This window comes from Salmo salar, chromosome ssa24 (assembly GCF_905237065.1).
Source record: "Salmo salar chromosome ssa24, Ssal_v3.1, whole genome shotgun sequence".
NCBI lineage: Eukaryota > Metazoa > Chordata > Actinopteri > Salmoniformes > Salmonidae > Salmo > Salmo salar.
In genome coordinates, this window is record NC_059465.1 from 19,432,337 (window position 1) to 19,563,271 (window position 130,935).

The window sequence follows — 130,935 nt, forward strand, 5'->3', positions numbered from 1 at the left end:
GAACAGCAAGACGAAGGGGGGCGGACTGTGCATATTTGAAAACAATAGCTGGTGCACGAAATCTGAGGAAGTCTCTAGATTTTGCTCGCCTAAAGTATAGTATATTGTCATAAATTGCAGGCCACACTACTTGCCTAGAGAGTTTTCAGCTATACTTTTCGTGGCTGTTTATTTACTACCACAGGCAGATGCTGGCACTAAGACCGCATTCAGTCAGCTGTATTAGGAAATAAGCAAACAGGAAACCACTCACCCAGAGGCGGCGCTCCTAGTGGCCGGAGACTTTAATGCAGGGAAACTTAAATAAGTTCTACCAAATTTCTATGAACATAATAAATGTGCAACCAGAGGGAAGGAAATTCTAGATCACCTGTACTCCACACACAGAGACGCGTACAAAGCTCTCCCTTGCCCTCCATTTGGTAAATCCGACCACAAGTCTATCCTCCTGAATCCTATTTACAAGCAAAAATTAAAGCAGGAAGCACCAGTGACTCAGTCTATAAAAAAGTGGTCAGATGAAGCAGATGCTAAACTACAGGACTGTTTTGCTATCACAGACTGGAACATGTTCCGGGATTCTTGCGATGGCATTGAGGAGTACACCACATCAGTCAATGGCTTTATCAATAAGTGCATCGAGGACGTCGTCCCCACAGTGACTGTACGTACATACCCCAACCAGAAGCCATGGATTACAGGCAACATTCGCACTGAGCTGAAGGGCAGAGCTGCCGCTTTCATGGTGCGGGACTCTAACCGGGAAGCTTACAAGAACTCCTGCTATGCCCTGTGACGAACCATCAAACAGGCAATGCGTCAATACAGGGCTAAGATTGAATCATACTACTCCGGCACTGACGCTCGTCTTATGTGGCAGGGCTTGCAAACTATTACAGACTACCAAGGGAAGCACAGTTCTGAGCTGCCCGGTGACACGAGCCTACCAGACGAGCTAAATCACTTCTATGCTCGCTTCGAGGCAAGCAGCACTGAGGCATGCATGAGAGCATCAGCTGTTCCGGATAACTGTGTGATCACGCTCTCCGTAGCCAACGTGAGTAAGACCTTTAAAAAGGTCAACATACACAAGGCTGCGGGGCCAGAACGATTACCAGGATGTGTGCTCCGGGCATGTGCTGACCAACTGGCAGGTGTCTTCACTGATGTCCCTGATTGAGTCTGTAATACCAACATGTTTCAAGCAGACCACCATAGTCCCTGTGCCCAAGAACACAAAGGCAACCTGCCTAAATGACTACAGACCCGTAGCACTCACATCCGCAGCCATGAAGTGCTTTGAAAGGCTGGTAATGGCTCACATCAACACCATTATCCCAGAAACCCTAGATCCACTCCAATTTGCATACCGCCCAAACAGATCCACAGATGATGCAATCTCTATTGCACTCCACACAGCCCTTTCCCACCTGGACAAAAGGAACACTAATGTGAGAATGCTATTCATTGACTACAGCTCAGCGTTCAACACCATAGTCCCCTCAAAGCTCATCACTAAGCTAAGGATCCTGGGACTAAATGCCTCCCTCTGCAACTGGATCCTGGAATTCCTGACAGGCTGCCCCCGGTGGTGAAGGTAGGTAGCAACACGTCTGCCACACTGATCCTCAACACTGGAGCCCCCCAGGGGTGCGTGCTCAGGCCCCACCTGTACTCCCTGTTCACCCACGACTGCATGGCCAGACACGACTCCAACACCATCATTAAGTTTGCAGACGACACAACAGTGGTAGGCCTGATCACCGACAACGACGAGACGGCCTATAGGGAGGAGGTCAGAGACCTGGCCAGGTGGTGCCAGAATAACAACCTATCACTCAACGTAACCAAGACTAAGGAGATGATTGTGGACTACAGGAAAAGGAGGACCGAGTACGCCCCCATTCTCATCAACGGGGCTGTAGTGGAGCAGGTTGAGAGCTTCAAGTTCCTTGGTGTCCACATCACCAACAAACTAGAATGGTCCAAACACACCAAGACAGTCGTGAAGAGGGCACGACAAATCCCATTCCCCCTCAGGAAACTAAAAAGATTTGGCATGGGCCCTCAGATCTTCAAAAGGTTCTAAAGCTGCAACATCGAAAGCATCCTGACTGGTTGCATCACTGCCTGGTACGGCAATTGCTCGGCCTCCGACCGCAAGGCACTACAAAGGGTAGTGCGTACGGCCCAATACATCACTGGGGCTAAGCTGCCTGCCATCCAGGACCTCTACACCAGGCGGTGTCAGAGGAAGTCCCTAAAAATTGTCAAAGACCCCAGCCACCCCAGTCATAGACTGATCTCTCTACTACCGCATGGCAAACGGTACCGGAGTGCCAAGTCTAGGACAAAAAGGCTTCTCAACAGTTTTTACCCCCAAGCCATAAGAGTCCTGAACAGGTAATCAAATGGTTACCCGGACTATTTGCATTGGATTAGCTAACACAACGTGCCATTGGAACACAGCAGTGATGGTTGCTGATAATGTGCCTCTGTACGCCTACGTAGATATTCAATTAATAAATCTGCCGTTTCCAGGTACAATAGTCACTTACAACATGAACAATGTCTACACTGTATTTCTGATAAATTTGATGTGATTTTAATGGACAAAAAAACATGATTTTCTTTCAAAAACAAGGACATTTATAATTGACCCAAAACTTCTGAACGGTAGTGTGTGTATACAGTTGAAGTGAGAAGTTTACATACACTTAGGTTGGAGTCATTAAAACTCGTTTTTCAACCACTCCACAAATTTCTTGTTAACAAACTATAGTTTTGGCAAGTCGGTTAGGACATCTACTTTGTGCATGACACAAGTCATTTTTCCAACAATTGTTTACAGACAGATTATTTCACTTATAATTCACTATATCACAATTCCAGTGGGTCAGAAGTTTACATACACTAAGTTGACTGTGCCTTTAAACAGCTTGGAAAATTTCAGAAAATGATCTCATGGCCTTAGAAGCTTCTGATAGGCTAATTGACCTAATTTGAGTCAATTGGAGGTGTACCTGTGGATGTATTCCAAGGCCTACCTTCAAACTCAGTGCCTCTTTGCTTGACATCATGGGAAAATCTAAAGAAATCAGCCAAGAACTCTGGTTCATTCTTGGGAGCAATTTCCAAACGCCTGAAGGTACCACGTTCATCTGTACAAACAATAGTACGCAAGTATTAACACCATGGGACCACACAGCTGTTATACCGCTCAGGAAGAAGACGTGTTCTGTCTCCTCGAGATGAAAGTACTTTGGTGCGAAAAGTGCAAATCAATCCCAGAACAACAGCAAAGGACCCTGTGAAGATGCTGGAGGAAACAGGTACAAAAGTATCTATATCCACAGTAAAACAAATCCTATATCGACATAACCTGAAAGGCCGATCAGCAAGGAAAAAGCCACTACTCCAAAACTGACATTAAAAAGCCAGACTACGGTTTGCAACTGCATATGGGGACAAAGATTATACTTTTTGGAGAAATGTCCTCTGGTCTGATGAAACAAAAATAGAACTGTTTGGCCATAATGACCATCGTTATGTTTGGAGGAAAGATGCTTGCAAGCCGAAGAACACCATCCCAAGCGTGAAGCACGGGGGTGGCAGCATCAAAAATAGAACTGTTTGGCCATAATGACCATCGTTATGTTTGGAGGAAAAATGCTTGCAAGCCGAAGAACACCATCCCAAGCGTGAAGCACGAGGGTGGCGGCATCATGTTGTGGGGTTGATTTGCTGCAGGAGGGACTGGTGCTCTTCCCAAAATAGATTGCATCATGAGGGAGGGAAATTATGTGGATATAAAGTCAAGGTATTGGAGTGGCCATCACAAAGCCCTGACCTCAATCCAATAGAAAATTTGTGGGCAGAACTGAAAAAGCATGTGCGAGCAAGGAGGCCTAAAAACCTGACTCAGGAGTAATGGGAGGAATGGGCCAAAATTCACCCAACTTATTGTGGGAAGCTTGTGTTAGGCTACCCGAAACATTTGACCGAAGTTAAACAATTTAAAGGCAATGCTACCAAATACTAATTGAGTGTATGTAAACTTTTGACCCACTGGGAAAGTGATTAAATAAATAAAAGCTGAAATAAATCATTCTCTCTACTATTATTCTGACATTTCACATTTCTGAAAATAAAGTGGTGATCCTAACTGGATTTTTACTTGGATTAAATGTCAGGAACTGTGAAAAATGGAGTTTAAATGTATTTGGCTAAGGTGTATGTAAACTTCTGACTTTAACTAATATATATATATATATATATATAGTGAGCCGACCAAGTAATTTGGTGTCACTCTAAAGTGGAAAGGTGGAATAAATGAGTCAGGAGTAGGTATTCTTGATTGAACACAGTTCTCTATTGAGGGATTTCTGACAATACAAACACTCCAACACAGTCAATGAGAATCTCCCAAGGAACAACATATATCTTCTTTAGATGACACAGGATCACAAGACAATTATCTTTAAACTATAACAACAATCACAGATTTGTCACCGTCTTAATGGCTCTTCTTGGATAGCATCTCTCTCTCAGTAGCCATTCTCCAGAGATAGTTTATCTTCCCCCCTTCGTGCTGGTTCCATCCTCTCTCTTATAGGGGAAAGAGAATATCTCATTAGTACTGTCAGCTGTGCTTAATTGCCTCTGGTTTCCTTGTCTCACATGCCATGTTGGGCTACTATCCGTGTGAGCCCAGCCTGCCCTCTGGTGGTCCTTCCACTATATATATGTATATATACCTTATTTAGAGAAGTATTCAGACCCTTTGCTATGAGACTCGAAGTTTACATTGATCATCCTTGAGTTGCTACAACTTGATTGGAGTCCACCTGTAGTATTTTCAATTGATTGAACATGATTTGAAAAGGCACTCACCTGTCTATAGAAGGTCCCACAGAGCAAAAACCAAGCCATGAGGTTGAAGGAATTGTCCGTAGAGCTCCAAGACAGGATTGTGTTGAGGCACAGATCTGGGGAAGGGTACCAAAACATTTCCGCAGCTTTGAAGGTCCCCAAGAACACAGTGGCCTCCATCATTCTTAAATGGAAGAAGTTTGGAACCACCAAGACTCTTCCTAGAGCTGGCCGCCCGGCCAAACTGAGCAATCGGGGGAGAAGGGTCTTGGTCAGGGAGGTGAAGATGGGAGAACCTTCCAGAAGGACAACCATCTCTGCAGCACTCCACCAATCGGGCCTTTATGGTAGAGTGGCCAGAAGGAAGCCACTCCTCAGAAAAAGGGACATGACAGCCCGCTTGGAGTTTGCTAAAAGGCAACTAAAGACTCTCAAACCATGAGAAATAAGATTCTCTGGTCTGATGAAACCAGGCTGAACTCTTCGGCCTGAATGCCAAGCATCAAGAAAACCTGGCATAATCTGCACGGTGAAGCATTGGGGTAGCAACATCATGCTGTGAGGATGTTTTTCAGCGGCAGGGACTGGGAGACTAGTGAGGATCGAGGGAAAGATGAATTTAGCAAAGTACAGAGAGATCCTTGATGAAAACCTGCTCCAGAGCACTCAGGACCTCGGATTCGAGGGAATGGCAATGCTACCATTCCTTCTGCAAGGCAATCAAACAAGCTTAGCGTCAGTATAGAGACAAAGTAGAGTCGCAATTCAACAGCTCAGACACTCTTATTCTTCTCACTTTGCTTGGTGAGGTAGATTGCTGCTATAACTTTATGACCCTTTGCATACCTAACCATTTCCTTGGCTCTCTTGTAGAGTGTATCCATTGTGACTATTAAAACCTTCCCCAACCAGAAACCGTGGATTGATGGCAGCATTCGCGCAAAACTGAAAGCGCGAACCACTGCTTTTACTCAGGGCAAGGCGACCGGAAACATGATCGAACAGTGTAGCTATTCCCTCCACAAGGCAATCAAACAAGCTAAGCTTCAGTATAGAGACAAAGTTGAGTCGCAATTCAACGGCTCAGACACGAGAGGTAAGTGGCAGGGTCTACAGTCAATCATGGACTACAAAAAGAAAACCAGCCCCATTGCGAACCACGTTGTCTTTCTCCCAGACAAACTAAACAACTTCTTTGCTCGCTTTGAGGACAATACAGTGCCACCGACACGGCCTGTTAACAAAACCTGTGGGCTCTCCTTCACTGCAGCCAACATGAGTAAAACATTTAAACGTGTTAACCCCTGCAAGGCTGCCGGCCCAGACGGCATCCCTAGCCGTGTCCTCAGAGCATGCGCAGACCAGCTGGCTGGTGTGTTTACGGACATATTCAATCAATCCTTATCCCAGTCTGCTGTTCCCACATGCTTCAAGAGGGCCACCATTGTTCCTGTTCCCAAGAAAGCTAAGGTAACTGAGCTAAATGAATATCTCCCCATAGCACTCACTTCCGTCATCATGAAGTGCTTTGAGAGACTAATCAAGGATCATATCACCTCCATCCTACCTGACACCCTAGAGTCACTCCAATTTGCTTACCGCCCCAATAGGTCCACAGACGATGCAATCGCAATCACACTGCACACTGCCAACTGGGTCCTGGACTTCCTGACGGCCGCCCCCAGGTGGTGAGGGTAGGAAACAACATCTCCACCCCGCTGATCCTCAACACTGGGGCCCCACAAGGGTGCATTCTCAGCCCTATCCTGTACTCCCTGTTTACCCATGACTGCGTGGCCATGGGTGAGACGACACTACAGTGGTAGGCTTGATTACCAACAACGACAAGACGGCCTACAGGGAGGAGGTGAGGGCCCTCGGAGTGTGGTGTCAGGAAAATAATCTCACACTCAATGTCAACAAAACAAAGGACATGATCGTGGACTTCAGGAAACAGCAGAGGGAGCAGCCCCCTATCCACATCGACGGGACAGTAGTAGAGAAAGTGCAAAGTTTTAAGTTCCTCGGCGTACACATCACGGACAAACTGAAATGGTCCACCCACACAGACAGCATGGTGAAGAAGGCGCAGCAGTGCCTCTTCAACCTCAGGAGGCTGAAGAAATTCGGCTTGCTCCCAAAAACACTCACAAACTTTTACAGATGCACAATCGAGAGCATCCTGTCGGTCTGTATCACTGCCTGCTACGGCAACTGCTCCGCCCACAACCGTAAGGCTCTCCAGAGGGTAGTGAGGTCTGCACAACGCATCACCAGGGGCAAACTACCTGTCCTCCAGGACACCTACACCACCCAATGTCACAGGAAGGCCAAAAAGTTAATCAAGGACAACAACCATCTGAGCCGCTGCCTGTTCACCCCGCTATCATCCAGAAGGCGAGGTCAGTACAGGTGCATCAAAGCTGGGACCGAGAGACTGAAAAACAGCTTCTATCTCAAGGCCATCAGACTGTTAAACAGCCATCACTAACATTGAGTGGTTGCTGCCAACATACTGACTCAAATCTCTAGCCACTTTAATAATAACAAATTGGACGTAATAAATGTATCACTAGCCACTTTAAACAATGCCACTTTATATAATGTTTACATACCCTACATTACTCAGCTCATATGTATATACTGTACTCTATACCATCTACTGCATCTTGCCTATGCCGTTCGGCCATCGCTCATCCATATATTTTTATGTACATATTCTTATTTATTCCTTTACACTTGTGTGTATAAGGTAGTTGTTGTGAAATTGTTAGATTACTTGTTAGATATTACTGCATGGTTCGAACTAGAAGCACTTCGCTACACTCGCATTAACATCTGATAACCATGTGTATGTGACAAATACAATGTGGTTTGATTTGATGGTTCACCTTCCAACAGGACAATGACCCTAATCACACAGTCAAGACAAGGCAGGAGTGGCTTCGGGACAAGAATGTCCTTCTAAAAACCTGTTTTTGATTTGTCATTATGGGCTATTGTGTGTAGATTGATGAGGGGGAAAAAATGATTTAATCAATTTTAAAATAACGTGACAAAATGTGACTGACTGGCCCGATTCGGTCTTATGTAGCAAATTTTGAAATTGTATTTTTTACATGGGATAAAAGTTGAGACTTAGAGCTAGAAAATGGTATATCATACACTACAGTTGAAGAACAATTACAAAGTTATTCTGCTTTGAATGTTGATAAACTTGTAACCTCACTTTTGAAATGGCCCTTGAATGTTTTGCTACCTATTGGAGAGCTCTTCTTTATCTACACCCATTCAGCATCGTTCACACTCTTTTAAGCTTTAGCCCCACCCATCTCTTTAAGGATTCACATGTGTGGCTATGTACTAAACAAAAGATTTCAAGACTAAAGGCTGGCTTATACTACGGGTGTGTTCGTAAATTTAATCTGGTGTGCCAGGGTGTGCTCTGGGCGTTTGTAAACTCAGAGCTCTTTGAGCATTCAGAGCGCACACTGGACGTTCTGTCCCGAAATGTAGGGTTGATCTGAGTGTTCTAACCTATCAACAGCAGTCAAGCACCCAAGCTAACTGGCTAATGTTGACTAGCTTGTTAGCTACTTCCAGACACAAATGAACTGCTCACTCTGACCATTTTACTCACCCTAACAGAGCAGGTTAGGCTGTTTTTATGTTATCCACAGCGTTGGTGACTGCAACTGTGCTGCAGGCAACAATTTAATTACGTTTTTTTCCCAACGTGTACTGACACAGGCCATATTCAACGGGTGTTGAGCGTTTGTAAATCTGTCAGATATTCTGCGCTCTGGCACACTCAGACGAGAGTGCTCTGAAATCGGAGTAGATAGCCAGAGCGAATTTACCAGCTACGTCTATCGACAGTTGTCGCAGTGACATCATAAACATTCTATTGAAATAGCTACTTGCATAGTGGAGTCTTTTGTTTAGACATGTAGCTAGCTAGCTAAACAATGAACCATAATCCCAACTCATAACGTTACTACCCTGCATGAATCTGCAGGTAGCTAACCAACCAGGTTCAATGTTAGCCAGCTAACATTAGACTATAACTATAACTAGCAATGCAAATCGCTCTGAGATACGAATATTACTACACAGATCATACACATAACATTGGCTAGCTAGCCAGCCAGCTAATGCCAGCCAGCTAATGTTAACAGTACACTTTAACTTGAAATGAAAATGACTTTCTGACAAAATTAGAAACATGGATGGACGCTTCTCCCTCTCTGTCACGGATGCCATGGTTGCCCTTAGTTTGAAGATGTAATCCGGAGACAGGTGTTTTATACAACAGCCTACTGTGTGTTCTCTTTTCGACTATGTCTGCATATTTGCAATCAAACGGCAGAATCTCCTTAGCTATCATACTCTAATTCCACTGATTTCAAAACTCGGTCCTCCAGAAAGTGGAGATCAACACATACTAACCAGCTCATATTATAGACAGAAGCCTGCTACATGGGAGACCAATCCAAACTAATTTCTCGGCATGACCAGACCACTCATTATCTCAGACAATCATGGCTAGCAGTAATGTTGCTGTTTTTTTCCATGGCTAATCCAACTAGGCTTGGAAAAAACACACATTTATTCATATTTACAGATGGCATGCAAGTTTGTTATTAAGCCACATGAACGATCACATGTTCCAGAAGACATTTAGAAAAAATTCAGTTTACATTCAAATGGTGCTCCTGTGAAGTAGTGATGGTTGACATACGCCTAGTTTCCTGAAACAAGTCACAAATCTGGAAAAAGTCCAGGGGTCTGAATACTTTCCGAATGCACTGTGTCTGACGCTGTCTGTCCCAAAAAAATGTATATGTCATACTCTTTTTGTCCAGACAGCATTAGATTGTTGGGCTAGTAAGACAGAGGGGCGCTGTTTGGCTCACTCAGATGCTTTCTCCAGTGAGATAGTTTCAGCCACTTGCTAATTGAAGGAAAGTTGGCGGATGCACAATGCAGTGTTCGGATGCTGGATATATTATTTATGAACGTGTGAAGGTAACCTAATTTTTGAAGTGTTTTGTTTGACAATCAGATGAAAACATCATGACTGGTTGTGTTCATGGCACATTAACCTTTTCACACATACCAACAAATGGTACAGGGTGTATGAGTTGATATATAAAACGACACAAGATTCAAGACTTTTCAGCTAAAATTATTATATTGAATTCTCGCCACCAACAAAATGTTGAATATTTGGGCCATAAAATCATCAAAGCTCTGCAGATGTTGTTGTGAGGATACAGAATCAATAGACCATTTATTTTTGTATTGCCCACAGGTAGCCTGTTTCTGGTCTCAGGTTCAGGAAAGGCTGAAAATGTATAACATTGATCTCAAATTGACCCTAGAAATAGTACTGATGGGGAGATCTGGAGAGACCGGGCCAGTCAATTACTAATATATTAATACTCTTAGTAAAAGTATTTATCTTCAACTCGCAATCTGTGGATTCTATTCAACTAGACAGATTGAAATTGTACGTTAAACATCACAGCATAGTTGAAAGATATATGTTGCGTAGAAATCCGAAGAGGGTGGCCAGCAGAGATAGGTGGGATGGGCTGAGAGTTGGGATGTAGAATTGGAGACAAGTGGGAGTGGAGTTGCTGGGCAGGGGATAGAATGATGGTCAAAGATAAAAGTATAAAAAATAAAGTCAAAATAAAACATAATGAAAAGTATGTTTGAATGAAACTGAGGGGCAGTGTTTTTACAGCCAATGCCTGTTTGCCTGAGGCTGATGATATGCAGGTGTTTGTACACATGCATATACACACGCTCTCATTCAAATGCACACATACACAGACACACACACATGTAAATAGTGCCAGACATGCACTCAAACATATAGTTGGCCTTGTTATGATATTAGTTGTCCTTGATGTCCTTTGTTTTTTGCATTGTTGTTTTCCGTTTTCCTTTGTCTTTTTTCTCTTCATTTAATTTTCTTGGTTGTTGGTGCATTGGGGGGGTTCTGCGGGTTGGGGAATGGAATAATTTATATTTTTTATAAAAACATTTCTTCGGAGAGGTGGGGACTGTGGGAGGGATCTCGGATGGTTGAGGGACAGCTCTTGGGGAACTGTAGGGGGATCTTGGAGGGTTCGTGTCCCCGAGTCCCCGTTTTTGGCCCTTGTGGGAGATCTGTCGAAGTGCCCTTGAGCAGGGCGTGATTACAAAGTTTTGTCCTGAATGTGACCAGTTTATTTTGGATACAATGTTCAGACATTAACAGAAGTAGCGATTGCATACACAATCATCCAAACGGAAAAAGTAGGCTATATTAGTCCTAGCGTTAACTGAGGAAAGATTGATATAAAAGAAGCAGTCATATTTAGATAACTCTCGGCTGACAGAAACCACAATATGAATTAGCTAATAGCAATTACTGTTTATAATTCATCACATCACGATTGAGCTCAACATTGATCTAAATAAATTAGTAAAACACTTTCGAGAAATCGAAAGTAATCCGACGAGGGGTAGTTTCTGCACGCCGCCATGTTTTTTTGTTGTTGTATCAACCAAAGATAATAAGAGTAGACAAGATGAATCTGGTCTGTTTGCAGTATTAATGTTAAAGAGGTGTGTGTCGTCTACGATCATTCACTTCCCTTCATTCACTTCCGGAAGTTTACTCGAAAGATGAGTGAACCAATCCTTAACCTCATTATAACATCTGTGGTCTGACAGACGTTTACGTGACACCCAGAATGCCTTGTATATTGTCAACAAACATGGCGCAATACATAGCTGGAAAATATCTCGGCATTAGCTTATTATAATCAGTACAACCTTCAAATAAGTATTTTACGCACATCATAGGTGTCCATTACAATCTATGCAATAATCGTAATGAATTATATGTCACCAGTACTTGAAAACATAAAAAAAAAACTACAAATAAATGTGACAAATTAAATTTGATTTGACATCAGATTTCAAATAGCCTAATTACGCCAGCAAAATTGTTATTATTTCACTTACCAATTTTGCTGGCGTAATTAGGCTATTTGAAATCAAATCAGATGTATTTTACTAGGCAAGTCAGTTACGAACAAATTCTTATTTACAATGACGCCCTAGTTCAGGAGGCAGAGCAACAGATTTTTACCTTGTCAGCTCGGGGATTTGATCCAGCAACCTTTCAGTTACTGGCTCTACCTGTCGTCCCATATGCACCGAATACAACAGGTGTAGACCTTACCGTGAAATGCTTACTTACAAGCTCTTAACCAACAATGCAGTTCAAGAAATACAGTTAATAAAATATTTACTAAATAAACTTGGGGATAGAAGCTGTTAAGGAGCCTTTTGGTCCTAGACTTGGCGCTCTGGTACCGCTTGCCGTGCGGTAGCAGAGAGAACAGTCCATGACTTGGATGACTGGAATCTTTGACCATTTTTTGGTCCTTCCTCTGACACCGCCGAGTATATAGGTCCTGGATGTCAGGAAGCTTGGCCCCAGTGATGTACTGGGCCGTATGTACTACCCTCTGCGCCTTCTGGTCAGATGCTGAGCAGTTGCCATACCAGGTGGTAATGCAACCGGTCATGATGCTCTCGATGGTGCAGCTGTAGAACTTTTTAAGTATCTGGGGACCCATCACAATTCTTTTCAGTCTCCTGAGGGGGAAAAGGTGTTGTCGTGCCCTCTTCACATCTATCTTCGTATGTTTGGACCATGATAGTTAGTTGGTGATGTGGACACCAAGGAACTTGAAATTCTCGACCCACTCCACTTCAGCCCCATCGATGTTATTGGGGCCTGTTCGGCCCTCCTTTTCCTATAGTCCATGATTAGTTTCTTTGTCTTGCTCACATTGAGGGAGATGTTGTCCTGGCACCACACTGCCAGGTCTCGGACCTCCTCTCTATAAGCTGTCTCATCATTGCATTATTGTCGGTGATTAGGCCTACCACTGTCGTCAACAAACTTAATGATGGTGTGAACAGGGAGTACAGGAGGAGATTAAGCACTACCCCTGAGGGGTCCCAGTGTTGAGAATCAGTGTGGCAGATGTGTGGTTGCCTACCCTTACCACCTGGGGGCGGCCCATCAGGAAGTCCATTTATCCAGTTGCAGAGGGAGGTGTTTAGTCCCAGGGTCCTTAGCTTAGTGAGGAGCTTTGTGGGCACTATGGTGTTGAACGCTGAGCTGTAGTCAATGAACAGCATTCTCACCTAGATGTTCCTTTTGTCCAGGTGGGAAAGGGAATTGTGGAGTGCGATTGAAATGAGGTAAAACAGATTTAAGTTCGCCTGCATTAAAGTCCCCGGCCACTAGGACCGACGCTTCTGGATGAGCATTTTCGTGTTTGCTTATGGCCTTATACAGCTCGTTGAGTGTGGTCTTAGTGCCAGCATCGGTTTGTGGTGGTAAATAGATGACTACGAATAATATAGATGTGAACTCTCTTGGTAGATAGTGTGGTCTACAGCTTATCATGAGGTATTTTACCTTGGGCGAGCAATACCTCGAGACTTCTTTAATATTATACATCGCGCCCCAGCAGTTATTGACAAATAGACACACACCCCCGCCCTTCGTCTTACCAGACGTTGCTGCTCTGTCCTGCCGAAAAACGGAGATAGCCAGCCAGCTCTATATTATCCGTGTCGTCATTTAGCCAAGTCTCGGTGGATCATAAGATATTACAGTTTCTAATGTCCTGTTGGTAGGATAGTTTTAATCGTAGATTGTCCAGTTTGTTTTCCAATGATTGCTCGTTGGCCAATAATACGGAGGGTAGTGGTGGTTTACTCACTCACCGACTAATTCTCACAAGGCACCCAGACCTCCGCCCCCTGCATTTCCGTCTTTTCTTCACGCGAATGACAGGGATTTGGGCCCTGTCTTGACAAAGCAGTATATCCTTCGCATCGGACTCATTAAAGAAAAAATCTTTGTCAAGTTCGAGGTGAGTAATCGCTGTTCTGATGTCCAGAAGCTCTTTTCGGTCATAAGAGACAGTAGCAGCCAAGGTAGCAGCAACATTATGTACAAAATTAGCTACAAAAAATTGAAAAAACAAACAAAATAGCACAGTTGGTTAGGAGCCTATAAAATTGTAGCCATCCCCTCCAGCGCCATTAGTGGTTCAGTGTATCTTTGAAAATAAATTTTAAAAGTTCAATGAGGGCTATGCAATTTTGTAAGCATTAATGGACAGTGTTGAATATAGGCTAAGTCATAAAATGAGAATAGGCTATAATGAATTGCCCCTTGACAAAAACAAAAACAATCATATTTTGTCATGTTGTGCTCACGCTGCTAGGCAAAAACGATAGATCTTGCCTATGTAGAGTAAGATGATGGAAAGGTTTTGTAAATCAGCTTCAACCACCTGAAGATTGATATTCATTAGATTCTTAAATGCAGTCATATTCTTAAATGTGGGGTAATTTGTAGAATGTCAAATGTCACATTTGGGAAATATAGATCAGAGGTGGGCGGTCAACTACCCCAAGGCAGGTCCTATTTGTGACTGACCAGCTAAAATCTGTCTTATGTCGCAAAATATGAAATTGTTTTTTTTAAACTGGCCCCTCCATCGCGACGTAACCTGAACGTGCATCTGCGGCCCACTAATCTTAGCTGTCTTATCGGCTGCTATCTTAATAGGTCTATCGGACAATTTTCTTGGGCCACTATAACTATAACTGTTTTGCCAATTGGACTGGTCCCCCCTACCAAACGGAACCCCAGTAATCTACAAACGGAAAGGCATGAGGTGGCTTAAAACAGACCTCCCTCGATCTTCTGCCAGCTTGATACCTACGACCCGGCTGGCTGTCTGAATCTCACGGGACCCTTATGATCACTCGGCTAAGCATGCCTCTCCTTAATGTCAATATGCCTTGTCCATTGCTGTTCTGGTTAGTGTTTATTGGCTTATTTCACTGTAGAGCCTCTAGCCCTGCTCATTATACCTTATCAAACCTTTCAGTTCCACCACCCACACATGCTGTGACATCTTCTGGTTTCAATGATGTTTCTAGAGACAACATCTCTCTCATCGTCACTCAATGCCTAGATTTACCTCCACTGTATTCACATCCTACCATACCTTTGTCTGTACATTATACCTTGAAGCTATTTTATCGCCCCCAGAAACCTGCCCCTTTTACTCTCTATTCCGGACGTCATAAACAACCAATTATCATAGCTTTAAGCCGTACCCTTATCCTACTCCTCCTCTGTTCCTCTGGTGATGTAGAGGTGAATCCAGGCCCTGCAGTGCCTAGCTCCACTCCTATTCCGCAGGCGCTCTCTTTTGATGACTTCTGTAACCGTAAAAGTCTTGGTTTCATGCATGTAAACATTAGAAGCCTCCTCCCTAAGTTTGTTTTATTCACTGCTTTAGCACACTCTGCCAACCCCAATCCTAGCCGTGTCTGAATCCTGGCTTAGAAAGTCCACCAAAAACTCTGAAATCTTCATCCCTAACTACAACATTTTCAGACAAGATAGAACGGCCAAAGGGGGCGGTGTTGCAATCTGCTGCAGAGATAGCCTGCAGAGTTCTGTCCTACTATCCAGGTCTGTACCCAAACAATTTGAACTTCTACTTTTAAAAATCCATCTCTCTAAAAACAAGTCTCTCACCGTCGCCGCCTGCTATAGACCACCCTCTGCCCCCAGCCATGCTCTTGACACCATATGTGAACTGATTGCCCCCCATCTATCTTCAGAGCTCGTGCTGCTAGGTGACCTAAACTGGGACATGCTTAACACCCCAGCCATCCTACAATCTAAGCTTGATGCCCTCAATCTCACACAAATGACCAATGAACCTACCAGGTACCACCCCAAAGCCGTAAACACGGGCACCCTCATAGATATCATCCTAACCAACTTGCCCTCTAAATACACCTCTGCTGTTTTCAACCAAGATCTCAGCGATCACTGCCTCATCGCCTGCATCCGTAATGGGTCAGCGGTCAAACGACCTCCACTCATCACTGTCAAACGCTCCCTGAAACATTTCAATGAGCAAGCCTTTCTAATCGACCTGGCCCTGGTATCCTGGAAGTATAGTGTCCTCATCCCGTCAGTAGAGGATGCCTGGTTATTTTTTTTAAATGCCTTCCTCACCATCTTAAATAAGCATGCCCCATTCAAGAAATGTAGAACCAGGAACAGATATTGCCCTTGGTTCTCTCCAGACCTGACTGCCCTTAACTTCTTATGGATGGTGGCAGTATTGAGTAGCTTGGATGATTGACGTGCCCAGAGTAAACTGCCTGCTACTCACGCCCAGAAACAAAGATATGAATATTATTAGTAGATTTGGATAGAAAACACTTTTCTAAAACTGTTTGAATGATGTCTGTGAGTATAACAGAACTCATATGGCAGGCAAAAACCTGAGAAAAAATCCAAACAGGAAGTGGTTTGTAGTTTTTCAAGTGATTGCCTATCCAAACGACAGTGTCTGTGGGGTCATTTTGCACTTCCTAAGGCTTCCACTAAATGTCAACAGTCTTTAGAACCTTGTTTGAGGCTTCTATTGTGAAGTGGGTATGAATAAGAACTCATTGAGTGAGAGGACTGCCAGCAGGGTATGAGCCTCAGCCATGCGCGCTCACATGAGACATTGCATTTCTGAAGACAAAGGATTTCTCCGGTTGAAACTTTATTGCAGATTTATGATAAAAACATCCTAAAGATTGTTTCTATACATCGTTTGACATGTTTCTACGAACTATAATGGGATTTTTTGAGTATTCGTCTGACCTGCGCGTTGTGAATTTGGATTTGTGAACTGAAGGCACGAACAAAAAGGAGGTATTTGGACATAAAGGATGGACTTTATTGAACAAAACAAACATTTATTGTGGAACTGGGATTCCTGGGAGTGCATTCTGATGAAGATCATCAAAGGTAAGTGAATATTTATAATGCTATTTCTGACTATTGCTGACTCCAACATGGCGGATATATTGTATGGCATGTTTTTGTGTCTGAGCGCCGTACTCAGATTATTGCATGGTGTGCTTTTTTGGTAAAGCTTTTTTGAACTCTGACACAGCGGTTGCATTAAGGAGAAGTGTATCTATAATCCTATGCATAACACTTGTATTTTCATCAACATTTATGATGAGTATTTCTGTAAATTGATGTGGCTCTCTGCAAAATCACTGGATGTTTTGGAGGCAAAACATTACTGAACATAACGTGCCAATGTAAACTGAGATTTTTGGATATAAATATGAACTTTATCGAACAAAACATACATGTATTGTGTAACATGAAGTCATATGAGTGTCATCTGATGAAGATCATCAAAGGTTAGTGATTAATTTTATCTCTTTCTGCTTTTTTTTTTACTCCTCTCTGGCTGGAAAATGGCTGTGTTTTTTTGTGTATAGGCGCTGACCTAACATAATCATATGGTTTGCTTTCACCGTAAAGCCTTTTTGAAATCAGACACTGTGGCTGGATTAACAAGAAGTAAAGCTTTAAAATGATGTATAATACTTGTATGTTTGAGGAATTTTAATTATGAGATTTTTGTTGTTTTGAATTTGGCGCCCTGCAGTAACGGGATTCAAGCCATAAGAAGTTTTAACCAACACAAAAACATCCTATGGCGTTCTGCATTAGCATCGAACAGCCCCCGTGATATGCAACTTTTCAGGGAAGTTAGAAACCAATATACTCAGGCAGTTAGAAAAGCCAAGGCTAGCTTTTTCAAGCAGAAATTTGCTTCCTGCAACACAAACTCAAAAAAGTTCTGGGACACTGTAAAGTCCATGGAGAATAAGAACACCTCCTCCCAGCTGCCCATTGCACTGAGGATAGGAAACTCTGTTACCTCTGATAAATCCACTATAATTGAGAATTTCAATAAGCATTTTTCTACGGCTGGCCATGCTTTCCACCTGGCTACCCCTACCGCGGTCAACAGCACTGCACCCCCCACAGCTACTCGCCCAGCCTTCCCCATTTCTCCTTCTCCCAAATCCAGTCAGCTGATGTTCTGAAAGAGCTGCAAAATCTGGACCCCTACAAATCAGCCAGGCTAGACAATCTGGACCCTTTCTTTCTAAAATTATCTGCCAAAATTGTTGCAACCCCTATTACGAGCCTGTTCAACCTCTCTTTGGTGTCGTCTGAGATTCCAAAAGATTGGAAAGCAGCTGCTGTCATCCCCCTCTTCAAAGGAGGGGACACTCTTGACCCAAACTGCTACAGACCTATATCTATCCTACCCTGCCTTTCTAAGGTCTTCGAAAGCCAAGTCAACAAACAGATTACCGACCATTTCGAATCCCACCGCACCTTCTCCGCTATGCAATCTGGTTTCAGAGCTGGTCATGGGTGCACCTCAGCCACGCTCAAGGTCCTAAATGATATCATAACCGCCATCGATAAGAAACAATACTGTGCTGCCGTATTCATTGACCTGGCCAAGGCTTTCGACTCTGTCAATCACCACATCCTCATCGGCAGACTCAATAGCCTTGGTTTCTCAAATGATTGCCTCGCCTGGTTCACCAACTACTTCTCTGATAGAGTTCAATGTGTCAAATCGGAGGGCCTGTTGTCCGGGCCTCTGGTGGTCTCTATGGGGGTGCCACAGGGTTCAAATCTTGGGCCAACTCTTTTCTCTGTATACATCAATGATGTCCTTCCCCTACTGTATTTATTTTGCTCCTTTGCACCCCATTATTTATATTTCTACTTTGCACTTTCTTCCACTGCAAATCTACCATTCCAGTGTTTTACTTGCTATATTGTATTTACTTTGCCACCATGGCCTTTTTTGCCTTTACCTCCCTTATCTCACCTCATTTGCTCACATTGTATATAGACTTATTTTTCTACTGTATTATTGACTGTATGTTTGTTTTACTCCATGTGTAACTCTGTGTTGTTCTTGTTGTATGTGCAGTAGAAAGGAGAAAGGATTATCTACGCATTACGAGCAGCTCATTTTATAGACACAAGATGCAACACCACAGACCAATCCAAACTCATCTCTCGGCATGTCCAGCCCCCTCATTATCTCAGCCAATCATTGCTAGCGGGAAGGTTCCTGCTTTCTCTGTGACTAAACCAACTAGGCTCGTAATTTAACAATTTTATTTGTATTTACAGATGACATACAAGTTTGATATTAAGGCACATGAAAGTTCACATGTTCGAGAATGTCTTTCTGCCCAAAAAAATTTTGATTAAAAAAAAAAGTTTTATGTTCAAAAGGCTCTCCTGTGAAGTCGTGACTAGCGACATATGCCTAGTTTCCTGAATTGGGTCACATTTTAGAGGGATAGTTCATCCAAATTAGTGATATATTTACATGTTGGTTTCTTGTTGACAACGAGAGACTGCAATCCATCATATGGCTACAGTATCATTAATATTAGCATTTTCTAATGAAAAACCAATCTAATTCAATGTCCCCCAGTTAGCATACTCTAAATAATGCTAACTGGGACAACTTCAAACCAAGTCATCGGGTTTTGAGTGTGCATTCAATTTTAAAAGAATTGTGACTACACCTGACGTGTGATTTTTAAACATTTGTATCTCACCTAGGTCATGGGCCTAAGCCATATGACAATATGTAGAATTGCACGAAATTATCTTTAAAACTGATTTTTTTTATGGTGGGACCTCTAAACCCCCCGGCTAGGGGTGGTGTCAATGACATTCACAATTGAAAATATCACTCCAAGCTATGGGATTTTCAAAAGTTAGCAGCATTGGTGATTGATTTACACACTCCAGTACAGTAGGTGGCGACATGCACCTCCAACCAACCGCCATAATATTATTGAAGTAGAAGAATTCCGCGCACGTGATCCGCGAAAAACACAAGTATGTCAGGTCTAGCAGTCATGGCGCTGTACTGCAGATAACGCTTACCGATGACGTAAGATATCGCCACGGTTTTGCTTATTGAAAGGGTGCAGTCAATTTAAACGCAATTCTCCTGGTTTGGTGAACATCAAAAGAAGCAATCAGGTAATTTGAATAAGGCAACAATATCGAAAACGCATTGTCAGAGTCCTAGCTAGCTAGATAATGTAACCAGTATGCATTGCTGACATGTGTTGACAGTAACTCCTTGATTATACCAATGGCCTAACAAAAAGGCCCTGTAAAACTTGAAGAATTTGGTATCAAAGACAAACATTAAAGGCAAATATTATATATTGCGAAATATATACTTTAATGAGCCTAACTTCACCCTTACTCCTTAAGGTCCAAAGACCTAGTACGTTAGAGGTAGACTGGCTCTGGCAGCCAAATACTTCATATAAACGTAAATCGATTTTTTCCATTGCGATACGGTTCTAGAAACAACGCCATAGGCGGTGCGTGAGTTTCAAGTTTGGGGGAGTACATTTTCACCATAAAAATAAAGCATTCCATGTATCATCGTATTTGCTGACTTATGTAAGATAGCCTACTATTCGTAATGTGATGAATAGATTGGATCGTCATGATTTAGGCTAATAATATAACTCAATCACTGTTAGCAAAAAAGACCGTTAAATGCATGGCTCAGTGCATGCCTTCATAAAGTATTCATATCCCTTGCCTTATTCCACATTTTGTTGTTACAGCATGAATTCCAAATGGATTAAATAAAAAAATCCCTCACCCATCTACACACAATACCCTATAATGACAAAGTGAAAAAAATAACGTTTTTAATGTTTTGCAGATGTATTGAAAATAAAATACAGAAATATCGAATTTTAATAAGTATTCACACCACCGAGTCAATTTGTAGATGCACCTTTGGCTGTGATTACAGCTATGAGTCTTTCTGGATACATCTCCAACAGCTTTCCACACATGGATTGTGTTGCAATTCTTCAAGCTCTGTCAAATTGGTTGTTGATCATTGCTAGACAACCATTTTCAGGTCTTGCCATAGATTTTCAAGTAGATTTAAATCAAAACTAACTCGGCTACTCAGGAGCATTCACTGTTTTCTTCAGCAGGTAATTGTCCTGCTGAAAGATGAATTCATCTCCCAGTGTCTGATGGAAAGCACCTGTATCTTTGTTGTGACTGGGTGTATTGATGCACCATTCAAAGTGTAATTACACTGAACAAAAATATAACCTTAACATGCAACTATTTCAAAGATGTTACAGTTCATATAAGGAAATCAGTCAATTGAAATAAATTCATTAGGCCCTAATCTATAGATTTCAAATGACTGGGAATACAGATATGCATCTGTTGGCCACAGATACCTTAAACTAAGTAGGGGTGTGGATCAGAAAACCAGTCATTATTTGGTGTGACCACCATTTGCTTCATCCAGTGCAACATATCTCCTTCGTATAAGAGTTGGTCAGGCTGTTGATTGTGGAATGTTGTTCCACTCCTCTTAAATGGCTGTGCAAAGTTGCTGAATATTGTCCGGAACTGGAACACGCTGTCGTACACGTTGATCCAGAGCATCCCAAACATGTTCAATCAGTGACATTTCTGGTGAGTATGCAGGCCATGGAAGAACTGGGACATTTTCAGCTTCCAGGAATTGTGTACAGATCCTTGCGACATGGGGTGAAACATGAGGTGATGTCGGCGGATGAATGGCACGACAATGGGCCTCAGGATCTCTTCACGGTATCTCTGTGCATTCAAATTGCCATGGGAAAAAAATGCAATTGTGTTCGTTGTCTGTAGCTTATGCCTGCCCATACCATAACCCCACCGCCACCATGGGCCACTGTTCACAACGTTGACATCAGCAAACCGCTCTCCCACACAACGCCATACACCCTGTGTGCCATCTGCCCAGTACAGTTGAAACCGGGATTCATCCGTTAAGGGCACACTTCTCCAGCATGCCAGTGGCCATCGATGGTGAGCATTTGCCCACTGAAGTCGGTTACGACGCCGAACTGCAGTCAGGTCAAGACCCTGGTGAGGATGAAGAGCACGCAGATGAGCTTCCCTGAGATGGTTTCTGGCAGTTTGCGAAGAAATGTTTTGGTTGTGCAAACCCACAATTTCAGCAGCTGCCAGGGTGGCTTGTCTCAAACGATTCCGCAGGTGAAGAAGTCAGATGTGGAGGTCCTGGTCTGTCGGGGTTACACGTGGTCTGCGGTTGTGAGGCCGGTTGTACGTATTACCATATTCTCTAAAATGACGTTGGAGGCAGCATATTGTAGAGAAATTAACATTACATTCTCTAGCAACCGCTGTGGTGGACATTCCTGCAGTCAGCATGCCAATTGCACACTCCCTCACAGAGACATCTATGGCATTGTGGTGTTTGACAAAACTGCACATTTAGTGGCTTTTATTGTCCCCAGTACAAGGTGCACCTGGGTAATGATCAATGTTCCCACTAAGCGCACAGCTCACCAGGGACTGCCACGTAGAGCAAAGAAGCAAGAGATTGAACTTCACTCAAATTTCTCGAGTTTTCCCCGTTACTTAACACTATCAACGTTTCACTTTACTGTGGGAATTGTGATCGAATCAACGCAATATCAGCCACTTTAAATGCAACCTACCGAAAGAAAATGGACTATGCAAGACTAAGTGTAAAACTAACAATGCAAGAGCTTTTGTTGTAGGCAGAGTGCATTGGAGTCGGATTCTATTGCATTGACAGGCACGGCTCAGGCCCGTACTCTACACAGACTGGTGCGCCATAACCAATCGGCGCTGCAGTAGGCCTATATGCAAATAGACCATTGCCATATATGGATTTGTGCCATTCACTTTGAACTGGACTGTTTTACAGCATGAGCGGTCGTGATTATGCGCTTGTTTTGAGTTCAAAGCAAGAGCTGTATGTAGTCATGTGTGCACATTTGTTAATATTCTTTGCTAGTTAATGAGTTATTAGCCCAGTTATAGCTAATTTGTAGTCAGCAATGTGGGAGTGATTGCTTCCTACAAGAGCACAAAACATGTACATTCTAGCCATCTTTGAAAAGCACGTCAGTTAAAGAGCTTTTTTGTCTTAAAGGGGCAGTGTTAAAATCAAATCAAATTGTATTTGTCACATGCGCCGAATACAACAGTGAACGTGAAATGCTTACTTACAAGCCCTTAACCAACAATGTAGTTCAATAAATAGAGTTAATAAAATATTTACTAAATAAACTAAAGTAAAAAATTAAATCAATCAATAGGTAACACAAGAAATGTACATAACAATAACGAGGCTATATACAGGGGGTACTGGTACGAGTCAATGTGCGGGGGTACAGGTTAATCGAGGTAATTTGTAAAGTGACTATGCATAGATAATAAACAGCGAGTAGCAGGGGGACACACACACACATAATTAAAAAATAACAATAACGAGGTTGTTAACAGGGGATACCTGTTCTCTTGCCATAACGGATTTGACAGAGAAATATCAGGTAGATAGGATAGCCAGCTGCAGCCATAACCAAGCTATGCTAGATAGCTTCTGTCAGCTTGGCTAAACACAAGGTCAGCGCAGGCTTTAGCCTAAGCATAGAACTGAATTAGCTGACCATCTTGAGATGGCGAGTCACACCATACCCAAACCGGACGCGCGCCATCGTGCGCAAATTGATTTTGTCCCTCCACACCAAACGTGATCACGACACGCAGGTTGAAATGTCAAAACAAACTCTGAACCAATTATATTCATTTGGGGACAGGTCGAAAAGCATGAAACATTTATGCCAATTTTGCTAGCTAGCTTGCAATTGCTAGCTAATTTGTCCTGGGATATAAACGTTGAGTTATTTTACCTGAAATACACAGGGTCCTCTACTCCAACAATTAATCCACACATAAAACAGTCAACCGAATCGTTTCTAGTCATCTCTTCTCCTTCAGGCTCTTTCTTCTTTGGACTTTATATGGTGATTGGCATCTAACTTTCATAAAGGTGTATTACCACGATCGACCAACCTCCGTTCATCTTTCAATCATCCACGTGCCATCTCCTCATTGGTTATCTGCTTCTATAAACCAATGAGAAGATGGGAGAGGCAGGACTTGCACTGCGTTCAGCTTCACAAATAGAACTGACTTCTATTTTAGCGCTTGGCAATGCAGACGCTCGTTGGCGAGCGCGAGCAGTGTGGGTGCAATGATTGACTAACATGTATGTGTACATTTATTTTGCAACGCTCACGCAAGCGACGTGAGCGGTGTGGTCAGCATGTCAGGGTCCTCAGCTTCTAAACTTTGTTCTTTCCATTGCAAAGCTAGCTTCGCTTACCTTGCTGTACACACTACTGCCCTTGTGTGTATCTTTGCCATTCAATCACAACAAACATCAAACCACACCCCCAAGACAACTCTTGTTTGCCTGCAGTCTTGGCCTTTCTTAATGAACATTGATGGAAAAACGAGGCCAAATCAGGACGTGCATTCGCCCTTTAACAAAACTCGCCCGGCCAGAACATACTATGGTCTATAGGCGCTAAAGATAGTAGCGTCTATGAATGGGTTACATGCATATACACTCCCCGTCATATTTATACTCCAACATTTTGGATGTCAGATACAATGTTTAATATGAGGCAACAGTATAGAACAGTGTTTCCCAACCCTGGTCCTCGAGTTGCCCCAACAGTACACATTTTTATTGTAACCCTGGACAAGCACACCTGATTCAACTTGTCAACTAATCATCAAGCCCTCAATGAGTTGAAGTTCTTTTTTTTTTTCCATAAGTATTTGGACATTCACTTAGTGTATTAAAAGTTTAGTATTTTGTCTCCTATTCTTAGCATGCAATGACTACATCAAGCTTGTGACTCTACAAACTTGTTGGATGCATTTGCAGTTTGTTTTAATTGTTTCGGATTATGTTTTGCTCAATAGGAACTGAATGGTAAATAATGTATTATCATTTTGGAGTCACTTTTATTGTAAATAAGAATAGAAGATGCTTCTGAACACTTCTACATTAATTTGGATGCTACCACAGTGGTTGCCTTAGGATTTTCTTCAGCAGCGGTGTCAAAGTTGGGGTGGTGGGCATGGCTAATGGCACAGTCTCCGACCAAAATTTGAGGTCCCCTCTTGGCCGCAGAGGTAAAATGTTGCCGTTTTAAAGTTAATTTCCTTCAAATCAACACGTTTTGCATGTTTTTAAATTATGTCAGCAAAAAAATATATATTTATATATATACAGTGCATTCGTAAAGTATTCAAACCCCTTCACTTTTTCCACCTTTTGTTATGTAACAGCCTTATTCTAAAATTGATTAAATTGTTTTTTTCCCCTCATCAGTCTACACACATTTTTGCAAATGTATTAAAAATAAAAAACATATTACATTTACATAAGTATTCAGACTTGGGATGCACTGTATATCTGTGAACATATCGGAATCTGCCGATATTAGCTAAAAATGCCAACATTGGTATTGACCCGACGTCTAGTTTAACGCCGACGTTAAAAACCTATGTCAAAGATAGCGTGCATACCTATATAACGGACGTACATGACGTAATGACGGCACGTAAAATTTAGCATTACACGTGCAACACAGCATTCCTAACCTAGCCCACATAATGTTGACTGCTCGATTCACACAGCAGACAAGTCGAGCAGTCATTTGAAAGAGTAAGATAATTTCAGTGAGACAACTCAAAGGCGAAATCCATTAAAGCCAAGATAATGGAATTCATTGCCCTTGACAATCAACCGTTCTCTGTCGTGGGTGATGTTGGCTTTCACCGACTGGTCGAGCACCGGTACATACTACCAAGTGCACTATTTTTCAGATGTTTCCCTACCGGAGTTACACTGTAATAGCGTCACTGCTATTAGCTTCACGACATACATTCTATGGAACGCCGTTTGGGTCTTTGCGTGTCAAAAAAGATATAGTAGCACTGTCAAAGCTGTACAAAAAAGTCTGCAAACACCGCCCACGAGCGATGTGTTTACAATAACGCATTGGTAATAAAGCATCATTTGTTTTTACTGCAATTTCTGGGGTAGCTAGCTTTAGCTTGGTACCTAGCTAGCACCATTACAACCAGCCTGAAAACAGTGACCAGTAGAAACTGCAGTCATTTTCATTATTCTTAGCAATGATTTAGGAATCCTTGTAAGTATTAGCTAGGTTGCAACTTGTTGTTCGCCTATTGAAATTGAACTTCAGTTCATGAAAATAAATAGCTAGCCAGCTACTTAACCCTGTTGCCCAAAACTAACATTATAAGCAGCCACCTAGCTTGGTCGGGCTAGTGAGGCTCGACTGGACCGGGTTATGTATTGTGAAGCTAGCCACAATAAGGATTACGCACAATAGTGGAATTTGCGGTTTGCCTTCAAAATATGTCATTGACAGTGATGCAAATGAGTACAAATAGAATTATGCCGTACTTTTATTTTGAAGGCTAACCCCAAAGTCCACTACTGTGGCTAATCCTTATTGTGGCTAGCTTCACATAGATGGGTCTGACCACCATTAATGAAATAAGAACTGTCTTATAAATGTGGGTTATTTTAGATGACACCTATATAGCTAACTATAGCTACTGAAACAGATTATGTTGTGTATTTGATGTGTATGTTTTTTGACACGCAAAGACTCAAACGGCGTTCCATAGAAATCATGGTTTAAAATGAAATAACTGATGTTATTAACTGTTCCCATTACAGCAAGTGAAAGAAATAGGTTTTGATTGATGTTTTACTGGTAATGGGAACATATGTAAATAAATGCCAACAAAATAACCTTTTTGGTGTGTGTGTGTGTGTGTAACCTTTTATTTAACTAGGCAAGTCAGTTAAGAATAAATTATTATTTATAATGACGGCCTGGACGACGCTGGGCCAGTTGTGTGCCACCCTAAGGGACTCCCAATCACGGCCAGATGTGATACAGCCTGGATTCGAACCAGGGACTGTAGTGACACCTTTTCCACTGAGATGCAGTGCCTTAGACCGCTGCGTCCATTTGTGTGTGTGTGTGTGTGTGTGTGTGTGTTAACTATTTAACTGTACTAGAATGCTTAAAAGGCCGCTAAAATCTTAAATAGCGGTTATCGGTATCAGGTTTTTTTGGCAAGGAAAATATTGGACATAGGTATCGGCCAAAAATGTCATTGGTGCATCACTAATTCAGACCCTTTACTCAGTACTTTGTTGAAGCACCTTTGGCACTGATTACAGCCTTGAGTCTTCTTTGGGTATGACGCTACAAGCTTGGCACACCTGTATTTGGGGAGTTTCTCACATTCTTCTCTGCAGATCCTCTCAAGCTCTGTCAGGTTGGTTGGGGAGCGTCACTGCACAGCTATTTTCAGGTCTCTCCAGAGATGTTCGATTGGGTTCAAGTCCGGGCTCTGGCTGGGCCACTCAAGGACATTCAGAGACGTGTCCCCGAAGCCACTCCTGCGATGTCTTTGCTGTATGCTTAGGGTCGTTGTCCTGTTGGAAGGTGAACCTTCGCCCCAGTCTGAGGTCCTGAGCGCTCTGGAGCAGGTTTTCATCAAAGATCTCTCTGTACTTTGCTCCGTTCATCTTTCCCTCGATCCTGACTAGTCTCTCAGTCCATGCCGCTGAAAAACATCCCCACAGCATGATGCTGCCATCACCCTGCTTCACTGTAGGGATGGTGCCAGGTTTCCTCCAGACGTGACACTTGGCATTCAGGCCAAAGAGTTTAATCTTGGTTTCATCAGACCAGACAATCTTGTTTCTCATGGTCTGAAAGTCCTTTTGGTGCCTTTTGGCAAACTCCAAGTGGGCTGTCAGGTGCCTTTTTACTGAGGAGTGGCTTCTGTCTGGTCACTCTACCATAAAGGCCTGATTGGTGAAGTGCGCAGAGATGGTTGCCTTTCTGGAAGGTTCTCCCATCTCCACAGAGAAACACTGGAGCTCTGTCAGAGTGACCATCAGGTTCTTTTTCACCTCCCTGACCAAGGCCCTTCTCTCCCGATTGCTCAGTTTGGCTGGGTGGCCAGCTCTAGGAAGAGTCTTGGTGGTTCCAAACTTCTTCCATTTATAAAATGATGGCGGCCACTGTGTTCTTGGTGACCTTCAATACTGCAGAAGTTTTTTTATACCCTTCCCCAGATCTGTGCCTCGACACAATCCTGTCTCGGAGCTCTACGGACAATTCCTTCGACCTCCGATGTTGCTCCACTTTTATCAAGGGGCCCAATGTGTGCCATGAAAACGCACCCCACACCACCAGCCTGCAACGTTGACACACAACATGATGGGTGCATGTATTGTTGTGTTCGTCATACCCTTGTCCTCCCATCAGCGTAAAACAGCAGGATCTGGGATTCCTCAGTCCAGGCAATGTTTTTGTTTTCATTCCTTAGCACACTGCAACCGCAGTTTCAGCAAAAAACAAGAAAGAAGTGGAACTCTGGAAAGTCATCGGCTGCCATACCCCATTTGTGTCAAGGCACGACAAATTATTTTATGGGTCTTTGGGCACCAATGTTGTACTGGAATGTTAGTTGACTAACTAGCCCATCTTTTGCTCTGCACAAGTCAGCCTCCTTTGTCCTTTTTCATCAGTGAACTGTTTTTCAACCACTGGCCTGCCCGTTGGCTGGATGTTCTTTGTGTGCTGAGACCACTCTTGATACACACAGGAAACTGTTGAGTGTGACAAACCCAGCAGGGTTGCAGTTCTGACACACTCAAACTGATGTTTCTGGCACATAATACCATACCCCCGCTCAAAAACACTTGTCTTGCCCATTCACCCTCTGAATGGCATACATACACATCCATGTCTGTTGTCTCAAAGCTTGAAAATCCTTCTTTAACCTGTCTCCTCCCCTTCATCTACACTGATTTGAAGTTGATTTAACAGGTGACATCAATAATGGATCATAGCTTTAACCCGCATTCACCTGATCAGTCTGTCATGGAAAGAGTTTTGTTTTGTACACTGTATATCATTGGTTTTGCCAAGGGCCGAGAAGATTTTTACAGTTTGAGCTAGTTTCGTGCAATCCTACACATTTGCCGCCATGAGGCTGAGAGAAAATGTGCAGTTTGAGCCAAATTTCCTGAAATTCTACACATATTGCCATAGCGTATGCCATCTTATAACATCTGAGTGACTCAAATATAATAACAAAATCAATGGGGCCTCATGCCATGACATTTTGGGAATTTTAGATTCTCCCTGACAGTCTAGTTTTTTTATTTTGGTGATTGTAGGTTCTCAAAGATCTTATTGAAAAATAATTAGCTCCAATATATTTTCTACTTCATATTTGGTTTGAGTCGTTTAAGTTTACACTGAATGTGTTACCATCCGAGTGGCCCGCCACTGCTAAATTAAAATAGGGGAAACAATGTACCATGATTATGGATAATTATGAATGACAAAGAAAGACGAACAATGATCATACCCCCTAAAACATTGTGACCTCCACTGTTTTTGGCAATGGTGAGAGGATAGCATTTTTGGGGGGGGCATGATTTTCAAATAAAAGGTGACATTCTGTACTATCGCCTCGTATGAAACATTTGATCTCAAATCCAAAATGCTGGAGTATAGAGCCAAATCTACACATTTTTAGCTTAACTATCCACATAAATACGGAGGGGAGTGTAGGTGTTCTTATGAAGACTTCTTGAATAAAGGTGTGTGGATAGTTGTCATCTGTTTTTAGCTTTTCAAATAAATTATTTCTAATTGCTTTGTCCAGGATGGCTGAGCCAGGCTCAAGCAACCCCGGTGGCCCTTCTCACACTCCGGCAACGCCCGGAGGGAGTGGCAGGGGTTTGGTGATGGGACGCCGGCTACCAGCTACTATCTCCCCTGGCCGTCTCCCTTCCATGCGCTCCAGAGACCTCACCCTGGGAGGTGTGAAAAAGGTAGGCTCAGTGAATTGTATACAGTGTTTGTAATGGTCAATCACCAGAACTTTTTTATTTGTTTAACGAAGTAAATCTTGACTCCTATGTTTTATCTTTCAGAAAACTTTCACCCCTAACATTATTGGCCGCAAAGCTAAAGAAGAGTAAGTTCAGTTGTTCAGTCTGTGACGATATATGAAGCTATTCCTTTGTCCTTTGTGGAACGAGAAATTGCAAAGTAACTGAAGATGTCGTACAACGCTGTGTACTACTCCTTTCACAAAACAGTGCAAACTGGCTCTAACCAGAATAGAAAGAGTGGGTGGCACCGGTGCACAACTGAGCAAGAGGACAAGTACATTATGACTCTGGGATGCTGGCCTTCTAGGCAGAGTTCCTCTGTCCAGTGTCTCTTTTTCTTTTTATTTTCTTTGCAACTCTGCCTAGAAGGCCAGCATCCCGGAGTCGCCTCTTCACTGTTGACTTTGAGACTGGTGTTTTGTGGGTACTATTTAATGATGCTGCCAGTTGAGAACTTGTGAGGCGTCTTTCTCAAACTACACACACTGTGCTTGTCCTCTTGCTCAGTTGTGCACCGGGGCCTCCCACTCTTTCTATTCTGCTTAGAGTCAGTTTGCACTGTTCTGTGAAGGGAGTAGTACACAGCGTTGTACGAGATCTTCAGTTTCTTGGCAATTTCGCATGGAATAGCCTTAATTTCTCAGAACAAGAATAGCCTGACCTGTTTCAGAAGAAAGTACTTTGTTTCTGGCCATTTTGAGCCTGTAATCGAACCCACAAATGCTGATGCTCCTGATACTCAACTAGTCTAAAGAAGGACAGTTTTATTGCTTCTTTAATCAGAACAACAGTTTTCAGCTGTGCTAACTTCATTGCAAAAGGGTTTTCTAATGATCAATTAGCCTTAAAATTTTAAAAACTTGGATTAGGTAACACAGCGTGCCATTTGAACACAGGAGTGATGGTTTCTTGTAATGGGCCTCTGTACACCTATGTAGATATTCCATAAACAAATCAGCTGTTTACAGCTACAATAGTAATTTACAACATGAACAATGCCTACACTGTATTTCTGATAAATTTTATGTTACTTTAATGGGAAAACAAATGCTTTTCTTTCAAAAACAAGGACTTTTCTAAGTGACCCCAAACTTTTGAACGGTAGTATGTGTGTGTATATATACAGTTGAAGTCGGAAGTTTACATACACCTTAGCCAAATACCTTTAAACTCAGTTTTTCATAATTCATGACATTTAATCCTAGTAAAAATTCCCTGTCCTAGGACAGTTAGGATCACCACTTTTATTTTAATAATGTGAAATGTAAGAATAATAGTAGAGTTATTTTATTTCAGCTTTTATTTCTTTCATCACATTCCCAGTGGGTCAGAAGTTTACATACACTCAATTCGTATTTGGTAGCATTGCCTTTAAATTGTTTAACTTGAGTCAAAAGTTTTGGGCAGCCTTCCACAAGCTTCCCACAATAAGTTGGGTGAATTTTGGCCCATTCCTCCTGACAGAGCTGGTGTAACTGAGTCAGGTTTGTTGGCTTCCCTGCTCGCACACACTTTTTCAGTTCTGCCCACACATTTTCTATGGGATTGAGGTCAGGGCTTTGTGATGCCCACTCCAATACCTTGACATTGTTGTCCTTAAGCCATTTTTCCACAACTTTGGAAGTATGCTTGGGTCATTGTCCATTTGGAAGACCCATTTGCAACCAAGCTTTAACTTAGCAGTTAGCCTATTAGAAGCTTCTGAAGCCATGACATTTTATGGAATGTTCCAAGCTGTTTAAAGGCACAGTCAACTTAGTGTATGTAAACTTCTGACCCACTGGAATTGTGATACAGTGAAATAATCTGTAAACAATTGTTTGAAAAATTAATTGTCATGCACAAAGTAGATGTCCTAACCGACTTGCCAAAACTACACTTTGTTAACAAGACATTTGTGGAGTGGTTGAAAAACGAGTTTTAATGACTCCAACCTAAGTGTATGTAAACTTCTTCTGACTTCAAGTGTGTGTGTGTGTGTGTGTGTGTGTGTGTGTGTGTGTGTGTGTGTGTGTGTGTGTGTGTGTGTGTGTACACACACAGAGATCTCAAGATGAATGCACTAGCTGTAAGTCTGCTAAGTGACAAATTGAAATACAATGCATGATTCTGAAATGTTTTCCAGCACATACTGGATCTTAGGAAAGACCATATGTTGAGAGTTTGACTTTCTTCAACCGTAGGCAGAAGGTTGAGGGTGGACAAAGGAGGGAGAGGAGGGAGAACGATCGGGGTCGTGAGCGAGGTGGTAGGGGCGGTCGGGGTCGGGGACGTCCAGAGGTCATCCAGTCCCACTCCATCTTTGAGCAGGGGCCTGCAGAGATGATGATTAAGAAAAGGGGTATGGCTGGGTCATTCATTTAGCTGGGATTTCATAACATGTTATATGGTGTTATATTTTGTGTAGACCATATTGATGTATCATGATTTGTGTTTCAACCTCCGAGTTTCTTCCTGTGCTCCAATCAGGTGGCTATGAAGGTGAGAGAGATGCACCAAGTGTGGGGCCCTCACCCATCATCAACATCAAGAAGGAGAAGAGGGAGACCGAGGAAGAGACCAAAGAAATTTTGCGCGCTCTGGAACGAGACAATGTGAGTCGTCCATGTACCTATGTCTCATCATGCTGTCGGCCTGTGCATTTATTATCTAGTTCCTTGCCCACTTAAATGTAATTTTCAACTAATTTCCACCAGTTCTTGGACGACCCTCACCTGAGGAGTGATGTAAGGAGCTGTCCTGTTCAGCTGCCCCTGGCTGTGTCAGGGTGGGGATTCAAGGAGGAAAGTGATGTGACAGCCTCCTCCAAACCAGACAAGACTGAAGAGGATAGTGAGGCCATGGACGGCACAAATGCTGTCAATGGTAACAATAATCCATGTCAGTTAAAATGAAACAAAATGGCAAAGCAATGGGCTCCAACTGTCTAGCCATGTGTCTCCCTCCCTCTTCAGTGAAACAGGAGCCAGAAGATGCGCCAGAGGTAAAGAAGATGGAGCCCACTTTCAGACCACCTCCGCTCCCTGAGCCTGAAGTTTTACCTGAGCTGCTGGAGAGCTGGAGTCAGACCAAAGAAGAGGAGCTGTTCTTCATTCAGCTCCCTGACTCCCTACCAGGGCAGCCGCCCACCCAAGAGGTCAGGCCAGTGAAGACAGAGATGCAGTCAGAGGATGGACAGTCCGTGCTTTTGAAAACGGAATCTCAAGTAGGTATTTGGGTATTTAAATATATGGTTCAGAGAGCAAGGCTACTGTGTATACGATCACTTTGCATGTCTGTCCTCTGTGGAATAGGAGGAGCAGCAGGAGGAAAACAGTTGTCATCTGAGGGACCTGCAGGAGGGTCTGGTTGGACGGCTGTTGGTGCGGAAGTCTGGTCGGGTTCAGCTCATACTGGGGCATGTCACACTAGATGTGGCTCTGGGAACCTCGTGTGCTTTCCTCCAGGTCAGAGAGAACAACCTTTGGCTGCTCATAGTTGGTTAAAGTCATATGATGCACACCAGATGATATCAGTCTCAGGATGATGTCACTGGAAATACTTACTTATCTTCCATCTTTTTTACTACAAAACATAGAAACCTGCTGTTTTCATGTTGATGTTGGGGGTGGTGCTGATGTTTTTTCAACTTGATGTTGAAAGAAGTTGAATTTCCCTTTAAATCTTCACTTCTCTGTAGTTTTATAGTTGTACAGTATATACATATTATTTTATGTTTGTCTTGTATGTCATTGTCTGACAAGCCCCCCCCCCCCTCTAATTCCATTAGGAGCTGGTGTCAGTTGGAACAGGAGAGGGCCGGACTGGTGACTTGTCAGTGCTGGGACACATCAAACACAAATTGGTCTGCTCGCCAGACTTTGAAGCCCTGTTGGAGAACAGAGTGTGACGAACCATTAGACAATTTCTACACTACAGTGGGGATCTAATCCAGAAAGACACACAGACCATGCAGTGCTGTATCAGGTCTATAAGGACAGTAGTACCACAAGCAGACAACACCCAGCTTTTTTCAGGTGTCCATTGTGGTTAATTGGTCCTGGAAAGTCGCAGAATGTGTAATAGAAAGTCAGATCTCCTACCACTATTTTGTAAGCATAGACAGCTTGTTTACAGAACATTGTATTTATTTTTCTCTCTGCAGAAAGTGATGGGAGAATATATTTTGAGATGTGTTCTAAAAAAGATGTGCTAAGTGACTCCAATAAATGGAAGGTACAGTATTCTCTTCATGAATGTGCCAAATTCCAAATGTCTTAGTCCAGTGTTATAAGCAGATCATACTATCAGGTCTATGCTCTGGAGGGATAAGTGGGAAAAGTAATATTGCCCCTGTAGTATCCTGTAAACGCATACCTAAATTACTGAATGTAAGATGAATAAAAAGAACAAAGAAAAGTTCCTGTGTGCTTTATGTATTCTTCAGACCCCTTGACTTTTTCCATATTTTACGTTACAGCTTTATACTAAAATGGATTAAATCCAAATTGTTCCTCAAATCTACACACAATACCCCATAATAAAAATAGCAAATGTATTAAAAAGATAATTCAGTAAAAATAATAAACAGATACCTTATTTACATAAGTATTCAGACCCTTTGCTATGACACTCAGGTTCATCCTGTTTATCATCCTTGATGTTTCTACAAGTTGATTGGAGTCTACCTGTGGTAAATTCAATTGATTGGACATGATTTGGAAAGACACACACCTGTCTATATAAGATCCCACACTTGACAGTGCATGTCAGAACAAAAACCAAGCCATGAAGTCGAAGGAATTGTCCGTAGAGCTCAGACAGGATTGTGTCGGCACAAATCTGGGGAAGGGTACCTGCAGCATAGAAGGTCCCCAAGAACACAGTGGCCTCCATCATTCTTAAATTGAAGAAGTTGGAACCACCAAGACTTCCTAGAGCTGGCCGCCCGGCCAAACTGAGCATCCGATGGTTACTCTGACAGAGCTCCGGAGTTCCTCTGTGGAGATGGGAGAACCTTCCAGAAGGACAACCATCTCTGCAGCACTCCACCAATCAGGCCTTTATGGTAGAGTGGCCAGACAGAAGCCACTACTCAGTAAAAGGCACATGACAGCCTGCTTGGAGTTTGCCAAAAGGCACCTAAAGGACTCTGATGATGAGAAACAAGATTCTCTGGTCTGATGAAACCAAGATTGAACTCTTTGGCCTGAATGCCAAGCGTCACATCTGGAGGAAACCAGGCACTGCTCGTCACCTGCCAATACCATACCTACAGTGAAGCAAGGTGGTGGCAGCATCATGCTGTGCGAATATTTTTCAGTGGCAGGGACTGGGAGACTAGTCAGGATCGAGGGAAAGATCAATGGAGCAAAGTACAGAGAGATCCTTGATGAAAACCTCCTCCAGAGGACTCAGGACCTGACTGGGGCTACACTTGCATTAACATCTGCTAACCATGTGTATGTGACAAATAAAATTTGATTTGAAGTTCACCTTCCAACAGGACAACGGCCGTAAGCACACAGCCAAGACAACGCAGTAGTGTCTTCGGGACACGTCTCAATGTCCTTGAGTGGTCCAGCTAGAGCCCGGACTTGAACCCGATCAAGCATCTCTGGAGAGACCTGAAAATAGCTGTGCAGCGACGCTCCCCATCCAACCTGACAGAGCTTGAGAGGAACTGCAGAGAAGAATGAGAGAAATTCCCCATATACAGGTGTGCCAAGCTTGTAGCGTTATACCCAAGAAGACTCAAAGTTGTAATCACTGCCAAAGGTGCTTCAACAAAGTACTGTGTAAAGGGTCTGAATACTTGAGGAAGCACAGTTCCCGCTCAGCCCAGTCAAAACTGTTTGCTGCTCTGGCACCCCTATGGTGGAACAAGCTCCCTCACGACGCCAGGACAGCGGAGTCAATCACCACCTTCCGGAGACACCTGAAACCCCACCTCTTTAAGGAATACCTGGGATAGGATAAAGTAATCCTTCTAACCCCCCCCCACCCCCCTAAAAAGATTTAGATGCACTATTGTAAAGTGGTTGTTCCACTGGATATCATAAGGTGAATGCACCAATTTGTAAGTCGCTCCGGATAAGAGCTAAATGACTTAAATGTAAATGTACTTATGTAAACGTGATATTTCCTTCTTTTTTTTTAATACTTTTATACAGTTTATAAAAAACTGTTTGCTTTGGCATTATGGGGTATTGTGTGTAGATTGAGAGAGGGGGAAAATGATTTAATCAATTTTAAAGTAAGGCTGTAATGTAACAAAGTGAAAAAAGTAAAGTGGTCTGACTACTGTAGACTTTCCATCACCATGGAGAAAAACGATGCACAATACAGTAATTGAGTACATTGAGACATCAAGTGTTTTGTGACATAGCTCAGTTAGTAGAGCATGGCGCTTGCAATGCTAGGGTTGTGTTTTTCAATTCCCATGGGGGACCATTACGAAAAATGTGTGCACTCACCGCTGTGAAAAAGAGCGACTACTAAAATGAAACAGGAATTAATAGACCCATTTCAGTTTCACATAGAAATAAGTTGCATTTGCAAAGTATTTCAAGAAACTGGAAAACATATCAAGCAAGTATTTATATATTCCACAAGTATTATCAGACTCAAATTTCAAATCCTGGTAAACACTCAAATACATTTAGTTTACATGTTTTTCAGAAAAGTAGTGCACTGGGCCCAGACCAATATAGACATCATCGGCATTGCAAAGAAGTTGCAGCACTCCCACCCCGAAACTACTTCCCGCGGCTATTTGGTCAGCTCTTGTCTTCCATAAAAAGGCGCTGTAACATATGGTCATGTGGGAACACTAACTGTATCAAGGTGTATATCAATTTAACCTTTTGTTTTTTTAGAAAATGATTTCTCTCTGATATGAAAGATCCTTATGCTTCCAAAACTGTAACGTTAGCCACGTGTGTTAATGTTAAATTTGAGAATCGAGGCTCTTAACAAATCTCCCCCATACAGAAGACGCCTTCGTCCAATGACTTTTCTGTGTAATGTAATGGAACTCAGTCGTCAATGTATAGATCACTTGTTATACTTGAAACATTTTTTGTCTAATCCATATACACTGCTCAAAACAATAAAGGGAACACTTAAACAACACAATGTAACTCCAAGTCAATCACACTTCTGTGAAATCAAACTGTCCACTTAGGAAGCAAAACTGATTGACAATAAATTTCACATGCTGTTGTGCAAATGGAATAGACAACAGGTGGAAATTATAAGCAATTAGCAAGACACCCCCAATAAAGGAGTGGTTCTGCAGGTGGTGACCACAGACCACTTCTCAGTTCCTATGCTTCCTGGCTGATGTTTTGGTCACTTTTGAATGCTGGCGGTGCTTTCACTCTAGTGGTAGCATGAGACGGAGTCTACAACCCACACAAGTGGCTCAGGTAGTGCAGCTCATCCAGGATGGCACATCAATGCGAGCTGTGGCAAGAAGGTTTGCTGTGTCTGTCAGCGTAGTGTCCAGAGCATGGAGGCGCTACCAGGAGACAGGCCAGTACATCAGGAGATGTGGAGGAGGCCGTAGGAGCGCAACAACCCAGCAGCAGGACCGCTACCTCCGCCTTTGTGCAAGGAGGAGCAGGAGAAGCACTGCCAGAGCCCTGCAAAATGACCTCCAGCAGGCCACAAATGTGCATGTGTCTGCTCAAACAGTCAGAAACAGACTCCATGAGGGTGGTATGAGGGCCCGACGTCCACAGGTGGGGGTTGTGCTTACAGCCCAACACCGTGCAGGACATTTGGCATTTGCCAGAGAACACCAAGATTGGCAAATTCACCACTGGCGCCCTGTGCTCTTCACAGATGAAAGCAGGTTCACACTGAGCACGTGACAGACGTGACAGAGTCTGGAGACGCCGTGGAGAACCTTCTGCTGCCTGCAACATCCTCCAGCATGACCGGTTTGGCGGTGGGTCAGTCATGGTGTGGGGTGGCATTTCTTTGGGGGGCCGCACAGCCCTCCATGTGCTCGCCAGAGGTAGCCTGACTGCCATTAGGTACCGAGATGAGATCCTCAGACCCCTTGTGAGACCACATGCTGGTGCGGTTGGCCCTGGGTTCCTCCTAATGCAAGACAATGCTAGACCTCATGTGGCTGGAGTGTGTCAGCAGTTCCTGCAAGAGGAAGGCATTGATGCTATGGACTGGCCCGCCCGTTCCCCAGACCTGAATCCAATTGAGCACATCTGGGACATCATGTCTCGCTCCATCCACCAACGCCACGTTGCACCACAGACTGTCCAGGAGTTGGCGGATGCTTTAGTCCAGGTCTGGGAGGAGATCCCTCAGGAGACCATCCGCCACCTCATCAGGAGCATGCCCAGGCATTGTAGGGAGGTCATACAGGCACGTGGAGGCCACACACACTACTGAGCCTCATTTTGACTTGTTTTAAGGACATTACATCAAAGTTGGATCAGCCTGTAGTGTGGTTTTTCACTTTAATTTTGAGTGTGACTCCAAATCCAGACCTCCATGGGTTGATAAATTGGATTTCCATTGATTATTTTTGTGTGATTTTGTTGTCAGCACATTCAACTATGTAAAGAAAAAAGTATTTAATAAGATTATTTCTTTCATTCAGATCTAGGATGTGTTGTTTAAGTGTTCCCTTTATTTTTTTGAGCAGTATATTTTCAACTGGAAATCATGATGTGAGATTACGATTTATATTGAGTCTAGTGTGGATTGCTTTAACTAACTAAATTAGATGTATGATTGCCCTCAATATTGGACCTACCGTTACGCATTGCAAATTTGTATTTTGTGGTCAGTACTCTGCCATGCTTCAGTGTTTCCACGTCCCACCACCAGATGTCAGTTTAGAGACAAGGAGGGAGGGTGTTTTTGTTCTTTCTGATAAACACGAGACACCAAAACCAACGAGATTATCACAGGAACATCTGATGCGCAGCATCATAGTTCATCCAGAAATTATTTCATCACGTTGCATCCACGCAACTATCCGATAGTCACCGGGTGGAGGTCCGACACAAAGCCCGATACAAATACGGCTAACATCGTTGCTGATCGGACAACCTTGGGTACCAGTGAGTACATTCATGTAACTAAACACGATTCAGTTAATTGTTCGTATTGTGTCGTCGTCTTCCATGATAGAAAGCTAACGTTAGCTAGCTAGCACTCAAACCCGACAGTTTTAATACTAGCCTAGCTAGTTAGCTTGCCAGCTAGTAGTGTGATGTTGATATATGGGGATGCATGAATCGTGACACATTACTGTAGCTAGCAACTCTGTCAAATCTGTTACTAATAATTTTTTGTTAAATGTACCTGCATCATTTTATCGATTATCATACGGTACATAGCAAGCCCCCTCTATTTCTACACTCAAAATAATGTAATTATACTGTAAATAGCCAGCCTAGCTAGCTATCGAGCTTTCCTGGCTAGCTATAACACCAGAAACGGCTGGTTAGCTGTACGTTAGTCTGATTTGATCTGGCTGTGTAATACACAATTAATTGGTATGTAATTACAGCCTGAAACGAATACCTGTATAATCGTGTAAATATTCATACAAGCCATAACGTTAAATACAATTACATTTAAACTTACTACATCGGTTGTCTGTGCGGTTTGTCCGAAATTTCAAACAATACCCACAGGAAAGTAAACTTTTAGAGAGCATAGGTATATGGTTCGGTTAGGCACCGAGGTAAAATGTGTTTTATATTTGGATATTCGGTACTCTCTCTTCGACAGCTATTGAACCATGCATGACAATGAACATTTTATATTCGGAATCGGGGGAGGATGGAGAACAATCAACATTTTTTTTTAAATGTCCCAAAAAATAAATAATCGGATTTCAAACTTTATTAAAGGTGCACTATGCAGAAATCGCTCCGCTATTACCTGGTTGCTAGAATTCTAATAGTTTGCCTAATTTCAGTTTGTGACGAAACAAGCAAGTATAGTGTAGATAATCACTGTACCATTTAAACCACTGTGAAATATATTTTCCATTAACAAAAATATTTTATTTTCAGCTGTTTGAATCTAGTGTACAAAACTGGAAGTAGAAGACGCAAAAACAAAACTTAAGAACAGGAAGCATAGAATAGCAAACATAGAACAGATCTATCACTTATGCTTGCTTTCAATGAGTGACTGATCTACAACACATTTCTATGTGAATTTGGTCATGTTGCCCAAAGATGTACATATGGCAGTTTTTAGTATTATATATATATTTTTAAGTGTAAATAGTTCTCCATCCTGGCCTGATTTAAAATATAGTATTTTCATTGTTATGGAATGCTTGGTTCAATAGTCAATGAGGAGATAACCAAATATACAATATAAAACACATTTTACCTAGGTGCAGAACCAAACCATATAGATAGATAGAGCGCCTTCAGAAAGTATTCACACTAAGTTACTGCATTTTGCATTTGTAGGGCACTACACACGATACCCAATAATGTGGTGTAATTTTGTTTTTCGAAATTTGTACAAATTAAGCTGAAATGTCTTGAGTCAATAAGTATTCAACCCCTTTGTTTATGGCAAGCCTAAATATGTTCAGGATAACAAATCTGCTTAACAATTCATATAATACACTATATATTCAAAAGTATGTGGATTCGGCTATTTCAGCCACACCTGTTGCTGACAGGTGTATAAAATTGAGCACACATCCATGCAATCTCCATAGACAAACATTGGCAGTAGAATGCCCTTACTGAAGAGCTCAGTGACTTTCAACGTGGCACCGCAAGTGCTGTTATTGTGACGTGGAAACGTCTAGGAGCAACAACGGCACAGCTGCGAAGTGGTAAGCCACACAAGCTCACAGAATGGACCGCCGAGTATTGAAGTGCATAGCACGTAAAAATAGTCTGTCCTCGGTTGCAACACTCACTACTGTGTTCCAAACTGCCTTTGGAAGCAACATCAAGAACTTCGTCGGGAGCATCATGAAATGGGTTTCCATGGCCAAGCAGCCGCACACAAGCCTAAAATCACCATGTGCAATAACAAGCATCAGCCGGAGTGGTGTAAAACTTGCCGCCATTGGACTCTGGAGCAGTGGAAACGCGTTCTCTGGAGTGATGAATCACGCTTCACCATCTAGCAGTCTGACAGATGAATCTGGGTTTGGTGGATGCCAGGAGAACGCTACCTGCTCCAATGCATAGTGCCAACTGTAAAGTTTGGTGGAGGAGGAATAATGGTCTGGGGCTGTTTTTCATTGTTCAGGCTAGGCCCTTTAGTTCCAGTGAAGGGAAATCTTAATGCTACAGCATACAATGACATTCTATACGATTCTGTGCGTCCAACTTTGTGGCAACAGTTTGGTGAAGGCTCTTTTCTGTTTCAGCATGACAATGCCCCAGTGCACAAAGTGAGTTCCATACAGAAATGATTTGTCGAGATCGGTGTGGAAGAACTTGACTGGCCTGCACAGAGCCCTGACCTCAACCCCATCAAACATCTTTGGGATGATTTGGGACGCCGACTGCGAGCCAGGCCTAATCGCCCAACATCAGTGCCCGACCTCACTAATGCTCTTGTGGCTGAATTAGAGGTCGACCGATTATGATTTTTCAATGCCGATACAGATTATTGGCGGACAAAATAAGCCGCTACCGATTAATCGGCCGATTTAATTTTTTAAAATTTCTTTGTAATAATGACAATTACAACAATACTGAATGAACACTTATTTTAACTTAATATAATACATCAATAAAATCAATTTAGCCTCAAATAAATAATGAAACGTTCAATTTGGTTTAAATAATGCAAAAACAAAGTGTTGGAGAAGAAAGTAAAAGTGCAATATGTGCCATGTAAGAAAGCTAAAGGGGGACCAACTCCATATTAATGACCATGATTTTGGAATGAGATGTTCGATGACCAGGTGTCCACATACTTTTGGTCATGTAGTGTATGTTGGATGGACTCACTCTGTGTGCAATAATAGTGTTTAACATGCTTTTTGAATGACTACCTCATCTCTCTAGCCCACACATACAATTATCTGTAAGGTCCCGCAGTCGAGCAGTGAATTTCAAACACAGATAAAACCACAAAGATCAGGGAGGTTTTCCAAGGCCTCACAAATAAGACCACCTATTGGTAGATGGGTCAAAAACAAATACACATTGACTATCCTTTTGAGCATGCTGAAGTTATTAATTATACTTTGGATGGTGTATCAATACACCCAGTCACTACAAAGAAACAGGGGTCCTTCCTAACAGTTGCTGGAGAGGATGGAAAGCGCTCAGGGTTTTCACCATGAGGTCAATGGTGACTTTAAAACATTTACAGAGTTGAATGGCTATGATAAGAGAACTGCGGATAGTTACTCCACAATACTGACCTAAATGACAGAATGAAAAGATAAAAGCCTGTACAGCAGGGGTTCCCAAACGTTTTTGGCTCACGATCCCATTTTGATATCCGAAAGTTCTTGCGACCCCCAACTATGTGAAAAAAATTATGTAGCCTAATTATCAGCCAATGTTAACTTTTTTTTTATTTGGGGCTATGGAAGTCAATTGAAAAACATTCTAACCATATTTCTGATTGGTCTTCTCAACTCACCATCACATACTTTTAATGTGGGGCGATGACAGTCCATTGCAAATCAGTCAGACATAAGATACATTATCTCACCACCAATAATGAGATGGGTGTGCTTGATGCATGTCGAGTCGGAGATTCTCAAAGTCAGGGGGCGTGGTTGACAGTGCAAAAATTGACATTTGCAAAAATTTCTAAAATACTTTTTGCTTTGTCATTGTGGGGTATTGTGTGTAGATTGATGAGGAAAACAGATCATTTAATCAATTTTAGAATAATGCTGTAACGTAACAAAATGTTGAAAAAGGTCAATGGGACTGAATACTTTCCGAATGTACTGTTTTAAGAAGCAGAAGAAGTGAAAACAGCATCATTGTCATCAACATTGTTGCTTGTGCTGCATTGACCATGCAGACTGAATGCAAGTGTCTCATGGTCAAGCAACAACAAATGCGCTCCTTGAGTGACGGGGCGCGGCTTGGTCTGTGTGGAAACCAGCATGAAGAGGGAGAGCGGAGAGAGATAACTCAGGTAGCAGAGTAAACTATAAAAACAGACGTTACACACGGCGTATCACATTTAACAATCCAAACATTCAAATACCGTTATAGAAGGTAAAGTAAAACCCCAAACCGTTCTGTGCATCAATACCGGTTTACCGTAAAATGCGGTATACCACCTAACCCTAGGCCAGGGGTATTCAACTTTTACCCTACGAGGTCCGGAGCCTGCTGGTTTTCTGTTCTACCTAATAATTAATTGCACACACCTGGTGTCCCAGGTCTAAATCAGTCACTGATTAGAGGGGAACGATGAAATGGAACTGGCTTTGAGGTGCAGAGTTGAGTTGAAGGCCTAATACCTTTGGGACACCTGGGAGTTTTCAATGGTTGTAACCAGAGTCCTTTGCCTTTGTTAACTAACAGAGTAGACTAACCTTCTGTTTTTGTTTACATTTCTTACAGGTGCATGGGATTCTCAACTGAAGAGACTTGCTACTTTTGGATCATTTCAACACAATATTCTCAATCCCTTTCAGGCTCCAAAAGCAAAGGCTTTTGTTCTATTGTTGACACATTTTAAACAAATTGATAATTTTTTTAGAGTAGTGCAGGATGGAATTATTCTTTTTTGTTGAGTTCTTCTCAGTTTTTCATTGTCGACCAATGCACCACAATAAGTTTGAATGATAGGAAGCTAAAGAAAATAACTTGACTGGAAGGCCCAGTTGCTGTAACATATTTATAAAGCTGGGAGAGGCAGTAGCAAGATGCTGTCCTCTACAGCCATGGATTCACTGGCCAGTTGGAGGAGGAGTCTGGTCCCTCAGACGTCTTAATGAAGGCCCTGTTCTGGCTGAGAACTGAGACCAAGGTCCTAAAAGGCTAACAAGTGAGGCACTGTCCTCTCCTGCTGTTGGGTAGCCTTTATATTCTGTGTAGTAGGATCCCCACATTTCCCCCTAAAGCCTCAAGATGGGCCTGTTCTTAGACTTCAACCCCTTTGATAACCTGCTGTGCATTCTCCTGGGCATCTCCTTCACGGTGTGGTTCACCCTACTGCTGGTCTTCATCATCGTGCCTGCCATCTTTGGAGTGTCCTTTGGCATTCGACAGCTCTACATGAAAACACTACTGAAGATCTTTGAGGTGAGTGTGAACCACTTGACTGTTTGCAGGGGTTCGTTGATGTTATCAGTTTGTGGTCAGAGAGGACATCACATCTGACATTTGCACATGTATGATTAATATGAATGATCACTAATGGATGCTAGGCATATACATTTCACACAACATTTATGACTAAAGTAGACTTGAGTGGAGTGCATGGATTATGCTCACCGTGCAGTGATGTGGCAGTTTCCTGTGTGAACGTGCACTTGACCTAAACTGGGGCTTAGGAATGGGAATGCAGTTTTGTGTAGGTCATGCGCTTCCTCCCCACCTCCAATCCCTCACCTCCTACATCAAAGCTCCATTGTGTGAGTTAATTTCAGGTTTGTATTTTCACTGTGCTTCATTTCCTTCCCATGAAGTCTTGCCAAACCCTTATGTTGTCACAGGGAGGCTGAGGCAGAACATGTGGTGTACACTGTATATAATGAGTGTGTAATAGCACACAAGAATAAAGTTAGCAGTCTCACTGAAATCAATGACTCAACAATGTCATGCTTGTCAATATAGGTTTTGGGTAAATCCATTTGAATTCCGTCCGTTTTCGACAGCACCCATTTTGATTTGTACGAAACCTTCCATACATATTTCCCCATTGTATAAGTGTTCAGAAAGTGACTTTCTGGACCTGAATGCCAAAACATTTGAGAGATAAAGATGCTCAAAGTTTACCATGAGACATGTCTAAATCACTGGGAAATATAAACGGTTGAGATTTATATAAATTAAAATCTTATGAACAGGGTTGTCAAACTACTTTATAATTTCTTTAAAAAAAAGTTTTAAATAAAAATGGTGCAAAAATAAACGTGTAAACTCAAATTCATATTCACATATGTTATAGTTTAGACCCTATTTTACATAATCTGTTTTTCTGTTGTGCCAACCATTTCTTTCGACACAACATGCTCTTGAATACAGGGTGGGTGTCATGTTTTGGCTGATAAATGTACTAAAATGGAATTCAATTGAAAGTTCAACTTTCAAATGGTACCACTAAGATGGTTAGAGGTCCACACATCAGAGAATGTTGACTTGAATGGGAATATATGTTGTTAAAATTATGCTGTCAATGCTCCTTAGGAAACGTATTGAACTATAGATAATAGAAAAAATGGTCATGTCAAAAGTTGACATTTGACGGTGGGTGGAATGGCAGCCATCTTTGTGGTAGTCAATTCAATTTACATTTCAATGATGTACCAGCTTAATTGCTGTGGTCTGAAGGAAAGGTTCATTTTATACATTATATTTCTATGATTGTAATGACATCCACCCTGTATAGGTCGTTATCAATAAAACGTCACAATAAGGTGCAGAACATTCAGTTTGCCTGCAGGGTGGCAAGGAGACCCCCACGTTCCGCTAAAACGATTGACAACTGCATGCCGTTTTCAAGGGATTGTTAAATAAATGTTAACTATTTGGTTGTAATATCATCACCTCGAGGAGCTTAGTCAGACCTACAAATTTCCGATTATTTCATGCAAAACAATTGCGCACATTTAGCTCTATCAGAGTTATAGCCCACAGCAAGTAACTGCATTATTTTTATGATCAGTAAACAAGTTATTTCTGATACGTGAGGATAGCCTACAAAAACTATTTTATTTAGGAACTCAGTCTGGGTCTCAAATTACTGTTGAGAGTTAGAATAGTAAAATAAACAATGTGCAATTTCGAAACGTACACTACATGGCCAGAAATATATGGACACCTGCTCATCGAACATCTCAGTCCAAAATCATGGGCATTAATATGGAGTACTATAACAGCCTCCACTCTTCTGGGAAGGCTTTCCACTAGATTTAGGAACATTGCTGCTGGGTCTTGCTTCCATTCAGCCACAAGAGCATTAGTGAGGTCGGGCACTGATGTTTGGCGATTAGGTCTGGCTCGCAGTCAGCCTTCCAATTCATCCCATAGGTGTTCGATGGGGTTGAGGTAAGGGCTCTGTACAAGCCAGTCAAGTTCTTCCACACCGATCTCGACAAATCATTTGGGTATGGACCTCGCTTTGTGCACGGGGGCATTTTCATGTTGAAACAGGAAAGAGCCTTCCCCAAACTTGCCACAAAGTTGGAAGCAGAGAATCGTCTAGAATATCATTGTATGCTGTAGCGTTAAGATTTCCCTTCACTGGAACTAAGGGGCCTATCCCGAACCATAAAAAACAGTTAGTTACTCTCACTCAGATATCAATAACATGGCATAAGTCATGGCAAAATGTGTATAATTGCAGAAAATTAGCTGTAAAACTGCAACAAATCTTGTTTTTCTGAAATGCAAACATTTGTTTACTTTTTGTTAATGCAATCCTGTTAACAGATCCCTCTGTACATATTACATTATAGTTTTAATATTATAGTTTTGTATCCAAATATTGTTTGATTTGCTTGCCATCTACAGTGGTGATGACTATAGTCCGACTGACAACTTTACCAGGACGAGGACTCGCCGATGTCAAGCTCTTTCCAAAAGCCTAATCTCTGACTAAGTAAGCTAAATGACACATGTTGTTTGCTTAGCTGGCTAGCTACATGCCAAATGGATAGGATACCCAGCCTCATGTATCTGAAAATACATTGATGTTTACTGATCATGAAAAGCAGGCAGTTACTTGCTGTACAAGAATTTCCCTACAACCGCAATAACATCTGCTAAAAATGTGTATGTGGCCAATAAAATGTTATTTGTATAACTCTGATAGAACTTAATGTTGACTAATCGTTCTGACTATCCTCTTAAAGAGGTGATGATATTAAAAACCAAATATTTATAATATTTAACAATCCCTTGAAAATGGCACGTTGTTGTCAATGGTTTTAGCGGAGCTGGGGGTCTCCTTGCCCCCCCAGCAGCCAAATTGAACGCTCTGCACCGTATTGTGAAGTTTTTTTGATATCGACCTATTCAAGAGCATGTTTTGTCTCAACCTATGGCGGGCACAACACAAAAACCTTAGAACATGTAAGGTCTAAGCTACAACATATGTGAATCTGATAATTGACGTTAAAGGCATACAGTCAACAAGTGATTGAATTCAAATGGATTTACCAGTTTTAAATTCTTATGTCAATCTCAATAGTGCTGAGACTGGAGAAAAAATATGGTCAAAGGAAACTTTCTCTAGCCCATGTTTACATCAATCCAGGTATTTTTAACTTTAGCAGTACATCTAAGAATAATCAAGTTAGCTACCTAGATAATGTTTAGCTAGTGATGGTGATCAAAGATTATCTATATGCTGACAATATACTGACCACTCTAACAATGGGAATAAATGTCCACAAAAGCAGAAGGCAGGCGGGATCAGGCGAGACATTCTAGATGTTCGATCGGGTTCAAGTCCAGGCTCTGGTGGGCAGTACACGTGGAAAAATATGATAAAAAACACTGTTATATACATACAGTATGTACAACAGCTAGCAATATCTATACCACAATGCAGTTGTGAGCATAACTAGGAATTCTATATTATACTACAACGTCAGTGTAACTGAATATGGATGTTGTGTTGGTTGAATGTTCAAGGCAGGTTCCAGAATGTTCTTCAGCTGGTGAATTTATTTGTGTGTTTGGTAATAATGGCAGCTGGCTTTGGCACTGTGGCGATGTTGGCAGAGATGTTGGGTTTTGGGGGTAGTGACTCTGGCTTCTTGTAGACAACAGACTTGTCCTTTCTGCGCTCCACAGCCAGGTGGACAATCCTCTCGTACACTTTTTTCATCACCCACTGCTTCGAACTCTTGCAGATGATTTATTTGTACACGCATTAGCTAAATGTAGCTTGCAAGACAATAACACAGCTAGCTAAACATTCTAGCAAGTAACGTTAGCATATCAAACATGAATGTTTACACCTCTCATACGAATATAAAAGTATAGTTTCAGCTTATTAAAATGACCTTAAAACAAATTACGTATGAATGTTGGGCTCAACGAAACAAATCTGTTTACACTGCCCTGCTTAGAGGGGGGCAACTGTCGGGCGAGGGTTGTGTGCAACCTCCAGAGGTAGCGTTCGAGATGTGAGAAATACGCAAGTTAACATTGCAGTAATGTCTCTCGACAATCGATACCTCTCGAGAATCTCAAGAAATTATTCTTAATTCTTGTCAATGAAAATAGACCCTTAGGCATGAAGTTTACTTTGTAGGATCTATGCTTCTGACCCTACTTGACCAACCATTTTGGCCTTGTTTAGCCTACGGATGGGTTAAAAAGCGTCTCTCAATATGATGAATCTGAAGTTTCAATGGTTGGTGGGAGCCTAGCTGCCTGGTCACATCTCACTAGTGAGCCCTTGCTAAAACTGAACTAGAGCTGAAACCAGAGAAGGTTATCACCCTCTTTCTTCCTTTCTTAAGTGTCGATAGTAAGCCTGTCAGCAGTTTCCAGCGAACCCCTTTGAGAGAGAATTCTAGTGCCAAAAATAAATGGTCCGGAGGGAGATGGCAGGGGCTTGATATATGAGAGCTTTTCAGCTCGCAGTAGTGCCTAGTCTAGTCAACCAGCATTTTTATGGTAGAAGTAAAGGGTTAAAATGACAGATTGTTGGAAACTAGGTGATTGTATGACAGGTTATTTTTCACTTGGTTTCTGCAAATACAAGACCTTGGTATTGCTTCAATGATTAAAGTCTCCAACATGTGGAAATCACATCCTGTGCTGCTGGTAACTTGAGTCAAGAATGTAACCTCATAACCAGTATATGTGCATGTAGCAGCCTATGTGTGAGCTGGGCTCTGGGAATCGTCTTGCTATCCAGGGCAGGGTCTCCAACTGGCAGCCAGCAGGTGGTTTTATTTGGCCCCTCCCAAAAAAACATTTATTTTATTATTATTCTTTTTGGGGGACATAAAGGACTGTAAAACACCAGGAAATCAGCTCCAAATGATTTTAATTTAAGAAATCTGTTCCCAAGTATTCCCACTCGTAATAGAGAGACACATGATCATATACAAATGTAAGCAAGGTTTGAAAATATTATATATGTTTGGGCTTCTTGCGGTCAATTTGTAGTCTACAAATGATTTATAATTAAGTTCCGGCCCCCCGACCATCCGCTCCAGAAGAAAATCGTCCCGCGGCTGAATCTAATTGATGATCTCTGATCTAGGGTATGGACAGGAACTTTCTCTCCAGGCTTAGTATACCAGATCTCATGCAGAGAAGGGTAATCCTGCAAAGATATACCTGGCTCTCTTTTATACCAGACTGATGACATAGCACTTTCTGTTCAGCAAGATTACATCAACTGCAGAGTAGAGAATGGACAAGGGAGCTTGGAACTCAATCTAGCCTATGCAGTGAGTATGTAGAGGTATCAAACACCAGCAATGTTTTTGCATGATCATAATCATGTGCTACCACACCCCTCTGCCGTAATTGATGTGTTGGCCTTGCTTTTCCTTATTCCGGTTTACTGACTCAACAGGATTGCTATTCTCCTTTACTAGCCTACACCCAAACAAACACATTGGTGTCCCTATAAGCTGCCCTTTAGTCTTATGATTCACATGTCATGGTATTTTGATGTCAGCTAGGATTTTGTTGTACTCAACTGTAAAATCTCCCCTCGGTGAGCAGTGTTCTTTCAAAAGGCGTAACGGTCAATTTCAGTTTCTAAAGAGAAAAGTGTCCGTCTGTAGCGCTGTTGACATTGGCCTTGCACCACATAGTAGCAAAGATGCTTTGCCTCTACCTCTGTTGAAGTGATCTTCTCCACAGGTGGTCAGTCTAGTAAATGTCCAGTTCTGTCAGAGGAATGTTGTGCAGCAGTTGATCAGATGAACCTCAACTACTGGTAAGGCCAGTTGCCTGGTAAAGCCTTTTAGAATGTGAACACCTTCTTAGCATTTTTGTTAGCTAGGTGCCCTGAGCTACTTCCATTTGGCTCTCAGAACTGTATTGGAGTATCATGGATGTATAAGATGGATGCTTGAGCAGATTGGAATGTTCTGGCAGCAGAATTCTGCTCTGTTGTCTGTCTTTGTGAACATCAGGATCTTATAAAGATGTAATGTGTTTTGTGAACTTGTGCCTGGGGTTGAGTGAAGGTTGAGAACAGCAGATCCCCTCCCACTTCATCCTTCCTGTTCTGCCTGTTATTGCTAAGGCATGGGGAACACTCTGTGCTTCTCCAGCCTCTTACTAGATGAGTTTGTGTCTCGGTGTGCACATACAGATACAGTTTTCACATCTGCAGTGCATTCAGCTTAGGTGACTGTTCTTTTAGGCCTACATAAAACAAACAACTACTATGTGAATGTGTTTAAAAATGGAAAATAAAATATTACAATCTAATCATTCTACTGTTCTGTGGGGACAGACTCCCCTCACAATATCTGTCTGCCCTGGAATTGTAACACCAACTAATATCAATACCTTATCACCATAGTAGCGTTAACAGATTTGATGTTCTACTGTTTTAGTTTCTGAAATATCGGCCTATTGAAAATGGCACTTGTTGAGATCATGTCTGAAATTGATTGCAAGTCTTTATGAACTCAAGTGTTGTGGATAAAAGACAGTGGACATATCAAAACAGGCCTAGCTGTCATTTTATTATCTAATCTGTCAAACCGCCGTATCATTTCTGTAATAAGGCATGAAGCTGTTAGTCATTTTATGACATTTTATTTGGTCAGTCTATTGTTTCGAATTTGATTATTGTCTGAATGAGCCAGAAGGTTTTTTTCTCTACAAAATGTAAGCTAACATCAGTCTACTTTAAATGACTCTGCTTGTAGTGGGCCACGCATAGGATTGAAAGAGGAGCCAAGGACAACAACCATCTCTTGTACAAGCCTTACTCTAATGGTGAGTGACGGGCTCTGTGTATGAGTGTGTTTTGTGTTGTTGTTAATGAGTGTGTCTGATGGGTAAATTGGTAGTGGTTAACCATTTCCCATGTCTCCCGGGTGCATTGCAGCCATCATCGCCAAGGAGCCCACCTCCCTGGAGGAGGAGATCAAGGAGATCCGGCGCAGTGGCAGTAACCGGGACCTGGACCATGCCTCCGAGTTTGAGATGTCCGACATCTTCTACTTCTGCCGGCAAGGAGTTGAGAGCATCATGGACGACGAGGTGACCAAGAGGTTTTCTGCTGAGGAGCTGGAGTCATGGAACCTGCTGACCCGTAGCAACTACAACTTCCAGCACATCAGTCTGAGGCTGACTGTCCTGTGGGGGCTGGGGGTGGTGATCCGCTACGGCTTCCTTCTGCCTCTCAGGTAAGACCGGGTCCAAGGTTAGGGGAAGGGATCAGATGTGGTGCTGGTTGGTTCAGTAATAGCACTCTCTGTTTTCTGACATGTGGAAACAAAGATGGACAGGCTGACCTCAGACACCTCTCCTTGTTTCTCCTAGAGAACATATGACACACTCTTATTACATCATGGGAATTAATTGTAATCTATGTACAGTGCATTCGGAAAGTATTCAGACCCCTTGACTTTTTCCACATTTTGTTACGTCCTTGGTTAAATGTTTTTTTCCGCTCATCAATCTACACACAATACCCCATAATGACAAAGCAAAAACAGGTTTTTAGAAATGTTTGCAGATTTATAATTTCTTTTAAACAGAAATACCATATTTGTGACCGACCGGCTCGATTCGGTTTTATTCAGCAAAATTTGAAATTGTGTTTTTTACATTGGATAGAAGTAGAGACTCAGAGCTAGAAAATGATATGTCATGCACTACAGTTGAGGAACAATGGGAAAGTCATTCTGCTTTGAACACTGCTTCTTGACACAATGTGTCAGATGAAACACCGTACACCTGGCGACCGTGTCAGTGTGCACTGTGCCCGGCCCACCACAGGAGTCACTCGTGCGCGATGGGACAAGGACATCCCTGCCGGCCAAACCCTCCCCTAACCCGGACGATACTGGGCCAATTGTGCACCGCCTCATGGCTCTCCCGGTCGCGACAGAGCCTGGACTCAAACCCAGAATCTCTAGTGGCACAGCCTTAGAACACTGCGCCACTCGGGAGGCCCCCTAATTACGCTTTTTTGCCAACGTTTACTGACACAGGCCATATTCAACCGGTGTTGAGCGTTTGTAAATGTGTCAGATGTTCTGCGCTCTGGCACACTCAGACTTGAGTGCTCTGAAATCGGAGTAGATAGCCAGAACGAATTTACCAGCTACGTCTATTGACAGTTGTCGCAGTGACATCATAAACAATCTATTGAAATAGTTACTTGCATAGTGGAGTCTTTTGTTTAGACATGTAGCTAGCTAGCTAGCTAGCTAAACAATGAACCATAATCCCAACTCATAACGTTACTACCCTGCATGAATCTGCAGGTAGCTAACCAACTAGGTTCAATGTTAGCTAGCTAACATTAGACTATAACTAGCAATGCAAATGACTCTGCGATAAGAATAATATTACTAAACAGATCATACAAGTAACGTTAGCTAGCTAGACAGCCATCTAGCATTAGCTAGCTAGCTAACAGTACACTTTAACTTGTAATGAAAACGACTTTCTGACAAAATTAGAAACGTGTAATATCTGGGAATGTAGCTCGCTAGACTCTCTTACCCGTATACATGGATGGACGCTTCTCCCTCTCTGTCACGGATGCCATGGTTGCCCTTAGTTTGAAAATGTAATCCGGAGATGGGTGTTTTATACAACAGCCTTCTGTGTGTTCTCTTTTCGACTCTGTCTGCATATTTGCAATCAAACGGCAGAATTCTCTCACTTTCCTTACGTATCATACTCTAATTCCATTGATTTCCAAACTCGGTCTTCCAGAAAGTGGAGAGCAAAACTTATGCAGTACCATCTTTCAAAAAAGCCGTGTAAGAAAGGATTATCTACACATACTGCCCAGCTCATATTATAGACAGAAGCGCGCTACATCGGAGACCAATCCAAACTAATCTCTCGGCATGTCCAGCACACTCATTATCTCAGCCAATCATGGCTAGCGGTAATGTTGCTGTCTTTTTCCATGGCTAAACAAGCTAGGCTCGTAATTTAACCATTTTATTCGTATTTACAAATGGCATACAAGTTTGTTATTAAGGCACATGAAAGTTCACATGTTCCAGAAGGCATTTCTGCCATTACGCTCAAATGGTGCTCCTGTGATGTAGTGACGCGCGACATATGCCTAGTTTCCTGAAACTAGTCACATTTATCTAAGTATTCAGACCCTTTGCTATGAGACTCGAAATTGAGCTCACGTGTATCCTGTTGCCATTTATCATCCTTGAGATGTTTCTACAATTTGATTAGGGCCCACCTGTGGTAAATTCAATTGATTGGACATGATTTGGAAAGGCTGACACCTATCTATGTCAGGTCCCACAGTTGACAGTGTGTCGAGACACAAATCTGGGGAAGGGTACCAAAACATTTCTGCAGCATTGAAGGTCCCCATGAACACAGTGGCCTCCATCATTCTTAAATTGAAAAAGTTTGGAACCACCAAGACTCTTCCTAGAGCTGGCCGCTCGGTCAAACTGAGCAATTGGGTCTTGGTCAGGGAGTTGACCAAGAACCCAATGTTCACTCTGACAGAGCTCCAGAGTTCCTCTGTGGAGATGGGAGAGCCAACCAGAAGGACAACCATCTCTGCAGCACTCCACAAATCAGGTGAGGGAAAGATGAATGGCGCAAAGTACAGAGAGATCCAGAGGACTCAGGACTGGGGTGAAGGTTCACCTTCCAACAGGACAACGACCCTAAGCACACAGCCAAGACAATGCAGGAATGGCTTTGGGACAAGTCTCTGAATGTCCTTGAGCGGCCCAGCCAGAGCCCGGACTTGAACCCGATCAGACATCTCTGGAGAGACCTGAAATAGCTGTGGAGAGCTTTCGAGGATCTGCAGAGAAGAATGGGAGAAACATCCCAAATACAGGTGTGCCAAGCTTGTAGCGTCAAGAAGACTCAAGGCTGTAATCACTGCCAAAGGTGCTTCAACAAAGTACTGAGTAAAAAGTCTGAATAGTTATGTAAATGTGATATTTCAGTTTTTTATTTTTAATGTGTTAAAATGTCTAAACCTGTTTTTGCTTTGTCATCATGGGATATTGTGTGTAGATTAATGAGGGGGGAAAACAATTGAATCCATTTCAGAATAAGGCTGTAACATAACAAAATGTGCAAGAAGTCAAGGGGTCTGAATACTTTCTGAATGCACTGTATGTGCGTTTTCACTGCGTTCAGCTGAGAGGAAGCCATCGCTTTCCATTAAGTATGGAGATATCCCCCCAGGACCAGGAGTGAGAGAGTTGGCTGGGCAGACAAAAGGGCAGTGACCCAGGACTAAACCAGTCTGGCCTGAGTCCAATCACCCATGAGCCAGCCAGGCCACCATTGTAGTCCCAGACACACAGTCTCCCTCTCTATAGGCTACTAATAAGCCCCTGCTGCACACAGAGACTGACCTGATGCACTTGGCCTCGCTGTCCCATGCTTGCAGTTGCAAGAAGTGGACATAGAGAGAAAAATCACTTTCCCATAAACAGCTGTTTTATCTGAAAAACAATAAGCAACTTTCACTCTGATAGTATTTGTTCCAGATACAGCCACTAAGGGTTTGTTCTCATTGATGAGAATTAAGAAGAATTTTGAGAGGTAGCGATTCTCAAGAGACATGTAAACTTTGGTATTTCTCACATCTCTAACACTACTTCTAGAGGTCTCATCCAACAGTTGACCCGCTGTAAGCAGGGCAGTGTGAACAGAATTGTCTCGTTAAGGCCAACATTCATACAGTACAAATACTAATAGCAGAGCAATGTTTTTGAAACAACATGTATAGACATTTTCATTATATTTGAGACTTGTTTTATTGAGTTTTCACCTGAATCTGCACTAACAGCCTCTTACATTCTAAAAATGTTGCTGTATCTGTAAGAAAACGGAAGCACAACTGTGTTTTTCCCCCACTTGGCTGCTCCAGGAAAGAAATATGCAGCAAGACGCTGATCACCAGGGGAATTATCACCGTTTTCAAATCAAAATGAAAGTTTATTTGTCTCGTATTTGCGGATTTTATCACAGGCGCAGCGAAATGCTTATGTTTCTAGCACCAACAGTGCAGTAATATCTAGCAATACAATAACAATACACACATTATCCAAAAAGTAAAAAAATTATAATAATGATTATGAAATATCAGAACGAGCAATGTCGGAGTCCGGAATATAAATGTATATTTAAATGGTGTGTATAGATAGTATGGACAGTATATGAATAGAAAAAGTGTGTACAGCAATAGTTATATAGGATGAGACATGGCTAGAATACAGTATATACATATAAAGTGGGTAAAACAGTAGGTAAACATTGCTAAAAGGTTTCAGTGTTTAATGTCTCTATATATGTACACGGGGCAGCAGTCTCTTAAGGTGCAGGGCAGAGTACCGGGTGGTATCCGGCTAGTGATGGCTTTTCAACAGTCTGATTGCCTGGATATAGAAGCTGTTTTTCAGTGTCTCTGGCCCTTCTTTGATGTACCTGCCCTGTCTCCGTCTGCTAGATAGTAGCATGGTGAACAGGCCTTTGCTCGGGTGGCTGAGGTCCTTGATAATCTTCTTGGACGTCCTATGACACTGGCTGCTGTAGATGTCCTGGAGGCAGCATGCCCCCGATGATGTGTTGGGAGAGCCATGCGGTTGCGGGTGGTGGAGTTGCCCTGCAAGGCAGTGATGTAGCCCCTGGCACCACTCTGCCAAGGCACTAACCTCCTCCCTGTAGGCTGTCTCGTCATTGTTGGCTATTAGGCCTACCACTGTTGTGTCGTCAGCAAACTTCATGATGGAGTTGGAGTTGTGCGTTGTCACCCAGTCATCAGTGAACAGGGAGTACAGGAGGGGGGGGCTGAGCTCACACTCCTGGGTGGGCACCCGAGTTGGTATTCCTCTTGTCAAAGGTGGGATAGGGCAATTTTGCATTTACCTTATGGAATTACTTCCATATTGATAGCATTAAGCCTGGTTTGTTCGAACGTAACTTTAATACACTGAAACTGTACTTTTATGAGAGGGGTAAACGTTCAATATGCTAACGTTACTTGCTAGCATAGCTAGGTAGCAGTGCTATTGTCTTGCAAGCTACATTTAGCTAATGCGTGTACAAACGAGAAAATAAACCCTTTAATTGTCTGCATATGCTTGTGAATTGTTGCATTATTCAAGAGCGTAATATGGTTTGGTTGCATTATTCAAGAGTGTAGCTAATGTTTTAGAGCAGTTGCTCATGTAGTTTAATAATTTGCAAGCTTAGTGGCTACTGTGATGCTGATAATTACGGTACATTTGGAGCTGCAGAGCAAGAATGTCACATTGCCAGACACAATGAAAGGTAAGGCAAAGATGTAATGTAAATTGAAAAGTTTATGTACATATTATGTAAATTGAAATCTCGTCGCACTGCCTTTCCTTAAATGTACGTCAATGAGAATAGCCTCTAACTCTATAGCCTAGTAGGCTACAGTTTGTCCCATATGAAAAGTGTTCAGATTGCATTGCAAAGTATCTGATCATAGTATCAAGTATTTTATGGCTTGACCAATGCCATGGAATTCCTGGTGATATCTCATAGGTGCCTCTTGTTCCCACGTTAGTTTGTAAATTTAGTCATGGTGCGGACTACTGATGGCCTCTTTCTTTCATCTTACTGTGGTCATTTTGTGGTGAATCTCTAGGAAAATGTAGCTTTAGGCTAAGTAGCTTTATCTAATGACTAATTACATGGCAATAGCTTTTCATTTAAGCCCCCTCAAAGCACGCCCAACAGCTGTCATCTGGCGTTGGAGCGGGAAGAGGTAGAGGTGTCCTTTTACTTCTTTAGGACATCAGGGGTGAGTTCAGATTGTAATCTGGTTTATGCCTGGGGGGGCAGGTAGGACTCTCCCCAAGTGACTTTAATTAAAACCACCAGGCAAGCCTCCCGAGTGGCGCAGCGTTCTAAGGCACTGCATCGCAGACCCGGGTTCGATCCCGGGCTGTGTCGCAGCCGGTCGCGACCGGGAGACCCATGAGGCGGTGCACAATTGTCCCAGTGTTGTCCGGGTTAGGGGAGGGTTTGGCCGGCCGGGATGTCCTCGTTCCATCACGCTCTAGCGACTCCTGTGGCGGGCTGGGCGCATGCATGCTGACACAATGGCCAGTTATACGATGTTTCCTCCGACACATTGGTGCGGCTGGCTTCCAGGTTAAGCGAGCAGTGTGTCAAGAAGTAGTGCGGCTTGGCAGGGTCGTGCTTCAGAGGACGCATGGCTCTCGACCATCTCCTCTCCCGAGTCCGTACAGGAGTTGCAGCGATGGGACAAGACTGTAGCTACCAATTGGGGAGAAAAAGGGGTAAAGTAAATAAATAAACACCAGACAGTGAGCCCCTACAACCACTTTAGGTCAGTGTTCTGAGTCTGTTAGCCTCGATCACCTCTTGCTTACACACTCACCTTTCCTCAAATGCGATATGGAGCTAATGAGCTCTGCTAAATCCATATATGCACCTTCTCCTCCAGCCCAGCCATGTGTAGTTGGGATTCACCTGGATTAGACTTGCTGCCTGCCTGCCTCAGCCAGCTTTACCACACATGGCCTTATGGGCGCAGGATAACATGGTTCTTATTAATGAGAGTAGGCTTCACTTGGGTAATCAATACATTTATGTGTATCCAGAGAGTAATCCATGTCCACTTGACAGCTACCGTTAGTAAGAGGGTAAATCCATTTGAATTCAATCGCTTTTTGACAGCACCCTTTTTGATATGAACGAACCCTTCAATACATATTTTTACATTGTATAAGTGCTCAGAATGTGACCTTTTGGACCTGAATGTCAGACTATTCAAGAAATAAAGGTGCTCAAAGTTGACCTATTTTGCATTCCCCACCATACCATGAGAGATCCATGTTTTCATCACTGGAAAAGATAAACGGTTGAGATTGATATCATTTAAAAGCATACAAACATGTGTATATATATATATATATATATATATATATACGGTCCATGACGCCGACGTAATGTCTATGCTCACGTGGGCGTTGTAACGCCCTGGCCATAGAGAGGGTTTTTTGTTCTCTATTTTTGGTTAGGCCAGGGTGTGACATGGGTGGGCGTTCTTGGTTTCTTTTTCTATGTTGGTGTGTTACGTTGTTTCGGCCGTGTATGGCTCTCAAACAGGAACAGCTGTAGATCGTTGTTGCTGATTGAGAGTCATACATAGGCAGCCTGTTTTTCCTTTGGGGTTTGTGGGTGAATGTTTTCTGTTTAGTTTGTTCCTGACAGAACTGTTGCTGGTCGTTTTTTGGTTATTTTTGTATAGTGTTCATTCGGTTAATAAAATCTTGTAAGATGAACACATCCTCCGCTGCACCTTGGTCTCATTTGAACGACGGCCGTTACAGATTCACCCACCAACAACGGACCAAGCAGTGGAGGAAGGAGCAGCACCAGGAGAGGAGTATTATGGACTCCAGGACTTGGGAGGAAATTTTGGACGGGGCAGGACCATGGGCTCAAGCTGGGGAGTATCGCCGCCCGCAGTGGGAGATCGACGCGGAGAGGCGGTGGTATGAGGCAAGGGAGCGCAACAGGCATGAGAGGCAGCCTCAAAAAAAAAAATTGGGGGATGGAATTCTGGGCCAACTCCTGTGCTCACTGGAAGAAGCGTGGTACTGGTCAGGCACCGCGTTATGCTGTGAAGCGTACGGTGTCTCCAGTGTGCGCTCATAGCCCGGTGCGCTATAGGCCAGCCCCCCGCAAGTGCCATGCGAGTGTGGGCATCGAGCCAGGGCAGATTGTGCCAGCTCAGCGCATCTGGTCTCCAGTGCGCCGTTTCGGTCCAGGCTATCCTGCGCCGGCTCTGCGCACTGTGTCTCCGGGGCGCTGGGAGGGCTCAGTTCGTCCTATGTCTGCGCTCCGCCCGTGCCGGGCAAGAGTGGACATTCAGCCTGGAGTAGGGGTGGCAAGCCTACACACCAGAACTCCAGTGCTCTCCCACAGCCCGGTCTATCCTGTGCCTCCTCCTCGGACCAGGCCTCCAGTGGGTCTCCCCATCCTGGTCTATCCTGTGCCTCCTCCTTGGACCAGGCCTCCAGTGGGTCTCCACATCCTGGTCTATCCTGTACCGCCTCCTCGGACCAGGCCTCCAGTGGGTCTCCCCAGCCTGGTGAGTCCTGTGCCTGCGCCCAGAGCCAGGCCTCCTGCATGTCTCCCCAGCCTGGTGAATCCTGGGCCAGAGCCGCCAGAGCCGCCCGCCAGTCCGGAGCCGCCAGAGCTGCCCGCCAGTCCGGAGCCGCCAGAGCCGCCCGCCAGTCCGGAGCCGCCAGTCCGGAGCCGCCAGGGTCGCCCGCCTGTCCGGAGCCGCCAGGGTCGCCCGCCTGTCCGGAGCCGCCAGGGTCGCCCGCCTGTCCGAAGCCGCCAGGGTCGCCCGCCAGCCGGGCGCAGCCAGGGTCGCCCGCCAGCCGGGCGCAGCCAGGGTCGCCCGCCAGCCGGGCGCAGCCAGGGTCACCCGCCAGTCCTCCGGCTCAGCCAGGGGCGCCACCTAAGTGGGCCAAGCCGAGGGTGGAGCGGGGTCCATGTCCCGCACCAGAGCCGCCGCCGTAGGAAGGCCCACCCGGACCCTCCCTTTTAGAGTCAGGTTTTGCGGCCGGAGTCCGCACCTTTGGGGGGGGTACTGTAACGCCCTGGCCATAGAGAGGGTTTTTTGTTCTCTATTTTTGGTTAGGCCAGGGTGTGACATGGGTGGGCGTTCTAGGTTTCTTTTTCTATGTTGGTGTGTTACGTTGTTTCGGCCGTGTATGGCTCTCAATCAGGAACAGCTGTAGATCGCTGTTGCTGATTGAGAGTCATACATAGGCAGCCTGTTTTTCCTTTGGGGTTTGTGGGTGAATGTTTTCTGTTTAGTTTGTTCCTGACAGAACTGTTGCTGGTTGTTTTTTGGTTCTTTTTGTATAGTGTTCATTCGGTTATTAAAATCTTGTAAGATGAACACATCCTCCGCTGCACCTTTGTCTCATTTGAACGATGGCCGTTACAGGCGTGGCCCCTGATTTGGTTAACTTTATGTGAAAACCCATATTTTCTCATTTAGAAGGGTAACATCACATTACATCTTTTCACAAATAGTTTCATGTTTAACCTGTTAGGGCTAGGGGGCAGCATTTGCACGTCTGGATAAAAAAAATGTACCCGATTTAATCTGGTTACTAATCCTACCCAGTAACTAGAATATGCATATACTTATTATATATGGATAGAAAACACCCTAAAGTTTGTAAAACTGTTTGAATGGCGTCTGTGAGTATAACAGAACTCATTTGGCAGGTCAAAACCCTGAGACATTTCTCTGACAGGAAGTGGATACCTGATGTGTTGTATTGACTTTAAACCTATCCCATTGAAAAACACAGGGGCTTAGGAATATTTTGGCACTTCCTATTGCTTCCACTAGATGTCACCAGCCTTTACAAAGTGTTTTGAGTCTTCTGGAGGGAGATCTGACCGAACAAGAGCCATGGAACGATGATGTCCCATTAGACACCTGGCGCGCGAGTTCATGTTGGGTACCCTCGTTCCAATACGTTATAAAAGAGTATGCATTCGTCCACCTTGAATATTATTCATGTTCTGGTTAAAAAGGCCCTAATGATTTATGCTATACAACGTTTGACATGTTTGAACGAACGGAAATATATTTTTTCCCCTCGTTCATGACGAGAAGTCCGGCTGGCTTAGATCATGTGCTAACTCGACGGAGATTTTTGGACATAAATGATGAGCTTTTTTGAACAAAACTACATTCGTTATGGACCTGTGATACCTGGAAGTGACATCTGATGAAGAGAATCAAAGGTAATGGATTATTTACATAGTATTTTCGATTTTAGATCTCCCCAACATGACGTCTAGTCTGTATCGCAACGCGTATTTTTCTGGGCGCAGTGCTCAGATTATTGCAAAGTGTGATTTCCCAGTAAGGTTATTTTTAAATCTGGCAAGTTGATTGCGTTCAAGAGATGTAAATCTATAATTCTTTAAATGACAATATAATATTTTACCAATGTTTTCTAATTTTAATTATTTAATTTGTGACGCTGACTTGACTGCCGGTTATTGGAGGGAAACGATTTCCTCAACATCAATGCCATAGTAAAACGCTGTTTTTGGATATAAATATGAACTTGATAGAACTAAAAATGCATGCATTGTCTAACATAATGTCCTAGGAGTGTCATCTGATGGAGATTGTAAAAGGTTAGTGCATCATTTTAGCTGGTTTTATGGTTTTGGTGACCCTGTCTTTGACTTGACAAAACATTACACACAACTCTTGTAAATGTACTGTCCTAACATACTCTAAATTTATGCTTTCGCCGTAAAACCTTTTTGAAATCGTAAAACGTGGTTAGATTAAGGAGATGTTTATCTTTCAAATGGTGTAAAATAGTTGTATTTTTGAAAAATTTGAATTTTGACATTTATTTGGATTCAAATTTGCCGCTCTTGAAATGCACCTGCTGTTGATGGAGTGCACCACGGGTGGCACGCTAGCGTCCCACCTAGCCCATAGAGGTTAATCACATACGTTTCACAATATTTTGATGTAAACCCCATAATTAAGAAGTGTACACAACCAAAGACACAGTAATGAGTGTTTCCTGTCCTTCATGAGATCACCAAATAAAACACACTCATCATGACTGTCCCTTAACCTCTTATGGCTAGGGGGCAGTATTTTCACAGCTGGATAAAAAACGTACCCGATTTAATCTGGTTACTAATCCTACCCAGTAACTAGAATATGCATATACTTATTATATATGGATAGAAAACACCCTAAAGTTTGTAAAACTGTTTGAATGGCGTCTGTGAGTATAACAGAACTCAAATGGCAGGTCAAAACCTGAGAGATTCCTTTACAGGAAGTGGCCTGTCTGACCATTTCTGGAACTTCTTTGCCATCTCTATCTTTTACAAAGGATCTCTGCTCTAACGTGACACTTCCTACGTCGTCCATAGGCGCTCAGAGCCCGGGAAAAAACAGAATGTCGTCATCCCAGCCCCAGGCTGAAACACATTATCGCCTTTCTCAAGTGGCCGATCAAGGGACTGTGGGCTTAGGCGCGTGACCTGGCCGCCCCCGTCTTTGTGATTTTTTCCTCTGTTTGCCGAAAAGGAGATTCCCGGTCGGAATATTATCGCTTTTCTACGAGAAAAATGGCATAAAAATAGATTTTAAACAGCGGTTGACATGCTTCGAACTACGGTAATGGAATATTTAGAATTTTTTTGTCACGAATTGCGCCATGCGCGCGACCCTTCTTTACCATTCGGATAGTGTCTGGGACGCACGAACAAAACGTCGCTATTCGGATATAACAATGGATTATTTTGGACCAACCCAACATTTGTTATTGAAGTGGCAGTCCTGGGAGTGCATTCTGACGAAGACAACAAAAGGTAATCAAACTTTTATAATAGTAAATCTGATATTTGTGAGTGCTAAACTTGCCGGGTGTGTAAATAGCTAGCCCGTGATGCCTGGGCTATGTACTTAGAATATTGCAAAATGTGCTTTCACCAAAAAGCTATTTTAAAATCGGACATATCGAGTGCATAGAGGAGTTCTGTATCTATAATTCTTAAAATAATTGTTATGCTTTTTGTGAACGTTTATCGTGAGTAATTTAGTAAATTGTTAGCGAATTCCTCCGGAAGATTGCGGGGGGTATGCTAGTTCTGAACGTCACATGCTAATGTAAAAAGCTGTTTTTTTTATATAAATATGAACTTGATTGAACAAAACATGCATGTATTGTATAACATAATGTCCTAGGTGTGGCATCTGATGAAGATCATCAAAGGTTAGTGCTGCATTTAGCTGTCTTCTGGGTTTTTGTGACATTATATGCTAGCTTGAAAAATAGGTGTCTGATTATTTCTGGCTTGGTACTCTACTGACATAATCGAATGTTTTGCTTTCGCTGTAAAGCCTTTTTGAAATCGGACAGTGTGGTTAGATAAAGGAGAGTCTTGTCTTTAAAATGCTGTGAAATAGTCATATGTTTGAAAAATTGAAGTTTTTGTATTTTTGAGGAATTTGTAATTCGCGCCACGCCTATCATTGGATATTGGAGCAGGTGTTCCGCTAGCGGAACGTCTAGATGTAAGAGGTTATTAACCTCTCTGGGGTATGTGGGACACACTATTCAACAGCCAGTGAAATAGCAGGGCGCCAAATTCAAAACAACAAAAATCTCATAATTCAAATTTCTCAAACATACAACTATTATATCCCATTTTAAAGATACACTTCTCGTTAATCCAACCACGTTGTCCGATTTCTAAAAGGCTCTACGGCGAAAGCATAACATTAGATTATGTTAGGACAGCGCCGAGACAAGAAAAACCACACAGCTATTTTCCAAGCAAGGAGAGGTGTCACAAAAAACAGAAATACAGCTAAAATGAATCACTAACCTTTGATGATCTTCATCAGATGGCACTCATAGAACTTCATGTTACACAATACATATATGTTTTGCTCGATAAAGTTCAGATTTATATCCAAAAACCCCATTTTACATTGGCGTATAATGTTCTGAAAACTTCCGGTGAATGAGCACATCAATTTACAGAAATACTCATCATAAACGTTGATAAAATATTAAACTGTTATTCAAAGAATTATAGATACACTTCTCCTTAATGCAACTGCTGTGTCAGATTTCAAAAAAGCTTTACAGCGTACGGCGCTCAGTCACAAAACAAAACCCCCCATTTTGTGGGGTCAACAAAACTCAGAAATAGCATTATAAATATTCACTTACCTTTGATGATCTTCATCGGAATGCACTCCCAGGAATCCCAGTTCCACAATAAATTTTCATTTGTTTCGATAAAGTCCATCCTTTATGTCCAAATACCTCCTTTTTGTTCGCGTGTTCAGTCAAGTAATCCAAATCCACTGTGCTCGCGCAGTTAGTTCAGACGAATAGTCAAAAAAGTTATATTACAGTTTGTAGAGACATGTCAAACGATGTATAGAATCAATCTTTAGGATGTTTTTATCATAAATCTTCCATAATATTCCAACCGGACGATTCCTTTGTCTTCAAAAAAGACAAGGAACACAGTTAACTCTCACGGGAGCGTGCGCCACTGAGCTCATGTCATTTTCTCAGTCATCTGATTCCAATGGCTCTTATTCTCTCCCCATTCACAGTAGAAGTATGAAACAACGTTCTAAAGACTGTTGACATCTAGTGGAAGCCTTAGGAAGTGCAAAATGACCCCATTGACACTGTATACTGGATAGGGAATCACTTGAAAAACTACAAACCTCAGATTTCCACACTTCCTGGTTGGATTTTCTCTCAGGTTTTTGCCTGCCATATGAGTTCTGTATTACTCACATACATCATTCAAACAGTTTTAGAAACTTCAGAGTGTTTTCTACCCAAATCTACTAATAATATGCATATCTTAGCTTCTGGGACTGAGTAGCAGGCAGTTTACTCTGGGCACCTTCTTCATCCGGACGTCAAAATACCGACCCCTACCCCGATGAAGTTAAGTGTCCACGGACCACTCCCACATTCTCAAAAATATAAATATTGTTTAATTATTCAAAGTTTTGATGTCCAAGGGTCTCTCTGTGTTCCACAGTTTACATTCCATCGAACACTACAGAGCATAGGGGCAGCATATTTTATGACCGACTATAAAACAGCCGACTTCCCGCTCTCCCCCTCTACGAGAGAGAGCACACTGTAGAGCGGAGCCACTAACCTGATCCTTCAGATCGTCACAGGAGAGTTATGACAACAGATTCCACCGGTCTAATGTCCATTGCTTGTGTTTCTTAGACCAAAGAAGTCTTTTCTTCTAATTGGTGTCCTTTAGTAGTGGTTTCATTGCAGCGATTCAACCATGAAGGTCTGATTCACGTTGTCTCCTTTGAACAGTTGTTGTAGAGTTGTCTGTTACTTGAACTCTGTGAAGCATTTATTTGGGCTGCATTTTCTGAGGCTGGTAACTCTAATGAACTTATCCTCTGCAACAGAGGTAACTCTGGGTCTTCCTTTCCTGTGGCGGTCCTCATGAGAGCCAGTTTCATCATAGCACTTGATGGTGTTTGCGACTGCACTTGACATTTTCCGGATTGACTGACCTTAATGTCTTAAAGTAATGATTGATTGTGGTTTCTCTTTGCTTATATGAGCTGTTCTTGGTCATACTTGGTCTTTTACCAAATAAGGCTATCTTCTGTATACCACCACTTCTTTGTCACAACACAACTGATTGGCTCAAACGCATTAAGAAGGAAAGAAATTCCACAAATTAACTTTTAACAAGGCACACCTGTTAATTGAAATGCATTCCAGATTACTACCTCATGAGGCCGGTTGAGAGAATGCCAAGAGTGTGCAAAGCTTTCATCAAGGAAGAATCTAAAATCTAAAATATATTTTGATTTGTTTAACACTTTTTTAGGTACTACATGATTCCATATGTGTTATTTCATAGTTTTGATTTCTTCACTATTATTCTACAATGTAGAAATAAAGAAAAACCCTTGAAAGAGTAGGCGTGTACAAACTTTTGATTGGTACTTTATATATATTTTATACTGAACAAAAATATAAATGCAACATGTAAAGTGTTGGTCCCAGGTTTCATGTGCACAAATTTGTTTACATCCCTGTTAGTGAGCATTTCTCCTTTGCCAAGATAATCCATCCACCTGAGGTGTGGCATATCAAGAAGCTGATTAAACAGCATGATCATTACTAGGGATGCACGATATATCGGTGAACATATCGGAATCGGACGATATTAGCTAAAAATGCCAACATCAGTATCGGCCCGATATCTGGTTTAACGCCGATGTTAAAAACCGATGTCAAAGCTACTGTGCATACCTATATAACGTAGGTACGTGACGTAATGACGCCACGTAGAATTTTGCGCTACACATACAACACAGCATTCCTAACCTAGCCCACAATGTCTGCTGTGTGGATCAAGCAGTCAACAAGTCGAACAGTCATTTGAAAGAGTAATAACATTTCAGCGAGACAACTCAAAGGAGAAATCCATTAATGCCAAGATAATGGAATTCATTGGCCTTGACAATCAACCATTTTTTGTCGTGGGTGATGTTGGCTTTCGCCGACTGGTCGAACATCGGTACACACTACCAAGTGCACTATTTTTCAGATGTTGCCCTACCGGAGTTGCACAGTAATGGCGTCACTGCTATTAGCTTCACGACATACATACTATGGAACGCTGTTTGGGTCTTTGCGTGTCAAAAAAGATACAGTAGCACTGTCAAAGCTGTACAAAAAAGTCTGCAAACACTGGCCACGAACGATGTGCTTACAATACGGCGTTGGTAATAAAGCATCATTTGTTTGACCTCAACTTCTGGGGTAGTTAGCTTTAGCTCGGTACCTAGCTAGCACCAATACAACCAGCCTGAAAGCAATGACCAGTAGAAACTGCAGTCATTTTCATTATTCTTAGCAATGATTTAGGAATCCTTGTAAGTATTAGCTAGGTTGCCACTTGTTGTTCAACTATTGAAATTGAACTTAAGTTCATGAAAATAAATAGCTAGCCAGCTACTTAACCCTGTTGCCGAGAGCTAACATTATAAGCAGCCAGCTAGCTTCATCTGGCTAGTGAGGCTCGACCGGACCGGGTTATGTGTTGTGAAGCTGGCCACAATAAGGAATAGGCACAATAGTTGACTTTGTGGTTAGCCTTCAAAATAAAACTATTTAATCGACAGTGATGCAAATGAATACAAATAGTAGAATTATGCCATACTTTTATTTTGAAGGCTAACCGCAAAGTCAACTATTGTGGCTAATCCTTTTTGTGGCTAGCTTCACATAGATGGGTCCGACCACCATTAATCAAATAAGAACTGTCTTATAAATTAGGGTTATTTTAGATGATGACACCTAGCTATATAGTTAGCTAGCTAACTATAGCTACTGATACAGATTGTCGTTTTGCTATGTTTTTGCTGAAGAACATTGTTTGCATCCATGAGCTAGCTAGCATTTTTTATGACCAGCACTGTAGGTGCACGAGACAACTTTACCAGCATCATAGCATACGTATCGATGAATCGTTGTGACATTTGAAATACGAGTGAGTGTAATCAATGTGTAATAACTACGTAAAAAATTAATAAACGTGTTAAATTATTATGTGACGTGCAGTCATATTCAGGTCCTGATTGGTCAACAAGCTTATTTGACACGTCAAATAGTGTTATTTGACGTGTATCTTTTTTGACACACAAAGACCCAAACGGCGTTCCATAGAAATCCTGGTTGAGAATGAAACGACTGAACAAATGAACAAAAAAACAGCACAGCAAGTAAGTGAAAGACATAGGTTTTGATTATGTTTTACTGGTAATGGGAACATATGTAAATGCCAACAAAATAACTTTTCGGTTAGTGTGGTGTGTAACCTTTATTTAACTAGGCAAGTCAGTTAAGAACAAATTATTATTTTATTATTTACAATGACGGCCCGGATGACGCTGGGCCAATTGTGTGCTGCCCTATGGGACTCCCAATCATGGCCGGATGTGATACAGCCTGAATTCGAACCAGGGACTGTTGTTACGCCTCTTGCACTGAGATGCAGTGCCTTAGACATTTTCGGAAGTTTTTCTGTTGTGCCCACAATCAGTTGAGACACAACATGCTCTTGAATACAGATCAGGTGTCATGTTTTGGCTGATAAATGTACTAAAATGGGAATAAAATAGAAATTTCTACTTTCAATTGGTACTACTAAGATGGTTGGAGGTCCACACATCAAAGAATGTGTGGACTGTTTTAAATGATACTGTCAATTCTCCATAGGAAACCTATTGAAATAATATAGATAATAGAATAAACATGACTATTTAAGTTGGCATTTGACATTGGGGTGACCAGCAGCCATCTTTGTGGTAGTATTTAGAAGTTACAATTTCAAATCAATTTACATTTCAATGGTATACCAGCCAAATGGCAGTGGTCTGAAGGGATAGGTCCATTATATGAATTATATTTCTATGATTGAAATGACATCCACTGTATTCAAGAGCATGTTGTGTCTCAAGAAATGGCGGGCACAACACAAAAACCAAAGATGATATAATGTAGGGTCTAAGCAACAACACAAAAATCGGAATTTACGCGTTTTAGATAACTGACGTTGATGGTTAAAACGTTTCATAGTTTGTATAAAAAAACGGTATTAAATTATAAAATAGTTTGACAACCCTGTTTGTAAGCTTTTAACTTATATAAAAATATTTTATATATTTTCCATGATGAAGACATGGATGTCTCATGGTATGGTGGGGTATTCAAAATGGACCAACTTTGAGCATCTTTATCTCCTGAATGTTTTGGCATTGTGGTCCAAAAAGTAACTTTCTGAACACTTCTTCCATGGGCAAACTTGTATGGAAGGTTTTGTTTAAATCAAAAGGGATGCAGTCAAAAAGTGATTGCATTCAAGAGTGAAAGCACTGCCAGCTGTCAGTTTAGAAACCTTGAATAGGCCTATACTCGGTGTGTTCAGTGATATGCACAGACGTCTATGAATAGACAGGGTTGTATGGGCTGTGTTTGACTGGAGCTCTGTGTGTGTTCTCTGACAGGGTAACTCTTGCCTTCACCGGGGTGGGTCTTCTGGTCGTACTCACCTCCATCATCGGGTTTCTTCCAAATGGGAGGTAAGACAGGATTTCTCATAATTGTAACACTTTCCTTATTACCTGAGTAGTAACATTGTAATTAGGGTAGGAACAACATAGTAAGTGTTGAGACTCAGGCCCTGTTTTCTGTGTTTTTCCTGAAGGATGAAGAACTTCCTCAGTGAGCAGGTGCATCTGATGTGTTACCGGATCTGTGTAAGAGCTCTCACTGCCATCATCACCTACCACGACAGGTAAGCAGCAGAAACGGCACTCAACACACAGAATATTAATGCAAAACACATGGAAAGCATTATTAGGAACGACATGCACTATGTACCTTTGTTGAAAGACGAACACTATTGGTCTGTGTACTACAACCCACATCAATAAATCAGTTTGAATTCTTGAGCAATGAGTGGAGTAGTCGCTGAGAGCCAGTAGCAATCTACATTCATGTCCACTGTGCTGAGCAGAGTCCGCTTAGGTGGAGTTCAAAAGCCTGTAGCCACGACCGCCCGGCGCCCACACACACAAAGCAAGGGCTGCTCCAACAAGGCCATCACATTCCATTTAGGTCTGGGATAGAGTACCCTTAGAGGCATCCAGCACAAACTGCTGCCCTGGACTTTACCAGGCTAGGTGTCACCAAAGGGAACAGGGGCAGAGAAACATGCAAATCCATCATTGTTCAGGCATTAACACCCACAGTGTGATAGTCTGTGCTGTGGGAGAACAGTCCAGGCACAGCTCAGCAGGAAGTAGTACTGGAAGTTAATCGGACTAATTATATTTACCCAGACTCTACACTACACCACTCTACCCTAGACAGTTTATGCTACAGTGGACATTCCCTTTGACATGATGCAGGCAGTTTTCTGTCAGGTTCAAATATTCTCTGATGATGAATTTGTATTGATCCTCAGTTGTTGTGGTGCGAGACACTGCCCCCAGACCTGTCTTGATGTGTTGATTTGAATAACTGCTGTAGAGCACCGCCTTTACAAAACCACTAGTCACATGTTTGTTTGACAAAGCCCTTACTAGCCAATGCTGATTCAAACGAGATAAGGTAAAGAAGAACATTTGAGGAAATGTTGCAAAACGGAAACGTCTCTATCATATTGAAAAAATACAGTCCTTCTCATCCCCAACTCTAGGTCAGAGAGGGAACTTGTCATATGAACTTGTCAAGATACTCTTTGTTTTGCAGTTTAAAAAAAGAAAAAAGAATGAGTCGTCATAGTCAGGGAGTGTAATTAAAGAATAGGCCTACTCATTCAAATAAACCGTTAAGTCCAGGACCAGAAGGGTTAGGCTAATCTCTGTCTGTGAAATTGTCCCTCAGAGCAAATGTTTTGAAAGACTTATCCATTGGGATAAAAATAACTGATCATAAACTAAAGACGTTTCTAATAGGTGATAGACGTTTACTAATAATAATAATAGACAATTCTTTATAGGAATGTGGTGTGTTCAGTATGAATTATGTCTCGTCTTGCTCTGCCTGTTAGCCCTGAAGGAATCTACATGTAGTGCTGGGCCTGTTACACCATGTGCCTCTCTCTAGTCTGGGTGGGGCTAAAAATACAGAAGTGGTGTAAGATGGGCTCTCTCTTTTGGTAACACGATCAGCAACATTATCTCCTCGGAATTTGGGCTCCTACCAGAGTCCAGCATGCTCAGGGGGTCTGGCTTTGAACTCCAACATCATTAGCCTCCTCCCACTTTCATGTTAATTAGGGAGAGGTGAAGGAGAGGGCGTTGAGTTTCTCCCTCAAACCCATTAGGACTACATTTTCCATAATCTACTGAGTTGTTAGGCTCTAGCTTACACTGGAATAGTAATTTCCTGATACTCATCCTGTTCCCCTCTGTCCGTCTCTCTCTCGATCCTCCCAGTGAAAACAAGCCCAAGAATGGAGGGATCTGTGTGGCCAACCACACCTCACCCATCGATGTCATCATCCTGGCAAGCGATGGCTGCTATGCAATGGTAAGGCCCAACACCCATGATAAATGGCACAGCAGTCAAACACAAGGCTACCTACTACAGCACTGAATTACTGAATGATATGTGTCATAATTATAAAGTTATTGGTGTGCTACTACCATAAAACAAACTTTTAGACAGCTGAAGCAAACACTCCAATTCTTTGAGATCTGAGACCTGTATCATCAGATGTTTGTTAAACCACACCTGTATGTGTGTCTGTTTGTGTTCCAGGTTGGGCAAATCCATGGAGGTTTGATGGGCGTGATCCAGAAGTCTATGGTGAAAGCCTGCCCACATATTTGGTTTGAACGCTCTGAAGTCAAAGACCGGCATCTAGTGGCCAAAAGGTAGTAATGCATATGTGCACTTTGTTTAATTCATTTTAGCTGGAAGTCTCTCAGCTGTAGTCTGGCTGATACTAAACTCAAAGTCCTTTTGACTTCAGAGTCTGGGGAGGCTGTTTAAAGTTGTCCACGATGCGTTGATAACGAAGCTGTGCTTTTACTGGTTGGTTCTCCTTTGTGTCTTTCTCACTTAAACACACACATGTACAACCACACACAACTGTTGGATTTTCAAATCCAAATAACCACCCAGAAAATAATTGTTTTGTTGAGAGAACCAATCAAAGCTTGCTTTATTTCTGAGTGAATATTGCACCAACAAACCAAACTCCTGTCCAGACAGGTGGGGCACAGCACTCCTTCGCTGTGTACCACATGGGTCGCGTCAGCCAGACTAACTCAGCTGTACCTTAGCAGAGACATTTAAAGAACTTAAATGGATAATTGACAACTTTCAATTAAAGGTTACTGTGACAAAGAGGTTTTGATTGACTTTATATGGGGATTAGTGTTTGTGTATTGATAAATCTAGTTAAACTGGATTGAATCAATGTACTGTAAACGTACAAATATATATTGTTGCAGATTGAGTGATCATGTAGAAGACAAAACTAAACTGCCTATTCTCATTTTCCCTGAAGGTGAGTAGTTTTAGTTTTTTTCCTTACTGCTTTGAACATTACTACAGTAGTTTCTATTACTGGCTTTTTACTGTTACTCTTACCTTAATATCATTTCCTATCCCCATTTGTAAACACTAACCGTTTCCCCATAGGCACCTGCATCAACAACACTTCAGTAATGATGTTTAAAAAGGGCAGCTTTGAGATTGGCTCTACAGTCTACCCTGTGGCCATCAAGGTGAGAGTAGATCTCTATCTCGCTCGTGTGTGTGTGTGTGTGTGTGTGTGTGTGTGTGTGTGTGTGTGTGTGTGTGTGTGTGTGTGTGTGTGTGTGTGTGTGTGTGTGTGTGTGTGTGTGTGTGTGTGTGTGTGTGTGTGTGTGTGTGTGTGTGTGTGTGTGTGTTATTGTCAAGAAAATAACTGTCGGTCTCACTGTAATTGATCTTTAATTAACATAAACACATTTAGCATCTCCTGGCTTCCACACAAGCCACTGATGCAGACCTATGGAACATCTAAGTTTTAAAAAGTCTAATAAATCAATTTAATATAGCCTTCACCTTCACAATAAATCCATTATTTATTGTAGACAGGTCTAAAGAAGCATGATATGAAGAAAATGTAGTCTATTTCAGAAGAACAGAATAGCATCCTCTGAGTTGTCCTTATGTTAGGTCCTGATCTGGCCATGCCAAATGGCTGTGGACTACACTAGTTCATTTAGCAGACAAGATTTGTTTAGAATTCCGTGGCATTATTTTATAGTATGAAGAATACAATTGAACAAAGCTGAATAAAATAGAAAAATATTTTCTCCAAACGATTTGGGGGAGTGTGCCCATTCAGCTATTCTGTGTTAAGGGGTTAACAAAGAAATAAGTACTCCTATATGCTTAATTTAGAGTTATTAATATAACTTTAGTTGTTCTACAAACGTTGGCCTATATGTTTAGATTTTTAATACATTTTAAGGCTGCATGATGCATGACTAATGATGATTTGAAAAAAGTCGCTTGGAAGGCATGAGCTCTGCTTAGTTTTTTTGCGCCGGTTGTACACACTACATCAGTCTGTCATTCAATTTGACAAGCACTTGATAATGCCCAGAATTTCAGGGTGGCATCCCCTTTGTGTGCCCGTAATGCATCCTAAAAAAATCCATGCCTTTTGCGGCCAGTGGCCATTGTGCGCTTCTCCCTGACTGCTGAGCTCTCTGAATCACCTCTAACTCACATGGCTCTCCATCACATGATCGGGTCTTTCTCACAGGCTACAAGTGAAGACAGACACATCGGGGATGCAACTGTGCGCATCCTTATCCAATTCCAAGGTGCATATTGAAGATATTGGAAGAACTCTCCACATTTACTTTTCGTTAGCCAACAAGATGAGTAGGCCTAACGAACAGCAAAAGCACTAGCCTATGTCAATCTACTATCCCCATAGTACAAAAATCGATGCAACAGATCAGAATATTTAGCTTAAAATGTTGATAAACTATTAGGCTATTTCTTCACATTATAAGCGTAGCAATGCTCACGTGGTAGTAGGCTAAAAGTGCAAATGTCCCATTAGTGGAAAACGCCATTATCAAAAGTGACCGCAAATGCAACTATTCATGTAATGCTTTTATTATAAAGGTGAATTTTTATGGTGAAAATGATCTTTCCCAAACTTGAAACTCACGTGCTGCTTATGTATGCCAGTTAGACTCTATGCCCGTTGTAAAGCAGATTAATGTGCTTAATTTTAAGAAGTTATTTGGCCACTTTAGTTGTGATACAAACCTTATCAAAACATATAGGCCTATGAGCAGGCTACATGAGGTGTGCGACTATGATTAGAAAAAGTCACACAAAAAAAGGCATTGTTTCTTATGCTGGGCATCATTCACGAGTGAGAATATATAATTCACAAGTGATAGGCTAATATTGTCACTTATCAGACTATTCTTGATTTAATCTGGTCTTTACATATACTAAATAATATATATGTGAAATTTGTTGTGATTTAGAATGGACCATTATCATATATGGAAACGGGCGGCGGGAAAAAATACATGTCATCTATGCACTCAAATAGCGAATGGAGGATGCTTTTCGCGTGCTTCATTTTCATGCCAGCCAGGAAGGCTATACTCCTGTTGTAAATATAAGCAATGTGCTTAATATTAGGAAAGTTGAGAAATAGATATAGTAGGCCTAGCCTATACAAAGCTAATGAGTGCTGAGTACCAGGCAGTTAGCAAGTTTGGTAGGCTACTAATGACCATCAGTAGCATCAGAGCTTGAAGAAGCCTAATTACCTTGGCTAAATGGTCACATGGAATTTGACTGCCTTCATGAGTCGTGACCGCCGGTGTGGCGGTAATACGGTCACCGCAACAGCCTTATGTATGTATGTATGTATGTATGTATGTATGTATGTATGTATGTGTGTGCATGTGTGCATGTACATGGGTGGTGTGTTTTCCCCTCTGTCTTCCAATATTAATCAGTATTAAGTTCCTGTCCCTCCGGTCCCAACAGTACGACCCCCGCTTTGGAGATGCCTTCTGGAACAGCAGCCAGTTTGGGATGGTCAACTACCTGCTGAGGATGATGAGCAGCTGGGCCATTGTGTGCAGTGTGTGGTACCTGCCACCCATGACCAGAGAGGTTAGTTTGGGAAAAACCTCACCTTTTTATTTTAAAATCTATTTTTCTCAGAAATATCACTGACAGGTTGGAGGATAGCTGTGACATTGATTCAACACCCTAACAGGCTGACCACACCGCTCGCGTCGTGTGCGCAAGCGTTGCAAAATAAATGTACGAATCTTATGTTATTCAATTATTGCACCCACACTGCTCGCGCGCGACAACGAGCATCTGCGTTGCCAAGGGCTAAAATAGAAGTAATTCCTATTTCTGACGCAGATCGCGCTGCAAGTCCTGCCTCTCCCATCTCCTCATTGGTTTATAGAAGCAGGTACCCACGTGCCATCTCCTCATTGGTTATACCCACGTGGGTGATTGAAAGACGAACTGTGTTGCCGGTCGGTGTAGTAATACTATGAAAGTTTAGATGCCAATCACCATATAAGTTCAAAGATGAAAAAGCCTGGAAGGAGAAGAGATGACTAGAAATTATTCGGTTGACCGTTTTATGTGTGGATTAATTGTCGGAGTAGAGGACCTTGTGCATTTCAGGTAAAATAACAACTCAGTGTTTATATCAGGACAAATTAGCTAGCAAGTGCAAGCTAACTAGCTAAATTGCCATAAATGTTTAATGCTTTTCGACCTTTCCCCAAATGAATGTAATTGGTTCAGAGTTTGTTTTGATATTTTAACCTGTGTGTCGTGATCGCGTTTGGTGTAGGGGGACAAAATAAATGTATGCACGATGGCGCACACGCGCAGCCGGTTTGGGTTCCGTCTAAGAGCTTATGTTTTTTCCTGGCCATTGTGCATTGTTTGATGGCAGTTAAATTATATTTTATTAGCACGCTCTAGCCCCAGTGAAGTTAATACTGTCAATATTTTAGAAGGTGTAGTCAAGCTAACCTCCCTGAAGTTAGCTGTTTCGTGTGGATAATATTAGTACCATTGCACAGCCTCTCATTTCAATCCACCAGTGTTATTAATATTGAATGGATGCATATGATGCACTCCTTTCTTTGACCTCATCTTGGCATGATTTACCTAGGACATGCTCATGTCACCCAGAGTTTGCATTTCTGATGCAAATAAATCCTGGTTTGAGTCGGTTTTCAAATCAGCATTCACCTCCTTTAATATTTAAGGTTGAGATGGCCTCTCCCAGCTTCCACCACTGATTTAAGGAAATGTGATTCAAAGCAGTATTTTGAGAGGCTAGTATGGCTGCCTCCTTTAGACATGCAGGCTTATACACTTGCTGGTTTGTCTCATGTTGGGTTGTCTTTCAAATAAAATGTTATTTGTCACATGCGCCTAATACAACAGGTTTAGACCTTACCTTGAAATGCTAACTTACAAGCCCTTAACCAATAATGCAGTTCAAGAAATAGAGTTAACCTCTCTAGGGTAGGGGGCAGTATTTGCACGGCCGGATAAAAAACGTACCCGATTTAATCTGGTTATTACTACTGCCCAGAAACTAGAATATGCATATAATTGTTTGATTTGGATAGAAAACACCCTAAAGTTTCTAAAACTGTTTGAATGGTGTCTGTGAGTATAACAGAACTCATATGGCAGGCAAAAACCTGAGAAGATTCCTTACAGGAAGTGCCCTCTCTGACCATTTCTTGGCCTTCTACACTCTCTTTATTGAAAACTGAGGATCTCTGCTGTAACGTGACACTTCCTACGGCTCCCATAGGCTCTCAGAAGGCGGCAGAACGGTGAATGATGACTTTGCAGCCCATTGCTGAAAAACAGTAGCGCATTTGGATAGTGGTCGATCAGAGAACAATGAGACTGGGGGCGCGTGCACGAGCCGACACCATGTTTTTATTTTTTAGTCTTTGAACGAAAACAGGGTTTCCCGGTCGGAATATTGTCGCTTTTTTACGAGAAAAATTGCATAAAAATTTATTTTAAACAGCGGTTGACATGCTTCGAAGTACGGTAATGGAATATTTAGAATTTTTTTGTCACGAAACGCGTCGGGCGCGTCACCCTTCGGATAGTGTCTTGAACGCACGAACAAAACAGAGGATATTTGAACATAACTATGGATTATTTTGAACCAAACCAACATTTGTTATTGAAGTTGAAGTCCTGGGAGTGCATTCTGACGAAGAACAGCAAAGGTAATCCAATTTTTCTTATAGTAAATCTGAGTTTGGTGAGGGCCAAACTTGGTGGGTGTCAAAATAGCTAGCCCGTGATGGCGAGCTATCTACTCAGAATATTGCAAAATGTGCTTTTGCCGAAAAGCTATTTTAAAATCGGACATAGCGATTGCATAAAGGAGTTCTGTATCTATAATTCTTAAAATAATTGTTATGTTTTTTGTGAACGTTTATCGTGAGTAATTTAGTAAATTCACCGGAAGTTTGCGGCGGGTATGCTAGTTCTGAACGTCACATGCTAATGTAAAAAGCTGGTTTTTGATATAAATATGAACTTGATTGAACAAAACATGCATGTATTGTATAACATAATGTCCTAGGAGTGTCATCTGATGAAGATCATCAAAGGTTAGTGCTGCATTTAGCTGTGGTTTGGGTTTATGTGACATTATATGCTAGCTTGAAAAATGGGTGTCTGATTATTTCTGGCTGGGTACTCTGCTGACATAATCTAATGTTTTGCTTTCGTTGTAAAGCCTTTTTGAAATCGGACAGTGTGGTTAGATTAACGAGAGTCTTGTCTTTAAAATGGTGTAAAATAGTCATATGTTTGAGAAATTGAAGTAATAGCATTTCTAAGGTATTTGAATATCGCGCCACGGGATTCCACTGGCTGTTGAGTAGGTGGGACGATTTCGTCCCACATACCCTAGAGAGGTTAAGAAAATAATGTAAATATTACGGGTGGCCATTTGATTAATTGTTCAGCAGTTTTATGGTTTGGGGGTAGAATCTTTTAAGGAGCCTTTTGGACCTAGACTTGGCGCTCCGGTATCACTTGCCGTGCGGTAGCAGAGAGAGCACTCTGACTTAGGTGACTGTCTTTTTGGGCCTTCCTCTGACACCGCCTAGTATATAGGTCGTGGGTGGCAGGAAGCTTGGCCCAGTGATGTACTGGGCCGTACGCACAATCCTCTGTAGTGCCTTACGGTCAGATGCCGAGCAGTTGCCATACCAGGCAGTGATGCAAACAGTCAGGATGCTCTCGATGGTGCAGCTGTAGAACATTTTAAGGATCTGGGGACCCATGACAAATCTTTTCAGTTTCCTGAGGGGGAAAAAGTGTTGTTATGCCCTCTTCAGGACTGTCTTGGTGTGTTTGGGCCATGATAGTTTGTTGGTGATGTGGACACCAAGAAACTTGAAACTCTCGACCCGCTCCACTACAGCCCTGTCAATGTGAATGGGTGCGTGTTCGGTCCTCCTTTTCCTGTAGTCCGCGATCAGCTCCTTTGTCTTGCTCACTTTGAGGGAAAGGTTGTACATTAAGGCTGATTGCACAACCAGAGCTTGACAAAGCCATTTGTGCTAGGATTGTGGATGTGCACTTAATGTATGTGACTTGGTATAAGGAATTTAGATAATGATTTTAGAGTCTTTTGAGCCGGGTGTGGATGTGAACTTGGTCAGGCCTCGCTCATGAAAAACAGGAAAGGGTCGTGTACAACCATCCAGTTCTAAAACATGATGTTCAGAGGCAGGGGTTGGCCAGCTTTGGGGCTCTGGCCATTGACTGACCGACCATCCCATCTTGATGTAGAAAGCAGAAGGAGGGAAGTTTGGGGAGTTTTCCTTTCTCTAAATGTCAGAGTGGAAGGAACTCAGTGGGCTAGGATCCAACTGGTCCTCAGAGGTACCCTGCCCTTTGATCAAATGTTCCACCTGCTGTTTGAATGGAAACTAGTACTTAGAGCAGGCTTTTGGAGCAGCCTCCAGTCTCTCTGTCACCAGGGGATCCTAGTTACACAGCATCACACAGACGCAGATCAATCCATATTTAGAGATGATTCTCTTTCCTCTGATGCATGGCCCATGAAATGCATTGTGCTTTATTCAATATCCCAGTTTATCAAACTGTACTTGATACTACACTACATGCCAATTTTGCCCATTAGTGGCTGTAGCCAATAGAAAGGATAGCTGTTGGTCATTTATACAATATGTGCAATAAGACCCTTTCCAGGACATGTCTGATGCTCAGATGGGCAAGTCCCCTTTGTGTGTCGATCTGGTCTTCATCTATGATCTTTGTCTTCCTTTCTGAACAGGAAGGAGAGGATGCAGTCCAGTTTGCCAATCGGGTTAAAGCAGCTATCGCCAGGCAAGGAGGGCTGGTGGACTTGCTATGGTGAGTAACCCATAGCAAACATCTGAGAACATATGTTCACATGGGTTATACAGTGCCTTTACGAAAGTATTCACCCCCTTGGGACTTTTTCCTATTTTGTTGCCTTACAACCTGGAATTAAAATAGATTTTTTTGGGGGGTTGTATCATTTGATTTACACAACATGCCTACCACTTTGAAAATGCAAAATATGTTCTCTTGTGAAACAAAAAAACAGAAAACTTGAGCGTGCATAACAATTCACCCCCCCAAAGTCAATACTTTGTAGAGCCACCCTTTGCAGCAATTACAGCTGCAAGTCTCTTGGGATATGTCTCTATAAGCTTGGCACATCTAGCCACTGGGATTTTTGCCCATTCTTCAAGGCAAAACTGCTCCAGCTCCTTCAAGTTGGATGGGTTCCTGCTGGTGTACAGCAGTCTTTAAGTCATACCACAGATTCTCAATTGGATTGAGGTCTGGGCTTTGACTAGGCCATTCGAAGACATTTAAATGCTTAAACCACTCAAGTGTTTCTTTAGCAGTATGCTTAGGGTCATTGTCCTGCTGGAAGGTGAACCTCCATCCCAGTCTCAAATCTCTGGAAGACTGAAACAGGTTTCCCTCAAGAAGTTTCCTGTATTTAGCGCCATCCTTTCCCTCAAGAAGTTTCCTGTATTTAGCGCCAACCAGTTTTCCAGTCCCTGCCGATGAATAACATCCCCACAGCATGATGCTGCCACCACCATGCTTCACTGTGGGGATGGTGTTCTCGGGGTGATGAGAGGTGTTGGGTTTGTGCCAGACATAGCGTTTTCCTTGATGGCCAAAAAAATTAATTTTAGTCTCATCTGACCAGAGTACCTTCTTCCATATGTTTGGGGAGTCTTCCATATGCATTTTGACGAACACCAAACGTGTTTGCTTATTTTTTTCTTTAAGCAATGGCTTTTTTCTGACCAGTCTTCTGTAAAGCCCAGCTCTGTGGAGTGTACGGCTTAATTGGTCCTATGGACAGATACTCCAATCTCCGCTGTGGAGCTTTGTAGCTCCTTCAGGGTTATCTTTGGTCTCTTTGTTGCCTCACTGATTAATGCCCTCCTTGCCTGGTCTGTGAGTTTTGGTGGGCAGCCCTGTCTCGGCAGGTTTGTTGTGGTGACATATTCTTTCAATTTTTTAATAATGGATTTAATGGTGATCCGTGGGATATTCAAAGTTTCGGATATTTTTTTTATAATCCAACCCTGATATGTACTTCTCCACAACTTTGTCCCTGACCTGCTTGGAGAGCTCCTTGATCTTCATGGTGCCGCTTGCTTGGTGGTGCCCCTTGCTTAGTGGTGTTGCAGACTCTGGGGCCTTTCAGAACAGGTGTATATATTCTGAGATCATGTGACAGATCATGTGACACTTAGATTGCACACAGGTGGACTTTATTTAATGAATTATGTGACTTCTGAAGGTAATTGGTTGCACCAGATCTTATTTAGGGGCTTCATAGCAAAGGGGGTGAATACATATGCACGCACCACTTTTCCATTTTTTTAAATATTTTTAAACAAGTTATTTTTTTCATTTCACTTCACCAATTTGGACTATTTTGTGTATGTCCATTACATGAAATCCAAATAAAAATCCATTTAAATTACAGGTTGTAATGCAACAAAATAGGAAAAACGCCAAGGGCGTTAAATACTTTTACAAGGCACTGTACATATCAGGTCTGTAGCATTGTTAAACCCACCTTAGTTTTGCTCTAATGTATCACCTTGTGGGCATCACAGAATACTGTGTAGTGCAGGGTTCCCCAAAATAAGACTGTAAAAACACCAGCAAATCACCTTAGTGATTTGAATTTTGGAAATCTTTTCCAAATTATTCCCACATATAAGGGAGAGATTTTAAATGAAATTATTATGTTTTTGTCAAATATTATATCTGTTTGGGCTTCTTGTGGTCAATTTGCAGTCTACAAATTATTTGTAATTATGTTTCGGATCCCTTTACCCCTTACTCAAGAAACAATCGGCCCTTAGCTAAATCTAGTGGATGATCCCTGGTGTAATGGATTTGTGAATTATGTTGTTGTTTCTTTGTAGGGATGGAGGTTTAAAGCGAGGGAAGGTAAAAGACACCTTCAAAGAGGAGCAACAAAAGTTATACAGTAAAATGCTAGTGGGAACCCAAGAGGACCGCAGTCGTTCTTGAAGACAAATGCAAGGAGTTTAAGATGATCAGAGACCCACTTGGGGACCACAGAATGGACAGTCTAAAGGAGTTTTTGACTTGGAATACTCCCACCCTCATGTCAGGAATATTTCAGTTGGCTTTCTCGGTCACTGCCTCAGCTTGGCATTTCAAGTTCTCATTGCTGTTACAGCCCATTCTAGGCCTTGTCTCTGTCCTCTGTTTCTAATGATTTGACAATGAACTGGCCTCTACTGTACCAGTGTGTCATGAAGCTGCTCACTAAGATGGTTTGTTGTCTTCCCTGATGGTGACAAAACTGTCTTTTGAGTGACTAATGTATGTCCTTCATTGAGTTCATGTATATGTCTTGTTCTTATCATTTCTCTTTTTTGGTTTTATTATTGTTAATAGTAATAATGACAGTTATTATCATAATTGTTCTTTAAGTTACAAGAGATATGTGTGGGGATGTACTGTAGCAATGCAACATAGAGAAGTACTGTAAAGTTTGTACTGAAGGGGAAAACTGTGACCATGTTGGGAAATGCTTGAATGGCTTGTTCCCAACACGACCAAGATGGTGAGGTGCCACGTAAATATGTTTCACTTTTTTTTATTGTATTTTTTTTTTTATGAAAAAAGCCTTTTGTTTTAAAGGTCCAATGCAGCTGTTTTAATCTCAATATCAAATCATTTCTGGGTAACAATTAAGTACCTTACTGTGATTGTTTTCAATTAAAATGGTCAAAAAGAAACCAGGAAAGCTTCTTAGCAAAGAGCAATTTCTCAAGCAAGAATTTTGCTAGGACTGTCTGGGAGTGGTGAGTGGAAAACAGAAAACTGCCTGTTATTGGCAGAGAGGGTTAGAACTCTTATTTATTGGTCTATTAACTAATTTACCTCCTAGTGATGTTACCAGGCAGGCCAAGACTCCATCCCACCAAAACTTCAGGCATTCTTTTGAAACAGCTCTTACACTAAAAGGGCATTATTATCATTGTCACAATTTCACAGTATTATTCCCACCTCATAATGTGGAAATATATATAGAACACAGGAAAATCACATTTGACTGCACTGGGCCTTTAAGCATTGCATTCATGTGTAAAATATGGGAGTTATGTTAAAGTGGAGCTATTTTTATTTTTTTTCTGTTGTGAAGAATATACATTCTCAGTGACTGGTGGGGGATGTTGAAATGTAGTAGATATTCAACTTTCGTCACATCTAAACTAGCCTACCTTATCTCAATTAACACTTACTTCTGCCTCCCACCCTTATCTACCGTGAAGATACTTTCTGAGCTGTGTAAAGACTGAGGCCTCTGCCATCAACACCTCACGATAGCTGTGGTTTAAGCAGCATTGTGTGCTTTTAATTTGTTTACTTACTAATTATTTGTTATAACATGGTTAAAACGTGATATCATACCGGGCCATGGATGTGAAAAATATGCCTTGTTCCCTAGCTGCTCTATTAATACTTCCATGAAGGCTTCTCATCGTCTACTGTGGGAATTCTCATGCCAAATGCACTCCAGAAAGTGAGGGGGCCTGAAGGAGAATATTAAAGTACAGCTGCAGAGTTAGACTGATTCCCTGCGAGACTGCAGTGCAGGCCTAGTGGAAATCCCTGGCCATCGCCTTCCTCAAACTCCTGTTTGTTTCTCTCATCCCTTTATACATTGCTGTACCAAGGGTATAGACGTTTAGATCAAAGTCTGTCCAATGTTGACCAATAAAAACCCAAGGAAGAAGATATCAAAGTTGTGCAAGTTTCATTGATGTAAAATTAGATGCTAAGAGCTCTGTCAATGCAAGCTATTCTTTTCAGTACTCCTCATTAGTATACAAGAAAACACACTTGGCTTGTTGAAAAGAGTGGCCTTAGTGACCTCTGGAACCAATAAGAAGAAGGATTCCATCAGCATTCAAAGCATGAAGCTTGCATTCAGGTAAGGAAGGTTGCCAGTTCTGGCTTAGTTGACCGTACCTTTTATCCTGTACCAGGTTCCTTTCAATATTTTGTTGGCTACCTGACCACTTTTGCTTGGTCTGTTATTGATGGGATATTTGGTGTTCCTTCATACAGTATGTTCAACGAGACCCTTTCCAGAACATGTCTAATACTCAGGGAGCCAAGTCCCCTTTTGTGTGTGGTCTTCATCTATGATCTGTGTCTTCCTTTCTAAGCAGGAAGGAGAGGATGCAGTCCAGTTTGCCAATCATGTGTTACATGAAAACACACTTGGATAGGCATGTTGAAAAGAGTGGCCTTTGTGACATCTGGAACCCCTAAGAATCAGCATTCCATCAGCATTCAAACCATGAAGTTGGCATTCCATTATGAAAGTTTGCCAGCATTGGGCCTGCTGGCCGGGTGAGGCTGTACTGCTTTAATAATGGTTGATTGGGTTGAATAAATACTTTTTTTGTGGGGATCTGAATGGTTGATAGGTTTGTGCTAACCCTTGGCTTACTGAACAATATACTGTGCCCAGTTGTCCACTGCGGGCAGAGTGCCTACCTACTGTTAATTCATTTATAATGCAGTGGGCTGTGGGCCAGTAGTGCAGTGTAAGTTGTGAGGATTGAAAACCTTCCTTTTGAGGGTGATATATTCTATATCAATCCAATATCTGACCATGCACTCAGGGACGTGTTGTCCAGCCAGGACTCCTTTCTGCCAGGGTAAATTATTGCGAGTGATTTTACTGAGTACCCAGCCTGCATCCCAACAGTGAGGAACTGCCTCAGTAGCCTTTCAGGGGGAATTTCCCTTTTAGGTGGCTTTGTTTACACTGCTGATGGACAGGGCAACATAATGCTCTGCCAGGCTTCAAAGGGATTTATTGACACGGCAGGACAAAGCACACAATATGCAGAGGAGCAATAGGAAGTAGTGTGCAAACCTCAAAGGTTGGTTGTTTAAACCATGCCATGGTTTAGCAACTCGCAGCAAGCACTATTAAGGGTCCTGGGCCTCTGCCCCCTTTCTGTGCTTTACTCTGAACTATCTTTACTCTTTCTAAGCAGATTCAGACCGAGGCTAGTTCAAGACCAAAATAATGCAGCCCCCCTTGGAAGCAAATGACATGGTAAGGACAGTGGCGGGCATATCATTAGGCAGAAGAGGCAATTGTCTCAGACCTTGCATCATCATGGGGCCTTGGGAACTGGGTATAATTTAAAAAAAATACTAGTATTTTTTTTCTAACATCTCAGCAGCAGCTAAATATGCAAGAAGCTTCAAAGTTGCAAAGGAAATGAGGAGGGAGGGGGGTTTTGCCTGGCCGCTGTACCCAGGTTAATGAGGCCACATTGTCGACACAAAAGGCCCCCCAAAAAGTAAATGAATCCTTACAGCCGAATAATAATTAATAATAGATCAATTATTTATTTCATATCAATATACTTTTTTCTCATAACAGTAGAAACAAGTAATAAAAAATGTATATTTAATTTTAACAGAAAAATGACCTAATGCATTTAGTAAAAAGAAAGGTGCTGCTGATAATACTGCCATCGTCAGCGGGGCAGAGGACATGTACAGTGGGTATAGAAAGTCACCACCCCCTTTCAAAATGTTCACCTTTTGATGCCTTACAGCCTGAAATGAAGGAGCTTCAGGCCTTTATGGCAAAGACTGGTCAATGTGTTCATGTGACCACAATATCACAAGCTCTCCACAAATCTGGCCTCTATGTGAGGGTGGTAAGAAAAAAAACACTCCTCAAAAAAAGCCACTTCAAGTCTCATTTCAGCTTCGCCAAAAAGCACATTGTAAATTCCGAGGCTAAGTGGCAAAAAGTGGTCAGATGAGAACAAATTGTAACTTTTTGGCGTGAACGCAAAACGATATGTCTGGCGAAAACCCAATACATCTTTCCAGCCAAAGAACACCATTCCTACAGTAAAGAACACCATTCCTACAGTAAAGAACACCATTCCTACAGTAAAGAACACCATTCCTACAGTAAAGAACTCCATTCCTACAGTAAAGAACACCATTCCTACAGTAAAGAACACCATTCCTACAGTAAAGCACGGCGGTGGCAGCATCCTGCTGTGGGGGTGTTTCTCTTCAGCAGGGACTGGAGCACTTGTCAGGATAGAAGGGAAAATGGACAGTGCAAAATGCTGACAGATTCTTAAGGAGAACCTGCAGCCCTCTACAAGGAATTTGAAAATGGGAAAATGGTTCACGTTTCAACATGACAAGGACCCAAAGCACACCGCCAAAGCAACCAAACAGTGGCTGAAGGACAAGAAGGTGAATGTCCTTGAGTGGCCTAGTTCGAGCCCCGACCTAAATCGCATCGAGAATCTGTGGAATGACTTGAAAAGTGCAGTCTGTGAGCTGTCACCATGCAATTTGACTGAGCTTGAACAATTCTGCAAGGAAGAATGGGTCAATATTGCATATCTGTAATTCAAGCAAAAGGTGGTTCCAACAAGTATTAACTCAGGGGGGTGTTCACTTATCCAAATAGGGTATTTTACTGTTTTAATATTAAGTTAAAAAAAAAAGTTAACAAATTTGCTTGGATATTGTGGGTTACTGTGTGTAAATAAAGCTGAGAAAAGTCTGATTTTATGTGTTTTCATTTCTGGCTGTAGTGAGACAGAGGTTTGCTGTTTCGCTCGCTCGGATGCTTTCTCTGGTGAGATAGTTTCAGCCGCTTGCGAATTGAGGTGGCTGTTGGGATGCTGGAATTATTTTGGATGAATGTGTGAAGATAACCTACTGTTTGAAGTAATTTGTTTGAAGTGAAAACATCATGACTGTGTCATTAAAAGGTATTACATTTTTACAGTTAAACTGCATCTTTACTATAAAATAAGGTCTGACCTGATTGTTCAACAGCTCAATATAATAAGTGGTCTGTAGTTTGTCCTGTTATCAAGTAACAGAGTAGGCTGTGAGGTCAGTGAAAAGCTGAATGTGGAGTCAGAATTATGATCTTCACAATATCAGTGTATCACTAAAAGTGTGGCTGCTCTAGTGCAGCACTGTCAATGTAGTGTCTGCTCAAAGATCATAGCATAAGTGTAAAACAAACATATTTCTGTCTTGTCATGCATGGTGACAGACAGTGGTTGGCACACATCCAAATGGTGCAGGTTACGAATAAAGGATGGTGAGATGGGGTCAATCCAATTAAATCACACAGCTCTGCTCTTTTGTTTCCATCATTGAAATGAGTCAGTTATGTTTTACAACAGCAGTGTCAGAGCTTGATGGAGTAGTTAATCAGAACAGTGCCTGGTCTTTTATCTTGTGCTCTTTGAACATTTTGCGTAGAGCAAACTGTTGCCAGCCCACTGACAATAACAGATTGAACATGATACACAATCTATATAAATGAATAGGCTACGTGTTTAAAAAAAATGTTTTTATGTAGTTTGTTTTATTATTTGTGAAGTAGCCTAATATCTGGTATTTGACAGGCTAACAGCTTTCAGGCCCAACCATTCATAATCATTCCCCCCAGTCTCAGACTAGTCACAGACGTGGGCTATAATTAGAAGGTATACCCTATAGTTGGCTACACTAGCCATAGCTTGTATATAAATGCTACTAGCCTATATTTTTTCGGTGTTTGGATGTTTTGAGGTCTGGATTAGGCGTCTGTGGTTTTTCATAGTAAAAGGTAGGCTTATTTGTAAAATATAAATACCGGTATAAAAGAAACTGAGCGCCGTGGGCGGAGCTCCGGAGTTCATGACACAACAAGATCTGGTCGCGCTGTTCTGGCGCAAGCAGCACATGCACCGTTCCAGGTTTAAATCGGTTAAGAACCTAGTCCAATTACCATGGAGAGATATACAAATCCTTTCCTGCCTGCTCTGCCATTTCTTAGCAGACATGGGAAATAACTCCTTCCCAAGGATATAGAATCAAGACGGCGAACGACACCATCCATCAACAAAAAGCGGGCAAGAGAAGAGCAGAAATAAATTATCAGGATTAATTAATTATACGACCGACTTCTTAAGGGCAGGTTATAGCGACCTATACAATACACCACCATAATCAGTAAACTGTTTGTAGTTAACACACAACATTTTACCATCGCGTGTACAAGAGTTCTTCCTGCAGACTATTTCTGGAATTCGATCGTAATCATGGAAACGTACACTGACGTTCTACTTGTCACCGCAAATGTTGGTTCATTATTCGACAATGTAAGTATTAACACCATTTCACCTAACGATATCCTGTTTTAAGTCACTTTGAATGGTGAATCAAAATGTCCAAGTGGAACAGCGAGATTCCTATGTGAGCAGTTACTACACCTGCCAGAGAGCACCAGAACCGTTACAAGACCAAATTCTACTACCTGTAACATTGTAGTTAACTACATTCGAATAGAGACCAGTTCAACTCCCACAGGCTGGCATCGGGCACGCAATCCAATATTTAATTAAATTATTATAGGCCCTATAAAATAATATATTTTTTTAACATTAAATACTTCTTTAGACTATTAAATGTAATCATGACAACCATGATTTCTGTAGCCTAAATGCTTTCTTCTCAAACTTTGAAGTCACTTATTTAATGTTATTGTGGCTTCTGACGACACATTGTTTTCACTTCGATGGGCCTATACAACTGAAAGTCCTCTGTCTATAGTTATACTCACCCCGTATTTATCATGAGCTGTTGCGGCATGATTCTTGAGGCGCGTGCGTGTTCTCACATCATATTGACAGATTCGTGGAGAGAATCTACCTATCAAGGAACAACGGGTCCCAGTTCAAATCAAACAGGAAATTGATGGCGTGCAACAACGACACGTTTAAAGTTATTGCCGCGAAAGTGCAGTGCGAAACTTTTTATCATTCACTGAGCTCCCGCTCAGCTACTGCAGAAACAAGTGATTTGATATAATTTGTAGCCTAGGCTACATTGTTGGCAATTAGATGTGTATGCCTATATTGTTTCAATACTGTGGGCCTAACACCTGTTAGGTTACTACGAGTTAACAACATATCAATACAATGCTGGTACCACAGTAGGCCTTACTGCATAAGTATTTTACACATGATCACTGAAATAGGCAATGATCATGGTCAGCATGGAATTGTCCATATTTGGGTGTAATTTTAAATGGGCTAATTTTGCTGTACAATAACAACTCACAATATGCACAGTAGCCTAAAGAAGGGTTTCCCAAACTCGGTCCTGGGGCTGACCCTCTTGTTTACATGGTCGGACAGCATTCCTGTGTAGATTAAATTACAGCAGAGCCAGCACAAGATATGGCTTGGAAAATGTACCTCAATCCATGGATCAGAAATGCGTTGTACTCAGAACTGTCCCATTATTCCAATTGAAGATTAAACAACTAGTAGTTTTTCCAAAAACTGGCCTTTTGGTCCTCATGCTAGGTAGCAGAAGCCACAGCAGGCATTTTGGAACGTGTTTGTCATCCCTGGATCGAGATACGTTTTCCGAGCTACATCTTGCGCCGGCTCCATGGTGTGTTAATCTACACAGGAATGCTTGTTGGATCTGCTGGCTACCTAAAGCAATTACCTCATGGCCCTAGACAACATTGTGCATTTACTTATTTAATTTCATTCCGAGGAAGTCCCTGTCAATGGCTGTGAGGCTGAAAAGTTTGCACAAATACACGTCAGCTTGTTTTCTTTTAACTAATTGTCATTTTCCATGAAATCTGGTTAAAATATTTGAAGAGGCAAGTATTGTGAGTTGAGATCATGGAGACAGTTGCCTTGATGATATAGTCATTTGTATATGTGGTAGTAACAGGATGAAATCAATAATATATGAGTAGACATACTTTAAGTGGTTGTGATGTGATGAAAAATGCAAACACCAGTGCATTAGTTTTGTGCTGTGGTGTCTGGGAAATCGGGGCTTGGCTGTCATTGTGACTGAGGGGGAGGGGGGTTACACTAATGGAAATGTGGCTCAGGACCATGTTTCCGGTTGCCCTATCTGGCCTAGTTGAAAACATGTCAGATCCCATTGTGGGTTCAAGAGATCTGTAAACAGATGATTATCTTCCCAGGGGTTTCTTCATGCTTTTCTTCTTATATGGCTCCTAATACTTTTAAACAAACCCTTCCAAACTTGGAGAAAAGTTTATGCCTCACATTTTAGGGCCTTTAGTCGCGCTAGAGACTAGTAATCTTGTAGACATATTTACACAAGAAAGATGGAAATCCAGGTTTTCTATTATAGGGATATACTTCTAGATCAAATCAAATTTTATTGGTCAGATGTTATTGTGCTTGTAGCGAAATGCTTGTGCTTCTAGTTCTGACAGTGCAGCAATATCTAACAAGTAATATCTAACAACTTCAAAACATATACCCAATACACACAGATCTAAGTAAGGAATTGAATTAAGAATATATGAATATATAGACCAGCAATGTCAGAGCGACATAGACTAATATACAGTAGAATAGTATAGAATACAGTATATACAGTTTGTCTGAAGTTTACATACACTTAGGTTGGAGTCATTAAAAGTCGTTTTTCAACCACTCCACAAATTTCTTGTTAACAAACTATAGTTTTGGCAAGTCGGTTAGGACATCTACTTTGTGCATGACACAAGTCATTTTTCCAACAATTGTTTACAGACAGATTATTTCACTTATAATTCACTGTATCACAATTCCAGTGGGTCAGAAGTTTACATACACTAAGTTGACTGTGCCTTTTAAACAGCTTGGAAAATTCCAGAAAATTATGTCATGGCTTTAGAAGCTTCTGATAGGCTAATTGACATAATTTGAGTCAATTGGAGGTGTACCTGTGGATGTATTTCAAGGCCTACCTTCAAACTCAGTGCCTCTTTGCTTAACAAAATGGGAAAATCAAAAGAAATCAGCCAAGCCCTCAGAAAAAAATTAGTTCATCCTTGGGAAAAATGTCCAAATTCCTGAAGGTACCATGTTCATCTGTACAAACAATAGTACAAAAGGATAAACACCATGAGACCACGCAGCCGCCATACCACTCAGGAAGGAGACGCGTTGTCTCCTCGAGATGAACTTGTTTTGGTGTGAAAAGTGCAAATCAATTCCAGAACAACAGCAAAGGACCTTGTGAAGATGCTGGAGGAAACATGTACAAACATATCTATATCCACAATAAAACGAGTCCAATATCGACATAACCTGAAAGGCCGCTCAGCAAGGAAGAAGCCACTGCTGCAAAACCGCCATAAAAAAGCCAGACTACGGTTTGCAACTGCACATGGGAACAAAGATCATACTTTTTGGAGAAATGTCCTCTGGTCTGCTGAAACAAAAATGGAACTGTTTGGCCATAATGACCATCATTATGTTTGGAGGAATAAGGGGGAGGCTTGCAAGCCAAAGAGCACCATCCCAACCGTGAAGCACGGGGGTGGCAGCATCATGTTGTGGGGGTGCTTTGCTACAGGAGGGACTGGTGCACTTCACAAATTAGATGGCATCATGAGGCAGGAAAATTATGTAGATATATTGAAGCAACATTTCAAGACATCAGTCAGGAAGTTAAAGCTTGGTCGCAAATGGGTCTTCCAAATGGACAATGTCCCCAAGCATACTTCTAAAGTTGTGGCAAAATGGCTTAAGGAGGCCTACAAACCTGACTCAGTTACACCAGCTCTGTTAGGAGGAATGGGCCAAAAATCACCCAACTTATTGTGGGAAGCTTGTGGAAGGCTACCCAAAATGTTTGACCCAATTTAAACAATTTAAAGGCAATGCTTCCAAATGCTAATTGAGTGTATGTAAACTTCTGACCCACTGGTCCACTGCTGTCCCATCGATGTGGATGGGGGGTGCTCCCTCTGCTGTTACCTGAAGTCCACGATCATCTCCTTTGTTTTGTTGACGTTGAGTGAGCGGTTATTTTCCTGGCAGCACAATCCCAGAGCCCTCACCTCCTCCCTGTAGGCTGTCTCGTCGTTGTTGGTAATCAAGCCTACTACTGTTGTGTCATCTGCAAACTTGATTATTGAGTTGGAGGTGTTCTTGGCCACGCAGTCATGGGTGAACAGGGAGTACAGGAGAGGGCTGAGTATGCACCCTTGTGGGGCCCCAGTGTTGAGGATCAGCAAAATGGAGGTGTTGTTTCCTACCCTCACCACCTGGGGGATGGCCCGTCAGGAAGTCCAGAACCCAATTGCACAGGGCGGGGTTCAGACCCAGGGCCTCAAGCTTAATGATGAGCTTGGAGGGTACTATGGTGTTGAATGCTGAGGTCACAAAAGGTCACTAGGACATTCAATTAAAGGAACTTTACTTGTCAAGGAGAGAACCGTGCAAATCACCTCTAGGTTTAGAATTGTTAGGCCTACTTTTTTTTAGAGGGTATGATGGAACAGAGAGTGATGGTGGTACAGGACATGTACAGTGCATTCGGAAGGTACTCAGACCCCTTGACTTTTTCCACATTTTGTTACATTACAGCCTTATTCTAAAATTGATTAAATTCATGTTTTACTCATCAATCTACACACAATACCCCATAATGACAAAGTGAAAATAGTTTTTTGAAGTTTTAGCAAATGTATTAAAAATAAAAAAACAGATACCTTATTTACATAACTATTCAGACCCTTTGCTTTGAGACTCGAAATTGAGCTCAGGTGCATCCTGTTTCCATTGTTCATCCTTGAGATGTTTCTACAACTTGATTGGAGTCCACCTGTGGTAAATTCAATTGATTGGACATGATTTGGAAAGGCACACACCTTTCTATATAAGGTCCCACAATTGACAGTGCATGTCTAAGTAAAAAGCCATGAGGTCAAATGAATTGTGAGCAGAGCTTCGAGACAGGTTTGTGTGGAGGCACAGATTTGGGGAAGGGTACCAAAACACTAAGCAATCAGGGGAGCCAAACTGAGCAATCAGGGGAGAAGGGCCTGGGTCAGGGAAGTGATTCTCTGGTCTGATGAAACCAAGATTGAACTCTTTGGCCTGAATGCCAAGTCACGTCTGGAGGAACCCTGGGACCATCCCTATGGTGAAGCATGGTGGTGGCAGCATCATGCTGTGGGGATGTTTTTCAGTGGCAGGGACTGGGAGACTAGTCGGTTGAGGGAAAGATGAATGGAGCAAAGTACAGAGATCGTTGATAGAAACCTGCTCCAGAGCGCTCAGGACCTCAGACTGGAGTGAAGGTTCACCTTCCTACAGGACAACGACCCTAAGCACACAGCCAAGACAACGCTGGAGTGGCTTCGGGACAAGTCTCTGGTGCTTCAACAAAGTACTGAGAAAAGGGTCTGAATACTTATGTAAATGTGATATTTAAGTTTTTTATTTTGAAGAAAAAAACTGTTTTGCTTTGTCAGTGTGGGGTATTGTGTGTAATTTGATGAGGGAATAAGGCTGTAACATAACAAAATGTGGAAAAAGTCAAGGGGTCTGAATACTTTGTAGGGGGCACCGATTGGTGTCACCTCTTTAGTCCGTATGTGTTATACCTGTACTGGTTGCCATGTCGTTAGTGGGAAGGTGTTTCACCTGTGCTGGACCAGGTGCTATTTACTAGTGGCTGGCCGGTGCTCCAGTTGTCTTGAGAGATGTGGAGGGTCAACACCTTTAGTTTGCGCTCCCTATTTGAGTTCTAGAAAAACATACATTTTGCAGATTTGTTTTGTTCCACATTTTTGGTTTGCTTCCTGTCTTTAAGTTTGGTATGGGTTCATCTTTTTGTCTGCCTCTTCTTGGGTAAATTTAGTGGGCGTTCATGGTGGGTGTCTTTTAGGTTCCAGTTGTTGTTGCTAGTCAAATTTCAGTGGACACCCCTATGAGTGTCTTTCAGAACCCCGCCTAAAACCCCTGCTCTTTTGTTTTGATTGTTGTTCAGTGACTTTTTGTTAGTTCCCACTTTATGTTTGAGCGACATTTTTGGTTTTCTTGATGGGGAACGTAACAATAGCAATGTAAATAATATAATTACCATTAATAGTCATCAATGTTAGATCGACATATTTATCTTGGTGTTCTCTACCTTTTTAAAGAGCATTGTGTAAATTCATTTGGGTTGCCATGGTGTTTGGATCAGCATAAGGAAACAGCAGGTTGCCAAGTTTCACTTTCTTTGGCAAACACTTTCTCTTACTTGGAAAGGACTTCAGATGGACTTACAAGGGTGCCTTAGGCTGGAGTTACCCAAAGCAACTTTCATGCAACTTTGTCTGCTTGCACCCTGAGAAACTGAAGGGAATGGACATAAGGCACTGTAATGAAATGTTTCAGACACCAAGCCCTTCAATAAAAACCTTTGCAAATAAAATGGCATCTCAGCATCTGTTTTAGGCCTAATCATGCTTTTTTTATGAATAAGATTCGTTGGGAAAAGACAGTACAGGACACATGCAGTTGGGTTTCTTCAGTCAGTCACCTGGGACACATGCAGTTGGGTTTCTTCAGTCAGACACCTGTATTATGGATGAGCTGCTCTCCTGTCAGGCCATGGTGCCTGGGCAGCGGGGCATGGTGGGCAGCAGCAGTCATTTGGCCATGCAAATGCACTATGCAAAGCCACTGCTGTGCTGCTACAGCTCTGGCAGATTGGCCTGCATCCGGCTGGCCCTGGAGAATACAGCACAGTCTGTATTCTGGCCTGGCACTGGGGGAAACACAAACACACACTGTACTCTGGATACTTAGTAGCTCACAGAGGTTCCCTGGAAATATTTTGTTGAAGAACAGACATTAAACAAAATGGAAGGATGCATGTTAATTCAATCTCACATTGTTAGTGTATACATCAACAGGCAGGCTTGCTAATAATGTTACAGATTAGAGTCTGATTCTTTATGCCACTTATGTAATAAACATATTACAACCATTCCAGAGGGACATTTGTTTTTTAATTGCATAGGTTAAGTGTTAAACACACCAACAGGTACAATTATATGTTAATCTGCATAAATCTTACTGTATGTCCCAACAAAACATTTGACAAGACTGCCGTGTTGTGCTTATCCGCCTGCCTACCTCATGCATGTTTTATATCTTCCACTGTCAAGTGCTAATATATAATTAAACATGGCCTTTTGTCAGTGTATAGGAAAGGTGCCTGGCAGGGTTGATTGGTAAACCTGGGTGGACAAGATGGCACCGTAGGATCTCATTTAAACCATTCTGTTTATCCCCTTTGTTTTCAATATCTCAACTGTTCCGTTATTATTTTTGGTAGAAACCATGTGTGAATTGAAATGTTTTTTTTGTTTTTTTTTCAACCCACAGGTGGGTGAGATTGAGAGTGACTGGCTTCGAGAATTATTTGGGGTGAGTTTAGGATCCCTCTCAGGTGTCCACTCTGGATTCTCACATTTTTACTGTTGACATGCAAACACCTGAAGCCATCCTCTCATGTTGAGGCTGAACCAGGAACCCTCCTGGATGGTGGACTTATAAATCGAATAGATACTGTCTCCATTACCAAAGAGGTGAAGAAGACACTTTCCACTATTTAGCCAACACATTACCCATAGTTAAATTCCAAAGTTGTATGTCATCTTAAGAAATAACATGTACTTACCAGAATTCAGTAGGATGCCCCACATTTGACCACCATTATGGCACATGATTGTGGTAGTTTAACGGCTTGCCTGATGTCTATATCTTGTCACAGACTGTCCAGAGTCACAAACCACGCTTCATCGCCCTGCACTTCCAGGAGATTGGAGGCAAGGACTACATGGTCAATATGGGCCATGCGGAGAACTTCTTCTGGTAAGACATCACTGTGCCACACTCTCTATGGGACACTTTCAAAAGTATCCGCAAATGCTGCCCAGACTCAGTTTTATGACCAACAGATACAGTTTAACTTCATGATTCGTCTGGCAGGTAATGTGGTAGAAGGGTTTTTAACTGTGGTCATGAAATCTGTGTCAAAGACTGTATAATGTTATTATAACCTCAGGACATCAACTTCCATTATCTACACTGCTCAAAAAAATAAAGGGAACACTTAAACAACACAATGTAACTCTAAGTCAATCACACTTCTGTGAAATCAAACTGTCCACTTAGGAAGCAACACTGATTGACAATACATTTCACATGCTGTTGTGTAAATGGAATAGACAACAGGTGGAAATTATAGGCAATTAGCAAGACACCCCCAATAAAGGAGTGGTTCTGCAGGTGGTGACCGCAGACCACTTCTCAGTTCCTATGCTTCCTGGCTGATGTTTTGGTCACTTTTGAATGCTGGCGGTGCTTTCACTCTAGTGGTAGCACGAGACGGAGTCTACAACCCACACAAGTGGCTCAGGTAGTGCAGCTCATCCAGGATGGCACATCAATGCGAGCTGTGGCAAGAAGGTTTGCTGTGTCTGTCAGCCTAGTGTCCAGAGCATGGAGGCGCTACCAGGAGACAGGCCAGTACATCAGGAGATGTGGAGGAGGCCGTAGGAGAGCAACAACCCAGCAGCAGGACCGCTACCTCCGCCTTTGTGCAAGGAGGAGCAGGAGGAGCACTGCCAGAGCCCTGCAAAATGACCTCCAGCAGGCCACAAATGTGCATGTGTCTGCTCAAACGGTCAGAAACAGACTCCTTGAGGGTGGTATGAGGGCCCGACGTCCACAGGTGGGGGTTGTGCTTACAGCCCAACACCGTGCAGGACATTTGGCATTTGCCAGAGAACACCAAGATTGGCAAATTCGCCACTGGCGCCCTGTGCTCTTCACAGATGAAAGCAGGTTCACACTGTGCACATGTGACAGACGTGACAGAGTCTGGAGACGCCGTGGAGAACGTTCTGCTGCCTGCAACGTCCTCCAGCATGACCGGTTTAGCGGTGGGTCAGTCATGGTGTGGGGTGGCATTTCTTTGGGGGGCCGCACAGAACTCCATGTGCTCGCCAGAGGTAGCCTGACTGCCATTAGGTACCGAGATGAGATCCTCAGACCCCTTGTAAGACCATATGCTGGTGCGGTTGGCCCTGGGTTCCTCCTAATGCAAGACAATGCTAGACCTCATGTGGCTGGAGTGTGTCAGCAGTTCCTGCAAGAGGAAGGCATTGATGCTATGGACTGGCCCGCCCGTTCCCCAGACCTGAATCCAATTGAGCACATCTGGGACATCACGTTTCGCTCCATCCACCAACGCCACGTTGCACCACAGACTGTCCAGGAGTTGGCAGATACTTTAGTCCAGGTCTGGGAGGAGATCCCTCAGGAGACCATCCGCCACCTCATCAGGAGCATGCCCAGGCGTTGTAGGGAGGTCATACAGGCACGTGGAGGCCACACACACTACTGAGCCTCATTTTGACTTGTTTTAAGGACATTACATCAAAGTTGGATCAGCCTGTAGTGTGGTTTTCCACTTTAATTTTGAGTGTGACTCCAAATCCAGACCTCCATGGGTTGATAAATTGGATTTCCATTGATTATTTTTGTGTGATTTTGTTGTCAGCACATTCAACTACGTAAAGAAGAAAGTATTTTAATAAGATTATTTCATTCATTCAGATCTAGGATGTGTTATTTTAGTGTTCCCTTTATTTTTTTGAGCAGTGTATATAAGAGAGTGCCCAAATACAAGTGTACAGTGTTAGAGACAGTTACTTCAGCGTATCAGATTCTGAGTTGTTCAGTTTATCCTCTTCTGGTCTTTAGGAACATTGAGTCCAGTGAGGAGATGAGGGACTTTGACAGGGTCTGCATCTATGTGGACAACCACTTTAAGAACGTGGACAGCTTCACGGTGAGTACTACAGGACTGCACTGATCAACTGACAGAAGTTGAATTGAAAGACTCTATAACCACCGTGTCTGGTTACACTAGCTCAGTTAATAACATCGATATAGTGGAGCTTGACGTACAGGAGGCTTAGGTAAAGCAATAACATGTTGCGAAAGCCCTTACAAGGGTTACCATTGGTGTCTTTGCCTTTAGAATACCTAGTATCTCCTACAGCAGGGATTCCCAGACTTTTTTGCATAGGCGACCCCTTTTGTGATAGCAAATTCATCAGGGACCCCCTCATAATATCAGAACACAACTCCTACTTTCGAGTGCGATTAAAAATATAATTTCTTGCAGTTTTACTATGACTTCCACAGTGCATGGTTGGACTAATCAAGTCTCGGGCCTTAGGAAATATTAAAGCTCCCACACTTGGCATCAGAGAGAACATTTATTAGTGTATTAATATTTTGAGATCTGGCCGTGGACCCTGCAGTACCTCCAAAGACCCCACTTTCTTTAGACGGCAATATATCTCTGTGACCACAAGGTGGGGCCCTGCTCCACACTAGAGCTCCAATGAGGGCCAGGGCTTCCCATCAATGCTATATTGGGTATTTTTAGAATGAGAAACAGGGATTCTTTGGTAAATATAGCATAATAGAACATTACAAGTACATGGTACTGTACATACACATGATACATTTACATGTTCTGCTTTCCAATGCAAAATTCTATGTTCAGGATGACATCCATTCTGTACAGGTTATGGTCTAATGCTTTTTGGTTTTATTTAAATAATATGACATTTAAGTATACCCAATACAATGTGTTTAACATGACCATAGGGTGAGGCTTTAAATTATTGTTTCATCACAAAGACAGGGTAGCAAACAATTTGGCCTGAAAAAGTGCATGTATCCATGTTGTGACACGTTTTTCTCAATAGTACAGTACAATAAGAGGAACAAACTCCTACAACATGAATGAAGTGCATGGTGGACCCTAACCCACTGGACAGTTCAGATTTATCATTGACTTAGGAGATCATAGTATATTTGACAGTTGGAACTAGGGTGAGATTAGTTTGACCTCAGTGTGAATGTCACAGGGCAAGACTTTAGGTTACGTGCTGAGTTTGTTTCACCTGTGAAAGGACACTGTTGATCCTCCCATATAGTTAATTACAACATGACTGTGTGGAGGGTGTCTAAAAGAGAGTATAATGTACAGTACACTCTGAAAGTTATAACGTGTGAGTACGGACAGAGGTGCTGTGTTTAAAGGCTGGTTTATACACTTGCTCTTGACTCTCTGCTAGTCTTATATCCTCATCTATTCTCTGGCCCCCCAACTCTCTCTTTATGTGACTACAATATATACGGCTGTGTGTCTGTGCAGCACTAAACTGTCATTATAGAGTTGTCAGGAGGCTGTCTGGATCCTAGACAGTGTCTCAATCTCCACACCTGTCCAGACCAGCTCCATCTTCAGCCTCCTCTCTCATGTCCTCTGTACCTGGAATAAAGACTGTTTCCAGTGTTGCTTGTTCTGACCCACCTTAGTTCTAAATGAGCCATGTCATGTCAGAGCCTGGTTCATAAATGGGCTGGTCAACACAACACACAGGCCTAGTTGTTGCTTAAATCCAATCTTGGGAGGGTCCATCCCCAACATGTGCAGAGTGGCACAGGATTAAACCCACCCAAGCTAGACCCCAACACTGGAGCCATGACAGTGGGGTCAATGGATCTGTCTACACTCGGTGTGTGAAGTGGAGGGGAAAGTCAATGTCCAGGTGTGGGGAGACAGGCCAAAGTCAATAAATGTAACTCTAGATTAAAACTATTGATCCCTGCCCATTTGTAAACAATAAATAAGGGCTGAGGGGAGTGGCGGACATCTGGGACTATGTTTCCCCTGTGCTTGGGTGTCTGTGCCCCCCCCCACCTGCCCTAAGAGGGCTGCAGCCCCCAATGCCACATTCTCATTTCGCCTGTGCCACCAGCATTGATTTTCAATTTGTTTCCCCTCGGCTGTGGATCAGCAGCTCCCTGGCCAGAAGAGGCTAGGGGGCGGGGGGGGTCTCTGTGTTCAGAGGGGTTGTGAGGAGGGGGGCAGGCATGCATGCATTCCCTGTATAAATGGTGTTTTGATAAAAAATCACTTGTAAGTCAATCGTTTTTTATTAAACTGTGCACAAACCTGATTGATGAAGATGGGTCCTTGGCAGCGTATATGGAGGAGAACCTTTGTGTGTGTTTTAAAAAACAAAAGGCACAGCAGACTTCTACAGTCATAAATTTGTTTTACAGTTTTAAGAATATCCCCCCAAAATGTAATTGCTATTGATAACGTCACTATATAGACATTAGACAATGTTTATTAGTCGCTAAACACTCAAACCTGCCTACCATGTTTTCTTTCAAACTGAGCTAATGCATTCGATTTTATTTAATAACTGCTATAACTCAGGTTAGGGATTCAGCTGAAGTCAGCCGATGTTAGATTTAACTTGCAAAACCGTCACTTTAGTCCGAACCTCCTCTTCCTCCTCTAACCCCCGTCCCCTCCTTCCCCAACTTGGACAGGTCCGTCCCTAATCGCTGGTCACCCTGGCTGGTCGTAATAGGGACAGCTCCGTCCCATTAAATGAGGATCGCTCTGGCAGTGAAGATGAATGGTCTCTTCAGGGAGCGATCTCTCATGCCGGGGGGGAATAGAGCGGCCCGTCACGCCTAGGGTTGCACGTTTTGGGGAATATTCAGAGGTGGAAACTTTCTGTGGGAATAAATGGGAAATATATGCAAATTAATATTAATACCATTTAAATATAGATGTTTTTTGCATTGGATATATTTACCATATCATATGGAGACAGAAATATAAACCTTTTACCTCATCATAAGTAGACATAATTGCAAATGATTAAATCCTTCCAATATAAACAAAACAATTTAGTTACGAATTGGACTTTAATTAAATGAGTTCACTCTTCACATGGGATGATTTCACTGAACAACAAAAGAAAGGGAATATTGAATGATCTCCAATGATCCATCGCATCTCCCAAAAATGTTTTCAACATACATCTGTAAAATGATAGTCTAGAAACTAAAGCTTTGGTTGTCTTCCTCTCAGGCCTCCATGTCTTCTCCCTGGACCTCCTCAATGTCAACCTCTTGAACATCAGACTCTGAGGCCTCATCTTCACTGTCAGTTTCCAACCTTGTTGAGGATGGCTCATTGTCAGGCTCAAAAAGCTTCAAATTTGCCCGGATGGCCACCAATTTTTCAAGCCTTGCATTGGTCAGCCTGTTGCGTGCTTTGTTGTGTGTGTGTTCCCAAACAAGGACCAATTGCGCTCTGAGGCAGCTAATGTTGGTTGGATTTGGAGGATGATGGAGGAATCAGGAGAAAGAGCCTCAGATCCACAAAGTCCCTTCCACCAGGTGGCTGATGAGATATGTTGGCACAACTGCCATATTGCATCTCCATCCCAAAGCCCTTGCTTGGAAGTGTACTTCGCCAGACTGCCAAGAACCTTGCCCTCATCCAGGCCAAGGTGGTGAGACACGGTAGTGATAACAACATAGGCCTTGTTGATCTCTGCACCAGACAGAATGTTCTTGCTAGCATACTTGGGGTCCAACATGTACGCTGTGGCTTGTATGGGCTTCAGGCAGAAGTCTTCAGGCTTTTTGATGTCTCGGAACTGCAGTTCTTTGCTTGGAGTAACAGTGAAGTGGGCAGGGCAGTACGGATTTCTTCTCTTACATCTGCAAGCAGAGTCTGAACATCAGACAGGATGGCATTGTCTCCCTCAATCCGTGCAACGGCTACTGCTATAGGTTTCAGGAGTTTCAGGGTGCTTACCACCCTCTCCCAAAATACATCATCCAGGAGGATCCTCTTGATGAGGCTGTCCATATCGGCAGACTGTGATATGGCCACTTCTTGGAGATACTCCTTCCCCTCCAGGAGACTGTCAAACATGATGACAACACCACCCCAACGGGTGTTGCTGGGCAGCTTAAATGTGGTGCTCTTATTCTTCTCACTTTGCTTGGTGAGGTAGATTGCTGCTATAACTTGATGACCCTTTGCATACCTAACCATTTTCTTGGCTTTCTTGTAGAGTGTATCCATTGTTTTCAGTGCTATGATGTCCTTGAGGAGTAGACTCAATGCATGAGCAGCACAGCCAATGGGTGTGATGTGAGGGTAGGACTCCTCCACTTTAGACCAAGCAGCCTTCATGTTCACAGAATTGTCTGTCACCAGTGCAAATACCTTCTGTGGTTCAAGGTCATTGATGACTGCCTTCAGCTCATCTGCAATGTAGAGACCGGTGTGTCTGCTGTCCCTTGTGTCTATGCTCTTGTAGAATACTGGTTGAGGGGTGCAGATGATTTAGTTAATTATTCCTTGCCCACGAACATTCGACCACCCATCAGAGATGATTGCAATACGTCTGCTTTCTCTATGGTTTGCCTGACGTTCACTTGAACTCTGTTGAACTCTGCATCCAGCAAATGAGTAGATAAAGCATGTCTGGTTGGAAGGGGTGTATGCTGGGCAAAGAACATTCAGAAATCTCTTCCAATACACATTTCCTGTGAGCATCAGAGGTGAACCAGTTGCATGCACAGCTCGAGCAAGACATTCATCAGCATTTCTCTGACTACGTTCCTCCATTGAGTAAAAAAAAAACTTCTGATTCCATGAGGACCATGAGCCGTTGCTATCGAAAAGGTGTCTGATTCATCATTATCACCTCGAACAGAAGTAGAGGGACTTTTGTCAGAGGTTGCTTGTTGTGAGCGCTGAGGGAACTTTATGCACTTGGCCAGATAATTCTGCATCTTTGTTGCATTCTTCACATATGATTTGGCACAGTATTTGCAAATGTACACAGCTTTTCCTTCTACATTAGCTGCAGTGAAATGTCTCCACACATCAGATAGTGCCGTGGCATTTTCCTGTAAAGATTAGAAGAAAAAAAAATGTTAAACTCAAAATACAATTCCATGTACAGATAAATAGTTAAGCAGCTCGATTAAACAACTCCTTTGTAATGTAAGTGTTTTAAAATGAAACATGTATGGCAACAGTTGAACTAAAATCCAAGCTAAAATCCACATGGTAGCAAAAACTAACTAGCAGAAATTGTTAACAAGTTAGAAATGATTTAAACACACTTTGCTGTAGGCTACTATTTACTAGTTGACAAAAAATCATGTATGTCATAAAAAGTATATTCACCCCACCCAATATTATAATCAAAACTTAACAGAAAGCATGTAGTCCTTGGCTCAGACAGTGTAGTAGTGTGCAAGATCAGGACAATCAGCTGTACATGTGATGGAAGAATGCACTGTGCATGCAGAGGGTTGCAATTCCATTGAATTGGGGATAGTTTAACCAAAATATGCCACAAGACCTAGAATTGCCTTATGTGTATCCCACAAAAAAGGTTTACTGTTATAAGCTAACATTTTTGTTGAATTTAAGCAAAATTCCCCAAATTCCAGGGCTTAACTTCCCATGGAAAATTTCCTGAAAAATTCCAGAAATTTACTGGAAAGTTTCCGACCCTTTGCAACCCTAATCACGCCCAAGACCCTCTGGGTGCCGCCAAAAAAAAATCCGTCCCGCAGCCGGCACGGCAGCCCTACTGTTTAATACATTTTCAATTGTTTTAATTTTCTGTCTTTATTGATCTCAGAAAGCATGATTAATCAGAGCAGGCAGTTAGTACATAAAAAATGGTCACATCAGGGATGATTGGGTGCTAAAGTGTGTGTGTGTGTGGTGTGTGCACGTTTGATTGTGTACTGTGTACATGTTATTGCAGTAAAGCTATGTGTTTCTGTGGACAAGAGTGAGTTGAGCATAATATAATTGCTTGAAAGAGGGAAGGATTGAGAGACGGTGGGTGTGTGAAAGGAGACTAGAACTACTGAAGATGATAATGATGTAAATATTATGGAATCAGATCATGTTGCATGATACTCCTTGATGAATCAGAAATTAAGTTGTTTCTTTAAGTCATTAAGCAAAATGGCTTAAGGACAACAAGGTTAAGGTATTGGAGTGGCCATCACAAATCCCTGACCTCAATCCTATAGAAAATTTGTGGGCAGAACTGAAAAAGTGTGTGCGTACAAGTAGGCCTACAAACCTGACCTAGTTACACCAGCTCTGTCAGGAGGAATGGGCTAAAATTCAAGCTTGTGGAAGGCTACCCAAAACGTTTGACCCAAGCTAAACAATTTAAAGGCAATGTTACCAAATACTATTTGAGAGCATGTAAACTTCTGACCCACTGGGAATGTGATGAAAGAAATAAAAGCTATTATTCTATTATTCTGATATTTCACATTATTAAAATAAAGTGGTGATCTTAACTGTAAATGTCAGGAATTGTGGAAAAACTGAGTTTAAATGTATTTGGCTAAGGTGTATGTAAACTTCCGACTTCAACTGCATTTCTGGAAGAATGCAATATTGGAACATGAGAGAGCTTGATAATGTCTCTATAGGAAACTGACGTTCTCAGCAATTGTTTAAAGGAGCTTGTATTGTATTCCTTGTCCTTACAGGCCCTGGGAAGCATGTACTTCATCCACAAGTCATTGAAAAACATCTACCAATATGATTTTAATGGTAAGAACATTACAATCATATCTATATCACCTCATTATTGACTTTGAATAACAAAAGATGAATGACATTTTGTTATCGCTTTATGATTATCACTTCCATTCAGGCCCTGCACGTGGCGATAATTTCAGAACATCTGTATCAGTCCTGGTGTACAAACTTGGCCCTTTGCAATGTATCATTATTATAATATAATTAGAGTTTGGCACAAAACAGTTTAGGGGGTAAGAGCAATTTGCTGTGTCAGTCTGGAGATTCCTATCTGTGTATTTTGATAATAAGTCAGAACATCTTTTGATCACTGCAGTATGATGGCCACCTCTTTTGGCTAGACGTATCAGGGAATCTGAATTGAAAGTGGGACGTGTTATCATCTTGTTGCATAGTCCAGTCACGTTAGGCATGACAAATATATTCAGAAAAGGCTTATGGAAGAGCCATAAACATCCCAGGCCTGCCATGTTCTGTGTTGCCAGTCAGATTGGTGCACAGCAACCAAACACTGCCTAATGGCCTTATTATAGATCCTCTGGTCACGTATGCTGCTGTGATCAGCTTAACATCACTTTATTGATTGGTGTTTGCATGTTTTCTTTTACCCTTCCCACCTCTCTCCCCCTCACAGTTAAGGATTTTAAAGCAGTGTCTGGACAAAACAAGTATGTGGGCTCCCTGGACGGGGTAACCACAATGGAGAAAGAAAAATTCCCGAAGAATTTCTGGCCCGATGTGAGTGTGTGTGTGGGGGGGTAAAGTTCAGGGTGACCCAGGAGCTGTTGCAACAGATATGTGAGTGGGGGCTAAAGGGGGAGTCTATCTGACAGGGATATGAGACATATTGTATGGAATAATCAATAATTACCAGCATGGTCCTCCAATTAGTTAGCTAAATGGTGGTACAGTATTTGGTGAACATTTAACATACAAAACATTCATCTGTTTAACTTTTTGTTTGTGATGTGTTTTGCAGTTCAAATGGTCTAGGAAGGGCTTCATGAGGACCCGGTGGATCATTCACAACCAGTACGTACTCTAGTCTAGTGGTTCCCAAACGGTGGGTTGGGTTGACATTTTTCTGTGTGAAGAATTTACATGGATGTTCAGAATGGAAAAACGCTTTCCGTGTAAACTTAAATGACTAAAACCAAATAGAAGGTATGTAGAAAAGATAAAGGACCTGTATACAGTGCATTCGCAAAATATTCAGACCCCTTGACTTTTTCCACATTTTGTTACTTTACAGCCTTATTCTAAAATGGATTAAATAAAATCATCCTCATCAGTCTACACACAATACCCAATAATGACAAGGAGAAAACAGGTTTTCAGAAATGTTAGCAAATTTATTACAAATAAAAAACAGAAATAACAAATGTACATAAGTATTCAGACCCTTTCCTATGAGACTTGAAAATGAGCTCAGGTGCATCCTGTTTACATTGATCACCCTTGAGATGTTTCTACAACTTGATTGGAGTCAACCTGTGGTAAATTGAATTGAATGGACATGATTTGTAAAGGCACACTCCTGTCTATATAAGGTCCCACATTTTACAATGCATGTCAGAGGAAAAACCATGCCAAGAGGTCGACAGGATTGTGTTGAGCCACAGATCTGGGGAAGGGTACCAAAAAATGTCTGCAGCATTGAAGGTCCCCAAGAACACAGTGGCCTCCATCATTCTTAAATGGAAGAAATTTAGAATCACCAAGACTCTTACTATAGTTAGCTTCCTGGCCAAACGGAGCAATCGGGGGAGAAGGGCCTTGGTCAGGGAGTTCCTCTCTGGAGATGGGAGAACCTTCCAGAGGGACAATGATCTCTGCAGCACTCCACCAATTAGGCATTTGTGTTAGAGTGTCCAGACGGAAGCCACTCCTCAGTAAAAGGCATATGACAGCCCGCTTGGAGTTTGCCAAAGGGCACCTAAAGACTCTCAGACCATGAGAAACAAGATTCTCTGGTCTGATGAAACCAATATTGAACTCTTTGGCCTGAATGACAAGTGTCACGTCCGGAGGAAACCTGTGAAGCATGGTTCCTTTTTCAGCAGCAGGAACTGGGAGACTAGTCAGGATTGAGGGAAAGATGAACGGAGCAAAGTACAGAGAGATCCTTGATGAAAACCTGCTCCAGCGCGCTCAGGACCTCAGACTGGGGTGAAGGTTCACCTTCCAACAAGACAATGACCCTAAGTACACAGCCAAAACAACACAGGAGTGGCTTCGGGACATGTCTCTGAATGTCCTCGAGTGGCCCAGCCAGAGCCCAGACTTGAACCCGATCGAACATCTCTGGAAATAGCTGTTCAGCGATGCTCCCCATCCAATCTGACAGAACTTGAGAGGATCTGCAGAGAAGAATTTGAGAAATTCAGGAAATTCACACCGAATACAGGTGTGCCAAGCTTGTAGCGTCATACCCAAGAAGACTCGAGGCTGCAATTGTTGCCAAATGTGCTTCAACGAAGTACTGAGTAAAGGGTCTGAATACTTATTTAAATGTGATATTTCCGTTTATGGGGTATTGTGTGTAAATGATGAGGGGAAACAACTATTTAATCAATTTTAGAATAAGGCTGTAACGTAACAAAATATGGAAAAAGTCAAGGGGTCTGAATACTTTCCGAATGCACTGTGTTTCAAAATCATAGCCTAGAATCTTTGAGAACTTACAATCAACAAAATAAAAGCTAGACAATCAGGCCCCCATTGATTTTGTTTTAATGCTTAAGCATAAGAACACAGCATTAGCCATGGCAAAATGTGTAGAATTTCAGGAAAGTAGTTTTAAAACTGCACAATTTTCTCCTCAAACAAGATGATATTCTTTACTTATTTTTTTGTCTGTGTATGTTTTTTCACCGCTCAACCCTCACGGTGGGTCACGACTCAAAAGACACCTCAATTGATGGGTCACGAAGCAGAAAGTTTGGGAACCCCTGCTCTAGTCTACTGACCTACTGCTCTACTCTTCTCGACTCGACGTACTCTACTGTCTACTGTCACAGCTCGTCAATAGACAGAGAGCCGGCTGTCATCCCGTTACTCAATGAATGCAGTGGTTAAAGCTGAAGCTCAGCAAACACCCTCTGTTTCCTCTGCACAATAGTTACTGCTTGCTCTCCTGTGTCACTACCACCAGTTCTTAGGCAAAAGGAGTCCATGGGCAGAGTGCTACAAGGTCACCCTGTGAGTCAACATAGCCCGTCTGTTGGATGCACATTCATTGTTTTCAGGTGGCAGCAGCAGAAAAGGAGTGAATGCTCAGCACAGAAGACTAATGTGTTTTTTTGTGGACTAGCATTACCTCAAGTTGCCTCACTAATAATTAAACTCTTCCTAACCGACATCACTGAACAGCACACACACAGCGTCTAAATCGAATAGGAGGACAAATATCTTCCCAATGCTTCCTTTTTTCATAGATATGTCTGCCAATTCTCATTTTGTGTTTGTGTGCTCTCTGCAGGGGTCTGGACCTAGTCAACGTACACCTTTTCCATGATGCCTCCAACCTCATTGCCTGTAATGCCAGTCCCTCCATCTACTCAGCCAACCGCCAGAAGGCCCTCAGATATGTCATCAACAGGTTAGCCTGCCCATTCTCAGCTTTGAAGAACAACTCAAGTGCACCTACTTGAGAGATATATTATAAGCCCACTTGGGAATCTAGATAAAAAAATAGTTGTCTGCAAGTTGGTTTGCAAGTGTATGTAGATCTGCGTTTACAATCATTTTAAAATAGAGGACTCAATTTATAGGCTAAAACATTTGACTCATACTGGTGTCATTTCCTTCTAGGATATCAGAGAGCAGCTACACTCCACTCCCCTTCTTCCTGTTTGGGGATTTCAACTTCCGCCTGGACACCCTTAGCCTGGTCCAGGTATTATATGACCCACTTCCTCAAGAATTTAATCAGAATCAGAAAATCAGGAAACCTTACTAATGGTCAGCTGACAGGTTAAAAATAAGTCAACAAACTGTGTGTGGTATGTTTGTGTGTGTTCTAGAACTTGTCCACTTCAGCAGAGGTGCAGACAGTGAAGAAGGACAGCAGTAACGAGGTGGAGAAAATAATCTGTGAGGAAAAGGACAATGACCACAAGGTGAGCCTCCCCATCCATCCACGTCTTCCATCCTACTGTCTCCTTGTTGTTATTCAGATTCAGACGTTTACTGTATCCCCAATTCCTTCATCTCAAGATTCTTCTCCATATTGAGACCAAGATGTTTGCCTACCTGCACCAGGCAGTGTTCAGAGAGGACAACGGCAGAGCGGTGAGAACATTTTCTACTGTACACATCAACTAATTTACACCCCACCCATATTAATATCATGGTCTACCACTCACTGCCATGACAACAATCATAACTAAGCTAAGGACCCAGGGACTGAACACCTCTATCTGCAATTGGATGCTGGACTTCCTGACGGGACGCCCCCAGGTAGTGAGGGTAGGCAACAACGCAGCCGCCATACTGACCCTCAACACAGGGGCCCCTCAGGGGTGCGTGCTTAGTCCCCTCCTGTAATCCCTGTTCACCCTCGACTGTGTGGCCGTGCACAACTCCAACACCATCATTAAGTTTACAGACAACACGACGGTGGTAGGCCTGACCACCAACGACAATGAGACAGCCTATAGGGAGGAGGTCAGCGACCTTGTCAAAGACTCCAGCCACCCAAGTTAGAGACTGTTCTCTCTGTTACCGCATGGCAAGTGGATGCACATTCTGGAACCAACAGGACCCTGAACAGCTTCTACCCCCTAGCCATAAGACTGTTAAATAGTTTACCAAATAGCTAACCGGACTATCTGCCTTGACCCTTTTTTTGCACAAACTTTTTTTGACTCATCGCATAGCTGCTACTACTGTTTACTGTCTGCCACTTTATTCCTATTTGCTGTGTATGCACATATCTACCTCAATTACCTCGTACCCCTGCACATCGACTCGCTACTTGTACCCTGTGTATATAGCCAAGTTATCATTACTCATTGTGTATCTATTATTATTTGTATTATTACGTGTTTTGTTTTTTTATTATTTCTCAATTTTCTTTCTCTCTGCATTGTTGAGAAGGGCCCGTAAGTAAGCATCTCACTGTTAGTCTACACCTGTTGTTTACGACGCATTTGACGAGTAACATTTCATTACTGCCTCTAAAACAACCACAGAAGATACTTCATTAAATTCATTAATTAAATTACATCCTACAACAGAGATAGTTATGAAATTGAATTTTCACATTATGCAGATGTTTATGGTTTGCAGATTACAGGTTTTGGGTCCTCCAGTAATTGTTAATCCTTCTATATCGCTCAGATTTTGAAATATGACAAGGAGATTGCAGCCTTTCAAGATGTCATTGCAGAGGAAGAAATCCTGTTTCCACCCAGGTAAGCCTCATCCCTGACAGCCCTGTCACTATTACAGTCACTATTACTACTACCTGAAGATGCTATGCTGTCGGTCGGTCTGTCTCTGTCAGTTACCCCTACAGTGAAGACTACACTAAACCCACCCAGTACATGAACACTCGCTGCCCCTCCTGGTGCGACCGTATCCTCATGTCTCACACTGCCCAAGACATCATCCACAGGGTGAGTCAGCTGGCAACGCTCTGCCATCCACACTTACTGACTAGTTGATTCATTTATTCATTTACCATGGAGGCACTTTCTATAGGCCTATTGAAAAAATGGTGTGTTTCATTTCAGAGGGATGAGGGAGAGAGCAGCGTGGTTTACAACATACTGGGCCCTAATGTCTGCATGGGCGACCACAAAGTAACCTTTATTTATACATACATACATGCATACATACATACAAATGTAACATGTCTGGTCTTGAAAATGGCCCTTGATAAACAGGACTTAACTTATGAACCATTGTGTATTCCTCCTTTTTCTCCAGCCCGTTTTCTTGTCCTTTGCACTGAAGACAAATGGCCATTGACAAGGATCTCTCTGTGGTAAGAGTATATGTGCTAGTGAGTGTGTAGTGTATGTTCTGTAGGTTTATAGGATTATATCCAGGGGGTCTCTGAAATAGTGATCACAGGCCGTAATCTTGTCCAGCTCCCGGGCCTTATTCTCCAGAGAGCCATAGGCCAGGCTGGCCCAGTGGAGTGCTGTTGGGATATGAACTAAGATGAAGTGCCTCTGTGGACAAACTGCATCCTTTGTCCATAATGTAGCTGGACCATCTATGGCTATAGAATCCTCTCCATGGTCGCTGTGCGTGTCTACACTAAGCCCAATGTGGGCCCTCTTTTCATTCATTACCAGACAGATCGCCGTCCAGAGAGACATTCGTTGTGCAGGGCAGTGTATTGGCATTTTTACGGCTGTGATTTTGTTTTGCTGCCATTTCTATGACTTTTTCATATGATGGTTTTCTCCTTAAAGAGGATTTCTCTTCAGAAGGTTCTAACAGTGATAAAAGCCATGGTTCAGAAGGACTTACGGCTGTCAATTAGCTTTTCAATGAGGGGACAGCATACCAAAGCAAATAATATGTGATTCTCTGGTCTGCCTTGGCTATCCTGGTCCCATCTATGAATCCAGCAGGATTTCACCCAATTTGGACTTGTATCTGCTTTTGTTTTTTAGGAACTCCTTTTGCCATCCTATATCATTCATTTACACATTGAAACAATTTCTAGATGATTTTTAGATGTTACTGTATGTTTTCCTTGTTGATGGTAAAGAGAGTTAACTTTTCTCCCGTTATCTAAGCCAGTGTCTACCCAACATTGGTCATCAGCATCACACACTCCCACTCCGCTATCCGTACCAGAGGATAAACAGAGCAGCTCCTACCCAGTCACGGCACCCAGCCTCTCCCTGAAGTGCAGTCAGTCAGTCAGTCAGTCAGTTTCCACCCAACCAAGTCTCTCACATTCTATTCTCCTCTCACTCCAAGTTATTGATTGCCATGACTTGGGTGACATCATCACAGATTTGATCATCAGCATTATAGATTTTTTCGACAGACAATTTGCTCTATCCTGTGCTTGGCCATACGTCTTGCCAAGCAGACCCCAAAACATACACTGAGACGGTATTTTCTGGGAGTCCTCTCTTCAGTGATGGATCGTTGGAATAGGATTGCTGGATGGAATAGGACCAACGTAAAGACAATAAACTATGTGACTGTGGGACTGCTGATGTTTAGGCCATGGTCTTGTCAGGGAGGGACCAACTCTCTCACAATGGGAGGAAGAAGACATGCGAGGACACACACCCTCTGGCACTCTGCCAAGTAAATAGCGTGACTTCAGCTGGTCAAACGGTTTTCAAGTGTCAAGGGTTTATAATTAAGTATTGACCTTCATTCCTTCTGACATTCCTGAATGGAATATGGATGCATGCTTTTCATTTGTATTTCAGTAGTCTTTTATTTTACTTATTTATTTTCTAACTGTTTTAACTGTTTACTATCAATATAAGCATGCTAAAAGAAAACACTCACAAAGACATTAAACTAAAGCTGCCACAGTATTTCAATGCACTGTCAGCATGTTTGTCAGAATAGAGCAGTAGCGTAATACACATTTCTCTGTGCATTCTTATATTGTGTAGTCTTTTGTTGAAAGCATACATTTTACCAGTACATACATACTATCCCAGCTCATCCTTGAAACAGTGAACTCTAAGAAAACAGTCAATTTGCCCCCTAATGCCACGCTGAGGTCATTTTTCCTAACCGACAATCTCAATGGTGTTGTTATAACTCAGCCCATAATGTCAGTATGAAATGTGGAAATGCACCTTCCTTTCCCATCAGACCTCTGCCTTGGATTCCCTCAGACTCTAAAGTATAACATCTACATGCTGCTGAATACTGATGATCACAGCTCTGCCTGCCTGCTACCACACTCTGCTGGGTATACTCTCTGGTGGCTTGTACGTTGACATGTTATGGGGTGGGCCTATGTAATGTACAAACATATGGTTCAACTGTAAGGTTAGTCTACTCTATTGGACGTCAGAGCAGACATAGGTGGCTAAATACTGTTCCACATTCAGATAATATCAGCACAAAAAGACACCAAGCTTGCCAGATCAGTCACTGATAGGAGTTGATTTTGCTGCTCTCTTATAAGGCCATCACGATTATGTAGTCTATTTTCATTTCTGATGTGTATTGCCGGTGGTACAGTAGGTAGCTATGTTCTTGTTACCATGAAGTGCTTTATTCCACAAACTATGACTGGGTCCTTTAAAGTTGCTCCTAAGAGTTTCATAAATATGTTTTCATTTGTTTTTAGAGAATTGAAGAGGGTGCTAATAGAGATTTCTCTTGTTCAGGGGAGCTGACGCAATGTAATTCTGCTTTTAATAATGCCTCCATTGTTTTACAAGCAGCATCTTCTGGACTGTTTCAGTTACTGTGATCAGTTTGACTGTTTACCAAACAATAACTTGTTTACTATCCCACTCTTTAATTTGAATGTGGATGTGTCTGGAATGGATGTTTAAAACCACAGTCACACATGCACACGTTCACACATGCAAAGGTTGAACAATTTGAAGCTTGACACCTACGTATTATTTGTTTGCAGTTATTTTATTGAGTATATCTCTTTTTCTATGTTTTATGTTTATTTGTGCTGTAGCAACCTCTTCAGATCTTTGTTCATTGTCCATGTTCTGTTTTGTATTAAATGGATGGATAGTTTGCATAATGTTGCTATATTAGGACTAATTCAAAGACTTTTAAAATATAATCATGGATTTCTTATTGATTAACAGTTGTATCAATGATATTCAGAATGCACTTAAATGATCAATGCCTATTAATGAAGTTTTTCCAATGTTGTACTCTTATTTTGATGTAGAAAATGCATCATTTGTAATCAATCTTCCTCTGTAGTATGGACTTTGACTGCCACTCAATCTGCTGTGAAGTAATTATAGACTGATATGACAACGATTCATTATTTCAAATGTATAGATAGATTATCCTTTTATTCTGGACCCTGTCAAATGTCCTTAAATTAGTTTACAATCAATAATGTATGGGTCTGCGTGGAAAGTGCAAGGCCCACTCAATAATATACTTATAGTAGTTGATTCATGGTATTGTTACATTTACATTTTAGTCATTTAGCAGATGCTCTTATTTTTTTTCCCCGTACTGGTCCCCCGTGGGAATCGAACCCACAACCCTGGCGTTGCAAACACCATGCTCTACCAACTGAGCCACACATATTGTAATGCCCTCCAGGGATTGCTCTTGGTTTAGAGTTCAACATGAGGCCAGTAGTATTGTTAGATGGAGTGGATTAATGTCGTTTTTCAAATTTTCTGGTTCAACACAAAAAAAAACACTACATTCTTGTAATGCTTCCAATTTTGTAAATAAATGTTGACCACTGCAATTACATTACCGTATTATTGTCCCTTAATGAAATTCTACCCACTGGACTCACACTGGTTGAATCAACTTTGTTTCTACGTCATTTCAATGAAATTCTGTTAACCCAACGTGGAATTGACGTTGAATTGACTTCTGTGCCCAGTGGATACCTTGTAAAACCAATGTCAACGTTATTGCTGCTAGCTTGATTCTTCTCAGTTGGCATTCTACTTGCACCTCTCGCAGGGTCATGCAAGTGTTTTTCTTTGGGTAGGTAACTAAGATTGCTATTTGTCGTTATCTTTCTGTCACACCAGTAATGGCATGTCCTGCACGACACAAACATTGCCATGTGATTTCAGATTAAGTTCTTAAGAAATTGCTTCACTCCAATGTTTACAGCCAGAACTGGATGCACCTGAAATGTAACATACTATACCATAGACGACCCATCACACAAGTTCACCTTTAATGTAGAAAAAAAAGTGGTCTGCATATTTATAGGACTTTGTGTGAAATATATGGGATATTAAAGCGTCCTCTCAAGGTGGAATGGGCTGGCTATTTTGGACCGTCAAAACTGGCCAAGTTTTTCGATTGATACTCTCAGGCTCCAGAAAGAAAAAGCCAACTGAAATTGTGAGTTGCATTTAAGAAGACAAATGTTAATCCAATACTGTTGTCTCAGATGTATCTTCGGTGCAAGGCAAAAGCTTCAGCAGAAACAATACAGTCTGCAGTGAGCAACTGAAATGTATAATGCTGATGATGATGATAAAAATGATAAAAAATGTCTATGAATATGCATGTCTCATTTCTGAACCGCTTCTGCAGTTATCACAGAACTGGGCTACTCTTAAATAGACTGCATGCAAGTAAAGTGTGAATCCAATTGGTGCAATAACTGCTGATGTGCTCGGCTGATTCCACTACACTCGGGTTTCCCTTTTGAACTGCTTTCGATTGATATAAAAGTCAAAGTGAAAAAGTAGATTTCTAAGTTGACCAGTTCTACACATGCTTCCTTGATGCACACATGCACTGGTGTCTCTTGCTGCCATTGCAGCTGTTACTTACTAGCTGTTACTCTTTCTGCTTGCTGTTTTCTGATATCCAATTACCACCCCAGCCTTCACCTGTCTGGGTTCTGTTTCTTCCTTCAGGGGATTTGGTATAGCATATCGTACTGACTGCCTGTAGTTATTTTATCATCTGTGTATGATGCTTTGCTCTGGCAGTGAGCTACCCTGAAGGAGCAGAGCCTAACGCCTAGACTGCATTGTAATCTTATCTAATAAATGGTTAAGCGTGGTATTTCCTTTCTGAAATGAAGTTGCACCAGAACGGCCTAAGGTGTTCTGAGACTTTCCTAGATTCAGTGACAGTTAACCTCCCTGGGCAAGGTGGGACGTTTGCGTCCCACCTAGTCAACAGCCAGTGGAATCGCGTGGTGCGAAATACAAATACCTCAAATGCTATAACTTAAATTTCTCAAACATATGACTATTTTACACCATTTTAAAGACAAGACTCTCGTTAATCTAACCACATTGTCCGATTTCAAAAAGGCTTTACAGCGAAAGCAAAACATTAGATTATGTCAGGGGAGTACCCTGCCAAAAATAACCACACAGCCATTTTCAAAGCAAGCATATATGTCACAAAAACCAAAACCACAGCTAAATGTAGCACTAACCTTTGATGATCTTCATCAGATGACACTCTTAGGACATTATGTTATACAATACATGCATGTTTTGTTCAATCAAGTTCATATTTATATAAAAAAACAGCTTTTTACATTAGCATGTGATGTTCAGAACTAGCATACCCACCGCAAACTTCCGGTGAATTTACTAAATTACTCACGATAAACGTTTACAAAAAACATAACAATTATTTTAAGAATTATAGATACAGAACTCCTTTATGCAATCGCGGTGTCAGATTTTAAAATAGCTTTTCGGCGAAAGCACATTTTGCAATATTCTGAGTAGATAGCTCGGCCATCACAGGCTAGCTAATTTGACACCCAACAAGTTTGGTGCTCACTAAACTCAGAATTACTATAAGAAAAATTGGATTACCTTTGCTGTTCTTCGTCAGAATGCACTCCCAGGACTTCTACTTCAACAACAAATGTTGTTTTGGTTCGAAATAATCCATAGTTATATTGAAATAGCTCCGTTTTGTTCGTGCGTTGAGGTCACTATCCGAAGGGTGACGCGCGGGCGCATTTCGTGACAAAAAATGTTTTCTCGTAAAATAGCGATAATATTCCAACTGGGCGACGTTATATCCATTCAAAGACTGAAAGAAAAACATGGAGTCCTCTCGTGGATGCGCACTCTAGAGTCATTGTTCCCTGCCTGACCACTCACAAAAACTCCTGCTGTTTTTCGCCCAGAGACTGCAGAGAAGTCATTCCACTTTCTGGCGCCTTCTGAGAGCCAATGGAAGCCTTAGAAAATGTCACGTTACAGCAGACATGCTGTATTTTGATAGAGATGCCCTAGAAAGAGAACAAATTGTCAGACAGGGCGCTTCCTGTATGGAATCTTCTCAGGTTTTGGCCTGCCATATGAGTTATGTTATACTCACAGACACCATTCAAACAGTTTTAGAAACTTTAGAGTGTTTTCTATCCAAATCTACTAATTATATGCATATTCTAGTTTCTGGGCAGGAGTAGTAACCAGATTAAGTCGGGTACGTTTTTTTATCCGGCCGTGAAAATACTGCCCCCTATCCCAAACAGGTTAAAGTACCAGCATTCTGTTTAACACTTTTTTGGTTACTACATGATTCCGTATGTGTTATTTCATAGTTTTGATGTCTTCACTATTATTCTACAATGTAAAATTAAAGAAAACCCCTTGAATGAGTAGGTGTGTTCAAACTTTTGACTGGTACTGTATATATATATATAAAATGTAACATGTCTCATCTTGAAAATGGCCCTTTATAAACAGGACTAAACTTATGTACCATTGTGTATTCCTCCTTTTTCTCCAGACCGTTTTCTTGTCCTTTGCACTGATGACAAATGGCCATTGACAAGGATCTCTCTGTGGTAAGAGTATATGTGCTAGTGAGTGTGTAGTGTATGTTCTGTAAGTTTACAGGATTATATCCAGGGGGTCTCTGAAATAGTGATCACAGGCCGTAATCGTGTCCAGCTCCCGGGCCTTATTCTCCAGAGAGCCATAGGCCAGGCTGGCCCAGTGGAGTGCTGTTGGGATATGAACTAAGATGAAGTGCCTCTGTGGACAAACTGCATCCTTTGTCCATAATGTAGCTGGGCCATCTATGGCTATAGAATCCTCTCCACTGTCGCTGTGCGTGGCTACACTAAGCCCAATGTGGGCCCTCTTTTCATTCATTACCAGACAGATCGCCGTCCAGAGAGACATTCGTTGTGCAGGGCAGTGTATTGGCATTTTTACGGCTGTGATTTTGTTTTGCTGCCATTTCTATGACTTTTTCATATGATGGTTTTCTCCTTAAAGAGGATTTCTCTTCAGAAGGTTCTAACAGTGATAAAAGCCCTGGTTCAGAAGGACTTACGGCTGTCAATTAGCTTTTCAATGAGGGGACAGCATACCAAAGCAAATAATATGTGATTCTATGGTCTGCCTTGGCTATCCTGGTCCCATCTATGAATCCAGCAGGATTTCACCCAATTTGGACTTGTATCTGCTTTTGTTTTTTAGGAACTCCTTTTAGCAATCCTATATCATTCATTTACACATTGAAACAATTTCTAGATGATTTTTAGATGTTACTGTATGTTTTCCTTGTTGATGGTAAAGAGAGTTAACTTTTCTCCCGTTATCTAAGCCAGTGTCTACCCAACATTGGTCATCACCATCACACACTCCCACTCCGCTATTCGTACCAGAGGATAAACAGAGCAGCTCCTACCCAGTCACGGCACCCAGCCTCTCCCTGAAGTGCAGTCAGTCAGTCAGTCAGTCAGTCAGTTTCCACCCAACCAAGTCTCTCACATTCTATTCTCCTCTCACTCCAAGTTATTGATTGCCATGACTTGGGTGACATCATCACAGATTTGATCATCAGCATTATGGATTTTTTCGACAGACAATTTGCTCTATCCTGTGCTTGGCCATATGTCTTGCCAAGCAGACCCCAAAACATACACCGAGACGGTATTTTCTGGGAGTCCTCTCTTCAGTGATGGATCGTTGGAATAGGATTGCTGGATGGAATAGGACCAACGTAAAGACAATAAACTATGTGACTGTGGGACTGCTGATGTTTAGGCCATGGTCTTGTCAGGGAGGCAGGGGCGCCGCCAGGGATTTTGGGCCCCAAAAATAATTGGGCCCCTCCACCACAGGCCACACCACCCCTGCGCAATTGCTTTAACCACACACCTCCAGAACCCAATCGACCCATTCAAAGCTTTAAATAACTCTACCTTTGCAGGCTTGCAACTCTCTTGTAGTCCAATATTTACTGTACGATATTTACTGACAGTGAGCTGTGATAATATAACACTGCAGACATGCATGCAACATTCTGCCCTCTATAAGGGCAGTCCAAATTTAATTTTAATGGTACAATTCTTGAATGAAAAATTCTCTTAACATTAATGAATAACTTAAAATAAATATTACTTAAATATACATTAACCTCTTAAATTAAAATAAATTAACATTATCATCTATAGAATGATATAACAAACAAATAATAAAATCAGCAGCAGATTGTTGAACTAAGTATACATACCAACTAGAAAATAAGCAGCTGTAAAAATGGAAATGAAAAGGCCTGAGGAAAGGTCAAGTGGTCACCAAATCAATAGGTTTCTTCCACTTGGGGTCTTGATTGTGCACAACAAATGTTATGGTAATAGAGCCATTACTTTGAGATATCTTGTTCTCAGCCTGTTCTCAGTCTTGTTCTCAGCCTGTGGGCATCATGTGTAGTGATCCAACATCCATAGCCATGCCATTTAACAGTTATCAATGGCCCTTGCTCAGCCTTACTCACCAAGAGCCCAGCGCTGAGCCTTCTTGTTAACAAAGTCACTGATCAAGTTTTTGAGGTCCAGCTTTCTAGCTAACTGACTTTCAATGGACAGCATGGCAAGACTGCAGAGCCTATCCCTGAGCTGACAAGGTAAAAATCTGTCGCTCTGCCCCTGTTCCTTGGCCGTCATTGTAAATGAGAATTTGTTCTTAACTGACATGCCTAGTTAAAGAATTGTTTAAAAAAAAAACTAAAAAACAGTGGACGTCAAACAGTTAAAAAAAAAAATCAGTTTTAGCTTACTGAAAGCTTTCTCGCCACCAGCAACAGTCATAGGCAGTGTGCAAAATATACGTAAAGCAATGAACACTTCTCCAAAAATGCTTTGCAGTTGCATCTTACAAATTGCATTCAGGAGACCAAGAGGGGACAATTTAGGGGGGAAAGTGGCAGCATATACAGGGTCCAGGTGTCTTTCTTCATTTTGAAACTCAGGTGTAAGTTCTCTGGAGTACTTCATGATCAGTGGTTGGCACACAGAAGGGACTTTATCCTCACTAATCTGCCCAACTTTCAGAACAGCAGTGGTGTGGAACCTAGTGGCCAAGTCACTTATGTCCATAGCAGTAAATAACACTGTGCGCCGAAACAGCATAGCTGCACTATCCTGAGCTGTCTCCTCATCAGAGGTCTCATCATGGAATATCTTCCTTTTCCTCTGGCGGCTTTGTTCCTTGCCAGAGGTGCAACAGACATTTGCATAGCAATCAGGAGAGACTCCCGTCCAACTCTAAGAGCCTGCATCTCTTCCTTCTTCTTTCCCCCGCACGCTCGACCGAGCGCTGTTTGTGAGTCTGATCGCAATTATAGAATTGTACCAAATCAATTCCATTACATGTACAGTGTAGAATGGAGATAATTATCTATAACGCTTGTCACCTCCCAAACAGGGCCAATCACTACGGCCAACTCACAAGTATTGGCTTTTTAGACACGGTTCACAATCAACACTAAAAGCAAAATCATTTTCGAAAACATAAAAACACAAACAAATGATCGCATCGACACAGACCGCAAACTGGCTACACAAAGCTTAAGTAGGCTACGGCAAAGGGAATCTGAACGCTGTTCGCTAGAAGAGTCCGGTGTTTCAGCCTATGTAAAGGTGCCTATTGCATTTCTTTGCAGCGCACACATCATTTCAGATTTTAGAAATTGATAAAATCTCGAATCTAGTGCAAAGGCATTTTGGAAGCATTGCCTCTGTAGCTAATACAGGACACTCATTCATTCTTCATCGCGCAGTCTTCTAAACTCCCGACTCCATTTAATGCCAATATGTTTATATTTATTTTCGATTATACTTTTGTAATGTTTTTTTGTGACGTGGATCATAATTACAATTACAGTATATCAGTTTGCGTGATCCTCGTAAAGTAACGTGGAAAATACAACTAATGGTACGCAGAGTGAAATGTATATCACACTCGCACAAATGCGACCAGTTATTTTTCGTATTTGCATTTAATTTCTTTCACTAGCAAATGCGAGTGAACTGCTGGCACTTTAGAGAAAGAAACTTTAGAGTAAGAAAGTAAGAAAAATACTACTAATAATCAGGCCCTATTAATTTCTGCGTACTTTTAACTCGAATCTCGTACCTGCGTACATGGACAGAGAATTGCGTAGTTGGTACACAAAATGCGTGCATATTAGCAGGTCTGCTCCTTCTTCAGTCGGGAGTAGGGCTGGTTCAGGGGTATGGGGACGGGGAGACAGGGCTGCTGACCCTGAAGCTGCATCTGTTGGGCCTGGCATACAGAGGCTCTCTGAATGTTTGTGCCAAAAACAAGAAAAGAAGAAAGAACCCATTAGTTGTATTTATGATGATTGGTTAATAATATAATATTCAATTTTTTTTTTAACCTAATGTTCAATTCATTTATTAGGGTCCATGTCAGTCACAGGCCCTTAGACTAGTGATCCATTAAAGTGGCCAGTGTTTGGGTGCCAATGTAGGCAGCAGCCTCTCTGAGTTAGTGATTGCTGTTTACCAGTCTGATGGCCTTGAGATAGAAAAATAGCTTCTATCTCTCAGTCCCAGCTTTGATGCACCTGTACTGATCTCGCCTTCTGGATGATAGCGGGGTGAACAGGCAGTGAACAGGCAGGCAGGTGGTTGCTGTCCTTGATGATCTTTTTGGCCTTCCTGTGACTTTGGCTGCTGTAGGTGTCATGGAGGGCAGGTAGTTTGCCCCCGGTGATGCTTTGTGCAGACCGCACCTCCCTCTGGAGAGCTTTGCGGTTGATACAGCCCGACAGGATGCTCTCCATTGTCCATCTGTAAAAGTTTGTCAGGGTTTTGGGTGACAAGCCAAATTTCTTCAGCCTCCTGAGGTTGAAAAGGCGCTGTTGTGCCTTCTTCACCACACTGTCTGTGGGTGGACCATTTCAGTATGTCTGTGATGTGTACGCCGAGGAACTTAAAACTTTCCACCTTCTCCACTGCTGTCCCTTTGATGTGGATGGGGGGGGGGCTCCCTCTGCTGTTTCCTGAAGTCCACGATCATCTCCTTTGTTTTGTTGACGTTGAGTGAGAGGTTGTTTTCCTGACACCACACTCCGAGAGCCCTCACCTTCTCCATGTAGGCTGTCTTGTCGTTGTTGGTAATGAAGCCCACTACTGTTGTGTCGTCTGCAAACTTGATGATTGAGTTGGAGGCGTGCATGGCAACGCAGTCGTGGGTGAACAGGGAGTACAGGAGAGGGCTGAGCACGCAACCTTGTTGTGCCCCAGTGTTGAGGGTCAGCGAAGTGGAGATGTTGTTTCCTACCTTCACCACCTGGGCCTGGCCCGTCAGAAAGTCCAGGACTCAATTACACAGGGTGGGGTTGAGACCCAGGGCCTCCAGCTTGATGATGAGCTTGGAGGATACCATGGTGTTGAATGCTGAGTTGTAGTCAATGAACAGCATTCTTACATACAGTTCAAGTCAAGAGTTTACATACACCTTAGCCAAATACATTTAAACTCAGTTTTTCACAATTCCTGACATTTAATCCTAGTAAAAATTCCCTGTCTTAGGTCCGTTAGGATCACCACTTTATTTTAAGAATGTGAAATGTCAGAATAATAGTAGAGAGAATTATTTATTTCAGCTTTTATTACGTTCATCTGTAGGAGACAGAACGCGTCTTCTTCCTGAGCGGTATGACGGCTGTGTGGTCCCATGGTGTTTTTCTTGCGTACTATTGTTTGTACAGATTAACGTGGTACCTTCAGGCGTTTGGAAATTGCTCCCAAGGATGAACCAGACTAGGGTCTTGGCTGATTTCTTTTGATTTTCCCATGATGTCAAGCAAAGTGGCACTGAGTTTGAATAGGCCTTGAAATACATCCACAGGTACACCTCCAATTGACTCAAATGATGTCAATTAGACTATCAGAAGCTTCTAAAGCCATGACATCATTTTCTGGAATTTTCCAAGCTGTTTAAAGGCACAGTCAACTTAGTGTTTGTAAACTTCTGACCCATTGGAATTGTGATACAGTGAACTATAAGTGAAATAATCTGTCTGTAAACAATTGTTGGAAAGATTTCTTGTGACATGCACAAAGTAGATGTCCTAAACAACTTGCCAAAACTATAGTTTGTTAACAAGAAATTTGTGGAGTGGTTGAAAAACGAGTTTTAATGATTCCAACCTAAGTGTATGTAAACTTCCGACTTCAACTGTAGGTATTATTTTTGTCCAGATGGGATAGGGCCGTGTGGAGTGTGATGGCGATAGCGTCATCTGTGGACCTGTTGGGGCGGTATGCAAATTCAAGTGGGTCTAGGGTGGCCGGTAAGGTGGAGGTGATATGATCCTTGACTAGCCTCTCAAAGCACTAAATGATGACAGAAGTGAGTGCTACGGGGCGGTACTCATTTAGTTCAGTTATCTTTGCCTTCTTGGGTACAGGAACAATGGTAGCCATCTTGAAGCATGTGGGGACAACAGACTGGGATAGGGAGCGATTGAATGTGTCCGTAAACACACCAGCCAGCTGGTCTGTTCATGCTCGGAGGACACGGCTAGGGATGCCGTCTGGGCCAGCAGCCTTGTGAGGGTTAACACGTTTAAATGTTTTACTCACGTTAGCCACTGAGAAGGAGTCCTTGTTAGTGAACCGCGATGGTGGCACTGTATTATCCTCAAAGCGGGCAAAGAATGTGTTTAGTTCGTCTAGAAGCGTGACATCCATGATGTGGCTAGTTTTCTTTTTGCCATCTATGTCGGCGCCATCTTACTGAGTCCCCCTTCTCTGTGCATTCTTATGTTGTGCAGTCTTTTGTTAAAAGGATACATTTCACCAGTACTGTCACGCCCTGACCTGAGAGAGTCGTTTTTAACTGTTTGGTTAGGTTAGGGTGTGACATGTGGTTGGCATTCTATGTGTTGCATTCTATGTTTTTGTTTTTCTTGGTTTTGTGCCAAGTATGGTTCCTAATCAGAGGCAGCTGTCTATTGTTGTCTCTGATTAGGAATCATACTTAGGCAGCCTTTTCCCCACCTGTGTTTGTGTGTGTGTGTGTGTGTGTGTGTGTGTGTGTGTGTGTGTGTGTGTGTGTGTGTGTGTGTGTGTGTGTGTGTGTGTGTGTGTGTGTGTGTGTGTGTGTGTGTGTGTGTGTGTGTGTGTGTGTGTGTGTGTGTGTGTGTAGGTGAGTGGCACAGTGCTTTACGTTTCTTGCTGCGTACCTGTTTATTGTTTTGGTTTCGGTTTCCTTCAATAAAGATGTGGAATTACCGACACGCTGCACCTGGCTCCTTTATGACAGGGAATTTGAAGACAGCACTCGTGACAAGTACGTACATACTATCCCAGCTCATCCTTGAAACAGTGAACTCTAAGAAAACAGTCAATTTGCCCCCTAATGCCACGCTGAGGTCATTTTTCCTAACCGACAATCTCAATGGTGTTGTTATAACTCAGCCCATAATGTCAGTATGAAATGTGGAAATGCACCTTCCATTCCCATCAGACCTCTGCCTTGGATTCCCTCAGACTCTAAAGTATAACATCTACATGCTGCTGAATACTGATGATCACAGCTCTGCCTGCCTGCTACCACACTCTGCTGGGTATACTCTCTGGTGGCTTGTACGTTGACATGTTATGGGGTGGGCCTATGTAATGTACAAACATATGGTTCAACTGTAAGGTTAGTCTACTCTATCGGACGTCAGAGCAGACATGGGTGGCTAAATACTGTTCCACATTCAGATAATATCAGCACAAAAAGACACCAAGCTTGCCAGATCAGTCACTGATAGGAGTTGATTTTGCTGCTCTCTTATAAGGCCATCACGATTATGTAGTCTATTTTCATTTCTGATGTGTATTGCCAGTGGTACAGTAGGTAGCTATGTTCTTGTTACCATGAAGTGCTTTATTCCACAAACTATGACTGGGTCCTTTAAAGTTGCTCCTAAGAGTTTCATAAATATGTTTTCATTTGTTTTTAGAGAATTGAAGAGTGTGCTAATAGAGATTTCTCTTGTTCAGGGGAGCTGACGCAATGTAATTCTGCTTTTAATAATGCCTCCATTGTTTTACAAGCAGCATCTTCTGGACTGTTTCAGTTACTGTGATCAGTTTGACTGTTTACCAAACAATAACTTGTTTACTATCCCACTCTTTAATTTGAATGTGGATGTGTATGGAATGGATGTTTGAAACCACAGTCGCACATGCACACGTTCACACACGCAAAGGTTGAACAATTTGAAGCTTGACACCTACGTATTATTTGTTTGCAGTTATTTTATTGAGTATATCTCGTTTTCTATGTTTTATGTTTATTTGTGCTGTAGCAACCTCTTCAGATCTTTGTTCATTGTTCATGTTCTGTTTTGTATGAAATGGATGGATAGTTTGCATAATGTTGCTATATTAGGACTAATTCAAAGACTTTTAAAATATAATCATGGATTTCTTATTGATTAATAGTTGTATCAATAATATTCAGAATGCACTTAAATGATCAATGCCTATTAATGAAGTTTTTCAAATGTTATACTCTTATTTTGAGGTAGAAAATGCATCATTTGTAATCAATCTTCCTCTGTAGTATGGACTTTGACTGCCACTCAATCTGCTGTGAAGTAATTATAGACTGATATGACAACGATTCATTATTTCAAATGTATAGATAGATTATCCTTTTATTCTGGACCCTGTCAAATGTCCTTAAATTAGTTTACAATCAATAATGTATGGGTCTGCGTGGATAGTGCAAGGCCCACTCTATAATATACTTATAGTACGTGATTCATGGTATTGTTACATTTACATTTTAGTCATTTAGCAGATGCTCTTATCCAGAGCGACTTACAGTAGTGAATGCATACATTTCACACATTTTTTCCCTGTACTGGTCCCCCGTGGGAATCGAACCCACAACCCTGGCGTTGCAAACACCATGCTCTACCAACTGAGCCACACATATTGTAATGCCCTCCAGGGATTGCTCTTGGTTTAGAGTTCAACATGAGGCCAGTAGTGTTGTTAGATGGAGTGGATTAATGTAGTTTTTCAAATTTTCTTGTCGAACACAAAAAAACCCACTACATTCTTGTAATGACCACTGCAATTACATTACCGTATTATTGTCCCTTAATGAAATTCTACCCACTGGACTCACACTGGTTGAATCAACTTTGTTTCTACGTCATTTCAATGAAATTCTGTTAAACCAACGTGGAATTGACGTTGAATTGACTTCTGTGCCCAGTGGATACCTTGTAAAACCAATGTCAATGTTATTGCTGCTAGCTTGATTCTTCTCAGTTGGCATTCTACTTGCACCTCTCGCAGGGTCATGCAAGTGTTTTTCTTTGGGTAGGTAACTATGATCGCTATTTGTCGTGATCTTTCTGTCACACCAGTAATGGCATGTCCTGCACGACACAAACATTGCCATGTGATTTCAGATTAAGTTCTTAAGAAATTGCTTCACTCCAATGTTTACAGCCAGAACTGGATGCACCTGAAATGTAACATACTATACCATAGACGACCCATCACACAAGTTCACCTTTAATGTAGAAAAAAAGTGGTCTGCATATTTATAGGACTTTGTGTGAAATATCTGGGATATTAAAGCGTCCTCTCAAGGTGGAATGGGCTGGCTATTTTGGACCGTCAAAACTGGCCAAGTTTTTCGATTGATACTCTCAGGCTCCAGAAAGAAAAAGCCAACTGAAATTGTGAGTTGCATTTAAGAAGACAAATGTTAATCCAATACTGTTGTCTCAGATGTATCTTCGGTGCAAGGCAAAAGCTTCAGCAGAAACAATACAGTCTGCAGTGAGCAACTGAAATGTATAATGCTGATGATGATGATAAAAATGATAAAAAATGTCTATGAATATGCATGTCTCATTTCTGAACCGCTTCTGCAGTTATCACAGAACTGTGCTACTCTTAAATAGACTGCATGTAAGTAAAGTGTGAATCCAATTGGTGCAATAACTGCTGATGTGCTCGGCTGATTCCACTACACTCGGGTTTCCCTTTTGAACTGCTTTCGATTGATATAAAAGTCAAAGTGAAAAAGTCGATTTCTAAGTTGACCAGTTCTACACATGCTTCCTTGATGCACACATGCACTGGTGTCTCTTGCTGCCATTGCAGCTGTTACTTACTAGCTGTTACTCTTTCTGCTTGCTGTTTTCTGATATCCAATTACCACCCCAGCCTTCACCTGTCTGGGTTCTGTTTCTTCCTTCAGGGGATTTGGTATAGCATATCGTACTGACTGCCTGTAGTTATTTTATCATCTGTGTATGATGCTTTGCTCTGGCAGTGAGCTACCCTGAAGGAGCAGAGCCTAATGCCTAGACTATGCATTGTAATCTTATCTAATAAATGGTTAAGCGTGGTATTTCCTTTCTGAAATGAAGTTGCACCAGAACGGCCTAAGGTGTTCTGAGACTTTCCTAGATTCAGTGACAGTTAACCTCCCTGGGCAAGGTGGGACGTTTGCGTTTGCGTCCCACCTAGTCAACAGCCAGTGGAATCGCGTGGCGCGAAATACAAATACCTCAAATGCTATAACTTCAATTTCTCAAACATATGACTATTTTACACCATTTTAAAGACAAGACTCTCGTTAATCTAACCACATTGTCCGATTTCAAAAAGGCTTTACAGCGAAAGCAAAACATTAGATTATGTCAGGAGAGTACCCTGCCAAAAATAATCACACAGCCATTTTCAAAGCAAGCATATATGTCACAAAAACCAAAACCACAGCTAAATGCAGCACTAACCTTTGATGATCTTCATCAGATGACACTCTTAGGACATTATGTTATACAATACATGCATGTTTTGTTCAATCAAGTTCATATTTATATCAAAAAACAGCTTTTTACATTAGCATGTGATGTTCAGAACTAGCATACCCACCGCAAACTTCCGGTGAATTTACAAAATTACTCACGATAAACGTTTACAAAAAACATAACAATTATTTTAAGAATTATAGATACAGAACTCCTTTATGCAATCGCGGTGTCAGATTTTAAAATAGCTTTTCGGTGAAAGCACATTTTGCAATATTCTGAGTAGATAGCTCGGCCATCACAGGCTAGCTAATTTGACACCCACCAAGTTTGGTGCTCACTAAACTCAGAATTACTATAAGAAAAATTGGATTACCTTTGCTGTTCTTCGTCAGAATGCACTCCCAGGACTTCTACTTCAACAACAAATGTTGTTTTGGTTAGAAATAATCCATAGTTATATTGAAATAGTGTAACGGCTGTCTACGGAAGAAGTGGACCAAAATGCGGCGGAGTTAGGGTTCGTCATTTTTAATGTTACGAACACCATACAATTAACAAAACAACAAAACTGACAGCCAACACAGTCCTGTCAGGTGCAACCACAGTGACAAGAACAATTACCCACACCACACAACGGAAACGTAGGCAACTTATGTGTGACTCCCAATCAACCACAACCCTCTACAGCTGTGCTTGATTGGAAGTCACACGGCCAAATTAAATGAAACAATAAAACACTCACTCCCTTCTGCCACGTCCTGACCCAACTACACCCTCTACTGGTCAGGACGTGACAGTACCCCCCCCTCAAGGTGCAGACCCCGTGATGCACCTAAAAAAAGGAAAACACAAAAAAAATCCCCAACAAAAAGGAACACCTAAACAATAAGGGAGGGAAGGGAGGGTGGCTGCTGTCACCGACGGCACTGTGCTACACCCTCCCTCCCCAACCCACCTATCCTGGAGGTGGCTCAGGTGCAGGACGTGGACCTCGCTCCACCTTCGGCATCGCCCACTCTGTTGGCGCCGATCGCTGCGCCGGGCAGACGGGCCACTCGGGCTGACCCTGGCAGAGGGACCACTCTGGCTGGGTCGGAAGACATGCGGGCCACTCGGGCTGGGCCGGAAGACATGTGGGCCACTCGGGCTGGGCCGGAAGACATGCGGGCCACTCGGGCTGGACCGGAAGACATGCGGGCCACTCGGGCTGGACCGGAGGGCAGGAGGACCACTCGGGCTGGGCCGGAAGGCATGCGGGCCACTCGAGCTGGGCCGGATGGCATGCGGGCCACTCGGGCTGGGCCGGAAGGCATGCGGGCCACTCGGGCTGGACCGGAGGGCAGGAGGACCACTCGGGCTGATCCTGACAGGCCGGGCACCCTGGCAGATCAGGGCAGGCGGGCACCTCTGGCAGAACAGGTCAGTCCGGCCACTCTGGCAGAACAGGGCAGTCCGGCCACTCTGGCAGAACAGGGCAGTCCGGCCACTCTGGCAGAACAGGGCAGTCCGGCCACTCTGGCAGAACAGGGCAGTCCGGCCACTCTGGCAGAACAGGGCAGTCCGGCCACTCTGGCAGAACAGGGCAGTCCGGCCACTGTTGACTGGCGGGCAGCTCCGACTCAGGATTCACCAGGCTGGGGAGACATAACGGAGGACTGGCTCTGGGCGCAGGCCCTGGACTCACCAGTCTGGGAAGGCCCGCTGGAGGCCTGGTTTGAGGAGGTGGCACAGGAGAGACCAGGGTGGAGAGACCCACTGGAGGACCGGTCCGTGGAGGAGACACGGGCTTGACCAGGATAGGGAGATCCACTGGAGGACTGGTCCGTTGAGGAGACACGGGCTTGACCAGGATAGGGAGACCCACTGGAGGACTGGTCCGTGGAGGAGACACGGGCTTGACCAGGATAGGGAGACCCACTGGAGGACTGGTCCGTGGAGGAGACACGGGCTTGACCAGGATAGGGAGACCCACTGGAGGACTGGTCCGTGGAGGAGGCACGGGCTTGACCAGGATGGGAAGACATGCAGGAGGCTTGGTTCTGGGCGTAGGTACAGGATGTGCAGGGCTGGGAAGACATGCAGGAGGCCTGTTTCTGGGCGCAGGCACAGTCTTTACCAGACAACCAGCACGCACCTCAGGACGAGTATGGAGAGCTGCCTCAGGTGACATCATACCCACGACACGCTCATTAGGGCGAATGCCGTACTTTATGCACCACACTAGCAGCTCTCTCATCTCTCTCTCTCCTAATTTTCCCATTAACCCCGTCACAGTCTCTGTCTCATAACCCTCGCTCACCTCCAATGTCATCCCGACTGGCTCTGGTTCCGACCTCAGCTCCACCGACTGTCCCGTGTGCCCCCCCAAAAAAAATTCTTGGGGCTGCCTCTCGCGCTCGTTGCGCTCTCTCTCCTCGTAGTATCGCCTCTCCGCTCTCGCCGCTTCAATCTCCCACTGCGGGAGGCGATAATCCCCAGCCTGAGTCCATGGTCCCTCTCCGTCCAGGATCTGTTCCCACGTCCATTTGTCCATAACGCAGTAGTCCTGCTGCTCCTTCCTCTTCCGCCGCTTGGTCCTGGTTTGGTGGGTAATTCTGTAACGGCTGTCTACGGAAGAAGTGGACCAAAATGCGGCGGAGTTAGGGTTCGTCATTTTTAATGTTACGAACACCATACAATTAACAAAACAACAAAACTGACAGCCAACACAGTCCTGTCAGGTGCAACCACAGTGACAAGAACAATTACCCACACCACACAACGGAAACGTAGGCAACTTATGTGTGACTCCCAATCAACCACAACCCTCTACAGCTGTGCTTGATTGGAAGTCACACGGCCAAATTAAATGAAACAATAAAACACTCACTCCCTTCTGCCACGTCCTGACCCAACTACACCCTCTACTGGTCAGGACGTGACAAATAGCTCCGTTTTGTTCGTGCGTTGAGGTCACTATCCGAAGGGTGACGCGCGGGCGCATTTCGTGACAATTTTTTTTTGTTGCGTAAAATAGCGATAATATTCCAACTGGGCGACGTTATATCCATTCAAAGACTGAAAGAAAAACATGGAGTCCTCTCGTGGATGCGCACTCTAGAGTCATTGTTCCCTGCCTGACCACTCACAAAAACTCCTGCTGTTTTTCGCCCAGAGACTGCAGAGAAGTCATTCCACTTTCTGGCGCCTTCTGAGAGCCAATGGAAGCCTTAGAAAATGTCACGTTACAGCAGACATGCTGTATTTTGATAGAGATGCCCTAGAAAGAGAACAAATTGTCAGACAGGGCGCTTCCTGTATGGAATCTTCTCAGGTTTTGGCCTGCCATATGAGTTATGTTATACTCACAGACACCATTCAAACAGTTTTAGAAACTTTAGAGTGTTTTCTATCCAAATCTACTAATTATATGCATATTCTAGTTTCTGGGCAGGAGTAGTAACCAGATTAAGTCGGGTACGTTTTTTTTATCCGGCCGTGAAAATACTATCCCAAACAGGTTAAAGTACCAGCATTCTGTTTAACACTTTTTTGGTTAATACATGATTCCGTATGTGTTATTTCATAGTTTTGATGTCTTCACTATTATTCTACAATGTAAAAATAAAGAAAAACCCTTGAATGAGTAGGTGTGTTCAAACTTTTGACTGGTACTGTATATATATAAAATGTAACATGTCTCATCTTGAAAATGGCCCTTTATAAACAGGACTAAACTTATGTACCATTGTGTATTCCTCCTTTTTCTCCAGACCGTTTTCTTGTCCTTTGCACTGACGACAAATGGCCATTGACAAGGATCTCTCTGTGGTAAGAGTATATGTGCTAGTGAGTGTGTAGTGTATGTTCTGTAAGTTTACAGGATTATATCCAGGGGGTCTCTGAAATAGTGATCACAGGCCGTAATCGTGTCCAGCTCCCGGGCCTTATTCTCCAGAGAGCCATAGGCCAGGCTGGCCCAGTGGAGTGCTGTTGGGATATGAACTAAGATGAAGTGCCTCTGTGGACAAACTGCATCCTTTGTCCATAATGTAGCTGGGCCATCTATGGCTATAGAATCCTCTCCACTGTCGCTGTGTGTGGCTACACTAAGCCCAATGTGGGCCCTCTTTTCATTCATTACCAGACAGATCGCCGTCCAGAGAGACATTCGTTGTGCAGGGCAGTGTATTGGCATTTTTACGGCTGTGATTTTGTTTTGCTGCCATTTCTATGACTTTTTCATATGATGGTTTTCTCCTTAAAGAGGATTTCTCTTCAGAAGGTTCTAACAGTGATAAAAGCCATGGTTCAGAAGGACTTACGGCTGTCAATTAGCTTTTCAATGAGGGGACAGCATACCAAAGCAAATAATATGTGATTCTCTGGTCTGCCTTGGCTATCCTGGTCCCATCTATGAATCCAGCAGGATTTCACCCAATTTGGACTTGTATCTGCTTTTGTTTTTTAGGAACTCCTTTTGCCATCCTATATCATTCATTTACACATTGAAACAATTTCTAGATGATTTTTAGATGTTACTGTATGTTTTCCTTGTTGATGGTAAAGAGAGTTAACTTTTCTCCCGTTATCTAAGCCAGTGTCTACCCAACATTGGTCATCACCATCACACACTCCCACTCCGCTATTCGTACCAGAGGATAAACAGAGCAGCTCCTACCCAGTCACGGCACCCAGCCTCTCCCTGAAGTGCAGTCAGTCAGTCAGTCAGTCAGTTTCCACCCAACCAAGTCTCTCACATTCTATTCTCCTCTCACTCCAAGTTATTGATTGCCATGACTTGGGTGACATCATCACAGATTTGATCATCAGCATTATAGATTTTTTTGACAGACAATTTGCTCTATCCTGTGCTTGGCCATACGTCTTGCCAAGCAGACCCCAAAACATACACCGAGACGGTATTTTCTGGGAGTCCTCTCTTCAGTGATGGATCGTTGGAATAGGATTGCTGGATGGAATAGGACCAACGTAAAGACAATAAACTATGTGACTGTGGGACTGCTGATGTTTAGGCCATGGTCTTGTCAGGGAGGCAGGGGCGCC

At 42.4% G+C, this 130,935-nt stretch overlaps 3 protein-coding genes across 5 annotated transcripts; all 3 read left to right on the plus strand.

Annotated features, from left to right (window-relative positions):
- Positions 1 to 19,711: 19,711 nt before the first annotated feature.
- On the plus strand, positions 19,712 to 34,160 carry LOC106585611 (DNA-directed RNA polymerase III subunit RPC4). The gene is made up of 9 exons (XM_014172019.2): positions 19,712 to 19,885; positions 29,531 to 29,699; positions 29,802 to 29,845; positions 31,946 to 32,103; positions 32,232 to 32,356; positions 32,459 to 32,627; positions 32,717 to 32,967; positions 33,056 to 33,208; positions 33,532 to 34,160. The coding sequence occupies exons 2-9, from the start codon at positions 29,532 to 29,534 to the stop codon at positions 33,649 to 33,651; spliced, it is 1,188 nt and encodes a 395-aa protein (XP_014027494.1). The 5' UTR covers positions 19,712 to 19,885; position 29,531; the 3' UTR covers positions 33,652 to 34,160.
- A 4,440-nt stretch (positions 34,161 to 38,600) lies between these two features.
- On the plus strand, positions 38,601 to 82,577 carry LOC106585610 (glycerol-3-phosphate acyltransferase 4). The gene is made up of 13 exons (XM_014172018.2): positions 38,601 to 38,836; positions 43,310 to 43,993; positions 50,773 to 50,842; positions 50,955 to 51,255; positions 68,700 to 68,774; positions 68,900 to 68,989; positions 70,638 to 70,731; positions 70,963 to 71,078; positions 71,661 to 71,716; positions 71,851 to 71,936; positions 74,227 to 74,355; positions 78,569 to 78,648; positions 80,727 to 82,577. Exons 2-13 carry the CDS (start codon positions 43,820 to 43,822, stop codon positions 80,833 to 80,835), a joined length of 1,380 nt encoding a protein of 459 aa, XP_014027493.1. The 5' UTR covers positions 38,601 to 38,836; positions 43,310 to 43,819; the 3' UTR covers positions 80,836 to 82,577.
- Positions 82,578 to 86,448: 3,871 nt separating this feature from the next.
- On the plus strand, positions 86,449 to 116,855 carry LOC106585609 (inositol polyphosphate-5-phosphatase A). 3 transcript variants are annotated; one of them, XM_045707102.1, is made up of 16 exons: positions 86,449 to 87,005; positions 94,062 to 94,103; positions 94,450 to 94,550; positions 96,447 to 96,534; positions 103,122 to 103,185; positions 103,808 to 103,911; positions 104,153 to 104,205; positions 106,655 to 106,774; positions 106,987 to 107,071; positions 107,199 to 107,294; positions 107,392 to 107,466; positions 108,517 to 108,590; positions 108,683 to 108,794; positions 108,912 to 108,980; positions 109,108 to 109,165; positions 116,398 to 116,855. In XM_045707102.1, exons 1-15 carry the CDS (start codon positions 86,946 to 86,948, stop codon positions 109,147 to 109,149), a joined length of 1,185 nt encoding a protein of 394 aa, XP_045563058.1. In that variant the 5' UTR covers positions 86,449 to 86,945; the 3' UTR covers positions 109,150 to 109,165; positions 116,398 to 116,855. The 3 variants fall into 3 exon arrangements, with proteins under 3 accessions (XP_045563058.1, XP_014027491.1, XP_014027492.1); XM_014172016.2 differs by lacking the exon at positions 116,398 to 116,855 and adding an exon at positions 109,932 to 112,584 and having other exon boundaries at positions 86,451 to 87,005; XM_014172017.2 differs by lacking the exon at positions 116,398 to 116,855 and adding an exon at positions 109,936 to 112,584 and having other exon boundaries at positions 86,451 to 87,005.
- Positions 116,856 to 130,935: the final 14,080 nt, after the last annotated feature.

Coding starts and splice junctions, on each gene's coding strand:
- LOC106585610 (XM_014172018.2), top strand. CDS start 43,820: ATGGGCCTGTTCTTAGACTTCAACCCCTTTGATAACCTGCTGTGCATT. Junction 51,256..68,699: donor GGCTTCCTTCTGCCTCTCAG/GTAAGACCGGGT, acceptor GTTCTCTGACAG/GGTAACTCTTGCCTTCACCG. Junction 74,356..78,568: donor TGCCACCCATGACCAGAGAG/GTTAGTTTGGGA, acceptor CTTTCTGAACAG/GAAGGAGAGGATGCAGTCCA.
- LOC106585611 (XM_014172019.2), top strand. CDS start 29,532: ATGGCTGAGCCAGGCTCAAGCAACCCCGGTGGCCCTTCTCACACTCCG. Junction 32,357..32,458: donor GCGCTCTGGAACGAGACAAT/GTGAGTCGTCCA, acceptor AATTTCCACCAG/TTCTTGGACGACCCTCACCT. Junction 32,628..32,716: donor CGGCACAAATGCTGTCAATG/GTAACAATAATC, acceptor CTCCCTCTTCAG/TGAAACAGGAGCCAGAAGAT.
- LOC106585609 (XM_045707102.1), top strand. CDS start 86,946: ATGGAAACGTACACTGACGTTCTACTTGTCACCGCAAATGTTGGTTCA. Junction 94,551..96,446: donor CATGCGGAGAACTTCTTCTG/GTAAGACATCAC, acceptor TCTGGTCTTTAG/GAACATTGAGTCCAGTGAGG. Junction 108,795..108,911: donor CCCAAGACATCATCCACAGG/GTGAGTCAGCTG, acceptor GTTTCATTTCAG/AGGGATGAGGGAGAGAGCAG.